The sequence below is a fragment of the Pelophylax lessonae genome, assembly GCF_965119305.1.
Source record: "Pelophylax lessonae genome assembly, chromosome: 3".
In the NCBI taxonomy this organism is placed as follows: domain Eukaryota; kingdom Metazoa; phylum Chordata; class Amphibia; order Anura; family Ranidae; genus Pelophylax; species Pelophylax lessonae.
The window spans coordinates 265,333,981-265,478,159 of NC_138770.1; the positions used below are offsets into that span (position 1 = coordinate 265,333,981).

Here is a 144,179-nt window from a genome sequence, read left to right on the forward strand (position 1 = left end):
GATCGATCAATCAACTTGGGTACAATCAGCCTGCCAGATTTGCTTGTGATTAACACAATTGGCTGCTATAACCGATATCAATATTCACTGTCTTCTCCCAGCAGAGACAGCTCCCCCCACCGGTAGAAGACAACAGCTGATTCCCCTGTGCCTGTGTTGATGGGGGAATGGTGCAAATATCTGTCCTGCAGCCAAAGAAATTTGCACTGTGTGTGACCTACCTCAAAGAGAAACTGAACTTTCAAAGTACAAGTCCTATCGCCTCACCTGCTACAATACATTCTGAAATATCATTATAGGTCCCAAAAGCAAACTGTTCTCTTTCAGAGATGGTCTTTTTACTTCATGGCCATGCCACCTCATGCATGACTTGTCACATAACTACCCTGACACTGTACAAAGTAAACACTGCTAGGCCCTAGGTGGGCTGAGGTAGTGGAAAGAGCAGTTCAATATTTTGCAATTTTAGTATGACAGTACAAACCGGAAGCACACCATCAGTTAAATCTGCTAGTAAAAGAGTGAAAACAAAAGAAGCGATCTACAGTTTAAGGAAAGGTCGACAAGATAGGCAAAGATTTTATTGATGTTAAGGTATCCTATTTATAGTATCAAAATTTGATCCCTGTATAGACCCTTGAATTACCGCTGTTTGCTAAAAGCCAATGTTGAGCATCATACAGCATTTTTCTGAAAATTGAAAAAAGCATCATGTCATAGTACTGACTAAATGTCAGAATGACCTTCTCAGCAAGGATCTTTACTACTTCATGCCTTGCTTGCTAAATCTTTATACTAAACATGTGATTTGTTTGTCACATTATTATTTTCATTGCCCATGAAAATTGACAATAGACCTCAACTTTACCTAGGCAGAAACGCCTTTCATATGGCGCTTTTCCACTGCATGGAACCGAATGGTTCGGCTCGCTTTTGTGCTTTTCCACTGCTGGTACCGCATGGTATGGTGTAGGAATGGTTCGGTACGGTACAGTACGGTGGCGCTTTTTCACTGCATGGAACCGAACGGTACAGCTCTCAAAAACAGTACCACCTTGATTGTGGTTCCAAGAGGTACCATACCCGGTACCATATCCCAAAATCCTTTGCATGCAGTCACTACTAGCCACTGATTGGTCAGAGAATCCCACCCACCCGTTGTTATCCCACCCACTTAACTTTAGTACTACTTTAGTGGAAAAGCAAACCATACCGTACCGTACCGAACCGTTCCAACACCGTACCATGCGGTACCAGCAGTGGAAAAGCAAACCGGGCCAAGCAGGGCCGAGTAGAGCTGAGCCGGTACTTGCAGTGGAAAAGTGCCATTACAAATACCAGTCTTACTTGTGGGCCCACAGTGCCAGCTGTCTTCAGTAACTATCCACATGCAATTACTAACATAGAAATGCGGGCTGATTTTCTCTCCCTTTTCACTTCTTCCTGGAAACACATGAGATAAATCAATAATAAAGTCATAGCATGAAATAGAAAAGCCTACATTCTGACAAATAAAATCTTAATTTAGCGTTTAAAGGGCAAATGATGGGTCACTTAACACTATAATGGATGACATATCACTTGAAACTTTTTTTTTTTTTTAATTCAGCAATTTTTGTTTAAATGCTTTCATTTTTTAAAAAGAATAGTGCTGCTCAGTGGTCAAGTCTTGGAAAAGAAAGCAGCATAAACGTGTGCACTTCTTTTGTTCTAGTCGTTTTTGTTTGCAGAACATGTCTAGTGTAAGTAGCTTTGTTTGAATATCACACTAGTTTTCTGTATATCTCTTAATAAACTGTGTGAGAAACAACAGGCACAATTGTGAAAGAATTATATAATTGTGACTTGCTGGAGGTGATTTTTTCTGTTTTTGCTTTAGGCAAGTCAGGAGACTCTACCTGTAGAATCCAAATAGAATTTGTATAGAAAGAAAACTCTTGTTTAGTTAGAACTTGGATGGAAAAGGCTCTGTCTACCAAAACAATACTGACTGCCTGAATTGCTAAAGTCTCCTAAAAAATACAGACGTTTATGTATCTAAACCGCCTTTGACTTTTCCTTTGAAGTGAGATAGAAAATGATTACTCAGAGAATTAATCAACAAGTTGGTAAGGTGCAAACAATTAAAGCCATCAATACTTGGATTGAATGGGCTAGCTGGTTGTACACAAGTCGATCGACTTGTGTACAAAAAGCCGGGTTTTCCCTAACGGCCAACCTCTTTTTCCTAAACGATCAGTGCCGCCAGCTATAGCTGGTAATATTGATCATTGTATTCTGCCAGTGGGGAACCTGCCTAACTTTTAATATCAGTTGAAAGCCAATGTGTTTCAGGGATAATAGACTCCGCCTTCTTCAAGGCCTGTATATGCAGGAGAATGATTGACTTGGGAGTGGAAAAGACAGCTACTTTCAGTGTGTGTCTGCATTTCGTTCTTGATCTACTGAAATGTCATAGAATCGGTAACGATACTGAGCAATGGATTGCTGCTTCAACATCTAACTAGTTTAAGACTTTATCTGAATTGTAGGCATGCTGTACTTTCCACTGCCAAGTCAAACACTCTCCAAACTCTCCTCCACATCCAAAGGGAGATTATGTCACCCCCCCACAAATGCACCGGGATTTAACTGATAATAAAAAACAATCATTTTCACCTAGCCACCTCATTGATTTGTTGATTTGGTGCTCTTTTTTTTCACCTCAAATTATGACCCAAGGTCCCTTATTTAGTCCAGTTATCACCCATGGTCCCTGATTTGGGAGAAACCCAACTGCTCTACTGACACTGCTAATCCAACTTTTCTGCAAAATAGCATGACCTAGGAAGATCCTGAAATCTATTTCCATTACCAACCAAATCCTTCTTTGTCTCTCACCTGAAGCCATTCCTTAAACTGTGGAGCCCCCCCCCCCTTACCCCAAACAGCAAGGTATAAAAATCATAGTTTTCTGGAAATGTGCATTCCTCCACATGTATATTCTGTGGATGATAAGATAAAAATCCATATTTTGTTTTAAATGAAATTAAGGCAAGTATAAATATATTTGTCTCTTACCTCCTCTTTGGGTTAAATTGCACTTGCTGGACATTTAAATATACAAACAGCATTTGACAGGTACTATTTTAATGTATTTCAAATAGACCTCTACTTAAAATACTCAAACATATTCAAATTTTTTCAAACTTTAAATGAACATTAAAGATTTGTGTAAAGATTGCATATGCTTATGCTTGGGAAGCAGAATTTCTAGGGATTGCAAGCATCCCCTTGTGATCTTGGATGATTTTAGCTACTTTACACCCCTTGAAGTGCTCTAGAAAATAGGATAGAACATATACTTGGTTAGCAAACATCTACTTAGAGGCTTCTGAGCCATGTCCCTACACATCCAACTGCTAAGCTTAACTGCTGGTTGGGCAGAGCTTTGTCATTTTTGACTGTCTACTTAAACAGCCAAGTCAAAAGTTTCCTGCTGTGTTGCATATAAGTTAAACTAAATTGCATATGTCTCCATTCATCGACTAATCTTTTTCTTCATAGGTACTGTAGTAGTTTGTCAGTTATCTTGCAAATTAATGCACTTTAAAGCAATTATTCACTGGTTCTAATAAAATATACAAGATGGGATCTCACTGAGCAAACTTGTGTTCATCCTTCTTTTGCTTAGTTGCTTATGGTCAAGGTTTACATATTATCCCAGTTTTAAGGTTTTTAACAGAATGAAAGTAAAAACTGTAATAATCTTTCAATGTATCTTCCTGGTCGATGTGTTTTAAGTTACAGCGATTGATTTACTGCCAGTGAAGATTTAGTGAATGTCATATTCACTGTTTTATAAATATGTCCCAAAGTTTGGATGGGCCAGAGGCAAACTTGGTTGTTTTTGTGTCCCAACACTGTGCACATGGTCATCACTTTAGAGCTGTTTGCTAAATGAGCTCATGTTCTGCAATCACTACATATTAGCGAAAAAAAGACACAGACAGTCTAATAAATGATAACAGTAAAAAAGACCGGGGCTTGACCAGATCAATGCTGCAACACACACTGAAATTTTATGAACATCGAGGCAGAGGCAGGAAATCACAAGACAGTTAAAAAAAAAAAAAACAAAGCAAACATGCAAATACAACAATTGTTTCTTTGAAAAATACTCTCAGCCATGTAAAAATATATTTAAACTGTTTAAACAGCTTCATAAAATGTGAAAAACCAGGAATGTACAAGAAAATGAATGTGTAAGTAGATACTGTATATCTGAGAAATATACTATTGCTTTGATATTTAATATTTTTGTTTAGCTAAAAAATAAACTATATAAGTACTGTCTAAATAAAATGTAACATATGGGTGAAAATAACTTAAACTGCACTGCTACTCAAAAATTAAATGTCATCAATAATCATAGATCAATCCTGCACTACAAGGAACCATAGTGGAACTGAATAGGAAAATCATGAATATTCCCTTTAAAAAGACAAGATGTAGAGCATTCCATGCAACCAATTTTAGATAATCCTTTATAGTCTAAATATATTAAGCTTATAAAATGCTGATATTTCATTGGTTGCAGTTCAAAAACCAGGTTATGTAACTGTATACTTGTAAGCCATTTACCATACCATATTCCTGCAATCGAATATTTTTTACAAAGGACCATGAGTCTAAAATAAGATATACAGTCATGTTTACTCAGGCAGTGCAAAAGCAGTGTTGATGTACAAAGTGCAGTAACCATTAAAAGAGATTGGAAGTTATCTTTCATTAATACTACTTTAGTAAACTGAAATTTGAAGGTAATGGGTTACTGCATTATGTAAATAACTACTGTTCTTTGAATTGATTCACCAAATAGGCTTGATAATTAGTCAACATCTGGCATTGTAGATGTCCAGCTGTACAACACATGACTCAGTTGGCCATTGTACTAATGATGTAAAGTGACTACAGATATCACAGGCTGCCAAATTCGCCTTTTTACAAAGGATCAGAAAATGTCTGCAGGCCTTCCCTGATAGCAAAAAGCACCCATTGCCTTCTCAGACAAAAGTCTTGGTTAGAATCTACTTTTCCTGGCTAATTCCTGTTATTTTTTGCTGATAGAGGCTCTGGGGGTGTTTCTCCAATTCTCCTTCTCCCTTCTATATAGTAACATATATTCTGGGTAAATTTGGAGATTACCTTTAAAGAGGAAGTAAACCCTACTCTGCAACTTGTACCTATAGGTAAGCCTATGATAAGACTTATAGGTACTGTAAATATCTCCTAAACATGCACCATTTAGGAGATATTTACTTTGCATGCAGCCAATGACATCACTGGCGCATGCGCTCTGAAGGAACGGCCACTCGTGCCTTTCCTTCAGAGCCCTGTGCCGTGAACATCGACTCCCGCGCGCATGTGCGGGCGTGACGTTACCGCGGCTCCAGCCAATCAGATGGCCGGATGCCACAAACCAGGAAGAAGGGCGACCGAACATGTAACCCATGAGAGAGGTGAGCGGGTGGCACTGCGTGGCTTCGTTCTAAGGTAAGTATTTCATAATGAGCTAGTATGCGATGCATACTAGCTCATTATGTGTTTGTCTTTCAGGTGTTTGTTTTTTTAAAAATACATTTCTGAGGTTTACAACCTCTTTACGTACAAAAATGCTCTGTGGCTGGATTATGCATACACAGCTTGAATGTTTGGAGACAATTTAATTAACAGTAGGGAATACATTTTATCTTAATTTGTAGCCTTTAGAATTCTGCCCGCTGACTATCTGGACCTAGACTATGTATCTGTCTCAGCTGTCATCAAGCAACAGGACTGCTGTCCTTGGTGTAAAAAGAAAAAAATGTATGCATATAGAACCCAAACCATTTGGCACACAGTATTTTTCCCTATGTCCATTGTTTTCCTAAATAGTTGTGGTAGCAATAGAGCAGGTGTTAAACACTTTGTATGCAGAATATACATACACTTACAGTATGTATAAACACAGAGATGTAAAACTGACCCGTAGCCCATGGGCTTCAGACAGGTCAATATCTACCCATCTTGTCAAAATTAATTTCGTAGAGCTAAATGTGCAGCCTCCTCTGCTTTATTATAAAATGCAGACTAGAATCCCATGTTATTAAAGTGAAATTTCTGGCTTATTGCTAATTATGCTTAAACCTGCTCATGCCCCCCTTCTAAGTGTGAAAGGAAGATGCTTATACTTACCTATTCTAAGAGTGCTCTGGTCCGATCGTGTGAACGACTCCCAGCGATGGCCTCAGGGGAGAGGAGAGATGGTCAACAACGGATGTCCCGTAGTGAGCCTATGGGTGATGTCACCACCCAGGCATTCAGCGTTCTCTACACTGAACCTGACTGACTGAATGAAGGCAGGAGAGTTCTATCTACACAGTGTGCGTTTGTGTGTGGGGTGGGGTGCAGAGGACAATATGGGGGTACAGAGTACACTACAGTAGGAGGAGGGGTGCAGGGGACAGAGGACACTGCTTTGGGGGGCACAGTAAATTGCTATGGGGGGAGGAGGCAGAAAGGACACCATGGGAGTGATGTGAAGAGAGACAAAGGACACTGCAATAGGGGGGGGGACCCTATTTGGGACCCCATCATCCCAGGGGACAGGGCCCCCATCCCCCCCAAGGGCAGGAGCCCCATTTTCCCTAGGGACAGGAACGCCATCTCCAGACCATGCTGGCTGGCAGGGCTAGCATCAGCCAGACTTGGGTGCCAGGATGGGGGAAGGGGCAGTAAAATCTGAATCCCCAGCCACCAGCCCTCGGGGTGAACTGGCTTTTTATTAGTGAAGCACCCTAAAGTGAGGTAAAACTATACTGTTATTATTACTGTTAGGGTTATTATTATCTTAATTTTTTAGCAGGTGAATGTGGCCCTCTATGCATTCACATACATTGAATCTGTCCCTTAAGTGGAAAAAGGTTGCTGACCCCTGTTTTACAGGGTAGTTAGAATAGAAAATTTGAAGGGGGATGGGAGCTGGTTAGCATAGTTAGCAATAAGCCTGGGATTCTACTTTAATAACAACCATACACACTGCACAATCCTTTATAAAAGGCAGCCCGTTTAACTCTCCTTGTATCTGCCTCAACTGACAACTACATCACTAGTGTCTACCTTTAGAGCTGCAAGGACACAGTAGGGGCATACCACCTGGGAAGCGGGGGGGGGGGGGTGCGCAAGTATCAGACACACATCAGTGTTGAATACTGATGGTTCACATGATGGGTGTAGTAAGAAAAGACTGCATTGAACAGAGTTGTTTTTTTTTTTTTTTTTTTAACGACAGTAGTGTCACTTTAATAGTTGAATTTCTGGCTTCTGAATATTACATTTTATTTACGATTCCTCATGGAATAAGCTTTTGGTTAAAGTATGTCATCTTTCAATTTTTCCTGTAAAATCTAAGAATATTGTAAAGCTATAAAATTTTTTAATACACTGCATTGCATTCTTCTAACGTTTCTTTGCTCTTTTAATGGGGCTTGGTTTGCTCAAGGAGTAAAGAATGTTCACCTAGCCTAGGGCAGCCTATTTCACTTTGAATTCTCGTTTAGGTGCAGAGAAAAAAAATTGTTTTTGCCCTATAGATGATTGGATGTTTAAAGTAAACAAACCTCACCGTCACTCATCCTTACATTTTCTTTTTATGCTGCTCTGCTTGGTCTACATGGATTACTCAGAAGCATTTTCTTATAAAGATACCTGTATATAAGTAATAAAATGTCAGTGCAATATTGCCATTATATCATTTGCCCAAATTTAACAGCCAGATCCAAACAGCATACATAAGAACAAAAAAAAAAAAAAAACATTTTAATTTATATTTCAGTTCACTGTAACAACTTTAAAATAATAATAAGTTAATATAAGATAATTTATGCCAGATAATTTAAGCCAAACAGGTATGAAAATCAGCAAACTGTTAAACACTTGTTTACAACTTAGCAGTACACTGTGTGAGATAGAGAAAGCCCTATGTAGGGCCCAAGAAATCCTTGTACTGTAGGCCACAGTTGTGGATGATAAATGCAATGTGTTTATTCCTCAGGGTAGTCCAACTCCTCATTGGCAATCAGTGCATCAAAGTCCTGCTTATGTTTTCCTTTAGTTTTAGATCTGGTGTTTGTCCGATTGGTGTCCTGTGCTTCCGCTGCCTGCTGATAATAGTAGCCTTTTGTTTCTGCATTTCCCCAATCTTGGGATTTGTCTTCTTCTGGAGCATAAGATTCGCCATCATCGACTGAAAAGGTGTCATCAACATCATATCGCTGGTATGTGCTCTGATGGAGTACTTCTTCCCTTGCACTGATTTCCAGGGTGCTGTTCCACATTCCATAGCCAAAATATATCAGCAAACCTACAGAAGCACAAACAAAATAGGTCTATATATTATTGCAGCAAGTAGATAAAGCCAGCAATTTTCAATCGTATGAAGGTGAGGTGAGAGAATTTTTTCACTTGGGAAAACTGGCGACAACTGTATGATGGGAATTCCTCTCACTTTTGGGAAATTTCCTTTTACTTTCTGTTACTTCTCCAAGATAGGAAGTAAAGGGAAATTTCCCCAGTAGGACACAGGCAGCAAAAAATATAACCCTAGGAGTTTTAACTCTTCCCTACTCTATGCAAAATGAAAAAAGAAAGGTTTTAGCTATACACACATACACCATCACAAATGTTCTCCAACTACATATTTAATGGTACCCTACCAGACAAGTGAGAGGAATTCCAACACTTTGGTTAATTCTACCTATTTATTTATTTTTTAGTAAAACCTTTTGTAGAGTACACAGGGAGACAATCTGCCACACAGAACAGGGGGAAAAAAAGAGAAAATAACATACAGCTGATGGCACTGGGATTTGACACTAGTGGGCACAGAATATGGTACAGCATACAGTAAAATGTAGTATTTCTGAGAAAGGATCAAGCAACTCCAATTTTAGGCAAGGGAGGGACACATCAGATCTGTCCAAAGAGACCAAATATAATCAAATGTATGCATTGCATTTTGTGAGAATTAGTTATTTTTTTTAAATAAAAAACATCTATTTAATTCTCTTACCCATTCCTCCACAGAGGGGACCGATACCGATATACATTTTGGTGCTAGCATCCTGCGAGCAACAAAAAGTCATCCATAAGTGAAGTATCATAGTAGCCTAGATTACAGGTGAGTGGTTCCACCAGTAGATAAACCCTTAAAAGGTCTTTTGATTACCCCCAGTATATCCATAGTTTGCACCACCACCAGAGAAAATGGTTAAGATTCCCTTGAGAGTTACTACATCTCCTGCAGTGAGGATTGTCTCATATGTAGGAATTCAGGGAAAATGTGGAGAATGATGATTATTTTATGCATGGGCAAAAGTGATACCAGCTCTGCTTACTAACAGATATTGCCTAAAATGGGCCCCAGGTCTGTTTTCTGCCTCCTGCTACTAAGCAATAGAGATTTAAGAATTTTATCTAATAGTTGGGCGTACTTCTCAGAAATTAGACCTTTAGTAGTGACCACTCAAATCACTGGGTCTTCTACAGTTCTTTTAATTATGTATTATTGTTCCCAGACAGGCATTGACCTTAGGAACTGCAATCAAAGAAAAGGAACTCACTGCTCAAGGTGGTATAAAAGCCTGATGACACACCGGTGCATGCCCTGGCTCGCCTCCGTGGATAATCAATGAAGAAAAAGAATTGGCTGCACTCCAGATGAGGTCAAAATCCATACAATGTGTGCTTAATCATTAGTAATGATTAAGCCCACATTGTAGTGTGTGAGACGCGTCTACCTTGTCACTTTTGTCACGTTGGGATGTCCAGTCAATAAATCTGGATTTTGACCTCATCTGGAGTGCAGCCAATTCTTTTTCTTCATTGACCTTAGGAACTCACTACCAATTTTCTAATGTGAAAACCAATGACAATGAAAAGAAATCAGACCTTTGTTTTCATCTTCTAATATTAATTAGAAATTACAGTTCAAACCGACTGCCACTTTGTTTTACATTTAGACAGGTATTTAATGTGCCCAAGAGCGCAAAGATATGTCTTTCCCAGCATGTTCCATTCCATTTCTTTTTATTTTATAGTCAGATTATTATAAAAAGAGTAAAGAAAAGACTATTAGTCTTTCTCATGCAAAGGAATAACTTAAATACAATTTGTTTGGGTCCAGACAGCAACTATTACATTCAGGCCTGCATGCACTGTTATGTCAGAGGACTTCTCTGGCATGTGACATACATCAGATGCAAGGGCAATGCCTATCTGTCAGTCCTCTGTCCCGAAAGATGGCCAGGAATAGTCATTCGTGGCCACTTTCGCAATGCCTCCCACATATATATATATTTAGTGCAAAATTATATAACAAAGAATTTTGTTGAACCAATGGCCAGCCTGCCACACCTTCCCTGAAATTTCTGCAGTCTGGGTTTGGATGGCCGTGTCAACACCAAATACTGACATTCAGAGAGAATTTTGTGATGGTTAGACGTCACACCACTGGTTTTGCTTGCACTTAGCTTGATATGCATGGAAGAAGGTGTCATAGGTTGAATAACGTAAAAAAAGCTCTCACATACATGACTTTGTTAAAGAGGTTGTAAACCCATACAATTTTTTATTTTTTTTGCAACCTGAAAGAGAAACACATAATGAGCTAGTATGCACCGCATACTAGCTCATTATGAAATACTTACCTTAGAACGAGCCCCCGCCGTGCCGCCCGCTTACCTGTCCAGTCGCCTGTCTTCCGGGATCGCGGCATCTGGCCATCTAAATGGCCGGAGCCGCGGTGACGTCACTCCCGCACACGCGCGCGGGAGCCGACAGTCACGGCACGGGGCTCTGAAGGAACGGCACCAGCAGCCGTTCCTTCAGAGTGCATGCGCCAGTGACGTCACTGGCTGCATGTAAGGTAAATATCTCCTAAACGGTACATGTTTAGGAGATATTTACAGTACCTATAGGTAAGCCTTATCATAGGCTTACCTATATGTACAAGTTACATAGGAGGGTTTACTTCCTCTTTAAAAGACAGATTAGTATTGTTTTCATAGAGTATAGAAAATATAGTCTGGCAAATGCTTAGGTTAAAATAAAAATTGGTAATTGATAAAAGTTGCAACTTAAAGAATTGGTACCCCACTATAGGCCACTAGTGTAGCTGGACACAGGCTTCAGTATTGGGTAATGCTACTTGGAGGCCCAAAGAGCTCCGATATGATTTTCCTATTGGTCTTTTAGGGCCATATCTCTTTTCAGAACGTTCAGGAGAATTCATCCAGTAATATGTACCCACAAAAATCCTACTGGCCCTCAACCTGTTAAATGTTGTCACATAGAAGGAAACTCCTTTGGTGTCTGGTTACTGCATACATGTTAAATGAATGAGCCTCGGGAAGATGTCCAGACAATGAACTGTGAAAGTACAACAGCAAATTAACCCGAAGAACCCAACCACTTCTCATTTCGCTTCTCACGTTTTCATTTTACAAAACTGTGTTTTTGTACTAGAGGTACATATGCTTGCTTGCTTGCTAATGATAAACAGCCATCATGATATTTGGCTACATCAGGATTATATTGTTCATTGTGATACTAAATTATTTTATCACTAACAGCTTCAGAAATGAAATATGCATGATGAGGGGTATAGAAATCTCTTGATGTGCAGAGAAGCCTGTGGTCTCGCAGTGCCAGATGGTATGTGAGCAAAGTTAGCTCATAGAAATTTAATGAAGCCTGTTCCAGTCATGGTGAGCTCTGGCATGTGTAAGCCAAATTAAAATTCCAACTATCTGCTCTGGTGAACCCTGTTTTATGAGTCCTTGGCTACATAAGCAGGTGATTTGATAATTATTTTACAGTAACTGAAAATGTATGTATTATTTGCTTGTTACGTGTGTGTCTCTTTCATGCAACATTTTATATGCATGCTTTATTATTCACAGCTGCAAGCCAAAGTCTTAAGGAGATAAAATGCTTACAGCAGAGAGCTGCATATTTAATTGCTATCCACACCTGTGAGCCTGAAATTAATACAACCAGAAGAGATGTAATAGAGACATCTGTGCCCTTTACAAGGTGTCCTCTGCTCCACGGGGTACAAAGAGCAACCAAATTTAAACTATAAAGCCTTTGATCTTAGTGTGACATGCATTAGTATAGCCATCTTCTGCTAATGTGTTGCCCTAGTAGAAATACGGTATGTAAACAGGACTGGAGTCACATATAGATCTACCGTAGAATGATGTATCCACACCAGCTATTACATATAAGGATTTTTCAAGATTTTGACAACCATGTAAAAGCAAAGGGCTCTGGACTGTGAATTCATACTAATCACAGAACTTCTAATATCTTCTTTAGGTTACATGATGGAATTACAGTATTATATGATTGCTCTTATCCTACAATTCTCTGATATCAGGGTCCATTATTAACTGCCAGTCTGTGGCATTTACAGGATTTAAGAGACTCCAAGAATTAAGCAGGTCACGTAATCTCTAAACAACTACTAAATGTCACAAGTGATGTAACTACTCAGCTACCACCTAAAGCGGCTCTTCAGTCATTTTTTTTTCTTTCTATCTATTAAATCTTCTGCCCTTGTTGTTTTAACTTTGGATAGTAAAACATTTTTTTTTCTGCCAGTAAATACCTTATACAGCCAACTTCCTCTTTCTTGTCTGGTAATAAGCCTAGGCTAATGACATCATGTACAGCTCTCCCTCCCGTGAGAGTTTGCCAGCAAGGGAGGGAGGGATTAGTCATAGGAGAGCCTATGAGAGCTGCAGAGCTGGAGGGGGCTGGATGAGGGTGGAGATAACAGGAGACTGCAGAGATCCATGAATATTCATCAAGAGAGGAGAAATGTGCAGGCAAGCAGCGGTTTGAGTGTGTCTGTCTGTCTGTTTGTGTGTGTGCGCGCGTGTGTAGCTCTGTGTGTAAATCCAGGAAGTGAACAGGCAGCAGCTTCAGCTGCCCACAGATTAAATGGCTGCAGCCAGACTTAGTGGAGGGAGATTTTTGCACCATATTTGGCAAGTACAGAATCACAGTATATATAAAATAATATGCAAAGTGGTTGGAGGGAAGCATCAGAATGGCAAATATGTTTTATTATAAACCATGTGAGCAGACTGCAGCTCCTCTTTAACCACTTCTGGACCAGAAGATTTTCCCCCCTAACGATCAGACCATTTTTTGTGATTCGACATTGGACAATTGCGCAATCGTGCGATGCTGTACCCAAACAAAATTGATATCCTTTTTTCCCCACAAATAGAGCTTTTTTTTTGGTGATATTTGATCACATGTGAGATTTTTATTTTTTGCGCTATAAACAAAAAAAGCGACAATTTTGGAAAAAAAAAAAAAACAATACTTTACACATTACGCTATATAACATTCCCCAAAAATTTTATTTTATTTTTCAATCATTTTAGGCCAATTTGTATTCTGCTACATATTTTTGGTAAAACAAAATCCCAATAAGCGTATTTTGATTGGTTTGTGCAAAAGTAATCGCATCTACAAACTAGGGGAAAGATTTATGTCATTTTTATTTATTTATTTATTTATTTACTAGTAATGGTGGCGATCAGCGATTTTTAGCTGCACTGCGACATTGCGGCGGACAGATCAGACCCCTAACTGACATTTTTGACACTTTTGGGGGGACCAGTGACATTACTACAGTAATCAGTGCTAAAAATATGCACTGTTACTGTAATAATGACACTGGAAGGGAAGGGATTAACTGAGGGGGATCAAAGGGTTAAGTGTGAGCCTAGGGGGTGTTTTCTAACTGTGGGGGGGGGTGGGCTTGTGAAAAACACAGAGACCTGTGTTTCTAAATAGGAGGAACACAGGAGCTCTGTATTGATTCCAGAGAGAACAACAGTCTGCTGTGTTTACAACAGCAGACCACCATTCTCTCTTCACGGGGGGCGATCGCGGGTGCCCGGCGGCAATTGCGGCAGCCGGCCCCGTGGATCGGCTTCCCCGCTGGCGTGTGGGCGCACGTGCACGCCCCCAGGATCACTCCCGCAGACCGCCGCATAGGTATGGTATAACTGCGGCAGGTGGTCGGCAAGAGGTTAATGTGACCCACAGAAAGTGAACAACATCTGTCCTTAAGCACTCCAAATCCTTTCTGCATGCTGATTCTACTATTTGGTTGTCACAGGGTAATTACTGAGAAAGATAAATTGAGGGTATGTAGCTTGAGAATTATAATCAACTTGAGGAATGTTTTGCTAAATAAAAGTAGCAATTTATTGTACACATAAGATGAAATCAATTTGAACATTTAAGTGGTTGTAAAACTTTTTTTTTTGATAGAGTGGGGAGGGGTTAGAATACTTTTCAATTTTTATTGCTGTCTGTGTCCTGTTAGGGAGATTCTCCCTCTCTATTTGTCATCTTTACCATTTTTTAACGTGAAAGTAAATGAAAATGCCAACAGATTTCTTCATAAACAACGCAGGGGGTCAAATCTTCTGCTATGGCTATTGTATTCTGAAAACTTAACTATTTTAAGACCAGGCTTTTTTCTGACATCTGTTGTTTATGAGCAAAAATCAGTATTTATTGCTAGAGAATAAAATGGCAGCCGTTGCAATATTTTATGTCACATGTATTTGCGCACCAGTCTTTCCAATGCAATTTTTGGGAAAAAATACACTTGAGAAAAAAAAAACTGTAAAATTAGCCCAATTTTTTTGTATAATGTGAAAGATGATGTTACGCCGAGTAAATAGAAACCTAACATGTCATACTTTAAAATTGTGCACACTAAAAATCTCCATAGGCGACGCTTTTAAAATTTCTACAGGTTACCTGTTTAGAGTTACAGAGGAGGTCCTGTGCTAAAATTCTTACTCTCGCTCTAACGATCACATGTGTGGTCGATCACTGCTTACATATGTGGGTGTGGCTTATGTATGTTTCCGCTTCTGCACACGAGCACAGAGAGACGAGGCGGTTAAAATATTTCCTTATTTATTTTACTTTTTATTTTTTAATTTGTCACCGTCCCTTTATTTTTATTTATTTTGATCACTTTTATACCTATTACAAGAAATGTAAACATCCTTTGTAATATAAATAAACAAGACAGGTATTCTTTATTGAGAGATCTGGGGTCAAAAATACCCCAGATCTCTCATTTACCCTTAAAAGCAAAAGAAAAATCTAATATTTTGATACTTTGACTTAAAAAAAAAAAATCATGTCTTTGTAATAATGCAAAGAACCGAAAGTGACGTTGGAGGTAGCTCTGGGCCTCCAAGGGCATAGAGCCAAGTGGGGGCTATCTTGCCCTCACATGGCTTCTTGCCTAGCCATCGGCCACATTGGATTGGTTACGGCTCTGTTAAGCTCGGAAAAGACCAGGAAGCAGTGAGAGGGGGCACTTCGGTGTTTATAAAAGTGATTCCCTGGCGAATCTGCTCCCGGGATGACATTTATCTGAAAGCTGACCCCCTAAGTAAAAAAAAGCTAGCTGCTGCCATAACCCCGGTTTATAACTTCAAAGAAAGGATATACACTCCCAGGTCGGCAAATGGATAATGATGTCTACATCTGATTGGACTCTGCCCACTTCCTTCTATTTTTCTATTAAAAGGTGTCGAGTGGGATGATCTTGGGTGGAACGATGCCCACAGAGCCACTCACAGAGTGCATTTTGGCTGGTTTATCAGGAAGCGACACAATTTGCTCTGTGTATGGCCAGATTTAGATTGTTGATCACTTTGGTAGTCAGGAGGCAAGTGCCCTCTTGCACTTGTGCTGAGAAGCAGGTTACCCTTACAGGGAAGATGTGCCCTCTTGCATTGGTGGTCAGTGTTGAGGTACATGTGTCCTCTTGCACCGGTGATCAGTGTTGAAGTACCCCCTTATATTGGTAGACAGTGGAAAATGGGGAGTGGAGAAGTGCCCCCCTAAAGTGATGGGTATTGGAAAGAATGCCCTAATGCATTGGTAAACAGTGGGAAGAATGCCTTATTACATTGGCAGCCAGAGGAAAGTTTGACCTTTACATTGGTGGGCACTGGAAAAGGTGCAGCTTGCACTTAATTTCAGAGGAAGAACTGTCCTTTTTTTATTACTGGCCAATTGAGAAGTGCCCACTTATGTTGATAATTATTGGTAAGATTGTCCCTCATGTTTGTGGTCAGTGAGAAGAATGCACAATTGCATTGGGGGTTAGTGGGGAGAATCACCCATTACATTGGTGGTCAGCTGAAAGATTGCCCCCTTACATTTATGGTCAGTGGGAAGAATGCCCATTTATGTTGGTGGTTAGTAGAAAGATTGCCTATTACATTGGTGGTCAGCGGGAAGACCGGCCCCTCCACTGGTGATCAGAACGAAGAGTCCTCCTTACTGGTGGCTAGTGGTGAAGTGCTCCCTTACACTGGTTATCAGTGGGTAAATGCCCCCTTGCATTTTAGGGCAGTGAAAACGTTTCAGCTTTAATTGGTAGGCAGAGGTGGAAGGGCAGCTTACATTAGTGGTCTGTGGAGAAGTGCCTACTTTTATTGGTGGTCATTGGAAAGAATGCACCTTACACTAGTGGCTAGTAGAGAAGTGCCCATTTAAATTTTTGCTCATTCAAAAGAATACCACTTACGCTACTGGCCAGTGAGAAGAATTGTCCTTACATTGGCAATCATTTGGGGAGAATGGTCCATTACATTGGTGATCAGAAGGAAGAAAGCTGCTTACATTGGTAGTCAGTAAAGTTGTGCCCTCTTATACAGATGAGAAGTAAGGAAATGCCCACTTAAAGCGGTAGTAAACCGCAGGTGATAGAAAAAAAAAATCCCTGCAAGGCAATGTCATAATGTGCTAGTATGCATTGCATTCTAGCACATTATGATAGACTTACCTGAGAACGAAGCCCTCCAGCACCGCAATGTCACTGCACATGCTTCGTTTTTCTAGCACCGGTTCTGAAGGTCCGGCACCATAAGCCAAAACTTCAGAGCGCATGCGCCGGTGATGTCAAGGACTGCATGCACTCTGCACTCCTAAACTGTGCCGGTTTAGGAGATATTCACAGTGCCTACAGGTAAGCCTTATTACAGTATAGTTTACTACCACTTTAATAGAGATGGGCTGAACACCCCAATGTTCGGGTTGCAGTAGAACTCTCAAACAGGGGAAATGTTCTGCCCCAAACAGCGAACTCTATTAAAGTCTATGGGAGCTGAACATGACAAACCAAAAGTGTCAATTTTGAAGGCTTATATGGAAGTAATTGGCCATAAAAGGGGTATGGGGGTCCGGGTACTGCACTAGGGGACATGTATTAATGCAAAAAAAAAAAATTGAAATTATAGTTTTTTCAGGAGGAGTGATTTTAATGATGGTTAACCACTTGATGACCAGTTTTACTGCAGCAGGTCGGCTCTGTCCCTCAAAATGACGTACCTGTACGTTACTTCACGGGAACTCTAGCGGGGGCACACAAGCGTGCCCATTTGCCACAGGGGAAGCTGATCAGTGGGGTCGCTGGGCACTCACGATCGCTCCCTGTGAAGACAGAATGGCAGTCTGCTGTTGTAGACATGGCAGGCCACTGTTCTGTCAGTTATGAACACAGGGATCCTGTGTTCCTCCTATTTAGCAACACAGGTCTCTGTGTTCATGCAGCAAGCCAAACCCCCCCCCCACATAGTTAGAAAGCACCCCCTAGAGACACATTTAACCCTTTGATCACCCCTGCCAGTGTCATTAGTACAGTAATCGTGCATATTTCTAGCACTAATCACTGTAGTAATGTCACTGCCCCCCCCCCCCCCCCCCACAAAAGTGTCAAAAATGTCAGTGAAGTGTCCGATCTGTCCACCACAATGTTGCAGTCCCGCTAAAAATCGCTAAATGCAGCCATTACTAGTAAAAAAAAAAAAAATGACATAAATATTTCCCCTAGTTTGTAGAAGCAATAACTTTTGCCCTAACCAATCAATATACACTTATTGGGATTTTTTTTTTTTACCCATAATATGTAGCAGAATTAAAATTGGCCTAAAATTATGAAAACATTTAATTTTTTATTTTTTTTTTATTGGGAATGTTATATAGCAGAAGGAAAAAAATATTGTTTTTTTCAAAATTGCTGCATTTTTTTGTTTATAGCACAACAAAAATTAAAATCACAGGGGTGGCCAAATACCATAAAAAGAACTTTGTAACCTTTTGCCACATTTCAGGCTTCAAACATAAAGATATAAAACTGTAATTTTTTGTGAAGAATCAAAAACAAGTGGGACACAGTCATGAAGTGGAACAAATATTTATTTAATTTATTGGATATTTCAAACCTTTTTAACAAATAAAAAACTGAAAAATCGGACGTGCAAAATTATTCAGCCCCTTTACTTTCAATGCAGCAAACTCTCCAGAAGTTCAGTGAGGATCTCTGAATGGTCCAATGTTGACCTAAATGACTAATGATGATAAATAGAATCCACCTGTGTGTAATCAAGTCTCCGTATAAATGCACCTGCACTGTGATAGTCTCAGAGGTCCATTTAAAGTGCAGAGAGCATCATGAAGAACAAGGAACACACCAGGCAGGTCCGAGATACTGTTGTGGAGAAGTTTAAAGCCGGATTTGGATACAAAAAGATTTCCCAAGCTTTAAACATCCCAAGGAGCACTGTGCAAGCGATTATATTGAAATGGAAGCAGTATCAGACCACTACAAATCTACGAAGACCTGGCCGTCCCTCTAAAATTTCAGCTCATACAAGGAGAAGACTGATCAGAGATGCAGCCAAGAGGCCCATAATCACTCTGGATGAACTGCAGAGATCTACAGCTGAGGTGGAGGACCCTGTCCATAGGACAACAATCAGTCATATACTGCACAAATTTGGCCTTTATGCAAGAGTGGCAAGAAGAAAGCCATTTCTTAAAGATATCCATAAAAAGTGTCGTTTAAAGTTTGCCACAAGCCACCTGGGAGACACACCAAACATGTGGAAGAAGGTGCTCTGGTCAGATGAAACCAAAATCAAACTTTTTGGCAACAATGCAAATGTTATGTTTGGCGTAAAAGCAACACAGCTCATCACCCTGAACACACCATCCCCACTGTCAAACATGGTGGTGGCAGCATCATGGTTTGGGCCTGCTTTTCTTCAGCAGGGACAGGGGAGATGGTTAAAATTGATGGGAATATGGATGGAGCCAGATACAGGACCATTCTGGAAGAAAACCTGATGGAGTCTGCAAAAGACCTGAGACTGGGATGGATATTTGTCTTCCAACAAGACAATGATCCAAAACATAAAGCAAAATCTACAATTGAATAGTTCACAAATAAACATATCCAGGTGTTAGAATGGCCAAGTCAAAGTCCAGACCTGAATCCAATCGAGAATCTCTGGAAAGAACTGAAAACTGCTGTTTACAAACTCTCTCCATCCAACCTCACTGAGCTCGAGCTGTTTTGCAAGGAGGAATGGGCAAGAATTTCAGTCTCTCTATGTGCAAAACTGATAGAGACATACCCCAAGCGACTTACAGCTGTAATCGCAGCAAAAGGTAGCGCTACAAAGTATTAACTTAAGGGGGCTGAATAATTTTGCACGCCCAATTTTTCAGTTTTTTATTTGTTAAAAAAGTTTGAAATATCCAATAAATTTCGTTCCACTTCATGATTGTGTCCCACTTGTTGTTGATTCTTCACAAAAAATTACAGTTTTATATCTTTATGTTTGAAGCCTGAAATGTGGCAAAAGGTCGCAAAGTTCAAGGGGGCCGAATACTTTCACAATGCACTGTAGGAACTGTGAAATGGCAAGCCAGCCATTTGGCGGTTTGTCCTCAATGCAGGTGGAGCGATTTTTATTTTTTATTTTTTGGGTCTTTGTAGTGCACATGATAGAATTTTAAGAAAATTGTAATCCTCCAACACACACACACACACACACACACACACACACAAAGTTCTCTGATAGGCAATTTACAAGGTTTTATCAGGTAAAACAGTGCAATGTATACAAATGTATACATTAGCAAAATATTGAAAGCACTGAAGAACTTACCCACAAAGCACCAGACAGCAAATCGAATCCATGTTACAGCCGATAGTTTAAGCATAAGATAAATATTGACCATCATTGCAAATGCAGGAACAAATGGCACACATGGTGCCATGTAAGGCAACTTCTTGGGATTCTCTGGTTGCTGAAGAATAACAAAAACCAGGGCAATGATTAGCAGTACCATCAAAATGACCAGGAGGACTGCCCACCATTCGTGATCATACACGTAATCTGCACCAAATATAATAAAGGAGCAAAAGATAAACAACAAAACAAACAGAAGCATGACACAGATGGTCACTGTTCGACCAGTAGCAACAGTCGGTCGATCCATTTTCCCAGGCAAGCCAAGACGGATCCTCATTGTATAATATCTTGGTCCAATAAATTTTTTCAGCTTAAAAAGATAGATATTTTCAGAACCATCAGCTTCAATTCCAGATGTCATGTCCACTGTTCCATAGTTTGGATGGTTTACATTGTAGTTGGTCTTATCAGATTTGCCAATCAGCATTTCATTGTCTCCCAGAGAAGGCAGATTCTTTGCTCCACATGTGTTAGTGGCAGGACTGGAAAACTCTTCCCCATCACTCATGGGAGAGCAGGCTTCCTTTTCACAATCAGCAAGGATACCTTCTTTCTTTTTGGTGTGTTCCTCAGACAGAAATTTGACAAAACCATCAATATCGCTTTCAGGCTGGTAACGTAATAAAAGTACACACACAGAAACAAGGGTGTATGCTAAGAGAGTTCCTATAGACATCATTTCTATTAGGTCCCGAAGACTGACCAAAAGAGAGAGAAGGGCTGCAAGGAATCCAGAGACAATACAAGCCACCACAGGAGTTTCTGTATAGGAGCTGACATGGGACAAAAACCTAAAATACAAAAGGAAAAGTTCAGAATGCATTTTTGAAAAGATGAATTATTCATAACAGGCACTAGTCTGCACATCCAGTACTTACCTGAACAATAACCCATCACCAGACATAGCATAAATGACTCTGGGCATAGGAAACAGTGATCCAAAAAGGCTGACTGTAAGCCCAGCTACAGATCCAATGGCAACAATGAACTTAGCAGTATAGAATCCATGCGCTACAAACATCTCCATCAGTGGTGATTCTGAATCAATCATATTGTAGGGAACCATTAATGTTAATATAACACTGACCTAAAACAAAAGTAAGATTACAACTTAAACACATCTCACACAACAAACATGGCAAAGTAGTAAAAATGCTAAAAGATTGTACAAATAGAAGCTTCTCAAAGGATGGATGTGTGGATTGAAAATCCATTTTTCTGCATAACAAAACATTTGCATCCTTTCCTAAGTTGGTAATGGACGTCCTACATGCTAAAGGTAAACATTAGGTCAATAAATTGTAACATATTGAACTGTATGATGGGCCTTATGAACTTCCAAACTTCTCTCAATTTAAGATGCTAGCACCATTACAGATGCCATCATTTGCACATGTTAAAGTCCTGTTCAGTGTATGCCTAAAAACAAAGATAATTAGGGAAAACTGGTAATTTATTTATTTAAAGTTTTACTTATTTGGACAATGAATTTTGCATAAAGGTGGCAAATCTTCATACATTTATTGTATATAAATATACATTTTTTTTTCATCATAAGGACTTTTTTTCTTATTAGAATTTTTTTATCAATAACTATAGAACATTTATATAAGAAATATTATTAAGTTGAACAATGAACATTAAAAAAAATGTTTTAATAGCTCTATTTGTTACTCATTCTTCCTAAAAATGTTATTCCACGTATATACTTCAAAACATTATAAAGGTGTCATACTATAGAATAAAAAAAAAAAAAGAGTTATACTTACAGAAACATAGGCTGTCAGACAGGTAATCAGTGAAGCTGTGATAGCATATGGAATAGAGGTGTTGGGACTCTTTGCTTCCTCTCCAGTGGTAGCAATGATGTCAAAACCGATGAAGGCATAGAAACATGTGGCTGCACCCTTCAGAACCTGCAAGTCAACAAAGTACCAATTTTGAAATTATATCATACCCATTATTTCCTGAAGCAGACCCAACATCCTATTACTGCTCAATAGAATAGCTAATGCATGTGAAATCTTTCATTCATATGTAAGCAAATATCATTTACCTTTGATAAAATTATTTTTAGGGATCATAAACTAAGAAAAATAATAAAAATGTATTGTTATAGTGCATAATGTCTAGAAAAGCACTTGGAGATATTCAAAATAAAAGAATAAAAAAACATGAAAGAAAGTGTAATGAGTCCCATTTTCCTCCAACCAGCTCCCTAAACTTCTACAATATACTTGACAAGATTTATTATGTCACCTGCTTTTTGAACCTTTATTCTTTACATCTCTACACTTTAAAAGTTAAGTTCGCCTTTAGGAGCATGTTACACCCATAGTTAGGGTGTAACATGTAACATGCTCCAATGACCCAACTCCCGCCGCCAGCGTTACCCGCTTTGTGACAGTGAGCAGGGAAAATTCTTCCTGCATCCGCTGTCACAATTTAAAAACTGTTTCCTGTGAATAAATTAGACTACAATTCTGGTGAGCGCCCTCGTAGTTTATTGATTCTTTCTGCCATTCAGGACCAGCCTGCCTGTATCGGAGGTATAGGTAGACAGCTTACTGACTGTCTAGAGGATCCCCACATTGCACCTTGATTGTGGGAGCAATGCTTTAAAGGCTGCCATGTAAAAAAATAAAAAATGCACTTTTTTTTTTTACATGCAAAAAAGATGTGCATTTATTTATTTTTTTACTTAAATACTGTTACCAGGGGATTACAAGCCCCTTGGTCACAATATTTACTTAAATTGCGACAGAATCTTTATGGAGAAAAAGAAGAACAATAAGAACAATAAAAAGCATCCTACCCTTAAATTCTACCATCGAATGATACACACATACACCTATGTAAAACATTCCTACAACATCCTATACACTTATGTAAAACATTCCTACAAAATCCTACATGGTATACACCTATGTAAAACATTCCTACAACATCCTACATGATATACACAAATGTAAAACATTTCAAGAACCATATAGCATTTATATACGAAGAAAGACAATATATAATATAAAATCAATGATAATAATTATAATCATAGAAGAAGAGCTTTCGGTTAAGGCCCCATTCACGCGATTGGACCAATCGGGTCCAACTGTATGTTTTTCAGGTGAACACGATCGGGCCACCCATTGACCTCTATGAGGAGGTGGATGTCAGTGGAGATGTGTCCGCTGACACCCGCCTGGCATCCGATCCAGCAAGATCTGCTGAAAACAAACGTATGGCGATACGTTCGCTATCTGTCCAGGGGGTCAGATTGGATGGGATCAGATGAAAATGGACAGGCTGTCCATTTTCATCTGATCTCCCCATATAGGAGAGCGGGACTCTGACAGGTTTGTCTCTGCACAGTGACTGGAGATGAACCTGTCACCTGTCTGCTCAGCGGGGATCAACTGAGCTTTTGTGAAGACTGAGGAGGAGAAGAATTATTTTAGAACCTCTGCCTTCTCTCTGTCTTTTATAGCCAGATTCCTTTCATCATCCTTTATGGGGCCAATATTTTCTGGCCTCACTTTCTTACTATTGATATACTTAAAGATAAATCATTTCTTGGGGTTTTTCTTACTCTCTTCCACTATGTGCCTTTTGTGTTCCATCTTAGCTGCCTGTCTTACATTTCTTATTGCATTCTTTGTAGTGCTGGAATGCTGCCAATGACCCCTCTGCTTTGTATCTTTTGTATTTCTTGAATGCGTTTTCTTTTGTTTTTATATGCATTTTTACGTTTGAGTTTAGCCACTCAGGATTTATTTGAGCTCTTTTAAACATATTCCCTGTCGGAATGCACTGGCCAAACACTTTATTAAGTATGTTTCAAAAAGCATTCCAATTTTTCCCCAGTGTTCTTTGTTCCCAGGTTTCTATCCAGTTTATTATCGTCTAGCATAGAGCGCAGTTTTGGGAAATTGGTTCTTTTGAAGTTTAGTGTCTGTGTATTACCCTTCTCATGTTTCCCATTTCTGTGATTTATACTGAAACTAATTGACCTATGGTCATTGTTTCCTAAGTTGCCCCTCATTTCTACATCCTCAATCAGGTCTGTATTATTCATAATTAGTAGGTCTAGTAACACATTGTTTCTCGTTGGTGCGTTTACCATCTGACCCATGAAGTTGTCCTGCAAAACATTTAGGAAATGGGGAGCCTTAGACGAATATGCGGTTCCTTCTGCCCAGTCTATATCTGGATAATTGAAATCCCTCATTATATTGAAATTTCTCATCCTTGCTGCCATTCCAAGCTGTGATAGGAGGTCCGCCTCCCTCTCCTTCCTCTGGTTGGGGGACATAAAGCATACGCTCAATATTACTTTCCCCTTAGTATCTTCCCTTTGAAGCTCTACCAATAGGGATTCCACCTCCTCCCTAGCTCCATTAGTGATATCGTCCCTCATATTCACTAGCACATCGTTCTTGATATAAAGGCATACCCCTCCCCCTTTTTTACCCTCCCTATCTCTGCGATAGTTCTCCCATCTTGTTAGCCAGACTTCTAGCATTAGTATACAAACCTCTTAATTTTGTTTGGTCGCATATTATACCCTTGTTAGATATTATGAGGCTGCATTTTGGATTTGTCAACATACCTACCATGGGTTTTGGATCTCTGGTCCCCCTACCACTAATGCCCCCAATATTGCTTCCTGAACTATGTTCCCGGCTGGCTAGCTCTTCATCTGGACCCTTCCCCCCATCACCTAGTTTAAAAGCCCCTCTAACTTTTAGGCCATCTTCTCTCCCAGTACGGCTGTACCCTCCCCATTTAGGTGCAGTGTGTCACTTCTAAAGAGCCGGTAACCGACTGAAAAGTCGCCCAATTCTCCAGGAACCCGAACACCTTCTTTCTACACCAGTTCTTCAGCCACTTGTTACCTTCCCTAATCTCCCGCTGCCTCTCTGGCGTGGCTCGAGGTACAGGTAGTATTTCTGAGAATACTACCTTGCATTTCCTACTCCTCAATTTAGCTCCTAAGTCCCTGAAATCATTTTTAAGGACTCTCCACCTTCCTCTAACTTTGTCATTGTTACCCACGTGTACCATCCATGACAACTGGGTCCTCTCCAGCCCCACCAAATAAACTGTCCACCAGATCTGTGATGTGCCGAACCCGTGCACCTGGTAAACAGCATACTGTTCGGCACTAACGGACTTTGTGACAGAATGCCCTCTCTGTTCTTCTAATAATGGAGTCCCCTACCACTAGAATCTGTTTTTCCTTTCCCTTAGCCTCGCTCCCGCCCTCATGGGAGGAGTTCTTCCCCTGGCAGCTTGGGGCGTCGCTCTGCACCAGCAATGCTGGTCCCTGAATGGTTTCTCCAACATCACGCAGCAGGGCATATTTATTGGGATGTTTCAGCCCAGGACCGGCCTCCTTGACTCTTTCTCCTCTACCCTTCCTAACAGTCACCCAACTACTCTGCTCTGCTCTGGTGCCTGCACCCTTGTATCTCCACCCACCTCTGTGATGGCCCCTGCCGGGTACATTCCCATCTCTCCTCTAGTATGGAGATTCTTTTCAGTGTTACCAGTTGCTTCCCTAGATTCAGGACCTGAGCTTCCAGGGAAGCAACGTGCTTAAATTTTGCGCAGCTGTATTCGCATGATCGAGAAACGCATACATGCCACAAGATGTGCACCGAGTTGCATCTCCACACCGCCGGGCATCGTACCCACTAATCTAATGGGGATTAATTGTTAACTAGCTACCTGACTCTAATTTCTCAGCACACAGTTACTTCTCAGTCAAACACAGTTTTCAACACTCAACACTACTCAGTTACACCACAGTACTCAACAATACACAGGTCTGTCTCAATGACAGTAGGTAAGATGGGTTGCATACGTAATGTGAGTAATTTGGTAAGCATTTTAAAGTAAGTGTTAAGTAGGGCGATTGGCCTATAGGAGGCACAGGAGGTAGGGTCTTTGGGTGGTTTGTAAATCAAGACATGAGCATGACTCCTGGAAGCTGGAAGGGCTCTGTCCATCAAGCACTGAGAGTAAAGTGAGGCCAGAATGGGAGCAAGGAGGTCCCCATGGGCCTAATAGAATTCAATTGGGAGGTTGTCTGGACCTGGGGATTTCCCTGCAGGAAAAGATCTGACCGGCATAAGGATCTCATTGGGTGTAATTGGCCTCACCAAAGCCTCGTGATCTTCATCCGATAGCCAACCAAGAGCCAAAGGATCCAGCCAAGCAGCTAGGTCTGTGGGACGAAAGTTGAAAGGCAGAATGTAAGAATAAAGAGAGCTATAAAATTGACGAAAGGCACCTAAAATAGCAGGTAGGGAAAAAGCTCATTCAGCCAAGGAGATTTTAATTTCTGGTATCAGAGTCCGGGGCTGTTCGTGTTGTGCTAACATCGCCAGTGGTCGGATTTGCAAAGGACATTTTGTATGTGGATGAGAAGCAAGAGTAGGATCTAGTGGTAGGGTGCTTCCATCTCCAAACCTCTGCAACTCCCATTGCCTGAGCCACGCAATTAAATCAGTGTAGAAATATTTGGGGGGATTGGGTCAATCCAATTACCCATGAGCAACAATTTAACGGGGCAATATGGGGTGATCCTCTCCAGAACAGCATACAGTACCGCCGGGGAAAAGAGAAGAGGAATACACACACTGGTAATGATATACCGTTGGCTTCATAAAGTAAACACCACCACAACATATTTGCCCTGGGGGTCTGTGTGAACATGTTTAATCACACAGGGAAAAGACTTGCTGATCAACACGAACACACCCTGGGCAAAGGTGGAGTAGGAGGCGTGAAAGGCTCTCTGGATCCATGGCTTCTTAAGTGCCAGTAATTTGTGCCTCTTGAAGGAGTATTATATGAGGGGAGTGGGATTTAAGATAGCGAAAGAAAACTGCTCATTTAAATTTGGAGTTCAACCTGCAAACATTCCAAGATAGAATGTTGAACGCGGTGACATCACGTGTAGTTATTACATTGGTGTAGTATCTTATATGTATGGATGGGATAGGAAAGCCCTAATGGACATCTTAAGATCAGCAAAGAACGAGGGAGCCAGTACCAGAATAAGTCATGGATGAGAAAAATGAGAATTATAACCATAACTAAAACTAAAACATACATCAAGAACATCATCCCAATAGGTACCGAAGTATCTTCCCTGCCTTTGCCTGACACCGACCACAGGAGCTTTGGAGGGTGCAGACAGGTTCTATACCCAGTAACTAGAACAGTAATAGGCAGTAGTGTAATACTATGTCCAAAAAACCTGAGGAGATCTTCTGTTGAGCATGGACATACAGTCTGCTGAGGATCGAAGCATCAAGTAGGGGGGGGGGGGCTGCTGGGCAGAACAGTGGTATCCTCGCAGTCAAAAGAAGACAGGGCAAGTTCCTTGCCAAAAATAAAACAAATGAACATAAAAGTAACACGGGAGCTCCCGATGTATAAATATAGTCAGGAGAGCATAGGACCACAGGATTGGGTGAATAAGGTCGTATGTGGGAGCATAGGGTACCATTAGGAAACAATAAGGTATAGGGAGGTGAAATGCAGGATCTCTCAGTTAAATCAGGACATGGTAAGGCTAAAAGATGCAGTACTCAGCTGGCATCCTAAAGGCAGGAAGATGATAGTAGTGAAGTGGGGTGACAAACAGGGCCTCAGTGGGTATCCAGTCATGCAGAAGCAGCCTCAGGAGATTTAAAGAATCGAGTGTGGTCGCCATCTGTGACTCTCAGCCTACTAGGGTAGAGTCGTTTAAAACAAATTCCCTTTTCTTGGAGCCTCCTTCTGTGAAGAATGTGCAGTGTTGTTGACCCTCCTGGGAGTAGTCTGGAAAAAAGGAGAGCTTGGTATTTTCATATTTTATCTCTTGCATAGCATGGGCTGCAGCCAGGATGCGATCTCTATCCCTGTAGTTCAGCAGACAGAGGAGAAAGGGGTGTGGAGGATCCCCCGGCCTAGAAGAGATTTGTGGGCTCTCTCCACCACAAAGGTGGGTGACATATCTTCTAGGCCAAAGATTGTAGTCAGAAGGCATTCTGTAAACTCTGCAGGCTTAGCACTGTCAGCCCTCTCAGGGAAGCTCAGTATGCGGATATTATTTCTCCTTAATCGATTTTCAGTATCTACTGCCCAGTCCCGTAGGGCCTGTAGGTCTCTGGAATCCAAACGGACCACATCTTCCACAGTGGAGACCCTGTCCTCTATCTCAGAGACCCGGGACCTGAATATGTCCTGATCCTGGCGGATAAAGCTGACATCCATCACTAGGAAGTCTATCCTTGATGTCAGGGCTTCTTTGCAGGCAATGATAGCCACCAGCATCTCTGCACCAAGGGGGAGAATTGGCCGCCGCTGGCACATCAGAAGTTTGCGTGCTGGCACAAATGACTGCAGCCTGGTGCCTCGTGGAGAAGATGGCTGCCGAGGGAGAGGAGCGCAGAGCACTAGGTCCCAGGTGAGAAGAGCGAGTTTTCAGAGGACCCATTCTGGCAGAGGTGAGCAGCTGGCTAGATCCCCAGGGAGTCAGGGAAGCGGGTGGTGGTCTCCAAGGAGAGAAACGAAGGCTAGAAAGGGCTGAAAGATAGTGTCAGGATCGGAGCTCCAGTGATGCACGTCCCCTCCGCTTCACATGCCGGCCCCGCCTGGCTTACTGCCACTTTAATAAATACTTCTATTGGTCCATGTGTATAAACTGTATATTTATTTTCCAAATACATGCTACACATCATAGATTTTTAAACATATTATTAAACCTATATATGCTGTGTTCAAAAAACGAATTCCATCTTGCAGTGTACCAAACATTTTCATATGTACGCAGGTAACTAATATACACACAAGTATATAAACTAAAACAATTTAGGCACGCAAGCAATAACTGAACAAAGAAAATTTTTAACAATCAATGTGTATTATATGTGAGTCCATTAAGTGCATCCTTATAATAATCCATATGGATGGTGACATACTCCAGTTGTGATACCACTCCTCTTCCAAAATCATGAAAATAAATGACCTTTTCCAAAGATACACCATGCGAATCTGCACCCTCTTGTATTTGGAGTACCCAGTGCTCCAGAGCTGCACTGAAGAGCTGCACTGCACCATAATCAGCTGTGGGCCACAGGAAGACTGCATGTTGGGCACCAGGGCTCTTTGCAATTCACAACTATGAAGTTCACAATTTAGTTAAAAAGTGAACAATAATTGGCTCAGAAGAATTCCTGTTTTTTATTTTAATTCTGGCACACATGATTGAGTAATTAAAGAGAGCACAGCTTCTTCTTATACTCTATTATTCACTCAAACGGAACATTTATGGGGTAGTAGGCAGGATTTTCTTAAGTTTACTTATAACTATTAAAAAAGACACCTTCAGACTTAAATTTGGAATGAAAGAGGCCGCGGCCGTTTATTATTTTACACATTAAAGATCGATAAATCTTTTAAACTTTAAATAACAGCAGTATAGAACAAACCCGGTCCCAACGACCCAGGTTGTCATAACTCAACTAAATAAATTGACACATCCAACTTAAAATACAACAAACGTCCCCCTTCGACGTGACCGAAGGTGACCCTAAAATAACAAACTGACCGCGACAAACAAAAAGGGGGGGGTGGGAGGGGAACCGCTGGGCTGTCTTCTTTCTTCGCTGCTTGACCGACGGAGTGACGTCTCCTCTGTGAGGGGATCCTTAAATGGGTCCTCTTGAACCCCTTCAGCCAATCAAATTGAACTCTTCATAGGCGGGAGAAACCGGCTCAGACAGGTCAGGGGCTTATTCTACCTAGAAACTAGAGTAAGCTAACTAACTTATGGCCAATCAGCTTAACTTAAAACTGACAGGCTTTAAACTGCCTAACGACTAACACTCTGCCTATTCTTTTCCTAAACTATCCTCACCTGCCACTACCCCATGAATAAAAGGGGGCCATTCGTTCCCTTTTCTTTTCATGGGGTAGTAGGCAGGATTTTCTTAAGTTTACTTATAACTATTAAAAAAGACACCTTCAGACTTAAATTTGGAATGAAAGAGGCCGCGGCCGTTTATTATTTTACACATTAAAGATCGATAAATCTTTTAAACTTTAAATAACAGCAGTATAGAACAAACCCGGTCCCAACGACCCAGGTTGTCATAACTCAACTAAATAAATTGACACATCCAAAAGGCAGGCGGCTCACACCCGCCTGGCACACCCCCACCACGCGGCCTCTTCCACGCAAGTGCCCAGATTGGCATTAAAAGTATCTAGGCCAATGTCTGATAGATGGGTGTCATCAAACCTATACAATCCACTAGTACCTCCCTCCAGCTCTATATGCCTAAAAGATAAAATACCAACGACGCGCAGCAGCTTCTCCAAAGCCCTGTTTACGCGCTTACGGATTTTTTCAAGCGGTTTCAAATAACAGTGCTTGAACCAAGCGTGTCTAGGTATAATCTCCGAAAAAACAATGGTCAAAAAAGGGAATGTTGACTTTAGTAATTGTAAGTCATCCCGGATAGCAAAAATCAAGTCTAACGTTCTTGCTCTGCCTACATCATTCCCCCCAAGGTGTACAACCAAGACATCCGGAGGGGGGAGAAACTGCAGTAGTCTAAAAATTTCCGGACGAAATTCCAACCACAGCATACCTCGCTTGCTAAACCACTGAACCCTAAAGTAATTGGGATCCAGACCGATGTTTTCGCCATAAGGACGTCTTCTGGCTCGTGCACGAGCCCAGTGCACGAAAGAATGTCCGATGATCCACACGTCCAGACATTGACCTGAAAAAATTTTTTAACAAACAGTGTCAGGGCGAATGTAAGTTTGAAAAACATCCGACTTCCACCTGCCCAACTTTTTAACAACTTGATCACCGAGACCCAATCTTGCCGCTTCGGTAGCAGCACCAATACGAAATGAATGAGAAGTTAACCTTTCCTCTTCCAAACCCAATTGAACGAGACATTTTTTAAAAACAGCATTGAATTGATAGCCAGTCAATGGCCTACCATCCCGATGATTAAACAAAAAAGCCGAACCGGCCGATCTGATTGTCAAAAATTTTTGCAATAGACGTACCGGACATATTGAAGAATTGAGAAACCTGTGCAAAATAACGCGCTTCCCAACACCCAATTGATCCGTCTTAGAGAAGCGTATTAAAATGCAGCATGACACGTCAGATAAAACCGCATCCGAGAGAAAAAGACCAGAGCTAAGCGTCCTACTCGTCGGCACCAGCTCCGATATCCTTAGTGCTGCAAAAAACATCAACGAAAAAGCCGCCTGAAAAAGGACCGACTCGTAATAGGAAAAACAAACGATCGACGTAACCGCACACAATCTCTCTAAAAGTGGGACAGTAATGGGCTTCCTAGAATCGGGCAAGAATTTCGCTTTACGGTAACCCTTCAGTGCCTGCCGCACTGTAAAAAAGGAAGAGCATGAAGGGAAATTTTTTAGCTTAACGAAAAAGGACACTCCTGCCAGAATTTTGGTTACGTGAGACCAAGCATATTCCCTATGGAATAAAGAATTTAAAAAAGATAACACCAAATTTTCCAAAAAACTATCGGGGGATGCACCCAATGACTGAAGATGCGACAGTCATAATGACCATGCTGATTGGTATCCCGCCATGGTCGCCGGAGCCAAAGAACGCAAAACATTCTTTGCTACCAAGTCTAGACTATGTGCCATAGGAGGCTCGGGTAATGACAGCTCTGTTCGTCCGCTTCCGGAAACAGCGTAAAAAATCGCTCCATCTGTAAGCGAGACAAAGCATCCGCCAAACCATTATCTTTGCCGGGGACAAAAGTCGCCTTAATCCAAATATTAAACGATAAGCATTTAGCTACTAAATACCGCAATAAGGCTATAACAGGAGGGGATTTTGAAGACAAACAATTGATAGCGAACATCACCCCCCTGTTATCAGTCCGAACCATTAATCTTCTGTTCCGAAAATGATGGCCCCAAATCTCCAGGGCCACCACAATGGGAAAGAGCTCGAGAAGAACACTGTTGCGTGTATAACCCAATTGAACCCATTTCTGGCACCAGCGATCAGCACACCAATGTGTGCGCCAGATGGCGGCAAAGCCTACCGAACCCGCTGAGCCGGTGAAGAGACAAAAATCCTTGTCAAGAACGAATTCTTCCTGCCAAAGACTTTTGCCATTGAAATCCGATAAAAACTGGAACCACACCAGCATATCCTCCCTGACCTCCTGAGTTAACCTCACGTGAGAATTTGGCGACTTCAGACCCGCAATCGTTGCATACAGCTTCCTGGAAAATAGCTTACCCAGGGGAATAACCCTGGAAGCAAAAGCCAGCAAACCAAGCAAGGACTGCATCTCCTTAAGGCGAACCTTACGTCTCCGGATCAAAGTTAGCAGGCAAAACTTCAATTTAGACACTTTGTCTAGCGGGAGCCTAAATTCCATTTCTTCGGAGTCGATTGTGATGCCTAAAAATTGAATGCAAGTAGACGGAAAAGCCGTCTTCTCATGTGCCAACGGGATCCCAAACAGCTCGCACAACTGAACAAAACCATTCAGCAAGCGCGAGCAGTCTGTAGACCCTGCCCTTCCCAAGAACAAAAAATCGTCTAAATAATGGACGATGTCAGTCGAATCGCAAAGGAGCGACACTGCCCATTCCAAAAAGGTGGCAAAACACTCAAAATAAAAACATGACAATGAACATCCCATGGGGAGACATCTGTCGAAATAAAAATTACCCGAAAAGAAAAACCCCAGGGAATTAAAGGCGTCCGGGTGGACCGGCAGCAGACGAAACGCCGATTTGATGTCCGCCTTGGCCATCAAAACCCCTTTGCCCAGACCCCTTAATTTAACCAAGGCATCGTCAAACGAAGAGTATTGGACCGTAGCTAAATCCTCGCTTATTTCATCATTTAAGGAATCCCCGAAAGGAAACGACAAATGATGAATAAGCCTGTAAGAATTAGGCTCCTTCTTTTGGACAATGCCCAAAGGGGAGATCCTAAAATCCTCAAAGGGTGGGACAGAGAAAGGGCCAGCGAATCTACCTAATTCTATTTCTTTACTTACCTTATCGGCCACAACCGATTCCAAACCCGCCATGGATCTAAGGTTATCTACCAACCTACAACCCTTACCGTAAAACTTGGGAAGAGGGAAACCATCCCGAAAGCCCTCAATTAGTAGGGTGGCTCTCACCCTGTCTGGGTAGCGCTGGAGCCACGGGAGCATGGCGGTGAGGTTCACTGGGGTTACCGCCCTTGTGTCCAAAACCCGGTGCCTGACCCCCTTGCTTCTTGAAGCATTTTGCAATGGGGTGGGCCCCAGAGCAAAAGGCGCATTCGTGCCGATACTTGCACGAACCCGGCCACTTACAGACGGATTCGTTGAAGTTGAAGCACACTCCTTTTCTAAATTGAAAACCCGGGGAGGCTGCTTGGGACTGTTGACTCGGAAAGGGCTGTCTGGAAAAAATAGACCTCTGGGGAAGAAAAAGGTCCAGCCAAAGGCTGACATCCTTAGTTCCCCATTTCATGGCAGGCTGCACCGCCAGTTTTTGGCGAAAAGCCACGTCATACTGGAACCATGATGTTCCACCAAAATTCTTGTAAGCTTCTAATATGATATCCGCGTGCTGGAAAAGCCCCACACTTTTGGTAGGGAATTTCTCACACATTACTGATGAAAAAATAAAGAAACCCTGCAACCAGTTATTGAAAGATTTGGAAACAGGGCGCCTTCGTTCCTCATCATCCTTCCTATCCCCTTTAGTAACAAAATCCCTAGCCGAAGGCAACAGTGACAACATATCAATAAAATGTCCCTGCCATATTCTCTCCTTAACCGATTCGGATAGGTGGAAACCTAGCGGGGACATTTCACAGGTGAGAGTTTCCCTAAGGGAAGTCTCAGGTAAATTTTGTGATTGAGCCAGGAGATAGGAAGCAGACATCTCAGAGTGCAAGCTCTGGGGCCTATGAGGTTCAACCTCCACATTGCCCACATGAGGAACCCAGACATCCCTAGGTGAAGGGGCATGCTGTGATAACCCCAAATCTCCAACTGGGTTGGCAGATACTGCCGTATCAGTGGCCGGTGTACCAGTCCTGCAGGACCCAGCAACCGGACTGTTCTCAATCATAGACCTAAAATCATTTAAAAAATTTTGAAGTAAGCCAGCAAAGGCTGGCAGGGGGGTACCGTCCTGAGCGACAGCACCCCCAGTGCTCATATCCGGTGTGGACTGTGTTCCCAGGGGGCCACTGCTCGAGGCAGATGCTGGCGACCCCTGCTGCTGTGTCCCGGGGGGCCTAGGGGCCCTAGTAGGGGCTGGAGGCCCGGGCTGCTGTATCCCAGATGGCCCAGACTCTGAACGTCTGGCTTGTGTGGTAGGCAAAATCCCTGGGGGCCTAGCGAGGAATGTGGGTGCTGGCATTGTGTCTATGAAGATCCCCTCACCTGATCTCGCCGGCGCGATCCCCTCCGGATTCCTGGTCCCGCCGCACGATCCCGCCGCCTCCGACCGGGCCCTCGCTCCGGGTCCTGGAGCAGGTCTTCCCGTTGGTCTTCTCCTCGGCGAGTCTTCACCTCCCCTCCCGGCGCGCCGGACGCCCGCCGGAGGGGAGAACCGTTGGCGCGGGGTGCGCCGCCTCTTCGCCGGCCCGATTCCTTGGCCGGTTCTTCCGGGTGTGGCGCGCCTGCGCACACCCCTCTCCGTGACGTCGTCCACGCCCGACGTCACCGACGATGACGCTCTTCCTTCCGCGCCCGCCGCGTCACCGGATCCTCTTCCGACGTCTCTTCCGGCGGCCACCGTCTGCACCGGTCCTGCGCGATCTTCAACTTCCGCCACTTCGGATGCCGCGACGAGCGGCAACTCGAAACACCGCCGGAGCCAGTCTTCACCGCCATCTTCTCCCGCCCGCTCGATCAGTCTTCTGAGGAGGCTCATCTTCGGCTGAGGTAAGCGGGGGCGCCTAACTCCTCTTCTTCGTCTCTTCTCCTCTTCACAGGAAAGCTGCCGCTGAATTCTTCCTCCCCGACCGCCTGCTGGACTACCGACAGTGGACCACTGCTCCCGCCGACGATGGACTCTGGAACCGCTGGAACCGCTGGGCTGTCTTCTTTCTTCGCTGCTTGACCGACGGAGTGACGTCTCCTCTGTGAGGGGATCCTTAAATGGGTCCTCTTGAACCCCTTCAGCCAATCAAATTGAACTCTTCATAGGCGGGAGAAACCGGCTCAGACAGGTCAGGGGCTTATTCTACCTAGAAACTAGAGTAAGCTAACTAACTTATGGCCAATCAGCTTAACTTAAAACTGACAGGCTTTAAACTGCCTAACGACTAACACTCTGCCTATTCTTTTCCTAAACTATCCTCACCTGCCACTACCCCATGAATAAAAGGGGGCCATTCGTTCCCTTTTCTTTTCATTCTGCTAAGTGAACAGCCTGATTTAGTAAATCAACAGTATTGCATCAACTTGAACCAGTCCTACCAAAAAACAATGGGTTTTTCTAGGTCCACGCATTTTTCCTATAAAATTGAAGCAATATTCATGGCAATGCATCTTATGTGAAACAGCACCTAAAAGCAGAAACTTTTGAAAACAAAGTCCCGGTTCACACTGGTGTGACGATTCAGTCCCGGTTCCCGCATTGCACCTGAATCGCTGGGGGGGGTGTCAAATGGAAAGGTAATGACACCCCCAGATCGGTTCTCAGATTGCAGTGCGAACTGTCAAATGGTGCAGGAATCAGACTGCATAGGGGTGAACACCTATGCGATCCAATTCTAATACGGACCAAAAAAATGGTCCTGCACTATGCCATATCGCACAGACATCACATGTGATCTGCACAGCAATGCAGTGCGAATCACATGCGATGTCTGTGATTGCACAAGTGTGAACCTCAGCCTAAAGACAAAAAAACAGCATTCTCCATTCAGCTAACATTTTCATTCATTATACTATAGGTTACCTGTTCTACCCATTACTGTGTTTGAGTCAGTAATGCAGATCTCAAGGTTATCACATCAGCGATGAATACATAGTCAGAAAAAAATAAACCCCCTTAATTACTAGCAGTGTCGATCTCTTGATACGACTGTTTGTGTTCCATACATGGAACAATTATTCTACAATCTGCCACATTGTGAGATATTTTCTGTCTATATATGTTTGACATCATGTTAACACCTTTATTACACAAATATTTTTTTGTAAATCTGTTGCAAAGTTTCTTACCTGCAGAGCCCACCAGTAACATCACTTCCTGTTGTAGACATGCATCATTCTTCAGTTAGCTGTTGGGCTGCCTATCTGATAGATCTGATAGGCAGGCCAACGGCTAAATAAAGGAGCAGACATGGTGGGCTGACATAGTTGCTGCTAGTTCTTAGGCAGCAGTGTAGTGTTGTCAGTCTGCAACAGGAAATGCTGTTGGCATGATCCTTAGGGAAGATACCATGCAACAGAGTCACAAAAAGTGATTTGCCTAAGAAAACAGTTTACAATGGGGTTTACTGTATATACTAAATGCGAATAGGCTGTTCACGTTGGAAAAAAGTTTTTTACTTTGCCAGGGAATTTTCCTTTAACTTAGTGAAGGTGCTGAAAATTCACTTTGCATATAATGCCCAACTATGCGCAAGAAAAATTAAAAAAAAAAACAAAAAAAAAAAACATTTTGGCTTGCACATAATTAAATGATGGAAGACAGTAGAGCTTCATCTCAGTCACAAAGCTGAGGGAAAACTTGCAAAGTGAACAGTCTGTTAGCCTTTAGTAAATCAAGTCCCAATGATGCTTGATATCAAACATATTGAAAAATACTTTTTTGTTTTAGAGACACTTTTATTTTTTCCGTTTTTCTTGCTTTAAGTGAAACTATACACATATGTTTAATTTACATTATCTTTTCTCTTTCTGTATGTGGATGATGGTACAGTCATTTTTTTCAATTAAAAAAATTGAAATACCTTTCTTCCTAATCAATATATAGATGTCACATGACTCAGCTCCTTCCCAGCCTGTCTGCAGGGAAACAGTGACAGGAGGAGCTTCTAGTCCTCAGCTCCAGGTCACATGTTCAAAATAAAAATAACAGCCTTAGGGCTATTTTTACAAAAAAATTAAATATTAATTGTAAAAATAAATATTGATTATCAATAACCTGTCTTAAATGGTCATACAAATATATATTTCAAATTAAATCTTTACTATTTTTTTTGTCAATAACATGGCTGTGGGCGGATTTCTGCCAGTCACAGGCTGTCACACCCCACCAGTCTGTGTCATAGAATAACAAGGAGGTGAAGCCTCCATCAACCAAGATGTAATATCCTGCCCCCATTGTGTTTTGCTGTTTAGTGGGCATGGAGGAGGAAAAGGGAGGTGTTTTCTTATTTGCCAGAAAGTATACACCCACATGTGTGACTCTATAGTCACATGGGCTGCTCAGATGTAAACAAGGAGGAAATGCTCAGCAAAGAAACACACTAAAAACTGAGCATGTGTGGAAATCTAATGACTCACCTAATCTATCAAATATCATTGCTAGAGGAAATATCCAAGCACAATATGAAATGATGTTAGCCTATAAGAACTAATCTATCATCCCCTTTAAAAAAACAAAAAGTGGCAAGCTTGGCTATTTCACCCTAGAGCCTCTGAGTTTCAGGTGTGATTCATTACCTAACACTACATTCTCTGTTACTTGTAAATTTAGTTAGTTTGATGATCAACCTCTGCTTACAGCTTGAACCCAATAGTGCTAGACAGGATTTGGTTATCGAGAATTATATAAACATTTGTTAACCTATTCTTTGTTGTAAACGGTTCTTACTATATGTGTTATTTCTACCACTAAGACCAGTTATAATGTATGTTACTGAATTTTTGTAACGATGTTCATTATAAACAAATAAAAATTTATAGTAAAAAAAAAAAAACTGAGCATGTGCGCCAGCTGGCAACACTGCTCTTTAAAATCCCCAACTGCAGTGGGGACATGGACAAAAGGGGGAGATAGGGAGCAGCAGGATCAACCAGGTTTTTTGCAGAATGCAGAAAATGAATCTCATAGTGACTCAGTGAGTATGAACAGCATGTAACACATTTATTGATAGTTTTTAATGATGATGGTTTAAAGACACTTTAAGATCACTATTGGCCTGTGCTAATATGCCTTGGTAAAAATCAATGAACTCAATATAAACATCTGTTTTTTCTCTATGGTTTTAACATTCATAAATGACAGAGAAAGTAGAAATCAAACAATGTGCACATACGCCCTTAATGTTTACATCATCTTGGTTAATGTCATAAAATGTCTTCAATCTTTATCCTAACAATATATCATCACATCTCTTTCTTTGTGTGCCTCTCTTTATTATGCATGTCTTTCTTTATATGTGAATTGATTTATGGCTGACAGTGTTTAAGCATGTTTAAGCAACAATAGTAGACATTGATAAAACGTTTGCAAGATAAAAATTGGGTAATTTCTGCGCTTTGTATATATTTTTTAAAGTGTGTGGATTTTCTTTATTATTTGTAAAACACAATTACACATCTTGATTCTACAAAGCCAATGGACAAAAAAACCTAAATTGATAAAGCTCAGAAAATGACCAATTTTAAATGACCCAGCCCCATGCTCCAGGGGACCCATGCGCTCTCCTGTATGCTTAGATAGGAGGGCGGCAGCATGTAGAAGAACCAATCCCTTTATATAGCCACTGAACACCCACTTCCCTTCCACTTCCTCTTGCAGACATTTAGCGGCTGCAGGAGGTTAATGGAACGCATCAATTCCTCCACATGCCGCTCTCGCTGCCTCCCGATCGCTGTCCTGCTGTCCAGGGCTCCTGTGTCCTTCCTTGGCCCCCCTTGTCCCCCTGCAGCACTGCTGGGTTTCCCCCTCCCACCAGCTGCTGTGGGGGGACCTGTCAGGATGAAAAGCAGGGAAGGAGTTGGTAAATGTCTAATTTACCGGCCCCTTCCTTGTCTTAATGAATAGAGTATGGATCACTAACTGTTTTTTTTTTTTAGTCATAGCTGGGGCATGTTAAACTGAGTTTACTACGCCTTAGTTTATGAATCAAGGGGAAGCTCTGTACAGGGGTCCTAAAACCAATGGTGGAACTACCAGGGTTGCAAAGGTTGGGCTCTGGCATTCCGCCACCGTGGGGGGACACCAAGACGGCAGGAAGTTGGCCTGCTGTGGGACCATAATAAAGGGTCCCACAATGGTAGTAAAGGGCCCCTAGGATCAGTGGGAAGGGCCCTGGTCGGGGGAAAGGTGGGGCTTTTATGGTTTCTGGCTCCGGTTTCTCTAAAGGTGCTAGTTCGGCCTCTAAACATGCAGACATTTTTTAAACATCTTTCACTGTTATACCGCATATTGCCAGTTCTTCATGTTGCAAATTACTAATTACTTTTCACATTATGGAATCCAGAATTTCATTTTTATATATATATATATATATATATATATATATATATTATATATATATATATATATATATATATATATATATATATATATATATATATATATATACACACACATACCATTTTCAGAACAAGATATCAGCAAAATTAGTTAAAATCTCATACCCCTGACCATCCATATGGTAGAAAATTTCCTTCCGACCAGTTTTTTCCACTGACGAAGAAAAGGCCAGCAATCATGATAAACACCCACACGGCCAAGTTAATCACATTCAACACATTATTAAAGCCAACTGAATTCTTTACTCCCAAGGCCACAATTATTGTCACAATGACTGCGATGACCAAAGCAAGGAGGTCTGGATAGGATTCTTCTCCTTTTCCTAGGAAAATAAGGGGGCATATGAATAGCAGTATAAAGTATGTAGACCTTTGTTTTACATAGAAATATAAGAAAAAACTCATTATGAAACAAGTCACCGCCATCTGATTACATTAAGAAGGATGGGTATGCCAGCAGCAAGTGTCTGATTATGAGTCATAAGAGTGAGTAATACACTTTGGTGATTCAGGCCTGCAGATAGTTGGTAGGCTGTGCTTCTCTGCAGCTCATGCATCATCTTCTGTACTAGAGCGTGCACATTTATAAACACAGACTGCATGTCACATAAGAATTGCCAGCCCTTCTGTCAGCTTCTCATGTGCTTTTATTGCATTCATCTAACTGACAGATGACACAGTTGAAATGATGGCAGGTATGTTCAAAAACATTACATTAAACTTATGCTACCAGTTATACCAACAGAGTGAAAAAGGGGAAGCAGTAGCTATAATAAGGCACATTATCCTAAAATATGAATTTTTACTGTGAAAACATCATATATAATGTTGAAGTGACATCGTGCACAGGAAACAAATGGTACAGACTTAAGCTACTAAACAAACATTTAAGATCAGTTCCAAACCATATATTATAATGGCAGTTTGATACAGTATGGCATACACACAAGAGTTAAAGTGCACCTGTGTCCAGATTATAAACCTTGAAGTATTTAAATAATATGTTTATAGACAAAAGGGAAAATGTAGAATTTGGGTTAAAAGACCCGTCGGTAACAAAGTAAGATAGTTTTGGCAGAAGGTATTTGATGCCCACGTTTTGGTTAAATCTACGTAATCTAAGTATGTAATCTAAGTGAGGATGTCTCCTGAGATTGCTTCATTGTCCTTGCTACCTGGTTTGAACAAAAATATTAAAGCTGGCATTCTCTAATCTTGCCTTGTCATAACCCAAACAACCATTTCCAGAATGTGGAGATCCACTAAAACTCCATCGCTGGCCGCATGGGTTACTATTTTTAACGTGGTTTTAAAATGTTTTTTTTTTTTTACCTTATTGTATTCCCTACATTTAGGTGAAAAATGTTTTACAATTTGCTCTGCTCCCCCACATCCCTAATACCTACCCAAGTCCTCAATCTATCTGTGCCTGGCTGCATCTCTTCTCTTCTCTCTCCCCCTATTCACAGGGACTGAGGCAGCAGTACGAGCCATTGGCTCCTGCTGCTGTCCATTCAATGCTATGAGGAAGGAATAGAGGACAGGACTGTAGACACACACAACCCAGCTCGGGATGAAGCTTGCACGTCTGCCAGGGAAGGGGAACCCCAAAAGAAGAGGTTTGGGCTGCTCTGTGTAATACCATTGCACAGAGCAGGAAAGTATAACATGTTTATTATGTTAATTTAAATAGAACTATGTCTTTAGAAATGCTTTAATGACATTATGAATATGGAAAACCAGTTGGCAAAGGACTATATTATAGGCTTATAGGGATTCTTTCTGTTTGGTGTGGTTGGGAGTGATACTGTTCCACTCCTTAATATATTTTCAGGTGTTGGCTGGACAACATCTGTTCTAATTAGTATACACTGTCCTATTTTTTTTTTTTTGTTCTTCTCTTTGGGGTTGTACTAAGGTATTTTCCTTGTAACTAAATAACCCAACAGTTTTTATACCCCTTTACTGTGGTCGCTTGATGGTTTGGATCTCCCTGTCAAAACTTTTCCCATCTTCCTGTTCCTTCCTTCCCTTCTCCCTTTCTACTCCTGTATTATTACCCAGATCCAGTTTAGAGCTCTACATTTGTGCTTATCTTTTATGTGTTCAAGTTGACCAAGTATTGTCCTAATTTTTATTATCCAACTACATTGTATTTCTGGTTGTGCGTGCAATCCATACCATCTGTTTCTCTTGTATGTCTGTCAAACCTGTCAGTCTATTTTTTTCAGTCTATTTAGTTAGTGTCTCAGTGGAGAGATCTCCGCTAACGTCCTGTCACAGACACTCAACAGGAAGTGTGAGGATATATTTATATAGTGAGAGGAATTCCCCTATTAGACTGTTTTTCAGTGCAACATATTTAGTCATTGGAAGATTTAACCTTACTTCTTGTTTTACGGACAAATTTTGGATTTCCCATCACTTTACGTCTTATTGACAGTGCTAACCTTGACAATAAGAGAAGACAAATATATTTAGAGGAACACAAAGAAGATGTAAATGTATCTAGCAGACAGCCGAACGCAATCAATCTTGACAGATTCTAAGTCCCCTTTGATGTGGACATTCCTCAGTCTGTTTTTGATTTGCATACATCAAGGTCTGTTCAGAATTATCGAACCAAACACAATAAGTTTGCATCCAGGTCCTTTCACTGTACGTTAACCTGACCAGATGTTGGAGGATATAGGTAAAAGGATGCACATTTATTTACATTCAGCACATCCATAGTGATCTGTTTTTACTCCATCATAAAATGAAGAAAAAACAAAGAAGATATGGATATCACATATGACTCAGCAAGGGATCAGTCTAGGACCCCCTGCTAAAATGGAATTTAGGCTGTCTGTTTGAAATGGACCTAATCCTTCCACACTGTATCCAAAACGAAAAACAAAATGACTTATTGCTTGTTCAGATTATATAAATACTTTATCGTGTATAGTCCAGGCACTGGAGCACTTTAAAATACATTTATAATACAAAAAAAACTTCAGAAGATAATTACCTAATCCATTTAAAGTCCCCACGCTTTCAATCATCCAATGGCTGATAGTGTGATTGGCGAGGGAGTCAAACATACTACTGAGTGCGCTGGCTCCAGCTGCTGTACCAATCAGATACTCCAAGATTAGATTCCATCCAATGAAGAAAGCCACAAATTCACCAACAGTGACATAACTGTATGTGTAGGCAGAACCCGTTGTTTTGGGAACACGAACCCCAAATTCAGCATAGCACACACCTGCACAAATGACACCAAAGATTTAAAGGGAAGGAATCCGGACTCCTAGTATTGTTAAATACAGAGAAGTGAAACATTTAATAACAAGAGGAAAGTTATTGGTTTGTAAACATTTAAATTTGTGGGTACAAGACCTTTATATAGAGTCTATAGATGTCACCATTTAAACTTATTCAGATAATTTAAACAAAAGAATACACTCACCAAAGTATTCAGATCCTTACTGGTTCTCTCGTTTTACTGAATAACAAATCCCAATATAAAACTTTTTTCTCTAAAGTATTTTTATTTCAAAACACTAAAACCACTTTTTTTTAAATTATATGTGAAAGTTGAAAAATCTTGAGAAACAAACAGCAAAAGGTTTTTAAAAATAGTTTATCTCCAAAGATCTTGAAGCCCTCTTGTGAAAATAAATAGGGCAAATTCCACCTGCAATTTCAAATCACAGCAAAACACACGATGCATGTTTGGGTATCATTCATTCTAAATGGCACCCCAAATGCAGTATGATTTTGCCGCGATTGTCACATGGCAAAAGGTGCATGTAAAAACGCGCCTGGCTCAGGGTCAAAATTTGATCTTTGAGCTTCTTTGCCACAACAAACGCACATATGTGTGACACATGGAATGGGGACTCAAGATTTTGAGCAGGTATGCTCCAGATTGTTGTTGCTGCATAATTTTAACTGCTTGCCGACCGCCGCAAGTAGATTTACTGCGGCGGTCAGCCCCTACCAGGCAGAGTGACGTTAATTAACGTCACTAGCCTGGGAGGGTCTGGGGAGCGAGCGCGCGCCCGCGGAGGCGCGCTCCCGCTCCCGCGCGGTCACGCACCCCCCCGCGCGTGTGACCAGCGGACCCGATGTCCGCCGGCCACTCGGCGATCGGCGGGGGAGAGGGAGAATGTCAGGCAGCTTGTGTAAACAAGCCACCTGTCATTCTCCTCGCTGTAAAGACACTGATTACTCGGATCTAGTATGTAGATCCGTTGATCAGTGTCCTTACAGCTAGAGCCACAGCCAATCACAGTAAGAATCACGCCCCTAGGGACACACACAGCCCCTCCCTCCCAAATAAAGTTAACCCCTTCACTGCCAGTGTATTTTTACAGTAACAGTGCATATGTATAGCACTGATTACTGTAGAAATGTCACTGGTAACCCCAAAAGTGTCAAAAATGTCAGTCAAGGGTCCGATCTGTCCGCCGCAATGTCGCAGTACCGCAAAAAAAATCGCAGATCGCCGCCATTACGCGTTAAAAAAAAAAACAACAAAAATGACAAAAATCTTTCCCTTTGTTAGTAAATGCGATAACTTTTGCGCAAACCAATCAAAATACGCTTTTTGCGATTTTTTTTACCAAACATAGGTAGGATAAAACAAATTGGCCAAAAATGTTAAAAAATTTTGATTTTTACATTTTTTTTTGGGGAATTTCATATAAAAAAATGTGAAAAATATTGCTATTTTTGCAAAATTGTCGCTCTTTTTTTGTTTATAGCGCGTGATCAAAAAATCGCACAGGTGATCAAATACCACCAAAAGAAAGCTCTGTTTGTGGGAAAAAAAGGACGCCAAATTCGTTTAGGTACAGCATCGCATGACCGTGCAATTGTCCGTTAAAGTCGCGCAGTGCCGAATCGCAAAATACCCCCTGGTCTTTTAGCAGGAAAATCCTCCGGGGCTTAAGTGGTTAAAATAGATTCACATATAAGCAGTTGAGTCATGATCAGGGTATTGCAAGTTCCATTGTAGAATATTTATCTTTTTATGTCCTTGAGCTGTCCCATAATTATTTTGGCCTTGTGCTTGTGATCATCATCCTGCTATAAGATGAACTTTGTCCTTCCTATCTTCAATTTTAGCAGGTTGAAACATTTCTTTGCAATTTGCACCACTTATTCTCTTGATGTGGATAGCCCCCTTCAGTCCAGATCCAGCTATTAAACTTTGCAAGCTCCGCTTCTCTCTGGCTTTTATCTAATCTTCTTCTTCATAGAGCATTTTGTAGAATGAGACTTCAAATACTTTTGCAAAAAACATTTCATTTTTAAGAACAATTCTTAAAAATGTTTTACATAATTTTACTGAAGAATTTGCTATTTAGTAAAATGAGAGAACTGGTGTGAATACTTTTAAAGGCAATGGTGTTCATTTACTGAAGTAGGAGAGAATGTTACCTTGGTTAAGTGAATATAGGAAATCTGTGTTCCCTTCATTGAATCCAATGTGCAAGCAAAAATCCCATCTTTTAAAGTCTCCCCTGCCCATGGATGAGTATTTAAAGTTAACACAGCTGCACCTTATTCATTAAAGCAGACCTTTACCCTAAATTGAAACATACTGTATTTTCTCCTGCCTTCTTCTCTTCCCCCTCTCATATTTGGATATAAGTTTTTTTTTTTTTTTTTTAAAACATTACAGAGTTTTGTGCTAACATTGGCAACCCCTTCCCCCCAGATTTTGTACATGTGCAGATGTGTCTCAGGATTTTTTGGGTCCCAGCAGAGCCCTGCAGCATATTTGCGCATGCACACAGAGCTCTTCTTCAGCAAATCTTCACTCGCACCAGAATAATAAAGATAGCGGCTCACTTAATCACCATGCTCAAATGCAGCACAGACCACTTTAACTCCATTTCCCATAACTCCCAGGGTTCTGGACACACCTGGGAAATATACGTTCCTCAATTTCTCAGGTGCTCAGAGAAACCATTTTTGATGAGGTAGCTTGGCGAGTGATCTGAAGCTAAGTGAGAGGCCCTCCACTTTCAAGACCAGCTTGTGAGCAGCCAGACCACACGCAGCTTCACTGGAAGACCAGGTATTGTGGGAAGCTTCACCCTGATTGCTACCAGAGAACTTCAGATCCAGTGGGATGGACCTTCATATTTGACCCTTGGATCTCTCCAGCTGTTTGTCTGTGTTACCAGAGCTACCTCGGACTTCACTGAAAGGCATGCTATCTATGAGGATAATTGCAAGCAGCAACAGTTCTGAACTGTTTTACTGAAGTAATGATTCTCAGCTAGCCTCTCTGTTGTTATAGAGCTTTATAGAAACTATGCTATGCAGCCATGTTACCCTTGAGCCACACAGATATTGTTATGAAGGGTCCATATCTGTGTAGCTCCCATATTGCACACGTGTTTTTGCCATCTTGAACCTGCAAGTTACATTATTACTTCCTATCTAATGATTTTTCCGATTACCTATCCTGTTAAAGAAACCAAATTGTAATACAATCAGGCTGTTTAAAAGAGAACAGCTAATAGGCCCATTCACACTGCTGTGCTGTAGTTGTAAATGGCACCCCAACACACCAGCAAAGCATACCTGCATTAAAACACATCACAATGTCTGGTAATTCACTAAGTCTTTTGGGGTGCTGCAGTAACAAAAATGCAGCAAGTCTGATTTTTGGTCTGTTGTGGTGTGCTGAGCAGTCTATTTAAGCAAATAAATCACATGTTAAGATGTAACATGATTTGCGCTAATGTCTATGCGTTAAATGCAAAGCACCCGACTGGTGTGAATGGACCCTATAATGACATTGTTTCACAATTCCCTATGTAAGTATAGATTAAAAGTCCTCAATTCAGGATTTCTATGTCTAAAAAAATATTCCCATCTGTTCAGTAAATGTTTTCTGCCAGTTATGCCCAGCAACAGACATGAGCCTATGCAGACTAATATATAATAGGTACAATTGTGGGCAATTAGAGATTATTGTGTTATACAAATGAATGCAAACCACAAATGTCTCTGTATGAAGCCACCCATCTTCATTTTCTAATTTGAATCCTGGCAGCGGAGACCAGAATGAAATTAATCTGTGTGCAGAAGAAGGGGAAATTTGGCTAGGAGTAAGTGCTGTTGCTGCAAATTTGTGTAACTCATACGCAATGCCTCTATTTTTCCTTACACAGCGGTGAAGGGTCATAAATTGTCTGCAATCATCTAAATGAACAGATCCTGTTCCAAAGTATAGTCTAATGCTGTTTAGTAGAACTGGGACTGAAAGCTGCTTAAACTGGAAATGCCTGATCTTTGAAGTGAAGGGTTAATGAAATCGAGATATTGTTTAATAATGACAGGGATTTATGACCATTGAGCTCAGTACAAATGTCCTCATTAAAAGCAATTTGCTGCATGAGCACTGCACATTGACATGGTTTATGTCCATCCTAATCATTTTGATTATCTATACTGAATTGAACTGAAGCTTCTTTTCAAAGAGTATCACAGGTAGCATTTATGATTAGTGGTGCACAAGCAGCCCTGAGAAGAGTCATTTACGTGTATCACCACAATGTAATTATATACTTGAGGGTTGAGCAGTTGATGAGGGGACAGTGCTTCAGATGCCTGCGCCAAAGACTAAAGAACTTCACTTCCCCATTTACATTTTCTATCCCCCCCCCTTACTTGACCAAAAATAAATATACTCAAATAGCCATCAAACATCTATTTCAAGTGCAACCGGTTGCTTTGCTGCCACATGCCCGTTCCCATGCTGTCATCTTCTCTTACATCATTGAACAGCTGGCTGCCTCTTTGGGGTTCTTGCAGATGGACCCCTGATGACTTCCCGCTGCACATGCACACATGGGCAGTATGCCAGAGATTGTCTGCTTATGTTTGTTGCAGCTCTGGGATTTCTACCCCCATGCCCTCACAAAACCTACCCTTTAACCCTCCCAGCCATGTGTATTGTAAAAAAATAAAAAATAAAAATTAGTATACATACCTATTTTCTAGGGATGCACGGATCGGATATTCTGATTGGATATCGGTGCTGATATGGCCATTTTAGATGGATCGGGGGATCGGTAACACTGACCGATCCACTGGCCGATCCGGTTTTTGCTGAGTAACGGCTCAGCCATCCCTTACTTGGTGCAGTAGTAGTATGGGATGGGAGTCGCCACTTCCTGTATAGGTCCGGCTCTCAGGCAGAGTGATATCAGATGCACTCCGCCTGTGAATGGAGGAGCCGTACACATGAAGCAGCGGCTTTGCTCTCTACTGCAGCCACTTGCTTTGTGTGTAGCTCCGGATCGGGTCCGGTATCGGCGATTTCACAATGCCACATATCGGTATCGGTATCGGGTCCAAAAAAGTTGCATCCCTACTATTTTCCAGCTGTCTTATGGACAGTTACATTAAACGTAGGTGGTGGTGGTGGTTAGCAGTCCTTGATAATGCAGAGAGAAACACACACATAGGGAAATGGCTGATGCTTTCTGCATCATCCTCATATACAGCCGTGGCCAAAAGTTTTGAGAATTACTCAAATACTAATTTTCACAAAGTCTGCTGTTTTAGTGTTTTTAGATCTTTTTGTCAGATGTTACTATGGTAAACTGAAGTATAATTACAAGCATTTTATGAGTGTCAAAGGCTTTATTGACAAATACATTAGGTTTATGCAGTCAATATTTGCAGTGTTGACCCTTCTTTTTTAAGACCTCTGCAATTCGCCCTGGCATGCTGTCAGTCAACTTCTGGGCCACATCCTGACTGATGGCAAGCCCATTCTTGCATAATCAATGTTTGGAGTTTGTCAGAATTTGTGGGGTTTCTTTTTACAGAATTTGTGGGGTTCACCTTTTCCTCCCCAGACAAGGTTTTTTGCGGGAGGCCCCAAACAATCAGAAAGAGGGATTTATCAGTGAAAATGACTTTACCCCAGTCCTCAGCAGTCCAATCCCTGTACCTTTCACAGAATATCAGTCTGTCCCTGATGTTTTTCCTGGAGAGAAGTGGCTTCTTTGCTGAGCTTCTTGACACCAAACCATCCTCCAAAAGTCTTTGCCTCTCTGTGTGTGCAGACGCAATCACACCTGCCTGATGCCATTCCTAAACAAGCTCTGCACTGGTGGTGCCCTGATCCCGCAGCTGAATCAACTGTAGGAGACACTCCTGGCGCTTGCTGGACTTTCTTGGGCGCCCTGAAGCTTTCTTCACAAATGCAGTGGAAATTTTTTTATGGGATTAAGTTCATTTTCATGGCAAAGAGAGACTTTGCAATTAATTGCAATTCATCTGATCACTCTTTATACCATTCTTGAGTATAAGCTGATCGCCATCATAAAAACTTAGCAGACTTTGTGAAAATTAATATTTGTGTCATTCTCAAAACTTTTGGCCACGGTTGTACATCCAGTCAAGCATGATGAAGCAACGCCAGGGCGTGTTCATAAAAGCCTGGATTTATTGAATTATAAAGTACATTGTGGAACCCAGAAAGGAATGGCAGTGGTGAGTCTATGTGGGTACAGTGCTGGTGAATTTCATTTAAACAAAAGGACAACTGGAGTTCTGAATATACACAGTGCATACAATAATCAAAAATCTTGTACAAGCCTGTGAAAATTTACATAAATATGTATTTATTTTTTTCAGAGCTTTCTTTTTATGTGATAGCCAATATATCTTTTCGTTTTATTGGTTCATCTCCAAATTTTATTATCTCCATTGTGAGCAAACACCTCATGGTTTTTACAGCTATTGGTCCGCCTAACGGATGCAATGACATAGCAACATGCCAACCACAGGTTACACAAGCATAATTTATATCAATCAAGCCGTAATCTAATTATTCTCACTGCCAGTGAGGTCAGTTCTGGTAGCAATGTCTTCTTTAGTAGTCATCTCAGCTGCTATAGCCAGACACAAATTGGGATTTTCCACATTTCTTCTGCGCATGAGGTTGCCTAGAAACAGATGTGATGACACAGGTTGCAATATGACCGCAAATATCTGAGCGTTTTACTTCCTACGCCATTCCTGGTATTATCAATGCAGTGTGTCCTTGGAGGCTCACTTTCTACAGATGAAGAATTTCGGACAGACTGAAACACAGTTTGATGGATACTAAGTTCAAGAACAGATCACTGACATTCCCTGGAGTATAAAGGAAATGTCTTACAACGGAGGAGTTTTTTTTTTTTAGAGCTTAACTGTACAAAACAGGCCCAAGAATCATTCTACCTAGTTTAAAGTGGAACTACAGTCAGGTTAAAAATTAGGAGTAAATTTAATGCCTGATTTTGTGAACTGTCCGTAATTTTTATGTAAACTGTAGCATAGCAGTTTTTGTAAACTGTTATTTTTTACAAATCGACACACTGCGGATGGGTACATTTCAGATTAAAGGCAGTTTTATTACTGACTGGCATTGCATTATGTGTAACGGTTATATTATTGAATGAAATACACAGAAATAGGATGCTATTCTACTCCCGACTCATATATGGACAAATTATTTTTTAATGAGCAGTGCATCCAAATAAAAAAATTCACTTTCCATGGTAATGATAGAATTTTGTGTATAATGTTTGAATTTCTGCAATTTGAGCTCTCCCAGATATTTACCCCAAAATATAATCATCAAAATCTTCTGATTAAAGTTATATGCTGTAAGTGTGATTTTTTTTATGTAAAAAAGCATACAACTGATTGGTGTAAACACCAGTTAAGAAACTACCATTAAGAAATGAGCAGTTCAGACGAGCAAGGATACAAATTATCAGCATTTTTTCACTTTTCCAATCTTTAAAAATTGAAATTACTTTGCATTTGTTTCTGTAAGCATTTGACACATGCACAGTAAAGGCAAATGTGATCCAGATCATCCAATGCCATTGTTGGGACCTGAGAATTGATCTGGGAAGAGAATATTTTTTATTGATTTATTTTTTTAAAAATGCATCTGTGCAGAAACAAATTACTTTAATAGTGATCAGCTGCAATCAGCCAGCAGTAGATCATTATATCAGTGATCTATTGCTGCGGAGAGAAACTGAACAGAGCTTCTAAAGCCCCGTGCACACATACCGATTGTCAGCCGTAAATATTCGGCCGATGACCGATCGGCCGATTGTTGGCTTGTTAGTATGATTGCTTCCGACAGCCGAAAGCGCACTTTCGGATGAAAAGAATCAGTCATGTAGGCATTAAAATTTTTGTTGGCCAACACCAGAACGGCCGATTGTTCGCCAGTCAGTACAGAATTCGGCCGACAATCAGCAGATTTGCAAGACTGGGCATGCTTCAGAAAAGAAAAAACACAGGGAAAGTTAACCATCACATGACATCACTTCTGCAGTCGGCTGTTGTTGGCCGACAAAATTCGTGTGCAGTCTTTTGCAGTTTTCAACAGACACGACAGCCCTGGACAAAAGACGGCCGATCGTTCGGCACGTGTGTACGGGGCTTAAGAGGAAGTTCTGTGATTTCACTCATGATGTGACATCACTTCCAATATAAACACAATGCAGTAGCAGTTATCTGCTGAAAGAGCCCCCAAGGATCGTACTGTAGCAAGATCAGAAGACCGGGAGCTCATTGTTTCAGCTCTTGGACTTAGTGCAGTATGTTACTCTTACTGACAACCAGCAGTTCCAGCCCACCTACCATCTGGGACCCACAAAAGCAAGGTGTCATTTTAAAATGGTGCTGGGATGAATAGCTACTATCGGTGACATTTTGAAACTGCATCTGGGAATCAAGTAATTAAAACACCACAATCTACACTAAATCAATTGTTACTCTTTAGTTATCATAGAGCTCACACTTCAAAAAAAAAAACAAAAAAAAACTTCCATAGGGGATTGGACTGGGCCAGCTTTTTAAATGGCTTGGGAACTTTGATGCCAAGGTCACTCACACAAGTTTTCATGTCTGCTAGGGCCATTATAAGGTAATCCTATTGTTTATGCTGGATTCGCTATTTTCTTACACTATACCATGGAGGGTACACATATGTTTTTGCCTTAGTAGTTCCTACACCCTAGTAGAGACATTTCTTTATGTCCCCGGTATTTCATTGCTCTCTCCAATGTCTGAACTTGGTTCTGTTTTAGCACTTCCCACACTGTCTCTACTACTTTCTTTGACATCTCTCCCCCACACAATGTGCCAAGCCATGTTCCATGGCAATTACTGTCCTCCCCCATCCACACTTTGTTTTCTGTCACCTCTACCTCTATTGTCCCCTTCTGTCACCTACCCTTATTGTCCCCCCTCTCCTCTGTTCACACTACTACTTCCTTATGTCTGCACCCTGATCCATGTTACTGTGTGCTGCTTTCAGCACTATATACTCACCAATCCCTTGTACATTTTACAGTACCTAAATTCTGAGCCACCTTAGCATACTTTCAGCTGTCTTATTACTTCCAATCCCCTCCTGCATACTCTACCCTCTACAATCCTCTTCTGAACATGCTGTCATGTCCTCTATACAGTATACACTATATTGGTAAAAGTATTGGGACACCTTTACACACACATGAACTTTAATGGCATCCCAGTCTTAGTCCGTAGGGTTCAATATTGAGTTGGCCCACCCTTTGCAGCTATAACAGCTTTAACTCTTCTGGGAAGGCTGTCCACAAGGCTTAGGAGTGTGTATACGGGAATGTTTGACCATTCTTCCAGAAGAGCATTTGTGAGGTCAGGCACTAATGTTGGACAAAAAGGCCTGGCTCGTAGTCTGCGCTCTAATTCATCCCAAAGGTGTTCTATCGGGTTGAGTTCAGGACTCTCCACCCCATACTCGCTCATCCAGATCTTTATTGACCTTGATTTGTGCACTGGTGCGCAGTCATGTTGAAACAGGAAGGGGACCATCCGCAAACTGTTCCCATAAATTTGGGAGCATACAATTATCCAAAATATCTTAGTATGCTGACGCCTTAAGAGTGCCCTTCACTGGAACTAAGAGGCCAAGCCCAAACCCTGAAAAACAACCCCACACCCTAATCCCCCCTCCACCAAATGATTTGGACCAGTGCACAAAGCAAGGTCAATAAAGACCTGGATGAGCAAGTTTGGGGTGGAGGAACTTGACTGACCTCAATCCGATAGAACACATTTGGGATGAATTAGAGCAGAGACTGCGAGCCAGACCTTCTCGTTCAACATCAGTGCCTGCGACCTCACAAATGTGCTTCTGGAAGAATGGTCAAACATTCCCATAGACACACTCCTACCTTGTGGACAGCCTTCCCAGAAGAGTTGAAGCTGTTATAGCTGCAAAGGGTGGGCCACATATTGAACCCTACGGACTAAGACTGGGATGTCATTAAAGTTCATGTGCGTATAAAGGCAGGCATCACAATATTTTTGACAATATAGTGTATGTTCCTGCACATACTGCATCCTGTCATACCTTCTGACTCTCCTTTCCTACAGATATTATAAATAATATTAATTACCTGCTTTATGTTTATTAACCTGTTACACATGTCGAATAAACAAGCATTAAATTACATAAAAATTATTAGTAAACGGTACAGGTAGTATTCCATAGCGTGTATAGTGTGTAAACATTTTTCACACCTTTGCTATTTTTCACATTTATTGCAAAGTCTATTTTTCCCAATTAAAATATATGAATATTGAAATAATGTAGAATATGTAGCAGATAGTAGGTGCACTCAATGGGACTTACAGCAGGAGGAATTTGCCAACATAGTTTAATCAATGTCAACGTTTCTGTAGTGAACATTGAAATAATGATATATTTACACTGCAATGTATAAAATATTTACCAATTTGACAATATTTCTTAAGGTTGATGCACAGTAATCATTAAAAGGCATTTCTATAATTATTATATTATCATTACCAAGTAAGATATTCAAGCTCTGGAAAGGCCATTTATTATAAAAAAAAATAATAATAAAAATAGACTCCTGTTGAACTGCAGATGTTGGAGAAACCTTATATTGCTTACCTGACAAAATGGATGCCACAGCTGCAATAATAAAGGACACAATGACTCCAGGTCCAGCCATTTCCTTAGCAACTAGTCCAGAAACAACGTACATCCCAGTGCCAACACAGCTGCCGACACCAAGTGAAACAAGGTCCACTGTAGTAAGTACACGAGCCAATTTGGTTCCATGAGAAGAGGTTCCTGCAGTTCCTTCTAGCATGGACTCTACAGGCTTGGTTCGAAGCACTCTTGCATTGATCGCATGCCATGTGGCCCTCCATGGAATCCGTCTTGGGTCCAGATATGAAAGGAACCCACTCATGATTTAAAGGATGTTTAGCAAGTAGTGACAAGAACAGCTGCGTGGAGGTCACTACAGACTCTCCCAACATCCAGATTTATAATGACTCAGTTGTGTTGATCTCCTGATCCAAAAGGCAATTCATGATATTTCATCCAATCTTCTTTAAAGATCTTAACACAAACAACCTGTAAGACAATACAAAAGTGTAAATACATTAATGGCTGTCAACTATTTAGTAAAATATAAGGGCAAACATTTCTAGGGTAGTTTCTAAGTTTTGTGTTCTTTGCTGGTTGACATGTTAAGACATTTAGTGCTTCTTGAGACAATTGGGTTAAGGTCTAAAGGTCTAGAATATTTCAAGCTGTGAATGGATAGAAAACCAATATAAAGATTGCATTTGAAGATTTGTGATTGATAAGGTTGTAAGTCGTGTACCCCAAGCTTTGGTTTTGGAGCTATTGCATTGTAATCTATTTATAAAATATATAAGGGCTTGGATTAAAAATGCAATGTCTGTGTTTGTAGATGACACAAAGCCATGTAGTAGAATACAATCACTGTAAGATATTTCAAATTACTAGCTGACCTTTTGTTTGCGGTGTAAGTGTAAAGTATGGAGAAGCATCTAGGTATTCAGGCAAGTCATAAGCTAAATTGCTGCATTCATTGTTATCTGCAGCTTCTAGAGAAAGTAAGATATTTTCCTTTTTATTTTCTTTGTTCAATCAACTTTTATTGGAGAAAAAAAGGGTTATGCTTTAGGCACGTACCGTATATACTAGAGTATAAGCCGTCCCGAATATAAGCCGAGGCACCTATTTTTACCACAAAAAACTGGGAAAACGTATTGACTCGAGTATAAGCCTAGGGTGGGAAATGCAGCAGCTACCTGACCCAACTGGGCCACCATGAAACAGAAACCCAAAACAGATGCTGCAGGCATGGTGCAGGGGCTGCGGACATGGTACAGGAGATGCAGGGCTGAGGGCATGGTACAGCAGATGGTACAGGCATGGTACAGGAGATGGTACAGGCATGGCACAGGAGATGGTACAAGAGATGGTACAGGCATGGCACAGGAGATGGTACAGGCATGGCACAGGAGATGGTACAGATATGGCACAGGAGATGGTTCAGGCATGGCACAGAAGATGGTACAGGCATGGCGCAGAAGGTACAGGCATGGCACAGATATGGTACAAGCATGGCACAGATGGTACAGGCATGGCACATATACGGCACTGATGGTACAGGAGATGGAGTGCTGCGGGCATGGTACAGGAGTCTCACTTACCTTTACCTGCAGTGCTGCGGAGGAGTCTCACTTACCTTTCTGCCTTACATTTAAAAATGGCACCGCCCGGCAACAACACGTCACTGCGCATGCGCTGTCTGCCTAGGAATAGCCGAATGTGTACGGGCTTTCCCGAGCGGCGGGAAGCGCATGCGCACTTACCGGGGAAAAGGTAAGCGAGACTGTGACTCGAGTATAAGTCGAGGGGGGGGGGCTTTTTTAGCATGGTAAAACATGCTAAAAACTTGGTTTATACTCGAGTATATACGGTATAAAGCCTTTTAATTCAAAGCTTTTTAGTTCAAAGATTAGGATAAGAAACTCCAAGAGTTTCACTGGTAAAAGTCACATTTTAATTGTGGTAAGGTGGAACTGCAGGCTGGATGGAAAAATAACGTCAACATCAGGAGACAGCGCTAAGGGAACAAACTTTTCAGAGAAAGGGAATTCAATAGGACACGGGGGCACTCCCTAAAACTGAAAGAAAAACTGTTTAACCTTAGACTGCGTAAAGGGTTCTTTACTGTCAGAGCAGTAAGGATGTAGAATTCTCTTCCACAAGCAGCTGTATCAGCAGGGAGCATCAATAGTTTCAAAAAACTTTTAGATGGGCACCTTAAAGACTGCAACATTCAGGAGTATACAATGTACAGTTAACAGAAAACACACACATCATAGGTTGAACTGGATGGACTGATGTCTTTTTGCAACCTCAGTAACTATGTATCTATGTTAGTTGACAAGAAATGAAAGTGGGAGAAGAGAGAAGATAGGATGCAGGGAAATGGGTTGCAAGCCATTTAAAGCTGTATTAAACCCAAAACCAAAACCAAAAATGTAATTTATTGCAGCTTACCATTCATTAGATATGGTTGCCTCATTCGTTTTCTTTTATTTTTTTATTTTTTTACCCTCTGTTTTTACCTGGTGATCTGGCTCCGTGTATGGCCAGCCTAAATCTCCAACTTTATAGATGATTAGATTGTGATTAGATTAAAAGTCTGTCAATAGATTCAAAACACATTTTCCTCCTAGAGAATGTATTAATTTATTAGTCTGATCAATAGAAAAATCAAAATTCAACAAAAATCAGTTTTGTGGTCAAGAAAAACCAGCACGTCCATTATAGTACAAAAATTCAAGCTAACCACTGACACGATTATTCGTCAGAGATCTTTTCTATCACGTGTGCAGTAGCGATGTGTAATGAATCTAATCACAGTTACCCAGTTGTTAATTGCAGCTGGAGTCTTCTACAGATGCACATAATTGAGGAACTAAAATAATTCAGAGACTAAAGGAATAATTACAGGGGAAACAGAGTAATTAGGTTCTGGCACACCAGAATAACATAAATGAAAGTCACAGAAAAACATGCAATACCATACAATTGCTGTATTTACAAAAGGTTATATCCATAGCAGACATGAAGCTGCTTTAATTAACCACTTAAGCCCCGGAAGATTTTACCCCCATTCCGACCAGGGGGTATTTTGCGATTCGGCACTACGTGACTTTAACGGACAATTGCGCGATCGTGCGACGCTGTACCTAAACGAATTTGGCGTCCTTTTTTTCCCACAAACAGAGCTTTCTTTTGGTGGTGTTTGATCACCTGTGCGATTTTTTGATCACGCGCTATAAACAAAAAAAGAGCGTCAATTTTGCAAAAATAGCAATATTTTTCACATTTTTTTATATGAAATTCCCCCCAAAAAAAATGTAAAAATCAAAATTTTTTAACATTTTCGGCCAATTTGTTTTATGCTACCTATGTTTGGTAAAAAAAATCGCAAAAAGCGCATTTTGATTGGTTTGCGCAAAAGTTATCGCGTTTACTAACAAAGGGAAAGATTTTTGTCATTTTTTTTTTTTAACGCGTAATGGCGGCAATCTGCGATTTTTTTTGCGGTACTGCGACATTGCGGCGGACAGATCGGACCCTTGACTGACATTTTTGACACTTTTGGGGTTACCAGAGACATTTCTACAGTAATCAGTGCTATATATATGCACTGTTACTGTAAAAATACACTGGTAGTGAAGGGGTTAACTTTATTTGGGAGGGAGGGGCTGTGTGTGTCCCTAGGGGCGTGCTTTCTACTGTGATTGGCTGTGGCTTGAGCTGTAAGGACACTGATCAACGGATCTACATAGTAGATCCATGTGATCAGTGTCTTTACAGCGAGGAGAATGACAGGTCGCTTGTTTACACAAGCTGCCTGACATTCTCCCTCTCCCCCGCCGATCGCCGAGTGGCCGGCGGACATCGGGTCCACTGGTCACACGCGCGGGGGGGTCCGTGACCACGTGGGAGCGCGCCTCCGGCGGCGCGCGCTCGCTCCCTAGACCCTCACAAGCAAGCAACGTAGCCCTACGTTAGTTTGCCTGTGAGGGGCTGACCGCCGACGTAGATAGTCGTGCGGCGGTCGGCAAGTGGTTAAAGTGGAGTTCCACCCTCATTTTATACTTACCTCCATCTTCTCGCTCCGGGTCACCTGAAAAAGAAATGGCTAATCGCATTTTTTTTTTCTTTTACTTACCTCGTAGCGAAGAAAATATACTTACCTTACTTCCTTCTTCCTCCTTCCTTGGCCGCGGCCCGTCGTCACTTCCTGGCTATGCAATGATTCCTGGGAGCTGAACGTCATAGCTCCCAGGAATCATTGCGCCTGAACCGGCCCCGACGTCAGTTCCGGGCCGCGCGCGTCATCCCCTTCTAAACAGCTTCTGGGCATGCCCAGAAGCTGTGGAGGGATGACGCGCGCGACCCGGAAGTGACGGCGGGCCGGCGCAGGGCATCGTGGGACCGAAGAAGGCGGAAGAGGACGCCGAAGAGGATCTCGCTGGCTTCAAGCTGCCCACATCTGAGATGGCAGCGCTGGACAATACATTTTCAAGGTAAGTATTTGTCCTAACAGGTAAGTGCAACCCGGGACAGATCAGAGGCTAGCCATTGTGGAATGCACTAGCCCTGACTGTCCCGGGGGTATTTTTAAAAAAAAATAAAAATTCCAGGGTGGAACTCCGCTTTAAGCACAAAATTCTGATCTTCACTTGCTGTTCCTATTAGATCCTATAGTAAATTCCAATAAAATGGCTTATTCCTATTTTACCTATGTGCTGTCTAGCTGTCCTCAACCTCCAAGCACTCCTGGCAGATATATTTTTTATAGCACAGAATCTTTGCAACCTACAGAATGGCCAAAAGACTGTATAGAATGGCTAAGATGATATTTCCCTTCCAATAAAAAAATAATAATGTGTAAGGCAGCAGAAATAGCACACATTTATAAGACTTTCTTGCCCAAAGCAATAGCTGCTCTTACTAAATAAATTCATAATGAAAGCCAGCAACAGATGTTCAGCAATGTGACAATGTTATGACTTCAACCAAATCAGCTGACATTGAATTTACTCCATCGCCACAAACATGTTCTATATAAAAACTAGCTACTTGTATAGCATGTGTCCTGGGAAGCAATGATGTCTATTGATCCTACTGCTATGAACATGGGAGGCAGCTTTAGCAAAGGAATTGGTCATTTATTGGAAATATAACGCCGTACAGAGCAAATTAATTAATAGTAGGTAGATATTTGGCTTTTGCATTCCATATTAGTATGTCATGCTCAAAACAAAGACTTAATAAAGTTCCAGTAAGATGTCAAACAAATAAAAGCTTGCCGATATTTGTTGGATTAGGATAATAGTAGATGCAGTGTTCCCATTGGCAGAGCTTTGATATAGAGACCCATAATATTTGTTGAACATGCTGAAAAAGATAAAGGATCAGGAAAACTGATCCTTGTTATAATGTTTGAATGAGTTTTAAAGTAAATAGGCTACAATCCCAAGCCCTGTTTAGGCTCAACCTCAACCACTTAATGACCAGGCCATTTTTTTTTTTTTTTTTTTTTGCGATATGGCACTGTGTTATTTAACTAACAATTGCGCGATTGTGCGACGGTGCACTCAAATAAAATAGATGTCCTTTTTTTCCCCACAAAAAGAGCTTTCTTTTGGTGGTTTTTGATCACCTCTGCGGTTTTTATTTTTTGCGACAACAAAAAAAAGAGCGACAATTCTGAAAAAAAACCCAAAAACAATATTTTTTACTTTCTGCTATAAAACATATCAAAAAAAAAATTTTAAATCCAATTTTTTCATCGATTTAGGCCAATATGTATTCTGCCACAAATTTTTGGTAAAAAAAAAATCTCAATAAGTGTATATTGATTGGTTTGCGCTACAGTTATTGCATCTACAAACTAGGGATAGATTTATGTCATTTTTATTTATTTATTTATTTATTTACTAGTGATGGCGGTGATCAGCGATTGCGGTGGACAGATAGGACACTTAACTGACACTTTTAAGGGGACCAGTGACATTACTACAGTAATCAGTGCTAAAAATATGCACTGTTACTGTACTATTGACACACCAGGGGCGATCAAAGTGTTAAATGTGCTCCTAGGGAGTGCTTTCTAACTGTGTGGGGGATAGACTCAATAGATGAACGCAGAGACCTGTGCTCCTAAATAATAGGAACACATGATCCTTGTGTTCATCTGTGACAGAACGGCACTCTGCCTCATTTGCATAGGCAGACCGTGGTTCTGTCTCCATGGGGAGCGATCGCAAGTGGCTGGCAGACATCACGTCTGCCGGACCCGCTGATTGGCTCCTCCTCTGGCCAATTGACGCGTGTGCTCGCCTCCAGCGGTGCGTGTGGGCCCCCATTGTCTATTACATGAAGCGATGTACAGGTATATAATTTCACGTAATAGAGCCGACCTGTCGCAGAAAAACGACAGCAGCTGGTCGGCAAGTGGTAAAGTGTTACTAAACCCACAACAGTAAAATGAGTCTGTATATGCAGTATAGCATGCTTGTTATACTCATTATGGAACCTAAGGGGTTAATCATTTGCATTGTGTATAAAGGCTGTTTGATCCTGTCTTTCTGATCCTCCTCTTTTTTAACTGTCTCCAAAAAATAGCCTGATATTTACAGAGGCAGGGGACAGGCTGCACATGCTCAGTTTGGTGTGTATTGCTAGAGAGTTTTCTTTTTTTCTTGGGAGAGTGCATGTGATCAGCACAGGGCCAATCAGCACTGTCCAGACAGAGGGTCAGTTGAGAATAAAAACTCCTCCTACAAGCTTTTCTAGGAACTGATACAAGTCACAAGGCTGCTATATACTGCTGATTATAAAAGGTCTTTATCAGTTTATATTTAATAAAATAATTGCATTTCCATCTTCTGTGTACTGTGGGAGACCAGGTATAGTGAATGCAGGTTCTGGGTTTAAAAATACTTTAAGGCTACGTTCACATCTAAGCGTTTTGTGGTGCGTTTTGAGTTTTGCAGAAACAAACTACAGTTCATTTAACATTGTTTGCTATGGGTCACGTTCACACCTCCGCTTTTTCAACTGGTGTGATTTTTGGAAAGGGTCAGGGACTTTATCCTGTGCACATGATTCCATCTCAGGGTGAAAAATAGTTGTTTTAAGAAACGGGCATGGTTCATTTCCCACCCTCTTGCTGCTTATATTCACTGAACAAAGTAAAATACAGATTACTTCTGAATACGGAAGAGCATATAACTCTCACAATGCTGCACTGAGTGGCTGAGCAATGTTTGATCTCCTGGGCAAGTGTGACCATAGCTGTAGGAAGGAAGGTAAATGCGAGAAACAGTTAAGTGATCTTGTTGCTTTAGCTTCACTTTAAGCAAATGGAATGCTACGCAAACACATGCATTCTAATAGCGCTGTGCTCAAATGTAAAATGTAGCTTTCAGACGTAAAAGGCCATTTATATGTTCCCTGGTGTATAGTGAGTGGAATCTCTGCCTTTCTCCTGTTAGCATTAGTAGCTCACTGACTGGTTTCAGACATTCTCTTAATTTCGTTCTGTAACGCTCCCTGCTCTGAATATCTTCTGTAGTAAACCGGGGAGCCACCAGAGAATTCAGGCACTCCAGACTCTACAATTACGCCCCTGGACAGGGCAAAATATGTCAGAACCAATAAGCGTGTTAGGGTTTTGTGATTTCCACCAACATACAATAAAGCAGCTTTTCAATATATGCTTGATTAAAGTAGATGGTGTGGCTACCTTGTAACTCTGTGAAGTAACTCTTAGAAGGATGTGATGGCTCATACTCAGCCAAGCACACACATGGCTAGTGAGAATCGTCTGACACACATGGCTGGTAAGTCCTGAAACTGTGTGTGGAAGTGTGCAGCAGTACTGCAAGAGGACTACTCTGCCGTACAACTGGGCTACAAGTTTGAATTTCATTAAACTTTCTAGGCGTTGACTTATTAAAGGCAAATAGGCTGTTCACTTTGCAAGGGACATTTCACTTAGCTTAGTGAATGAGGTGAAAAGCAGCTGACTGGCATCATCCAATCACCTGCAAGCAAAATTACTGTTTTTTTTTCCTTGCATGTGATGGGGTGTTCCTTGCAAAGTGAAATTTTCACCACATTCACTAAACAGAGGGAAAAACCCTTTGCAAATGGCAAATTCTAAAAAGTAACAGCATGTATGCATTTAGTAAGGAACAATAATACAATAATAATAATAATTGTGTAGGCTGCTAGCACTGAAAAGCATTATATCAGTGCTTCAGTAAAAATGTGCAAAGTAAAAGTGCAGCACCTCAAAGAAATATTCAGAATCATATATATATATATATATATATATATATAACATTGAAGTCCAAAATTAAAAAAAGAAGAGAAAAAATGTCCAAAGTAAAAGTGCAAACTGGTGACACCAATATTAGTGATACAAATCTTCTCAAAAGTGCTTCAGTGATCTCCCATCACCCATGTATGGAGTGCAAACTCACCAAAATGAGTGACTACTACTACAGCAGCATAACCGACTCAATCAGCATGTTGCTCAGACACGGATCATTGGAATATAAGGATTCCCAGGACTTCTCTTTTATAGCCTCCAACACTGAACAAATAAAGCTCACCAGGGGCCAAGAGAAGATTCCAATAGTGTAGTACTTTTAATGTAAAAAGCATATAGACAGCACATGTAGGACAACTAATTGAATCACTCACATCTAAAAGCTGCTGTCGACCCGGAATCGAACAATGGCGTGTTGTCAGCACCAAATTCTCCCCCCGAAATGTGTTTCGTCCAATAGGACATTATCATTTTTATATACAGAATCACATATATATGACATTGAAGTCCAAAATTAAAAAAGGAGATAAAAAAAATGCAAATTAGTGACACCAATATTAGTGATACAAATCTTCTCACAAGTGCTTCAGTGATCTCCCATCACCCATGTACGGAGTGCAAACTCACCAAAATGAGTGACTGCCACTACAGCAGCATCATAACCGTCTCAATCAGCATGTGGCTCAGACACAGATCATTGGAATATAAGGATTCCCAGGACTTCTCTTTTATAGCCTCCAACACTGAATAAATAAAGCTCACCAGGGGCCAAGAGAAGATTCCAATAATGTACTACTTTTAATGTAAAAAGTATATACACAGCACATGTTGGACAATGGACCGAATCACTCACATCTAAAAGCTGATGTCGACCCGGAATCGAACAATGGCGTGACGTCAGCACCAAATTCTCCACCCAACGTGTTTCATCCTATATGACGTTATCATTTTCATATACAGAATCACATATATATAACATTAAAGACCAAAATTAAAAAAGGAGAGAAAAAAAGTGCAAACTGGTGATACCAATATTAGTGATACAAATCTTCTCAAAAGTGCTTCAATGATCTCCCATCACCCATGTACGGAGCGTAAACTCACCAAAATGAGTGACTACCACTACAGCAGCAAAACTGCCCCAATCAGCATGTTGTTCAGATACGGATCATTGGAATATAAGGATTCCCAGGACTTCTCTTTTATAGCCTCCAACACTGAATAAATAAAGCTCACCAAGGGACAAGAGAAGATCCCAATAGTGTAGTACTTTTAATGTAAAAAGCATATAGAAAGCACATGTAGGACAATGAATCAAATAACTCACATCTAAAAGCTGCTGTCGCCCCGGAATTGAACAATGGCGTGATGTCAGCACCAAATTCTCCACCCAACGTGTTTCATCCTATAGGACATTATCATTCTCATATACAAAATCACATATATATACAGTGCCTTGCGAAAGTATTCGGCCCCCTTGAACTTTGCGATCTTTTGCCACATTTCAGGCTTCAAACATAAAGATATAAAACTGTAATTTTTTGTGAAGAATCAACAAGTGGGAAACAATCATGAAGTGGAATGAAATTTATTGGATATTTCAAACTTTGTTAACAAATAAAAAACTGAAAAATTGGGCGTGCAAAATTATTCAGCCCCTTTACTTTCAGTGCAGCAAACTCTCTCCAGAAGTTCAGTGAGGATCTCTGAATGATCCAATGTTGACCTAAATGACTAATAACGATGAATAGAATCCACCTGTGTGTAATCAAGTCTCCGTATAAATGCACCTGCACTGTGATACTCTCAGGTCCGTTTAAAGTGCCGAGAGCATCATGAAGAACAAGGAACATACCAGGCAGGTCCGAGATACTGTTGTGGAGAAGTTTAAAGCCAGATTTGGATACAAAAAGATTTCCCAAGCTTTAAACATCCCAAGGAGCACTGTGCAAGCGATAATATTGAAATGGAAGGAGTATCAGACCACTGCAAATCTACGAAGACCTAGCCGTCCCTCTAAACTTTCAGCTCATACAAGGAGAAGACTGATCAGAGATGCAGCCAAGAGGCCCATGATCACTCTGGATGAACTGCAGAGATCTACAGCTGAGGTGGGAGACTCTGTCCATAGGACAACAATCAGTCGTATACTGCACAAATCTGGCCTTTATGGAAGAGTGGCAAGAAGAAAGCCATTTCTTAAAGATATCCATAAAAAGGGTAATTTAAAGTTTGCCACAAGCCACCTGGGAGACACACCAAACATGGGGAAGAAGGTGCTCTGGGCAGATGAAACCAAAATCAAACTTTTTGGCAACAATGCAAAACGTTATGTTTGGCGTAAAAGCAACACAGCTCATCACCCTGAACACACCATCCCCACTGTCAAACATGGTGGTGGCAGCATCATGGTTTGGGCCTGCTTTTCTTCAGCAGGGACAGGGAAGATGGTTAAAATTGATGGGAAGATGGATGGAGCCAAATACAGGACCATTCTGGAAGAAAACCTGATGGAGTTTGCAAAAGACCTGAGACGGAGATTTGTCTTCCAGCAAGACAATGATCCAAAATATAAAGCAAAATCTACAATGGAATGGTTCACAAATAAACATATCCAGGTGTTAGAATGGCCAAGTCAAAGTACAGACCTGAATCCAATCGAGAATCTGTGGAAAGAACTGAAAACTGCTGTTCACAAACGCTCTCCATCCAACCTCACTGAGCTTGAGCTGTTCTGCAAGGAGGAATGGGCAAAAATTTCAGTCTCTCGATGTGCAAAACTGATAGAGACATACCCCAAGCGACTTACAGCTGTAATCGCAGCAAAAGGTAGCGCTACAAAGTATTAACTTAAGGGGGCTGAATAATTTTGCACGCCCAATTTTTCTGTTTTTTTATTTGTTAAAAAAGTTTGAAATATTCCATTTCATGATTGTGTCCCACTTGTTGTTGATTCTTCACAAAAATTACAGTTTTATATCTTTACGTTTGAAGCCTGAAATGAGGCAAAAGGTCGAAAAGTTCAAGGGGGCCGAATACTTTCGCAAAGCACTGTATAATACTGAAGTCCAAAATTAAAAAAGGAGAGAAAAAAAAGTGCAAACTGGTGACACCAATATTAGTGATACAAATCTTCTCAAAAGTGCTTCAGTGATCTTCCATCACCCATGTACTGAGCGCAAACTCACCAAAATGAATGACTACTACTACAGCAGCATAACCGCTTCAATCAGCATGTTGCTCAGACACGGATCATTGGAATATAAGAATTCCCAGGACTTCTCTTTTATAGCCTCCAACACTGAATAAATAAAGCTCACCAAGGGACAAGAGAAGATTCCAATAGTGTAGTACTTTTAATGTAAAAAGCATATAGAAAGCACATGTAGGACAATGAATCAAATCACTCACATCTAAAAGCTGCTGTCGACACGGAATCAAACATGGCGTGACGTGACGTCAGAACCAAATTCTCCACCTAACATGTTTCATCCAATAGGACGTTTGCCCTTTTCACTAAACCAAGGGAAAATCCCTTTGCAAAGGGCAAATTCTAAAAAGTAACAGCATGTATGCTGAAGATGGCTGCTAAAAAACAAATGAAAGAACAAATTCAAATAGATTTATGGGGTGTCAGATGAGTACAGCTCCTTTGCAGAAATATTTTTGTTGTCTCAATTAAAAACCTGGAAAACAAAGAAACAAAAAAATCAAAAACCTGAAAAAATGTTCAAGGAAATATTTAGAGCTGAAATTGATGTATTCTACTCATTTATTGTAGCCTATGATATATTATGCCATCAAGCCAATACAATTATGTGCTGACTCTCTGGTGCAACTGAGCCACTTCATTCTATTTCTTAGTCCCATCTGGCTTTCTAGCCATTTTGAAAATCACCATTGTTAATTGAAATTGTGCTTGATAGATCTCAGGGGTGTGACTTCATTCCCTGCGTGTTTTGAAAAAGCTAGGTTTCTGCAGAAAATATTCATAGATCTCATGTTTAAAGGAATTCAAATGTTTAAAATGAACCATGGACATCTGTGAAAAATGAAAACGGAATTACAACAAACAGCTAAACGAAACCATCATATCACAATAGATTTATCACCTTTCTTGCTTTAGCAGACTGAACACATTTTCTAAAACCAAGCCAAATGGTTTATTGATTTATTTTAAGAAAAAACGTGTTGTTTAGAATTTCTTGTGACTTGGCGTACTGCCCATAGGTGACCTGCCTACATAAAAGAGCATGCTTGATGCAAGCAGCATATATTTATAGAAGGAAAGCACTACCTTCATTTTTTGCATAGACTCAACATGGTGTTGGAAACATGCCTTAGAGATTTTGGTCCATATTGGCATGATAGCATCACCAAGTTGCTGCAGATTTGTCGACTGCACATCCATGATGTGAATCTCCCATTCCACCACATCCCAAAGGTGCTCTATTGGATTGAGATCTGAGGACTGTGAAGGCCAATGGAGTACAGTGAGTTCATTGTCATGTTTAAAAAAACAGTTTGAGATTTGAGCTTTGTGACATGGTGCATTATGCTGCTGGAAGTATCCATCATAAGATGGGTACACTGTAGACATAAAGGGATGGACTTGGTCAGCAAAAATACTCAGATAGGCTGTGGCGTTTAAAGGAAGCTCAATTGATACTAAGGGGCCTGGAGTTTGCCAAGAAAATATCCCCCACACCATTACACCACCACCACCAGCCTCAACCGTTGATACAAGGCAGGATGGATCCATGCTTTCATGATATTAATGCCAAATTCTAACACTACCATCTGAATGTCGTAGCTGAAATTGAGACTCATCAGACCAGGCAATGTTTTTCCAATCTTCTATTGTCCAAATTTGGTGAGCCTGTGAGAATTGTAGCCTAAGTTTCCTGTTCTTAGCTGACAGAAATGGCACCCGGTGTGGTCTTCTGCTGCCGTAGCCCATCTGCTCCAAGGTTCGATGTGTTGTGCATTCAGAGATGGTATCCTGCATACCTTGGTTTCAATAAGTGGTTATTTGAGTTACTGTTGCCTTTCTATCATCTTGAACCATTCTGCCCAGTTTCCTCTGACATCAACAAGGCATCTTCATCCACACAACTGCCGCTCACTGGATATTTTCTCTTTTTCAGACCATTCTCTGTAAACCCTAGAGATGGTTGTGCATGAAAATCCCAGTAGATCAGCAGTTTTTAAAAATACTCAGACAAGCTCATCTGGCACCAACAACCAAGCCACATTCAAAGTCACTTAAATCCCCTTTCTTCCCCATTTCATTGCTCAGTTTGAACTTCAGCAAGTCGTCTTCACCACGTCAAGATGCCTAAATGCATTGAGTTGCTGCCATGTGTTTGGCTGATTAGCAATTTGTGTTACTAAGCAATTGAACAGGTGCATCTAAAAAAGTGACAATATCTCTCCTGCGCTCAAGTGGTATGCGGGAAGGTGAATCTTCTAGGCGGTTTTATGACACAAAAGAAGTGGTCTTGCTGTCCCCCTCAGGACCAAGGATATCCAAAAGGCACTACAAGAAAACAACAAGAGAAGGGCGCACCGACCTTGTGCATTACCACTTAAAAGTTTATTAAAATCAAAGAAAGGTAGCGTACAATATACTCACAAACGTAGTATATGAACAAGCATATAGGAAATGGGCACCGCTCGCTTCCAGGACACTTCTCTACTGCTGGATAGCGTGATGGCGTCCTCAAAACCTGATGTGGCTTAGGCGTTTCGAGGGAGGACCCTCTTCCTCAGAGCCAAAATCGCCACTCTGGAGGGTCCTCCCGGGAAAACGCGTAAGCCACATCAGGTTTTGAGGACGCCATCACGCTATCCAGCAGTAGAGAAGTGTCCTGGAAGCGAGCGGTGCCCATTTCCTATATGCTTGTTCATATGCTACGTTTGTGAGTATATTGTACGCTACCTTTCTTTGATTTTAATAAACTTTTAAGTGGTAATGCACAAGGTCGGTGCGCCCTTCTCTTGTTGTTTTCTTGTATCTAAAAAAGTGGCCAGTGGTTGTATATAAATCAAGCAGAAAATTATTTTTATACCCAATGTTCCTTTTATTATTAAATAAATGGCACTAATGATATGTATAGCTTTTGATCTTAAATTAAAGATTGGGTAGTTTGGATAACTAGTCGCTATTGGGCTTGTACAAGAATTATAAATATTTTGCTTAAATATATTTGTACAGGTTTATCTATGAAAGATTTACATTTGCCTCACTTTATTTAATTTGCTTTGGAATGACTCTTTATCCTACGAGTAAGGAGAGAGGTCATCTGAGGACTGACAAAAGCCAAATTATCAACCTTATGTTGATAATATTTTCCTTCTCCTGACTTCTGAACTTTCATTATAGTATCAAATAAAACCCATAACTGCTATATTAATCTTATCTACAGGGCTTTATTCTAATTGCTTCTGCTATGCTATTACAACCAAGGGGACAGTGTGTATTATTGGGATAAGGTCAGGCAATTAGAAGACCAGTAACACGGGAATCTTATTTCAGGCTCATAAGCTCATAAGCTCAGGAGTCAAACTTGGAAAATCAAAGCTAAATTAGGGGTAGCTCAGCAGCACCTAAATTAGGGGTAGCTCAGCAGCACCTCGTCTTTTCCTCATTTTGGAAAGAATTGCGAATCCCTTTTTACCCTGTTTTTGTTCACCTGTGCCCCATTGGCAAGACTTCCTGTTCTTTATAAGTGAGAGGAAAATTTTCTAAAGTGATGGAAATCCCCTCTTTGACAGCTGTCACCAGGACAGGCCACCTTAATTGATTTCCCCTCTATTCCTGTTCTACTAATTACTCAAAAGTTTTGATTTCTGATCACTTTCAGTCCCAATGAGAGCAGTCATCAGGTAAATGTACCTAGTGTAGGCACAGAAAGTAATAAAAACTTGACAGGGGTGCTAAAATTTCTACAAAACTTCTACAAAAAAAAAGGGAGCAAAAAAAAAAAAATCCAGATATTGGGGGAGAGACGAAGAGCAGGAAAGTTCACGATGAAGATCTGCTTTTTCTACTACAAGAGTTTAGCAGTGTTTTTAGGGAAGTTCCTACCCAAGTTCAGGGATGGTTTCAGAACAAATACAGCAGCAGAAAACAGCAAGTACAGTTAGGTCCATATACAGTCAGGTCCATAAATATTGGGATATCGACACAATTCTAATCTTTTTGGCTCTATACACCGCCACAATGGATTTGAAATGAAACAAAAAAGATGTGCTTTAACTGCAGACTTTCAGCTTTAATATAATGGTATTTACATCCAAATCAGGTGAACCGTGTAGGAATTACAACATTTTGTATATGTGCCTCCCAATTTTTAATGGACCAAAAGTAATGGGACAGATTAACAATCATAAATCAAACTTTCACTTTTTAATACTTGGTTGCAAATCCTTGGTAGTCAATTACAGCCTGAAGTCTGGAACACATAGACATCACCAGACGCTGGGTTTCATCCCTGGTGATGCTCTGCCAGGCCTCTACTGCAACTGTCTTAAGTTCCTGCTTGTTCTTGGGGCATTTTCCCTTCAGTTTTGTCTTCAGCAAGTGAAATGCATGCTCAATCGGATTCAGGTCAGGTGATTGACTTGGCCATTGGATAACATTCCACTTCTTTCCCTTAAAAAACTCTTTGGGTGCTTTCCCAGTATGCTTCGGGTCATTGTCCATCTGCACTGTGAAGCGCCGTCCAATGAGTTCTGAAGCATTTGGCTGAATATGAGCAGATAATATGGCCCAAAACACTTCAGAATTCATCCTGCTGCTTTTGTCAGCGGTCACATCATCAATAAATACAAGAGAACCAGTTCCATTGGCAGCCATACATGCCCACGCCATGACACTACCACCACCATGCTTCACTAATGAGGTGGTATGCTTTGGATCATGAGCAGTTCCTTTCCTTCTCCATACTCTTCTCTTCCCATCACTCTGGTACAAGTTGATCTTGGTCTCATCTGTCCATAGGATGTTGTTCCAGAACTGTGAAGGCTTTTTTAGATGTCGTTTGGCAAACTCTAATCTGGCCTTCCTGTTTTTGAGGCTCACCAATGGTTTACATCTTGTGGTGAACCCTCTGTATTCACTCTGGTGAAGTCTTCTCTTGAGTGTTGACTTTGACACACATACGCCTACCTCCTGGAGAGTGTTCTTGATCTGGCCAACTGTTGTGAAGGGTGTTTTCTTTACCAGGGAAAGAATTCTTCAGTCATCCACCACAGTTGTTTTCCGTGGTCTTCCGGGTATTTTGGAGTTACTGAGCTCACCGGTGCGTTCTTTCTTTTTAAGGATGTTCCAAACAGTTGATTTGGCCGCACCTAATGTTTTTGCTATCTCTCTGACGGGTTTGTTTTGTTTTTTCAGCCTAATGATGGCTTGCATCACGGATAGCGACAGCTCTTTGGATCTCATATTGAGAGTTGACATCAACAGATTCCAAATGCAAATAGCACACTTGCAATTAACTCTGGACCTTTTATCTGCTCCTTGTAAATGGGATAATGAGGCAATAACACACACCTGGCCATGGAACAGCTGAGAAGCCAATTGTCCCATTACTTTTGGTCCCTTAAAAAGCGGGTGGCACATATACAAACTGTTGTATTTCCTACACCTTTCACCTGATTTGGATGTAAATAACCTCAAATTAAAGCTGAAAGTCTGCAGTTAAATCACATCTTGTTTGTTTCATTTCAAATTCATTGTGGTGGAGTATAAAGCCAAAAAGTTTAGAATTGTGTCGACGTCCCAATATTTATGGACCTGACTGTATATTTGGACACAGGCACAATTTTCATGCTTTTGGCTCTGTATGCCACCAGAATGAAATAAAACAAAATAATCCAAATTAATTTGAAGTGCAGACTTTCAGCTTTAATTCAAGGGGTTGAACATAAATATCAAGTACAAATTTTAGGAACTGCAACCATTTATAAACACAGTATCCCATTTTCAGAGGTTAAAATGTAATTGGACAAATGAATATTACCATAAATAAAATGTTCATTTTTAATATTTTGTTGAAAATACTTTACTGGCAATGACTGCCTGAAGTCTGGAACCCATGGACATTACCAAAGACTGTATTTCCTCCTTTCTGATGCTTTGCCAGGCTCTAACTGCAGCTGTCTTGAGTTGTTCCTTGTTTGTGGGTCTTTCTGTCTTTAGTTTTTCCAAGTGAAATTAATGCTCAATTGGGTTGAGATCAGGTGATTGACTCGGCCATTGCAGAATATTCCACTTCTTTTCCTTTAAAAGCTCCTGGGTTGCTTCTGCAGTGTGTTTTGGACCATTGTCAATCTGTACTGTGAAGCACTGTCCAATCAACTTTGCTGCATTTGGCTGAATATGGGCTGAAAGTATATTTCTAAACACTGCAGAATTCATTCAGCTGCTTCTGTCTTCTGTCACATGATCAATAAACACCAATGACCCAGTGCCACTGGAAGCCATGCATGCCCATGCCATCACACTGCCTCCACCATGTTTTAGAGATGACGTTGTGTGCTTTGGCTCATAAGCTGTTCCAAGCCTTCTCCACAATTTTTTCTTACCATCATTCTGGTACAGATTATTCTTAGTTTCATCCGTCCAAAGAATGCTTTTCCAGAACTGGTCTGGCTTTTTTAGATGTTTTTTGGCAAAGTCTAATCTGGCTTTTCTATTCTTCAGGCTTATGAATGGTTTGCACCTTGTGGTGAACCCTCTGTATTTGCTCTTGTGAAGTCTTCTCTTGATTGTAGACTTTGACAATGATACGTCCACCTCTTGGAGAGTGTCCTTCACTTGTCTGGATGTTGTAAATAGGTATTTTTTTACTATTGAGAGGATCCTGCAATCAACCACCACTGTTGTCTTCCGTGGACTTCCAGGCCTTTTGATGTTGCTGAGTTCACCAGTGTGTTCTTCTTTCCTCAGAATGTATCAAACTGTTGAATTTGTCCACTCCTAATGTTGCTGCTCTCTCTCTGATGGATTTGTTTCATTTTTGAAGCCCCTACAATAGCCTGTTTCACTTGCATGGATAGCTCTTATGAACACATGATGTAAGTTCACAGCAATAGATTCCAAACGATAATACCACATTTAGAACCAACTCCAGAACGTTTACCTGCTTAACTGAAGAAGAAATAACAAAAGAGTAACCCACACCTGGCCATGAAACAGCTTTTGATTTAATTGTCCAATTACTTTTGGTCCCTTGAAAAAGGGGGTGGATATTCTAAAGAGCTGTAATTCCTATACCCTTCCTCCGATTTGGATGTACATACCCTTAAATTAAACCTGAGAAAGTGCACTTTCAGCCCATATCCAATATATAACTATATCTTGAATATGTTATGGTAAATACCTAAAAAAATCTAAAATTGTGCCTGTGTCCAAATATATATGGACCTAACAGTAAATGTAAGCCAAAAACATGGAACTTGCATTCATTTCGGTGCTTTACATTGAAATGTATTTGACTTAATTAAGGAAATAAAAAAAAAATGAATTAGGAACATAAAGCACAGTTAAATGCTTGCCGCCTTGATGTGTGTTGGCCATAGATGAAGTTCTGCAGATGCTAAATACAAAACATGTGTCCATTACAGAATACTGGCAGGGAAAATATCATATGTGTGTATGATGTTACATAGTTGATGAGTGATATACTGTACAAGAATGACAAGCAGAGGTGCTCATTGCTCTGCCTATCAGTCTTGTTTCACATTAAACAACTCAGTGTAGGGAGACTTCACTCCTACACACCAGCTGGCCTTGGTGACTTAACAACAGCCCATGCTGAAAGATTTATTATCTCTCTACATAAAACAAGTAGTGTCTCATATCACAGAACCACAGTGTGCAATTAGAAATTACATTATTTTAATTACAAGATTGCACGCAATATAATAAGAATATCAGTTAAAAAATAATTAAAACTTTATATGTACGGTATAAGTGGCGGAGCCAACCCTCTTTATAGTAAAGAGTATTAGGTTTTAACTTTACTGATAGATGGGTGACAAAACATGACATCTGTTATCCAGTATAATACAAAATGATCAGAATAGAGGTAATCTTACAATTGTTCACTTGCACTGCTTCCTTTCAAAGCACCCACGTAACACTGTTCTATCTGGATATGTCTGACAGCTTTAGGTGTTTATCTGGCTGTTTATTTAGATACATGGGTCAGAACACAGCTCAAAATTTTAAAAATCATTCATGTTTGTATTGGAAATTTTTTTATCAGACTAGGAAAGTGCATTTCACTGAACATGCTAACTCATTCTCCTTTAAAGAGAAATTCAGGTTCCCCCCCCCCCAAAAAAAAAAAAATTATACTTATCAATATGGATCCTGCATCTGTTCCCTGTCACCTCTACACATCCACTGAGTGGATCCTGACAGAGCATTCAAACACTGCTGATCACTCAGTTCTCCCCTCCGATCTGAGCAGAGAGAGGTTAATGTCAGTCACAGGCTCTCTGCTGCTCTGCCCCTCCAGCACTCACTGGAGCTGTGCAAGGGGCGGGAGCAGCTGTCTCAGTCTCCCGGAGGCTCACTGAGATGCAGAGCCAACTGCCGGTCCAGGCTTCTGGGTGGATCCTGACTTTAACCACTTAAGCCCCGGAGGATTTGGCTGCTCAAAGACCAGAGGCCTTTTTTCAACTTGGCACTTTGTGACTTTAACTGACAATTGCACGGTCCGGTCATGCAATGCTATACCCAAACAAAATTTACATCCTTTTTTCCCCACAAACAAAGCTTTTTTTTGGTGGTATTTGATCACTTCTGCGCTTTTTATTTTTTGCGATATTATTAAAAAAAAGAGCGAAAATTTTGAGAAAAAATTACATTTTCAACTTTGTCTTTTAAAAAATATCCAATATACTCAATTTATGTCATATATTTTGGCCAAAATGTATTTAGCTACATGTCTTTGACAAAGAAAATCTCAATGAGCGTATTTTTATTGGTTTGCGCAAAAGTTATAGCGTCTACAAACTATGGTGTAAATACTGGAATTTACGCAGGTTTAATTTCTGACTGCCTATCTCATTTCATGAAGTGCTAAAATGGCAGGGCAGTACAAAACCCCCCAAATTACCACTTTTTGGAAAGTAGACATCCTAAGGAATGTCCTGAGAGGCATGTTGATCTCATTGAATATTTTATTTTTTTGTCACAGGTGTTTGAAAAATGACTAAAAATAAATATATTTTTTTTTTTACACAAAGTTGTCTTTGAAATGATATATTGCTCACACATGCCATGGGTTTATCTGTAATTACACCCCAAAATATATTCTGCTGCTTCTCCTGAGTACAGGGATACCACATATGTGAGAAATTTTGGGAGCCTAGCTGTGTACGGGACCCCGAAAACCAATCCCCACCATCAGAATTTCAAAGGGCGTACATTTTTCATTGCATTTTCTCACTACCTATAACGGTTTAGGAGGCCCTGAAATGTCAAGATACCACAAAACCCCCCCCCAAATGACCCCATTTTGGAAAGTAGACACCACAAGCTGTTTGGTGAGTCCATGGAATATTTTATATTTTGCCACAAGTTTTGGGAAAATTACAGTTTGTTTTTATTTATTTTTTTTTTTTAACACAAAGTTGTCACTAAAAGATAAATTTCTTACACATGACATGGATATATGTGGAATGACACCCCAAAATACATTCTGCCGCTTCTCCTGAGTATGGGGATACCACATGTGTGAGACTTTTTGGGAGCCTAGCTGTGTACGGGACCCCGAAAATCAATCACCATCTTCAGGTTTTCTAATGGCGTAAATGTTTTATTTTACTCCTCACTACCCATCACAGTTTCGGAGGCCCTGAAATTTCAAGATAGCACAAAACCCCCCCAAATGACCCCATTTTGGAAAGTAGACACCCCTAGCTATTTGCTGAGAGGCATGATGAGTCCATGGAATATTTTATATTTTGCCACAAGTTTTTATTTTTATATATATATATTTTTTATTTTTTTAACACAAAGTTGTCACTAAAAGATAAATTGCTCACACATGCCATGGGTATATGTGGAATGACACCCCAAAATACATTCTGCTGCTTCTCCTGAGTACAGGGATACCACATGTGTGAGACTTTTTGGGAGTCTATCTGTGTACAGGACCCTGAAAAGCAATCACCACTTTCAGGTTTTCTAATGGCGTAAATTGTGCATTTCACCTCCGCACTACCTGTCACAGTTTCAAAGGCCCTAAAATTCCAAGATAGCACAACCCCCCCACCCAAATGACCCATTTTGCAAAGTAGACATCCCAAAGCTATTTGCTGAGAGGCATGGCGAGTCCATGGAATATTTTATATTTTGCCACAAGTTCCGGGAAATATATTATTTACTTATTTTATTTGTTTTTTTTACACAAAGTTGTCACTAAATGATATATTGCTCACACATGCCATGGGTATATGTGAAATGACACCCCAAAATACATTCTGCTGCTTCTCCTGAGTACAGGGATACCCCATGTGTGACACTTTTTTGCAGTCTAGCCGAGTACAGGACCCCGAAAATCAATCACCACTTTCAGGCTTTCCAAGGGCGTAAATTGTTAATTTCACTCCTGACTACCTAGTTTCGGAGGCCACGAAATGCCAAGACAGCACAAACCCCCCCCCCCCCCCAAATGGCCCCTTTTCGGAAAGTAGACACCCTAAGCTATTTGCAGAGAGGCATGTTGAGTGTTTTGCGGATCTCACTTTTTGTCACAAAGTTTTGGAAATTGAAAAAAGAGGGAAAAAAATGCATTTTCCTGTTTTTCTTCATTTTCCAAAAAAAAAATAAAAGCTGCAAAATACTCACCATTCCTCTCAGCAAATAGCTTGGAGTGTCTACTTTGCAAAATGGGGTCATTTCGGGGGGTTTTGTGCCATCTTGGCATTTCATGGCCTTCAAAAGTGTGATAGGTAGTAAGGAGTGAAATCAACAATTTACGCCCTTAGAAAGCCTGAAGGTGGGGATTGGTTTTCGGGGTTGTGTACGCAGCTAGACTGCCAAAAAGGCTCACACATGGGGTATCCCTGTACTCAGGAGAAGCAGCAGAATGTATTTTGGGATGTCATTCCACATATACCCATGGCATGTGTGAGCAATATATCATTTAGTGACAACTTTGTGTAAAAAAAATAAATAAAAAAAAATAATAATTTTCCCGAAACTTGTGGCAAAATATAAACTATTCCATGGACTCACCATGCCTCTCAGCCAAAAAAATAAAAATCGCAGAGGTGATTAAACACCACCAAAAGAAAACTCTTTTTGCCGGAAAAAAAAAGACATCAATTTTATTTGGGTACAGCGTCGCATGACTGTGCAATTATCCGTTAAATTAACGCAATGCCGAATTGAAAAAAATGGCCTGGTCATTAAGAGGGCAAATCTTCTGGTCTAGAAGTGGTTAATCAGTGATGCAGGTATATCCTGCAAAAAATGGAACTGTGTCTAAAGCCGGGAAAATGGTCAATCAATCATGATGGCCATCATGGGTATTTAAAATACAGCACCTCCTTCCCTAAAAATGAGGACTTCAGTTCCGGTGCAGGCGCGTCATACCTTGCTAAACAGCTTCTGGGCATGCCCAGAAGCTGTGCAGGGATGACGCTGCCGCCCCGGAAGTGACGACGGGGCCGGTGCAGTGCATCGTGGGACCGAAGAGGACGGAAGAGGACGCAGAAGAGGATCGCGCTGGCTTCAGCTGCCCACACCTGAGATGGCAGCGCTGGACAATACATTTTCAAAGTAAGTATTTCTTCTAAAATGTAAGTGCAACCCGGGACAGTTCAGAGGCTATCCATTGTGGAATGCACTAGCCCTGACTGTCCCTATTTTTATGTATTTTTTTTTGTTTTAGGCGGAACTCCGCTTTAAGGCCTCATGTACACAGATATATAAATGTAGGTTGAAATATAATGGATTTTTTTTCTGATAGAACTTTTGTTGCCAGGGAGCAAATAGAGAGTGCAAAGGCAGAGCTTCTGCTTTCTTCCACTTCTAGTGAGTCAGGGATCCCTATTGGGAGATCCCTATCAAGGTTTTAAGCCCCAGCCCTCATCTGCACAGCTTGGTGACTGAATCCCTGCTTGTAAAGTACAGTAGTGTTCTGAAATCATGGATGCAGCTCCTGTAGTTTTTATAACAGCAATATGAAAAGGGAACTTTCACTCCCTAGATGTAGTGCTGGGCTGATGTGATGAACACATAGCTAACAGTCTACATATTTAACGCAGGATTTCTTTTCCTCTGAAAGTGTACCTTTATATATTCCGTCTCTCTAGACAGTGCTGAGTTTAAAAATAAATTGCAGTCTGGCACAGCTGCTGAGTCTCTAAGCGCCCATGGGAATATTTTAGGTGTAAGTCTAGGAGTATATTACAAGTCCGTGCTGATTTCCCTATTACACCAATGTTTGATCAATGCAATCATTTTATCTATACATTATAGAATATTGATTTAGGTAACTGTTTATGCTGACTCATGTCTAAATATCTGTAACACAACAAATACTTGCTTAAAAGTCAGCATAATTAACCACTGGTTTAACCTCATTCATAACCAGGCCATTTTTTTGCAATACAGCACTGCATTACTTTGACTGACAATTGCACGGCCGTGCGACGCTGTACCTAAATAATATATATATTTTTTCCTCCACAAATAGAGCTTTGTTTTGGTCGTATTTGATCACCTCTGCAGTATAAACAAAGAAAGACTGACAATTTAAACAAAAATATATATTTTTTTTTACTTTATACTATAAAACATACCCAATAAAAAGAATTGTAAAAAAAAAAAAAAAATCTAATTTCTTCATCAATTTAGGCCAATATGCCTTCTGCTACATATTTTTTGTAAAAAAAATTGATTGGTTTGCGCAAAAGTTATAGCGTCTACAAACGATGGGATATATTTATAGTATTTTTTTATTTTACAAGTAATGGTGGCGATCAGAGACTTGCAGCGGGACAGGAATATTGCCACGGATAAATAGGATACTAACTGACACTCTTTTTGGAACCAGTCACAGTAATATAGTGATCAGTGCTAAAAATATGCACTGTCACTGTACTAATGACACTGGCAGGGAAGGGGTTAACATCAGGGGCGATCAAAGGGTTAAATGTGTTCCTAAGGAGCGCTTGCTAACTGTGTGGGGGATGCTTGTACCGTGGGAAGACAGAGATTGCTGCCTTCCCTTGTCACAGAATGGCGATCTGCCTTGTTTACACAGACAGATCGCCGCTTTGACTGTGCTTTGGCGGGTCCCAGCAGACATAGCGTTCCCCTGGACCCGCTGTGTCCAATCGAGCGCGCCCCAGACCCAGAAGTGCAGAATTACATACCTGTACATGATTCTGCGCAGAGAAGCCGCCACCCTGCAGTAAATGTATGTGGGGCAGTCGGCAAGAGGTTAAAGGGAAAGTACAGTTCATTATTTAGATATATATGTAGGTTTTTATTATTTCAGGTCATTGTATAGCTTGTAGTAATTCAACTGGACTTGTCTAACACATTTCACCGCTTATCCAACCTACATTTTCAGTTGTAATGAGTGTTAGGCCTGGTACACACGGGCCAAATCTCGGCCAGTATCAGTCAGTTCAACAGAAACCGACTGCCATTTGGCCTGTGTGTACACCAGCCTGTCCGAACCTCCAGCTTCTGTCAAACGGGCAAGCTGGAAAACTGGCATCTGATCAGCACTGGCAGCCAATGGCTGTGAGCACTGGCCGGTTTGTTCTGGTGGGGAGGCAGTCCCCCTGTCAGAACACAATATCTCAGCTGGGAGATTACTATACTAATATTGGATAGTTAGTACAGCAAGCTCCTCCCAAGCTACTTGTTTTTTTATTTATTCAGCACACTGTGTGTACTAGACTTAGGAACATAACATGGCACTTCCATCCACACAGGTAGCAAATTCACCTTAATCCAATCACCATGGAAGGTGACAAGGCAGATGTTAATTGTCCAAGAACAGGGATTGGGGTTTAAATGGTATAGAGCTGCAGCCATAATTGCCAATCACATATGTGGCTCTGCTACACAGTTGCTGTGCTTAAAGTCTCATTTACACTTATACACTTACAGTTGGGGGGGGGGGGGGTACAAGCCCATGGTTGAGCTGTGTTTTTACCACCACTTAACCATTTCCCTTTTAGCTAGGAAGGCAGCGGCCAGGGGTGTATACACGTCATTGCCACAATGCTTCACTTTACACCCATGGCAAAAATTATACCCACTGACGCACTCATGTAAATGCTATAACTGTCCCACAACCACGCACAGGGGTGCAATTTACTAAAACTGATGCACACCAAATCTGGTGCAGCTGTGCATAGTAACCAGCTTCCAGGTTTTTTTTTTCAAAGCTTAATTGAACAAGCTGAAGTTAGAAGCTGATTGGTTACTATACACAGCTGCACCAGATTATGTTTTCACCAGTTTTAGTAAATCTCCCCCACAGTGTAAATGGTTGTGGAGCAGTAGTCTAGTGATACCACACCTCCTCACTGCCTGTCAAAGACTGTAAATGAGGCCTTACTGCTTCCTTTTCAAATGCAAGTCCACAAGTCATCCAACTAATTGAAAAGAATGCATTCCCTTTGCAGTTGATACATCAGTGTTGATTTACTAAAGGCAAATAGACTTTGCACTTTGCAAAGAGCAGTTGCACTCTGCAAGGGCAGTTGCTTCAGAGCTAAGTAAATGAGATAAAGCATTACTTTGCAAAGAATAACCAATCACAAGGAAAATAAAAATAAAAAAATGCATTTTTGCTTGCACGTGATTAAATGATGGAAGTCAGCAGAGCTTCTGCTCATTTATAAAGCTCTGGAGCAACTGCACTTTGCAAAGTGCAAAGTCTATTTGCCTTTAGTAAATCTACCCCATTATCTCATCAGCTGTGAAGCCGAGTTGTTGTAAAGGCTAATGTGTCTGTACTGAATAAACGACAACTTTTCTACTAGTTAATATTTATTTTATGGAAGAGCAAACATGTAAAATGTTTAAAGGTGCTTACCTAAAATACGCTGTAATATCTCTTTAATGCAAAAACATAAAGCCATTATATAAGTGCAGCCATTGTCTTTCTGCAGCTCAGTGTTCTCACATCACTGTGGTTGACTAAATTGTGGTTGACTAAAGTGATTGTAAAGACTATTTTTTTTTTCCCTATAAAAATAACAATCATGTTATACTTACCTCCTCTGTGCAGTGGATTTGCACAGAGCAGCCCGGATCCTCCTCTTCTCTGGTCCCTCTTCAGCTCTCCTGGCCCCTCCCTCCCTTTGGGTGCCCCCACAGCAAGCAGCTTGCTATGTATGGGGGCCCCCGAGCCGAGCCAGAGCTCCCTGTATCCATTTAGTCACGGAGCTGTGGTTCGGCCAGACCCCTCTCTCTCTCTTTATTGTCTTACTGACTTTGAATGACAGCAGCGGGAGCCAATGGTGCCACTGCTGTGTCTAAGCCAATGAGGAGGGAGAGTCTTGGACAGCTGAGACATCGCTGGGTAAAGATGGGCTCAGGTAAGCATGAGGGGGCTGAGGGGGCTGCTGCACACAGAAGGTTTTTTTATCTTAAAGAGGAAGCAAAGCTCCCTCTGTAACTTTTACCTATAGGTAAACCTATGATAAGGCTTACCTATCATAGTTGCCAACATTTGAAAAAAATTCCCAGGGACACTTTGCAGCACAGCTATCACCCACTTCCCTTAAGCTCCGCCCACTCCGCATAATTAATCTCTGCCTACTTATCATCAGATTATAGGGTCTACTCAATAAAGAGAGAATTACAGGAAATTAAAAAGGGAATTTCAAACCTAAGGCCAAAGTAGCAGAGTTGGAATAATTCTCCCATTCAGCTGCACTACTTCTGCCTAAAGTTTAAAATTCTCATCACAATTCCCTGCAATTCTAAAGTGTCAAATGTGCTCAGGTGTGACCATATAAAAAATTTAATATGTAAATATAAAGTGCAAGGTGTAAATAAGTATGATAAAACCTAATTATAGGTTACTATAATTATATTACTAGGTTGTACAAGCTTTCCCAAGCCCGGCAGGCGTCAGAACGGCACATGCACAGTTACGATGTCGGCCCGAAACCATTTTTTTTACGGGTACCGCTTGCAGGACAATGTAAATTACCCGGGACAAGCTCCTATTTGCCGGGACTGTCCCTGCAAAAATGGGACAGTTGGCAAGTATGACCTATAGGTACTGTAACTATCTCCTAAATTTACACTGTTTAGGAGATATTTACTATGCATGCAGCCAGTAACATCACTGGCGCATGCGCTCTGAAGAAACAGCCGCCCGTGCCATTCCTTCACAAGCCCTGTGCCGTAAATGGCGGCTCCTGCACGCATGCGCGGGAGTGACGTCATTGCGGCTCCGGCCAATCAGACGGCCGGAGGATACGAAGCTGGAAGGAAGACGGGTGAACATGTCAGCTGCCTCAGCGGTGACAGGGCACCAATGGAAGGGCTTAATTTTAAGGTAAGTATTTCATAATGAGCTAGTATGCGATGCATACTACAGCAGGAGAAGCGATAGATATATACGTAGATATTCGTGATATATACGTAGGTATACGTGGTTTTGCGCAGCCGAGCCGCCCTGCTGCCGGTGGGGCAGTCGGCAACTGGTTAAGTCAATATGAGAGTTTACCTTGCTTTGTTATCTATTATTATAAAAATGAAGCTAACACACACACAACATATTTGCTCTGATAGCTCGTGTTATTACAGTGATTACTTGTTATGTCATCCGCTGACTATTTCTGCTAAGACACATTCAGTTTTAACCAGTTCCTGCCCGGTCTATAGTCAAATGACAGCCAGGCGGGACATTTATATGACGCCCTTTCCAGAACGCGCCTTGCGCGTGCCCCAGAGGCCATGCTGCGCCACAATCTGTCACCCGCTGTGCCCATCAGACACAGCAGACTGATCAGTATACCGGCAGCTGCCGGTACCATGTGATCACTGTGACCTTTGATTAATGCCATTCATTGTGAACTATTGCACTGATCTCTGTGATTGATCATGGTGATCACACGATACAGACAGGGCCTGGTATTGGTACCATGTGATTAGCTGTGGCCAATCACAGCTAACATGTCATGATTAGAGAGGGTAAAATCACCTGGGACTGTAGCTCAAGATCTAGTGGCAAATGCAACAACTAACTAGGTGTACCCGGGTATGGGTCCTCACAGATGCAGGAACATTGAGAGCTCAAGCAAACGGTGGTGTACCAGAGTCGCAGGATCTAAGGAGCCTGGTCTTCACCAGAGCCACTGGTGGTGTGGATGTTGTGCTGAGTGGCAGCCCCCAGGTTGAGGCCCTCCAGCACACACATTCAGGCACAGTGCAGTCAAATAGCACGCTGGAAGGACACGGGGTACACACAGGAGACTAAGTAGAGAAAGACACACACAGCAACAGGAAATACAGGGAACCACTGGCAGAAACCAAAGGGAATAAACTGCAAAGCCAGAGCACAGGAGGGTCTGGCTCAAGCGTGGAGACACAGTGCTCGAACACTAAGCCAGAGTAGCACAGGCTTAATAATACCTAGGTTTAGGGCGGATTGGCAGGAACCCAAGCAGCTCAAACAGGAGGTAAAACCCAGCACTGGATCATTGTACACAGAACCGTGACATAACTGCAATAGTAAGCACTGAATGAATCCATTTCATTCAGTAAAAATGATTGCTTATAACAGTGAAAGCAAAAAATACCGATCACTCCCCCAGAGTAGTACAGAGTTACTATAGTAATCATGTATTGCTCTGGTCACAGTGTGTTAAAAAAATATCGTTAAAAAAATATGTAAAACTATATGTCAATATGTCAAATATGTCAATGTCCCTGATCACTGCCACATGAGTTATATGAAATCTACCCCTAGGAAGGGAAATATACTCCTGTAAGAGTTATCATGGGAAAATGGTGTCTCCACTGAAGGTTTATCTCAAACCCTGGTTTCCATGACAACCCAAAATTTTCAAAATCCAATTATCACAAAGACAGAAAGTGAGGTGAAATCTTCTGAACAGGGGCACAGACAGCAAAACAAACATTACAGGGGTGTTAACCGTTCCTTATGCTATCCAAAAAACTTGAAAATATTTTTTTTGGCTGGAGATACACTTAAAAAATGTACCTGTTCCAACTTACATGCAAATTCAACTTAAAGGGATTGCAGAGGAAACATTTTTCTCCTTGCCAAGTGCCCCCATAGCATGCTCACTCCTGAGCTGCCTCTCTGCATCCATAAGATAAGAGAGTATGGATCTGCCCCGCCCCCACTCCTGCCACTCTGGCTGTGTCTCAGCCAATCAGGTGGGACAGACTCGGGAAAGCCTCAGGTCTCGTTCACATTGATGGATCGAGATTGGACATAGGTAAGCATTAGGTGAGCTGTACACTGAAGGTTTTTTTTATCTTCATGCATACAATGCATGAAAATAAAAAACTTTCAGCATTTACAACCACTTAGGACCAGGCCTATTTCTGACCCTTGTTATTTACAAGTTAAAATCAGTATTTTTTGCTAGAAAATTACTTAGAACCCCCAAACATTATATATATATATATATATATATATATATTTATATATTTTTTTTTTTTTTTTAGCAGAGACCCTAGAGAATAAAATGGATATCATTGCAATACTTTATGTCACACCGTATTTGTGCGGCAGTCTTACAAACCAAATATTTTTGGAAAAAATACACTTTTTTGAATTAAAAAATAAGAAAACAGTAAAGTTAGCCCAATTATTTTCCATAATGTGAAAGATAGTGTTACACCAAGTAAATTGAAACCGAATATGTCATGCTTTAAAATTGCGCACGATAGTGGAATGGACACAAACTACAGTACCTAAAAATCCCCATAGGCGACATTTTAAAACTTTCTACAGGTTACCAGATTAGAGTTACAGAGAAGATCTAGTGCGAGAATTATTGCTCTCACTCGAATGATCGTGGCGATACCTCACATGTGTGGTTTGAACATCGTTTACATATCTGGGCGTGACTTGGATATGTGTTTGCTTTTGCGCACGAGCTCGGAGGAACGAGGCGCTTTACATTTTTTTTTTTCTTATTTAGTTTACTTTTTTTTTTTTACACTGTCCCTTTAAAAACAATTTTTTTGATCACTTTTAATCCTATTATAAGGCATGTAAACTTCACTTTTAATAGAAAAAAGCAGGAGAGGGCCTCTTTAATGTGAGATCTGGGGTCAAAAAGACCTCAAATCTCACATTTACACTTAAAAGCAATAACATAAAAAAAAATAAAAAAAATGGGGCCTTCAAGGCCGGAGGAAGAAAGTGACGTTTGACGTCGCTCCGTTCCTCCAAGGGCATAGAGTAGAATGGGGGCCATCTTGCCCTCACTCGACTTCCTGCCCATCTGCACAGGGGATAGGATCGTTTTTCCCGCTACGACGGCTCCGGTACGCAGGGAAAACAACCAGGAAGCGCGGGAGGGGGGTGGGCTATCTGCTACAATAACCCCGGTATTTAACTTCCGGACATGGTTATGAACAAGCCTACAGACCCTATCTTGTTGGTAACACTGTGACTGCCTGTACTGCACTGAAAAAAAAAATTGGGAAAAAAACAATTTTTTTTTAATTTCTTAATTTTCCCAAAAAATTACAACTTCCAAAAACTCGCCATGCCTCTTACTAAATACCTTGGACTGTCTGCTTTCTAAAAGGGGGTCATTTGTGGGATTTTGGTGCTGGCCAGGTGTTTTTGGGCCTCAAGAAATGAGTACAGTACAGTCAGCACATCAGGATTGATCGATTTTCAGATACACTGTTTATAGCATAGTTTGCGGAAATGTAGCAGAATACAGTTTGACATAAATTTATTAAGAAAGAATGTTTATTTGCAAACATTTTTTTTTTAATTTTCTGGGGGTTTTTTTGTTTATTTTGGAAAAAATACCCAGTGGTGATTATATACTATCAAAAGAAAGCTCCATTTGTGTGAAAAAATGATAAACATTTCATATGGGTACAGTGTTGCATGGCCGCGCAATTGTCATTCAAAGTCCGACAGCACTGAAAGCTGAAAATTAGCCTGGGCAGGCTGAGGGTGACAGTGCCCCAGTATCAAAGTATTTAACCTAAAGCTCCAGACAAAAATGTAATTTAAATAGTGCACTGTGCATCAGTTATGTTCCTCCTCAGTCTTGATTCCAAACACCTCTTCCTAAGCCAAGCTGCAGTGTAATGGATGAAAGTCACAGTTTCCTAGAAGAGCCAATCTAATTTCCTGTCCTGGGGACTGGGCATTTTTCCCTGCTTGTTATCTTCTTAGGCACTGGTCCCCAACCCCAGAGTTCTTTTTTTAATACCAGTGGTTAGTAAGAGAGGGTGGGGCAGTGGCGGCTGGTGCTCAAAATTTTTTTGGGGGGGGGGGCGCAAACAGAAAAATGTAGTAGGCATTGCTTCGCAGCAAAAAAACACGGTAAAAAATTGCACACCAGGATGGGAAATTATATTTTACATGTTGCTTCTGGGCCATCAAACAGGAAGGGGAGATCAGGAAATGGACGTTCGCTGATCTCTCTTCCCTCCACCTGGCGCTACCTGCCACGCCAGTCCCGGGTCTGTCCATGGCTGCACAGAGCCCAGGAAACATGACTGAGGCACATGTGTGTGGGAAGAGGAAAGTGGCCGGCGCTAACAGTGGTGTGTGGAAGCGATCTTGTGGCTGCACTGCTACTGGATTGTTTCTGATAGCCAGCAGTTAGCATTACCGATTCACATACACTAAGTGAGATGCCATATTCTAGGTCTTGGTTTCACTTATGTTTTCCGGGCAGTAAAAATGCACAGCTGAGCCACATTTATCATCACTCAATTACTCCCCCTTATGATGCAAACACACTGCAACCATCATAGGTAGTATTAGGGCTCTTTCACATGGTCCGCCTCCGTAGGCGGATCCGTTCTGCTCAGCAGGGGATCGTAAACACAGATCCCCGCTGAGCAGGAAGGTGACAGCTCCCTCTACGCTCTGTGAGCGGAGAGTAATGTGTCAGAGCCCCATGCATCTCTATGGGGGAATTGGATGAGAGCAGACCGCCTGCCCGCTCTTATCCAATCCCATCCGATCCAATCTGCTGGACAGATGGAAAATAGGGTTTCCATCCATCCGGATTTCACGGACAGGATCGGATGCGGATGGCAGCGGGTGTCAGCGGAGATGTTTTCGCTGACATCCGCTCCCCCATAGGGATGCATGGGGCATCCGATCAGATCCGCCTAAAAAACTGACAGGTGGATCTGATCGGAGCGGTCATGTGAAAGGACCCTTACACACCCCCAGTGGATGACACCATTGGGAATGTGCACAAGTTTCCCTGGCACCACTGTCCTACTGCGTATGATGGTGGCAGTGCCTTTGCAGCATATAGGTGAGTGGTTGGGTGGCAGTAAATGCAACTCAGCTGTGCATTTTTCCTGCTCCAAAAACATATGTGAAAACAAGACCTAAAGTAAGCAACTCACTGTGTTTATGATGATGATCATCAACCTCATAGCACAGCATGTGCTGTGTAGCTGTCTGCACTGACTTGCCACATGTAATACAACAGGTGCTGGTGCTGTATCTTTCTGTACTACCTTCGATAATGATATAGTGCTGTGAAGTTCACTTGCCTGCCTGTGCATTAGGATCCATGTGCTGGTCTGTCAGCAGCATCCCTGTCCTGTCACCTCCGGCCACACGTGTACAGCGTCTGCCTCCTTCCTCCTCAGAACAGAGGAAGGTAGATCACTCTGCCACGGAAAGGCAATGAGTGGCTGGCTGAGAATTTAACTGCAACAAAGCACAATGGAGCCTGCACCTACCAGCCGAAAATGAAAAAATTGTCGCCTCTCTGCTCTTGCCTCCTGGGCCCCTCTGCTGGACTGATGGGGCCCAGAGATATGTACAAAAGCCCTGCTATGCCTAGGAACCTGGCTGAATCCATTTAAAACGAATGCGCTATATAGATAAGTGTTAAAACTGCCTGGGCCCCCCTGCAAAGCTGTTAGGTCCTGGTACAGGAGGACCGGCTGTACTGCCCTATCAGAGGCCCTGCACTCACCTTTTGTGTTTGCAGAGTAAGGGTTGAAGTCGGGGTCTGGGGATCAACTGAGCTCCCTCCTGCTCCCAGTCAAAAAGCTGTCCTCCTCCTGGCTGGCTTGTTGTAGCGCTGTCCTCTCTAAATCGGTCCGTCCTGTGTAGCAGAGACAGTGGATGTCCGCATTAGTTGAGGCTCAGGCAATGACGCCCAAGCACCGCCCTATGTCGTCAGACATCCGATGGACCAATCACAGGACGGCGATGGTACAGTGGGAGTGTTCGGGGGACAATCTAAAGGACACTCTAAAGGACGCCAATCAGCTTTCCCGAAAAAAGCACATGATGCCAAAACCCTTACTCCTCTCCATAGACAGCGGTGTGTCCGGCGCCCCGCTCACACTTAAAAGTACACATTGGTTTTTTTTAATGCTGATGTACGGATGATTAGCCTGGGGGGGGGTGGCGCCCCTGCACCCCCTATTGACAAGCCGCTACTGGGGTGGGGGGTGGTGCTGCTAATACCCTAAGTTGGTCTTTAAAGCATTTGCTACCCCAACACTTCATATTCCTGATATGTGCCTGCTGTACCATGTACTTGCATACCTCCCAACTTTTTGAGATGGGAACGAGGGACACCTATTACCAGAGGTTTGTAGGCATAGGACACACCCCATGTCACGCCCCCTTAAAGGATAATTTTACAAAAATTACTATTTAAACCCACAAGTGCTTTTCTTTACCATTAAAATTCCTTTATATCGGCTTTTGAAATTTACAAATGCAGCAATTTAGAATATGGATGAAAGGTTTAGCACTGGGAAACACTTTTTGAAAGATAAATAGTGCATTTTATATACAACTATATAGATCAGACCAAAATGAGGGACAAATGAGGAGGAAAGAGGGACAGAGGGACTCTGTTCCAAATCAGGGACAGTCCCTCGAAATCAGGGACAGTTGGGAGCTATGTACTTGTAAGAGCAAGTATCTTTCTCTCTTTGTATTGCTTCCTTTGTGTGAAATCCCTGGTGTTCCTGCCAGTTCCTCTGCTTTCCTATTACAAACTGACCACACTAAGAAGGAGAACACACCATGGTCAGTTGTCTAGCTGTGCTGGGAACTCAACCTGGCCTCTTCCAATGATCAGACTTGTCTTGACACGCCCCCCCCTGCACAGCCATTCACTGGGAAGATCAGTGTACTGCTGTTTCTCCTCCACCAGCTCTTATGCAGCTGAGAACAGAGGAAATATGGTCACTTATAAAAAAAGGGAGAAAAAAATGTTTTTTTTTTCTATCGATACACAAATGTTTTGCCTTTCATTTCTATTTTATACGGAATGGGTTGTTTTACTAGGTAATCCTTTACAATCACTTAAAATATATTTAAACCAAGTTGCTGAGTGGAGGGTATGCAGATTGCAGATAAAAATGAACTGTGAGTGTGAGGTTAATTCTGGTTGCCAGGACAAGATGTATTGTGAACAGGAGTTAATTCAGGTTGGTGGGGAGGGATGCACTTGGATCCAGGAAGGCTGGTGAGATGGCTGGAGGAATGATAAGATGGCTTGGTTTGCTATGCTGTGAGAGCTGGGTGAATGCAGGTTGGAAAGAGTCAAGATGTGGGGTCCAGGTGGATAAGAAGTGATGGGCTGTGATGGGGGTGAGGTGGTTGTGGAGGGATGTGCTACAATGGGGGGTGATGTGACTGTGGTGGGCTGTTCTGTGATGGAGATGAGAAATAGATGGGGAGGGATGAGCTGCTATTGCAGGGATAAAGTGGCTCATCTTTTTATGAAAAATTCATAACATCATTCGTTTTTCTAGAGTTACACAATCCTAACATTAGAAAATATGTTTATTAAAGCAGGTAACTAAGGGTTGCCACTTGGCACAGAAGGTCATCATATTCCATGAGTACATGCAAACATGCACTCTCAGTTTCCAGTAGTACCAGAGCCAGTGACCTGGATTCAAGTATGTAGTGTAGTCACAACTTCACCAAGACAACTAGCATTTTCAAAAAGAAGGGTCAACAATGTCAGCTTCCATATTTCCCCAAGCACAGGTTTTCTTTAAGCAGAAAAGCGGCAATGATGCACATTCTTACTGTCTAATGGAAAGTATAGCCTAGCTGCTTGTTAAAGATTAATGATTAAATGTCCTAAAAAGAAATCACATCACTAAGGCCATTAATATTTCCCCAGAACATTATGGAAATATTCTCTGAGCGCATATGCGAATGATGCCTATTTAGAAGTAGTGCTGTCATTCTTTATATTGGATAGGCAGTAATAAGTTCTATGCTGCTGCTTTTTCTGTGTGCACCTTTCTTCATTATGTCAGAATGCGCCCCGTTTTATGTCCAGTGTAACAGGCTGCAACATAAGGCAATGTGTTATGTCTCATAGCAGCTATAAACATGAAACAAACAAGAAACCACAGGCTTCATTCAATTAAATATAATATTTCTGTCAAAAAAGCACAGGAGGCAGACACTTTCTGAAGCTCTATAATTGGCTTTATGCTGGAAAAAAAACTCTTTTCAAGGAAACTTAATAACTGTAACAAGAGACACCAAATACCAAAGGTTGTTCTGTAAGCCCGTATCTGCATATGCCGGCGGAGTCCGTTCTGCTCAGCGGGGGATCGATCCGCCGATCCCCGCTAAGCAGGTGGATGACAGCTCCTTCTCCACTCTGTGTGTGGAGACCGAGCTGTCAGATCCCCGCTGTCCTCTATGGGGGAATCGGATGAGAACGGATCATGCTGGATATCTCCGCTGACATCCGCTGCCCCATAGGGATGCAGGTCCGCCTGAAAAACTGACAGGCGGATCTGATTGGATTGTTCGTGTGAAAGGACCCTAAAGCAGTTTCTCAACCTTTTTTCAGTCAAGGCACCCTTTAAAATTAGGGAAAATCTCAAGGCACCCTTTAAAATTATGGATAATCTCACGGGACCCTTTAAAATTATGGACAAATTTAAGTAACCCTATAAAATTATGGACAATCTCAAGGCACCCTTTAAAATTATGGACAGTCTCAAGGCACCACATTCCAAAATGTAAAAAACTACATCAATAATAACAAATAATACATCAACATCCACACACACATAGGACACCCAACGTTAGAGGTGATTTATTCGTCCAAATACAATGCACTTTTGCACACTGGTACTGACTAGTATTCCAATGTTTCTCTTTTCCCTAAGTTTTTCTACATCACTCAGCTAATGTGACCCCAGTGCTGACAGAGAGGTTCATTGGTTGTTAGAACGCCGGCAGCTAGAAGGTTGTAGTGGTACACAATGAAAACCTGTGGCTTAATGTAACTAAAAGGCAGGTTTCATTCATCTGCTGGCTTGCATACAAATTTTCAGGGCAATTTTTAGGCATTTTGCCAAAGCACCCCTAAAGAAACCTCAAGGCACCCTGCTTGAAAAATGTCACTGTAAAGTATGGTGAAAAACATATACATTTACCATACTAAAAAATGGAATCAAAAAGCTGTACTTTAAAGCTGAACTTATACACTGCTCAAAAAAATGATAGGAACACTTTGAAAACACATCAGATCTCAATGGGGAGAAATATCATGCTGGATATCTTTACTGATATGGACTGGGTAATGTGTTAAGAACTATAGGATGCCACATCTATTAATGAAAATGATCAGCCAACAGGGGGCTGAACTCAAAGACACCCCGAAAGTCAAAGTGAAAAAATGTTGAAGCAGGCTAGTCCATTTTGCTGAAATTTCATTGCAGCAACTAAAAATGGTACTCAGTAGTTTGTATGGCCCATGTGCTTTTATGGATGCCTGACAATGTCAAGGGAATGCTCCTTTGGAGACAACGGATGGTGTCCTGCGGTATTTCCTCCCAGATTTGGACCAAGGCATCACTGAGCTCCTGAACAGACTGAGGTGCAACCTGGTGGCATAAAATGGACCAAAACATAATGTCCCAGAGGTGTTCTTTTGGATTAAGGTCAGGCGAGCGTGGGAGCCATTCAATGATATCAATTCTTTCATCCTCCAGGAACTGGCTGCATACTCTCGCCACATGAGGCTGGGCATTGTCGTGCACCAGGAGGAACCCAGGACCCACTGCACCAGCATAGGGTCTGACAATAGGTCCACAGATTTCATCCCAATACCTAATGGCAGTCAGGGTGCCATTGTCTAGCCTGTAGAGGTCTGTGCGTCCCTCCATGGATATGCCTCCCCAGACCATCACTGACCCACCACCGACAAACAAACAGCATAACATTCTTCACGGCTTCTCCAGATCCTTTCACGTCTGTCACATGTGCTCAGGGTGAACCTGCTCTCATCTGTGAAAAGCACAGGGCTCCATTGGCAGACTTGCCAATTCTGGTGTTCAGTGGCAAATGCCAATCGAGCTCCACGGTGCCGGGCAGTGAGCACAGGGCCCACTAGAGGATGTTGGGCCCTCAGGCCACCCTCATGGAGTCTGTTTCTGATTGTTTGGTCAGAGACATTCACACCAGTGGCCTGCTGGAGGTATTTTTGTAGGGCTCTGCCAGTGCTCATCCTGTTCCTCCTTGCACAAAGAAGCAGATACAGGTCCTGCTGATAAGTTAAAGACCTTCTTTGTCCCTGTCCAGCTCTCCTAGAGTAACTGCCTGTCTTCTGGAATCTCCTTGCTCTGTTGTGGGAGACACTGCAAACCTTCTGGCAATGGTACGTATTGATGTGCCATACTGGAGGAATTGGAATGCCTGTGCAACCTCTATAGGGTCCAGGTATCGCCTCATGCTACCAGTAGTGACACTGACCCTAGCCAAATGCAAAACTAGTGAAAAACAGTCAGAAAAGATGAGTAGGGAAAAAAATTTCAGTGGCCTCAACCTCCAACCATTCTGTTTTGGAGGTCTTCTCTTTGTTGCCCACCTAGTGCCCCTGTTGTTAATTTCAATAACACCAAAGCAACTGAAACTGATTAACAACCTTCTCTGCTACTTACCTGATCAGATCAATATCCCAGGAGTTTAATTGACTTGACGCTTTACTCTGATTAAAAAGTGTTCCTTTTTTTTGAGCAGTATATAAATACTGTATGGAGAAAGTATAATAAAGATCCAGCTTCTTGCTCTAAACTGTAAAATCTATATTTGTATTAATCATGGAAAGCACAGCTATTGCTGTACTTCTGGTGCCCCATGAGTTTTTCTTTGTATAAAGAATGAATCCTGTGTTCAAACAGGGATATATCTGCTAGTTGCTGGCAGACTATAACCAATGACATTAGTCAGTAAAATAGTGACTAATTATATACAGTGACATCAGTATAATAGATCATGTATAGACTGACATATACACAACAGTGACTTTACTTACCGAGGGTATGAACCTTTACATAAATCAAGTAAAGTGGCTAGGCTCGGATGTTACACAGAGATGAAAAAAATCCTACTACATAAGTTGTACCCTGTGGCGACTCTAGGAACAATATATAGGAAGGGGGGGGGGCACATAAGATACCACAGTCAAAACTGGGGGGCACTCATAATTTTCATCACTATATCATACCACTGAAAAAACGAAATAAGTGTACATATAAATAAGGTTACAAAACAAGAGAGTAATGTAGTATGCAATGATCCCTTTTTATTGTACTAACCTAACACTTAAAAGGCTTTCAAGAGTTTTTCTTTCTTCCTCAGGTATTGCTTTATACCTGAGAAAGAGGAAAACTCTTAAAAACTGTTCTTAATAGTTTAAAGCAATTTCAGCAAACAGTTTATGCAGTAATAGCCCCTAGTATTGGTGCCAGTTTACACAGTAATAACCCCTAGTATTGGTGCTAGTTTACGCAGTAATAGCTCCTAGTATTGGTGCCAGGTAATGCAGTAATAGCCCCTAATATAGGTGCCAGTTTACGCAGTAATAACCCTTAGTATAGGTGCCAGTTTACACAGTAATAACCCCTAGTATTGGTGCCAGTTTATGCAGTAATAGCCCCTAGTATTGGTGCCAGTTTACACAGTAATAACTGCTAGTATTGGTGCTAATTGACGCAGTAATAGCTCCTAGTATTGGTACCAGTTTACGCAGTAATAGCCCCTAGTACTGGTGCCAGTTTATGCAGTAATAGCCCCTTATATTGGTGCCAGTTTTCGCAGTAATTACCCCTAGTAATGGTGCCAGTTTATGCTGTAATAGCCCCTAGTATTGGTGCCAGTTTATGCATTAATAGCCCCTAGTATTGGTGCTGGTTTATGTAGTAATAACCCCTAGTATTGGTGCCAGTTTACGCAGTAATAGCCCCTAGCATCGGTGCTAGTTTATGCAGTAATAAAGCCCAGTATTGATGCCAGTTTATGCTGTAATAAAGCCTAGTATTGATGCCAGTTCACGCAGTAATAAAGCCTAGTATTGATGCCAGTTTACGCAGTAATAACCCCTAGTATTGGTGCCAGTTTATGCAGTAATAACCCCTAGTATTGGTGACAGTTTACACAGTAATCAAGCCTAGTATTGGTGCCAGTTTACAAAGTAATAAAGTCTACTATTGGTGCGAGTTTACACAGTAATAAAGCCTAGTATTGGTGCCAGTTTATGCAGTAATAACCCCTAGCATTGGTGCCAGTTTATGCAGTAACAAAGCATAGTATTAGTGCCAGTTTACGCAGTAATAAACCCTAGCATTGGTGCTAGTTTACTCAGTAATAAATCCCAGTATTGATGCCAGTTTATGCAGTAATAAAGCCTAATATTGATGCCAGTTCACGCAGTAATAAATCCTAGTATTGATGCCAGTTTACGCAGTAATAACCCCTAGTATTGGTGCCAGTTTACGCAGTATTAACCCCTAGCATTGGTGCTAGTTTATGCAGTAATAAAGCCCAGTATTGATGCCAGTTTATGCAGTAATAAAGCCTAATATTGATGCCAGTTCACGCAGTAATAAATCCTAGTATTGATGCCAGATTACGCAGTACTAACCCCTAGTATTGGTGCCAGTTTATGCAGTAATAACCCCTAGTATTGGTGCCGGTTTACGCAGTAATCAAGCCTAGTATTGGTGCCAGTTTACACAGTAATAAAACCTAGTATTGGTGCGAGTTTAAACAGTAAAAAAGCCTAGTATTGGTGCCAGTTTATGCAGTAATAACCCCTAGCATTGGTGCCAGTTTATGCAGTAACAAAGACTTGTATTGGTGCCAGTTTACGCAGTAATAACTCCTAGCATTAGTGTTGGTTTACTCAGTAATAAATCCCAGTATTGATGCCAGTTTATGCAGTAATAAAGCCTAATATTGATGCCAGTTCACGCAGTAATAAAGCCTAGTATTGATGCCAGTTTACGCAGTAATAACCCCTAGTATTGGTGCCAGTTTATGCAGTAATAACCCCTAGTATTGGTGACAGTTTACACAGTAATCAAGCCTAGTATTGGTGCCAGTTTACATAGTAATAAAGTCTACTATTGGTGCGAGTTTACACAGTAATAAAGCCTAGTATTGGTGCCAGTTTATGCAGTAATAACCCCTAGCATTGGTGCCAGTTTATGCAGTAACAAAGCATAGTATTAGTGCCAGTTTACGCAGTAATAAACCCTAGCATTGGTGCTAGTTTACTCAGTAATAAATCCCAGTATTGATGCCAGTTTATGCAGTAATAAAGCCTAATATTGATGCCAGTTCACGCAGTAATAAATCCTAGTATTGATGCCAGTTTACGCAGTAATAACCCCTAGTATTGGTGCCAGTTTACGCAGTAATAACCCCTAGCATTGGTGCTAGTTTATGCAGTAATAAAGCCCAGTATTGATGCCAGTTTATGCAGTAATAAAGCCTAATATTGATGCCAGTTCACGCAGTAATAAATCCTAGTATTGATGCCAGATTACGCAGTACTAACCCCTAGTATTGGTGCCAGTTTATGCAGTAATAACCCCTAGTATTGGTGCCGGTTTACGCAGTAATCAAGCCTAGTATTGGTGCCAGTTTACACAGTAATAAAGCCTAGTATTGGTGCGAGTTTACACAGTAAAAAAGCCTAGTATTGGTGCCAGTTTATGCAGTAATAACCCCTAGCATTGGTGCCAGTTTATGCAGTAACAAAGACTTGTATTGGTGCCAGTTTACGCAGTAATAACTCCTAGCATTAGTGTTGGTTTACTCAGTAATAAATCCCAGTATTGATGCCAGTTTATGCAGTAATAAAGCCTAATATTGATGCCAGTTCACGCAGTAATAAAGCCTAGTATTGATGCCAGTTTACGCAGTAATAACCCCTAGTATTGGTGGCAGTTTTTGTAGTAATAACCACTAGTATTGGTGCCAGTTTACACAGTAATAGCCCCTAGTATTGGTGCCAGTTTATGCAATAATAGTCTCTAGTATATGTGCCACTTTGTGCAGTAATAGCCCCTAGTATTGGTGCCAGTTTACGCAGTAATAGCCCCTAGTATTGGTGCCAGTTTATGCAGTAATAACCACTAGTAATGGTGGCAGTTTATGCAGTAATAGCCCCTAGTATTGGTGCAATTTTATGCAGTAATAACCCCTAATATAGTGCAGTTTATGCAGTAATAGCCCCAGTATTGGTGCCAGTTTACACAGTAAAAGCCCCTAGAATTGGTGCCAGTTTACGCAGTAATAGCCCCTAGTATTGGTGTCAGTTTACGCAGTAATAAAGCCTAGTATTGATGCCAGTTTACGCAGTAATAAAGCCTAGTATTGATGCCAGTTCATGCAGTAATAAAGCCTATTATTGATCCCAGCTTATGCAGTAATACCCCTAGTATTGGTGCCAGTTTACGCAGCAATAACCCCTAGTATTGGTGCCAGTTTACGCAGTAATAGCCACTAGTATTGGTGACAATTTATGCAGTAATAACCCTTAGTATTGGTGCCAGTTTACACAGTAATAAACCCTAGTATTGGTGCCAATTTACGCAGTAATAAAGCCTAGTATTGGTGCCAGTTCACGCAGCAATAACCACTAGTATTGGTGCCAGTTTATGCGGTAAAAAAGCATTGTACTGGTGCCAGTTTACGCAGCAAAAAAGCCTAGTATTTGTGCCAGTTTACGCAGTAATAAAGCCTAGTATTGATGCCATGCTCTCAACGTGGAAAAGGTAGGGAAGAATAATGAGACCTGCCAACCACAGTGATGTAAGTGTTAAGGCCAGCAGTGACAGTGGCGGCAGTCTTAACACTTTTATCAACTGGGAGATCTTTATTATTCCCCCCCCCCCCCCCGGGTCTCCTGGTGCGCTATAGTACAGTGCACCTCTCCATCCGGGACTCCTTCCCTCCACCACACACTGTGGCAAAACTAAGGGGGAAGGCCGCTACAGCGCACCTCTCCATCCGTGACTCATGCCCCTACAGCAGGGGTGCCCAACCTTTTAAGGAGCAAGGGCCACTTTAGCGACTTAATAACCGGTTGCGGGCCACAATGAGTGGAGCAGACAGATGACAGGTCTGTGTCCACTCAGCATATGCAGAGCAGACGCGGACAAAGCCGGCTCTACTCTATGGGCCCTCCGATCCGATCTGCCCAGACATAAGGGGACAGATCCCCTTCTGTTTTTTTAAGTGGATCGGATTGGGGATAAGCGGGTGTAAATAGACACAAGTTCATTTACATCTGCCGCTCTATAAAGGTGAATGGAGGGTCGAATTGGGTCCACCTGAAAAACACACAGGTGGACCCGATCGGACCGATCGTGTGAAAGGGACCTAAGGCTGCTTTCACATGGATGCACTGCGGTTTACCTGCACCTCAACTGCCCTCAATCTTCACTTCTTCCTGAGGATTCCTGCAGGTATCTCTGGCTGCTGTTGTCCCTCAGGCAGGTATGGCTGGTGGCTGCTGCTGGCTGTCCTCCAGAGTTGGTACTGCTGGTAGATACTGCTGGCTGGTACTGCTGGTGGGTACTGCTGGTTGATACTGCTGGCTGGTTCTGCTGGCGGGTACTGCTGGCTGGTACTGTTGGTGGGTACTGCTGGCTGGTACCACTGGCTCCTCTGAGACACAAACAGAGTGTGACAGGAGCGGTGCTGGAGGAAGCATGCGCCTGCAGTAGAGAGCAGAGCCAATGCTTTCTGTATCGATTCTCCCACAGGTGGAATACATTTGGTATCACGCCTGTGACAGGAGCCGGTACTATACAGGAAGCATCGGCTCTCCGTCCTCTAGTGTGGCTCAGTTCTTCACAATAATGCTCGGGGATGGCGGGTTGGGAACCCGCAATTTGGGCTCACCGACCCGTCACCCCACAACAGGAGGTGGGATCCTGTTGGGGGGCACAGCATAATGTTGGGGGGCCATGGTCCCTTTCTGCCCCCCCCCCCCTAATGACGCCACTAGCTGTACCTGTTTATATGAGGCTTTCTTTCCTCTATAGCCTCTAGGCATTTTATACAGCCTTTCTGTGCTACAGTAGGTAGGGGGCGGGGATCTGATGTCACGCACTGCACAGCATATAGAAGGGAGTTGAGTGTAATCTGAAACCGGAGTGAAGAGAATAAACATGCCATGCTCTACACAGCAGTGCTGGGACAAGGTAATCCATTGCCCGGGGCAAAGATCCCAAACTGCGCCCCCCCCCCCCCCTGTTCATGATGTGCAAACTTAGGGAATGCTACGCCCAGCAGTCTCTCGCTTATCAAAATCACTGCCGCTGTCGCAACTCCTGTCAACCTTGTAACAGAAGGTGCCCCCATCCCTACAGTAAACCATTGCACCCAGGGCAGCTGCCCCTCCTACCCCTTGCCCCAGCCCTGCTTCACAGTCTCATAGGGAAACAGGGAGGCTACCAATCACCTGCTGTGTGCAGGAGAAGGGCCATCCTGGGGATTCTGTGATGCCTGCATAACCTGTCACAAGTGACTCATACAGATAGCAGAGAGAAGAGAGAGCTGATAGAAAGCACACTAGGTGCTTTGGATTGAGGCTGGTTCACTTCATAGAAGGAGATACTTTGTTTATTTATAATTTCAGAGGTTTACAACCACTTTATTAAATGAGTGAGTAGCAGATTTTGTGTAATGCCATGGAGCAGGCAGAGAGCTAGGATCAGGGCACTGTGGGCAGCGAGATGAGAATGTGGAAACAGGGTGAAGAAGTTGCCAAAGATGCAGCCAGAGATGAGATTGGAGCTGTGATAAACTAGTCTCACCCGTAGGTACAGACTTAAAAGACAGTGATGTGTAGAGTATGGAAAGATTACCTGCATATTAGCTAGAGAAGCGGTTGCCAAGTCTGTGGAGACTGTGAAAAAATGTTGATGGTCCCCAGGGGTTCTGCCGCAAATCAACTTCATGGTGGATATGTACCCCCCCGCCCCCCCAATGTTTCCAGTGTTGTTCTCAATGCATGCTGTGACATTAATACTGTCAGCATGCATTGATACCCAATGTCTCCTCTGTAGTTCCAGCTCCTGTGCACTCAAAGGGAGGCACCAGGTATAGAGCGGGAGGAGAAGAAGAAATGCAGAGAGCGGGAGGAGAAGAAGGAGGCGACTTCCAATGGCAGCGCTGATCACAGACTGTGGGAGGGAGCACAGAGCTTGAGCACATGGTTGGATAAGGAGGTGAGATCCAAAGATGAGTCTGTGTAAGGCAGCAGTGTGATGCGGGAGAGGGCAGAGAGCAGGAGCATTGAATGTATAAGGCAGCAATGTGATCCAGGGGGAGGGGGGCAGATAGTGGGAGCATTGTGCGTATAAGGAATGTAAAAGTTCATGTTAGTGGTCAGCGGATTCAAATTTGTAAATTTAGTGGTCCAAGAGGTCTGAAAGGTTGGCAACCACTGAGCTAGAGCACAGACTTGAACAGGACCAATTTGAGAACAAATGGAGCCTTGGGCAGATGTCACCTCAGAGGCCCCCTATCCCCCATAACATTAACACAGCGCCATTATCTTTGTAAGCTGTGTGCCTTTTCACAAATAAACTAAGGCCCAGTCTATTCTCAAAGTGTATCCAAACCCAAAAATAAAAAAAAATGTACTTGGCTGCAGTTTACCAGTCCTAAAATATAGTGACTACATTCATTTTTCTTTATTCTGACTTTTGTCCGTTATTTTCACTTGGTAATCCTGTGCCTTAATGTATATATTTTTTTACAATGTAGCTATGGGGACAGCCATGGTCATCATCACGCAGGTTGGACTTCAAACATATCTGCCTTTATTATATTTTTCATGACATAGTGGATTGCTGGGACTAGAACTAAATCCCCTTGAGATGTTGACACTGTCGAGTGAACCATATCTGTTTAGGTGCAGATGGACATTGCTCAATAATCAATATGTGTAGTTGTAGGGTGAGTTGGGCAGGATGAGAATTTCTGTTGAGGAGGCATGGACACCAGAGACTGAAGAATGTCTCTGGGAGGGTGTAGAAGTGGGACATGCTCTGGGGAGCTAAAATCATTACTGTCAGCAGTATGAGAATGCCTCCATACAAGGAAGGAAAAAGTAGATATACTTGTGTATATATATATATTTATATATATATACTCGTGTATATATATATATATACACACACACACACACTGTCTTTGTCCTTTGTACAATGCCTCTAATAGCATAGACTCCTCAGGTGGGCTTAAGGGTGCATTCACACTTGAGCGTAGCGTTTTCGCGCGTTTTTACCGTGATTTTACCGCGATTCTCAGGCGTTTTTTTCAGGCGTTTTTGGAGGCAGGCATTGACATCTATCAAAAACGCTGGTAATCAGCCAAAAAAGAAGCTCATGTACTTTTTTCAGCTACAGGCGTTTTGCTTCAGGCGTTAAAACGCTCAGATGTGAACAGGGGCTATTTAAATGAATGGGGTTTTACTTGGGCGTTTTGGAACGTTTTTTTTGGAGCATTTTTGGAGCTGAAAAACGCTCAAAAACGCCCAGGTGTGAATGGAGCCTAAAGCTGCGCAGGAAGGACACCTCCTAAAAAAAAAAAAAAATTCAATGACTGTCAGCTATCTGCCATAGCTGTTTGTTTTCTGTTTCAACGTTCCCAACAAGTTCAGGCAATCAATAGGACTAAATAAATAATAAAAGTCTATAAATAAATGTAGGTGGCCTAAAAAATAAAAAAAATAAAAAAAATTGAAAATATTAAAAATAATTATAGAAATGTGTTATACACAGTATATAAAATGTGCTGTAATAGCTTTGTTTATTTTTTAAGTATAGTTTTCTGGAAGTATTTTCTATTTTTTTCCCAGTAAAAGTAATACACACCATAGAAAAATGAAATGTTGTAGAATTATGTCTGTATTGTTTATATTGTTTGTATTATTGTACATAATTACCGTATGTCACAGGAAAAGGAAGCAAATGGATCTAGTTTTTTATCTCACTGATTTTAATGCTTCTTTTTAAACTAAATATGTTTATTTCCACATACAATATAGGAGCCTAGTGTGTTGTAACGATGGCTATGGTTTGAATTATCTCCAGAACATTCACATACACTGTGTAATTGATCTGTCTAGCCACCTAAACTATCTATCTATCTATCTATCTATCTATCTATCTATCTATCTATCTATCTATCTATCTATCTATCTATCTATCTATCTATCTATCTATCTATCTATCTATCTATCTATCTATCTATCTATCTATCTATCTATCTATCTATCTATCTATCTATCTATCTATCTATCTATCTATCTATCTATCTATCTATCTATCTATCTATCAGTCAAGATTCACAAAATTGTTGTAGTAGAGATAATTTTGGTGCCTCTTTTTATTACTATAGTCTGTATATTTGATGTTTTTTTTATTTTTTTTACCTAATACACTAACTGCATGAAGTGGCAGTGTGCATATAAAAATTGTTAAGTATTAATTATATAGTAAAAACCTAAAAAGGCACAGGTATTGGTTCTGTAAATGTGATTGTGAGGTTTAAAGAACACTGAACTGCACACACTTGCTGACGTAAATTGTTGACCTGAGATAACTGCTTCCATGCTCAGGGATGTCATTTATGAAGAATACGGGCATAAAGGATATATTTGGTTTTACTGACAATAGAAGACAAAAGAAAAGGTTCAGTTTACCCATTGTTTCCAAACCATCTGCCAGGACATTTGTCTATTCTGCTTTCAGGTCAATGTCCCTAATGATAACTGAGCAGCACCGACTCATTCACTCAAATCTACCTAATAAGGCTTCAGAATACTATATACAAGGTAGGGATAATAAAACCACAGCTGTGGAATATTTACCTTACAAACTCAACTATTAAAGAAGCATGTCCATGTTTACCCAATGAAGCAATTTGGCTTATTTAAGGATGAACAAAAACCAATAGCTTATACAAACAAATCATAATAATTTTACCTTTAAAAAAAAAAAAAAAAAAATTCTTAAAAGACCTGACTACAGTAAAAATAAATATTCTGGTTGTTCTAGGTAACTGCACTTTGCACACAATCTGTGCTCTTAGCATGGCTTTAAAGAAGCTGTGCAAACTGCTGGTGCTATATAAATCTTGTATTTTAATAATAATAATAATGAATAAGCCTGTTGCTTTTAGGACTTTAGGCAGCTCTGGAGTGACAAAAACCTCAAGAAAAATACATATATTGAGAGATATCTCCTACAGCTGTTAATTTAGTCTGGCATACAGTGCTTTGAAAAAGTATTCATACCCCGAAGTCTATGACGCAACGCGTACGGGGGAGGAGCCTGCACGTCATCACGTCGATTCCCGGAGACCACAGGCAGCGTTTGATGCTATGATAAGTCCGCACTGCTGAAGTGCTTTGAAATGTAAGTGCGATTTCACCATTTATGATTTAATAAATAGCCTTAAAATCAGAGAGCACTAGATCTTGCTTTTATTTTTCCACACCGATGCCATATAAACCTGGAGGGACTATCAGGAGGCGGTGATGGGAAGGCAAACCAGACTGCAGTGATTATCCCAGAGTGTGTATTGACTCTCAGGAGTCTGTTCCTAAGGTGAGCTGCTGTCACTAGTCACTAGGAGCACCTGGAGTGAAGCATGCAGCACTTTTGATCACGTTTGTGGATGAAGATTGTTTGATTTTCTTTCAGTCGCTATTTTCACTGAGGATTGGGACTGTTAATATTATTGATTTTATAGTCACGGCTCAGAAATTGATTTATCACTTTAGTATCACAGTTGATGGACTGATTTAGAGTTATTGTGATAACATTTTGTACACCAAACATATTTATTTATTTATTTATCTCCAATGAAAGACTTGGCGCAGCAATATTATTTTCTTTAAGTTAATACAGTTTGTATGGCTGAATTCCCATCGCATTCACACCAAAATGGTGCACGACCCTTCTTTTGGTCCACACTGGAATTGGATCGCATGGGTGTTCACATTGATGCGATCCAATGCCTGTCCGATTTCACAGTTCGCACTGCGATCAGCGAACCAATTTAAGGGTGTCATTAACTTTACATTGACACCCCCAGCAGTTCGCAGAGGGCAGTGTGAACTGCCTGCAAGTGAGATGTGATGCGGGAACCCGCACTGGAATCACACTGGTTCCTGCATCGCTCAAGTTTGCATCAAGCCTAATTGTTTTATTGTTCAGACCGTCTGGAATGTGAATATCTTGCTTTATAGCTACTAGCAAAAGTAAAAGAATTTTCCAAACAATGCTAGATATATGGCTTAGTGGTCACATGAAAGAAAGAAGTGTTGAGGGAAGAGCAAGAGCCTCATAATCCAATCCCTCCACTGTAGCGCAGGCTCCTGTCTCAAGCGGTCTCCAGAGTGGTGCCAGCAGCAGGAAAGAAGAGATCTTCAGGTCAGTGTGAAGCAATACACTGGGCATAATAGTATAAGGCTGCTTTCACACTGATGTGCTGCGGATTACCCACATCAGGGGTGCAGTGTACATGCAGCTTTCCTGCGGTTTGCTGTGTTTAGCCAAAGACTTCTATACTATCCAGCAGGTTTGGTTCACTTTCTTAATGCAAGAGTTCTGGTGCGCTTTCTGAAAATGCCCCACACCTGCAGGATATAATAGAAGTCTATGGCTAAGTGCAGATAACCCAGGAAAGTCGCAGAGAACTGCACCTGCATTGCAGGTAAAATACAGCACATCAGTGTGAAAGCAGCCTTATAGGGGGTGCAGAATAGTAAGGGCTCATTTACATTTGCAGTTTAGGGGGTAGTAAAACCTCATATTTAAGATTTGTTTTAATCCCCCTGCCCCAACTGTACCTCCTTTAGCTGCAGTGGCCAGGGGTGTACATATGTCGCAGCTGCAGCAGGAGTTATACACCATGTCATGGTTGGTGGGTGTACCACCTGCAGAGCATGACCCATTCAAGTGAATGAGTCCACTCTGCAAATGCCCTGCAACCTTGTGTAGTACAGTAAACAAGGGGTTAAAGCAGGCAGCATTGTGTTGCTTTCTTACCACCTATTTTAACCCCTTGGACCCCGCAGAAACATGCAGCTGTGGGGCACTTGCAGAGTGGCCCTATTTACTTGAATGGGTCGCGATTAGCAGGTGGTAGGCCCCACCAAAAGCAACAAGGGGCTTAATTCCTGCTGCAGCATGTGTACACCTTTAGCTTCTGCCTCAGCAACTAAAAGAGGTAGAGATTGGGGCCAGTAAAACAGTGACTGAACCTCAGGATTTTACCACCCCCAACTTTACGTGTGAACGAGCCCTACAGGTGCTGCTGCCGAATGCAACTAAGGGCTCATTAACAAGTGCCGCAGGCACTGCGGCACTTCTAAAAAGTGATCCAAGTGTGTTTGACAGGTGGTGAGGAGGTGATATATTGCCTCCTCACCACCTGATTTAAACCCATGATTTCCATGCAACGCATGCGATTGCGACACAGTAGTACGGCAATTAAAGGTTTAAATCAGGTGTGAGGGGCGACACTGTGCCTAGTGATCTTTGACTTCTCACATGTTGTTCAGGTACATCTTCGTCTTTTTAAGGTTGCCTACCCCTGGTATAGAGGGTATGACAGTGGGCAGTATGTGAAGAAGTGTATGATTGCATGCATTCAGTGCTGGAGAGGAGTGCAGAAGGTAAGATGGCAGGCAGTGTGTGTGGAAGAAGAGTGTGTGATTGCATGCATTCAGTGCTGGAGAGGAGGGCAGGGAGCACGGCATTGGGCAGTATATGCAAGAGAAGAGTGTAAAGGGTATGACAGCAGGCAGTATGTGTCAGGCACAGGAGTATGCAGGTTATTACAGTATACCTTGTTTGTGTGAGAGAAGTAGAGAGGGTAAAATGGGGGTAGTTTATTTCCAAGAGTGAGGAGGGTATTGTTGTGGGCTGTAGGTGAGAAAAAGGAATGAAGAGGGTATGACGGTGGGCAACATGTGCTGGAGAAGATTGTGAAAGTTATGACAATGCACTCAATGTTTAGGAGGAGTGTTAATTTGTGTGAGAGAAGTGGAGAGGGTAAAATGAGGGTAATTTATTTTGAAGAGTGAGGAGGGTATGGTTGTGGGCTGTAGGTGAGAAAAAGAAATGAAGAGGGTATGACAGTGGGCAGCATGTGCATGAGAAGATTGTGAAGGTTATGACAATGCACTCAATGTTTAGGAGGAGTGTTAATTTGTGTGAGAGAAGTGGAGAGGGTAAAATTAGGGTAATTTATTTTGAAAAGTAAGGAGGGTATGGTTGTGGGCTGTAGGTGATCCACTTGGCACCCATTTACAAAACTGACTCTATTGCACTTATGTGAAAGCTAATAAAGGCCAGTTTGACTTTGAACAGAATGTTGAATCTTACTATTTATGCAGTAATAAATTATAATAGGGGACATCATTTCTTAAGAGAATAAAATACTATTACTCTTTTTGACTACATTCACATGGGTGCATTGGTGTGTAAAGTTTGCTGTGTTCTGAGGAGGCTAAACGCTGCCTCTTGACACAACAACACTGTGCTATGGCCCCCTTCAAACTGGATGAATAGCTGTGACTAGTTTGTATTCAGCCATAACCCTGCAGAAATGCCAACCCTGGATGCGCATTGTCTGTGTCTATGGTTGGTAAGAGATTTTGTTCACATGTAACCCCTGAGATGAGCAGTTACATGCGAACAGTGGTGGTGTTGACCATTGATTTGGACAAAATACAAATCTGACAGCTGCTGCTAGTAGTGTTCAGTACCGCCTGCAATAATCAACTGATTCTCGCCAGAGGTCACCCTGCGTGACCGCGTGAAGGTAGCCTAAGTGAGTTTTTTTTTTAATTAGGAATCCACAGCTTTTTACTGGCGCACATTATAGCAGTTGTAAACTGCTGGGTGTCTTTTTTTTCAGACCTGCAAGGTAAAGCCAAAATGTGTTAGTATGCATTGCATAATAGCACATTATGTGAAACTTACCTGAAAACGAAGCATTTCAGCAATGTGATGTCATCACTTCACCCGTCTTCCTCCAGTGACTGGCCGAAGCCACAATGAGATCACTCCGTGGAGGAACCGTCGTTTACGGCACAGGATTCTGAAGGAAATGGCCCAGGTGACCGTTCCTACACAGCGCATGTGTCGATGATGTCATCGGCTGCATATATAGTAAATATCCCCTAAACGGTGTAAGTTTAGAAGATAATTACAGCACCTATGGGTAAGCCTTATTATAGGTTTACCTATAGGTAAAAGTAAAAGATTTAAGTTTACAACCACTTTAAGAGGAGTATCTGTGTATAACCACTGCCATCTCTTTTATTCCCTTGGCTCTCATAGCAAAGTGTCATTGTTCTTTACAAGCGTCCTCAATTCTCATTTTTACTGATACAAAGTATCTTTGCATGTTACATTTTTGCTCACAGTTTACACAGATATCAGACACAATATGTGGGGTTAAGGTAATGTGAAAGCACATATTATCAATACTATTTTCTTTACGGTTTAGTATATCAAAAATATTCCACGTACCACCAAATTAGAAAATTCTACTCTGCCTGCCTCGTAGGAACTTTGTGGCTATTTTAGTCTGGAGCCAATTAAGCTACTAGCTTCAGAACACTGGAATACCCAGAGGAATCCTTTATAAACACTGGATGAACACTTCATCATTCCCATAACACTCTGTGGAAGAATCAGTAGAAAGGCATCAGTGTTGCAAGACAGAAATGCTATTTCTTGATACTGTGCCATGTAGATATGTACTTATTATACAAATGATTGCACATTGAGGCCCCATTAGGACCGGAGAAAAACTCCAAAACACTCAGCAAATAAAATCTTGTTTTTAAATTATGGACATTCACATATGAACACTTAAGTGCCCCTTTGCTCGAAGAATGACACTTCAAAAGGTCCAAGAGCTATTTTTGAAGCAGAAATGGGTTTTGTTGGCACCAAAGATGGTAATGGAAACACCTGGCTGTAAATGTGCAAAACCTGCCTCCTGGGGTTAGTTGACTCTCTAGCTGTTAGTAGGGCGATGCGTACTCTCTTGGGCCTCCTATTATTTTATGCCAGGAAGGCGATAGTGCTCAAGTGAAATCAGGCACAGCCCCTAATCTGCCCTTCTGGAAGCATTTAATCAATAAGGTTGTACCCCTATACAAAGCTACTAATTTGTCCCAGGGTTGCCCTAGGAAATTTGAGAAGGTCTGGCTCTTGCGGACAGATTCAGAGCGTACAACAGATGATCAGGAGTCCACAGACTGAATTCATTCCCCCCTGATAAGGTTAATTTATGATATGAACAAATTTACTCCTCTGCAGGGACTCACATTACATTTGTTCAGGTAGGATTCTAAACACGAGTTAATATTCTTCCGATACATTATCCTGATGGTTGAGAGGGAACAGGAATCTCCTTATAATTCATCAACCCTTGAAGTGATTTTAAAAGAGAATGACAGAGCGAGGTGTATGGAAGGCGTGTTGTTTCTTTCCCCCTTTTTTTTTGGGGGGGGGGGTTCTATAATAGGAGATGTTATTAGTAGATCTATGTTTTATGTATTAGCCGGGGAATGCCCAAAGGCTATGTTTTGTACCTATACATCTCAAATTTTCAATTAACTACTTATGGACCACCCACCGTGTATTTATGTTGGTACTTATGTTAAATACCGGGGTGAGGGCAGCAGATAGCTGCCCTCACCCCGGTATTTTTTTTAAACAGCGGGCAGTCCGCTTTAATATAAGGGTGGCGGGAGAGGTGCCCCTTCTGCCTCTTTCCAGTAGTTTTCCTTGTTTACCAGACCTGCCGGCAGTGGGGAAAATGATCCGGTCCATTCTCCTCTCAGGCAGGAAGTCGAGTGAGGGCAAGATGGCCCTCACTTGACTCTATGGCCTTGGAGGACCAGAGCGACTGCATACGTCGCTCCCTAGCTATGGTTTTTAAGAGCCTATTTTTTTTCATCATGAAAAAAAATTACTTTTTTTTTCTTTTTTAGTGAAGATGTGAGATCTGAGGTCTTTTTGACCCCAGATCTCACATTAAAGAGGTCCTGTCATGCTTATTTCTATTAATTCAAGAGATGTTGACATTCCTTGTATTAGAAATAAAAGTGATCAAAATTAAAAAAAAAAAAAAAACCCAGTGTAAAAATAAAAAATAAAAGATAAAATAAATAGGAAAAAAAAAATGAAAGCGCCCCGTTCCCGTTATCTCAAAGCGAACGCATACATAAGACGTGTCCACATATGTAAATGGTCATGGTGTTCAAACCACACATGTGAGGTGTCGCCACGATCGTCAATTTTGAAGCATGACATGTTGGGTATCTATTTAAGGAGGAGGTGACCACTTTTTGCAATATCGTATAACGTTTATATTGGTCAGGCAACGCACTGACATCTTCGCTGCCATTGTGCTATGTGCTGGGTGTTCAGTGTGACCCTGCGCCTTTAAGGAGGGGTGGGCTCCCTCCAGTCACCTGTCCTCCATCTATCTCATCAGAATGCATGTGCTCCCATTGTGGAGACTCTTTAAAGGTAGAGTTAGGGACTGCAGATATCAGGGTGCCTTGGCGCGGCCTGCAGCTTACGCATGTATTTGCAAATGTGTGCAACTAAACCCCTGTTTTTAACGCATACTGTTAGACAGGTTAATTTGGCTGGTTGCTGGCTGGTTGGTAAGTAGTGACTGGAAATCCCTTCGTTTTTGATCTATCTATTTAATCGGTGTAACATTATCTTTCATATTATAGAAGAAAATTGGGCTAACTTTACTGTTTTCTTATTTTTTAATTCAAAAAAGTGAATTTTTTGTAAGACCGCTGTGAAATACGGTGTGATAAAAAATATTGCAACGATCTCCATTTTATTCTCTAGGGTCTCTGCTAAAAAATATTTATATATGTATAATGTTTGGGGGTTCTAAGTAATTTTCTAGCAAAAAAAAAACTGATTTTTACTTGTAAACAACAAGTGTCAGAAAAAGGCCTGGTCCAGAAGTGGTTAAAAGAAATAAAAAAAAAATTGCAAAACCATTTTTTTCCATTTTTTGTGAGCAAATTTCATGCATTTTTTAGAATGTATGAAATGGTATCCTCCCTTTGCTGCTTTCCATTGGCTAAAACAAAACCCCCTGAAGCATGAATTACACTTGTAAAACACTCTTTTACATGTGCAAACACCTCAAATCACCAGAAAATTGCTCAGCTTAGGTGTGAATAAAGCCTGAAGCAAATGTGTACAGGTATCAACGTTTCTTTGTACATTATTACATAGAGTTACATAGTTGGTAAAGTTGAATAAAGATGAAGGATAATTGGAGAACAGAGCTGCTCAGGTGTATCAGTCCAACCTGGTGCTGGTAAGACCCGTCATCCGGATAAAGTGCAAAGGAAATAGTGGAACCGCACTCAGGTAGATGAAAGCCTCATAACCGTGTTATGAGTAAGCGGCCGTGTGTGCCGTGAAACGCGTTAACCTTGGATTACCTGTTCCCTGCACTGTCTGTCCATTTATGATTTGAAGAATAAAAGTATTTCCATTGCTTTCATCTACCTGAGTGCGGTTCCACTATTTCCTTTGCAAAGTTGAATAAAGACACTGGGCCTATCCACTTCAACATGTATGTGTGTGTTTATGTCACTACCATTTTCAATATCCCTGTACATTGTGTTCACTAAGAAACACATGTCATGATCTATGTTTGGTAAATGCAATACATGTTCTTTATATTTAGAAGCAGGAATATTATATTGTGGAAATTAGCAAGGAAGGTCAATGCTTCTGCAGGAAAGTCCAGCTACTGTACAAGGTAAAAGTTCACTTCTGTTCTGTGATACCCGTGCTCCTATTAAGACACTGCAGTCAGCTAAGTTTCCTATCATGTTGTTACCAAAACTCTTAAGTTTCACTGTGTGAATATTAAAGACCTTTTAGCTGTAACAAAAACAAAAAATCTGGTAATCCTACCTTTCTTGAAATGATCATACATGTGTACATATACAATATATCAATATATTATGCTTAAAGTGATATTAAAGTCTTGTGTTTCTTTTATAAAAATAACAAACATGTTATACTTACCTGCTCTGTGCAGTGGTTTTGCACAGAGCAGCCCAGATCCTCATCTTTTCAAGTACCTCGCCAGTGCTCCTGGCCCCTCCCTCCTGCTGAGTGCCCACACAGCAAGCAGCTTGCTATGGGGGCACCCGAGCTGAGCCACTGCTGTGTGTCCATTCAGACATAGAGCCATGGCTCGGCCTGCCTCCCCCCTCTCCTCATTGGCTCACTGACTTTGATTGACAGCAGTGAGAGACAATGGTGCCCATTGTTGTGTCCAAGCCATTAAGGAGGGAAGAGTACCAGACAGCCGAGTCTCTCATGCAACATCGCTGGATCAAGATGAAGCTCAGGTAAGTATTAGGGTGGCTACTGCACACTGAAGTTTTTTTTTTTTTTTTTTTATCCTAATGCATAGAATGCATTAAGATAAAAAAAAACTTCTGCCTTTAGGACCACTTTAGGATAATATTCCTTTTATTACCAGCAAATATTTTAATTAGAACGGAGCTCAAGTTAAAACATTTTTTTTAGTTCTTTTAATTTTGGACAAAGTGGGAAGATTTTAAAGTGATTGTAAAGTCTCATTTAAAAAAAAAATGAAAATAACAAACATGTTATACTTATCTTCTCTGTGCAGTGGTTTTGCACAGAGCAGCCTGGATCCTCCTCTTCTCGGGTCCCTTGTTCCTGCTCCTGGCCCCTCCCTCCTATCGAGTGGCCCCACAGCAAGCAGCTAGCTATGGGGACACCCGTGCCGAGCTGTAACTCCGTGTGTCCATTTAGACATGGAGCTGCCATTCGGCCCTGCCCCCTCTCTCTCCTGATTGGCTCACTTACTTTGATTGACAGCCGCGGGAACAAATGGCGCCATGACTGAACCCCCGCCAATCGGGAGGGAGAGTCCCAGGATGGCCGAGGGACTCATGGACATCACTGGACAGAGAGGGAGCACAGATAAGTATTAGGGGTGCTGGGGAGGTTGCTACACACAGAAGGCTTTTTATCTTAATGCAAAGAATGCATTAAGATAAAAAACCTTCTGACTTTACAACTCCTTTAATTACCCATTTTAATTGTTTTGTCCTCACTAGAGAACCTGACTACTTTTCCTGGGTTCTGCCCAAAAAAACACAGGGATTTGAAGTTCCACCGCTACACATGTGGTCCCACACTGCAATCTAATGTCTTCAGGGGATCACCTGTTTCTTCTGGGATTTTTTTTCAGCCAACCCCACAATGATATACATATGCTATGACATCACAAAACGGCTGCAAAAACCAGGGGAAGACAGCCAGCCCCTCCCCCCCCAAATAACAATAGATCCCAACAAAAACAGATCCCCACCAGTGACAAAAGATCCCCCAGAAGCCAGCATCAATAGACCCTCCAGGACACCCCATACCCCTTGCCATTACATACATTCAGTGCTGATGCCGGAACTGCGTTCCCCAATTCCCACTGAAAAAATGCCTTGATTAGGCATGAAACCATATTTATTGATTTTATATTTTTTTTTTTGTTATCCAATTATGTGAGATGAGTGATGTATTAAAGGAATGAGAAAAGGCAGGTGGGGGCGGTAATAGTCCGCTGTAAGTACCTTGGTTCACTGACCCAGAGCAAGTATACTACCAGTAAACTTGGAAAAAAATCAGGACTCCTAATCCTAATTGCCATATTGGTTCTGACTCAGCTGCCACAAAGTGCTTAAGATATTGGACCAGCTAGGCAGCCAAACAACTAGGAGGGCATACATTTCACTCAGCATGGGTTTCCATTAGACCCCTTCACACAGGCGATTGTTGTGCTGCTGGTAAAAGCATGTTTTGTTATTTTGCAATTCCAACACTCCTGGCACAAAGATTATTCACATTTGTACATTGCGATTATATGCGATTACTTGGGTTTACATGCAGCTGCGTTTAGCTGCGGTAGTAAATACTTGCCTTTTTGTATTGCAAGTGCTAACTTATTTTTTCTTTGTACTGCGCTTAACTGCATTTATATACAGATAGTTGTGGTACATCGCTCCTGGACGCTGTCAACTTTATTTTTCCTAAATGCACAAAACCGTATGTGATGAAAATGTTGCTAAACGTAGTGTGTGAATGGGGCCATAGGGATGCATTGTCTGCATTTACCTGCAGTAAATAAGTTCCTCTTTCAGTGGCTAAAAGCTGAATTCTAACCGTTCGTGTGAAAGGGACCTCAAAGCTCAACTTCAGGATTTTGAAAAAAAGCACTACTCCAGCAGTGAGGCCCTACAGTACTACAAGGATTAAATGCTTCTTTGGTCTAGGGCAATATTACTTACCTTACACGCCCCCAGCCACCTCCAGCGCTGTCCTCCTCTACCTGAAGCTCCAGTCTGTTGGTTTCCCTTGCTGCTCTCACTATATATTTAGAAGACAGGAGCATAACCATGGTCTTAAGCCATTTACAGAGATGGCTGGGATATCCAGTCACACTGTAATAGGGACCTTGCTGGAGCACATTAAAAGGTAAGTATTTCTCCATATTCTGGAACCCCTATACATAATGGGGGGTATTTATCAAAATTGGATCAGACATAATCTGGAGCAGCTCTGCATGGCAACCAATCAGCTTCTATCTTTTATTTTCAAATCTTAAAAGAGACGTTTGTAATAAATAATAAACCTACATACTCACCTACATACGTCCCTCAGCTGAACTGAGTGATTACATGACCATTGATCACTCAGTTCTCAGTCTGCTCAGAGCAGAGAGCGGTGACTGTCAGTCGCCGCTCTCTGCTCTGCTTCTGCAGTGCTCACTGGAGCACCTGGCAGGAAAGCGGATGGCCACCGCTGGCTATGGCTCTAAACTGTGTGCTGAGAGTTGAAGCCAGCTGTCAGTCAGGCAGCAATATTGTTGGGATCCTCCCAAAACCTGGAGCGGCTCTGCCACATCAGCTGATAGCAGGCAATGACCTGCTATTGGCTGATTCTGGGTCACAAGAGAGCAAAAGTAAGTGCACTCCTGTGACCCACAAGGGAAGTATGGCCATACTTATTTTTTAAAGCGTAACTAAACCCATTTCCCAAAACAGTTACACACAAGGCATGCCATGAATGATAGCTGCCACAAGTTGCTTGTGCTCTCGGAACTGCATCAAATGGCTGACGTCATAACTGATCTCGTGCAGCACCATGCAAACAGAGGCTAACATGGCAGCTTTTTAGGGGGGTTTAGTTCCACTTTAACGGAACAAGCTAAAGATAGATGCTGATTGGTTGCCATGCACAGCTGCTCCAGATACTGTCTGCTCCAGTTTCCATACATTCTCCATAATGAGCATTTAACCCTTGCAGTGCATAGAGCTGAGGAAACAGCAGGGGTAGATTTATTTTTCTAATTCCTAGAGTTGGGCTTTAAACATTGTTATTAAATACACTTTGAAGTCCTATGTTCCTCATGCTAGTTCATGCCAGTGTTTGTTGTGCATTCGTGTTTTTAAAGCATTTTCATACAAACAATAATCAATGTCACCAGTATAAAAAAAGACCATACAGCAGATTAACGGAAAAAAACAGGAAACCGTTTTGTTATGCAGATGAAATCTCAATAATCTCTTGTAGATTTATCAGACAACATTAAACAGGAAAAGACTAATACAACGATAGAAAGAGCAGAAAAACTCGCCTTCCTTCTGTACGGAGGAGAATTCATGCAGAAGCCATAGCAGTAGAAGAGCAGTACAAGTGCCTGTCCTGCTGCGGTAAGTGCTGGAGCTTCAGCACCTCGGACAGCTCAGTGAACGCCCATAGACAGGCAATGGAGAGCTCTGACTGCACAGGGATATATGGAGAGCTCTGGCTGCATAAGGATCTATAGAGAGCTCTGGCTGTATAGGGATCTATGGAGAGCTCTGGCTGTATAGGGATCTATGGAGAGCTCTGGCTGCACATGGATCTATGGAGAGCTCTGGCTTTACAGGGATCTATGGAGAGCTCTGGCTATATAGGGATCTATAGAGAACTCTGGCTGCACATGGATCTATGGAGAGTTCTGGCTGTATAGGGATCTATGGAGAGCTCTGGCTGTATAGGGATCTATAGAGAGCTCTGGCTGCACATGGATCTATGGAGAGTTCTGGCTGTATAGGGATCTATAGAGAGCTCTGGCTGTATAGGAATATATAGAGAGCTCTGGCTGTATATCGATCTATAGAGAGCTCTGGCTGCATATGGATCTATAGAGAGTTCTGGCTGTATAGGGATCTATAGAGAGCTCTGGCTGTATAGGGATCTATGGAGAGCTCTGGCTGTATAGGGATCTATGGAGATCTCTGGCTGTATAGGGATCTATGGAGATCTCTGGCTGTATAGGGATCTATGGAGATTTCTGGCTGTATAGGACTCAATGGAGAGCTCTGGGTGTATAGGGATCAGTGGAGAGCGCTAGCTGTATAGGGATCTATGGAGAGCTCTGGTTGTATAGGGATCAGTGGAGAGCTCTGGCTGTATAGGGATCTGTGGAGAGCTCTGGCTGTATAGGGATCTATGGAGAGCTCTGGTTGTATAGGGATCAGTGGAGAGCTCTGGCTGTATAGGGATCTGTGGAGAGCTCTGGCTGTATAGGGATCTATGGAGAGCTCTGGCTGTATATGATTCAATGGAGAGCTCTGGCTGTATAGGGATCTATGGAGAGCTCTGGCTGTATAGGGATCTATGGAGAGCTCTGGCTGTATAGGGATCCATGGAGAGCTCTGGCTGTATAGGGATCTATGGAGAGCTCTGGCTGTATAGGGGTCTATGGAGAGCTCTGGATGTATATGATTCAATGGAGAGCTCTGGCTCTATAGGGATCAGTGGCATTCAGTGGAGAGCTCTGAAGAAGTACGACTTGCTGGAGCTAATAAATGTTCTCATGGCAGACAACACTGTGCCATGTCAATTACATAAAGCCTAATAACTACCTCTGAGCCTCTACTGACAGCACTTTTCAATAAATAATGACACTTGATAGAAAGACAATTGTACCCAGCTGCCAGTCATTATTAACCATGTACTGTATGATCCAGAGAGAACAGCCAGAGACAATGCTGGGCTTCACCTGTTACACGCAGACGACCACACACTGCTACTACTACTACTACTACTACTACAACCACTACTACTACTACATCCCCTACTAAATACACTGGATTCATACAACTTTTTAATCAGATAGATGGATATTAGATATATTAGATATTAGCAGATCATCACCCTAGCTTTAATAGAAATATAAAAAGACAAATCATTGCTGGGAGCAGAACCACAGCAGCAATCTTGCAGTATGATACGTTATCATCATTGTATTGCAGTCCTCCCCTCTAATTATATATAGGGCAGTTATAGGGACCCTGCATGTAACATAATCAGCCTGCTTAGAGGAATTCTACCCTCTATGTAACAGACCCGAGGAGAAAGAATTCATCCCTCTTATTGGACACCCAGGATCTTACATTGGCAGCCCTATCTCATCAATGCAGATGCACTGGGAAAAGCGATACCCATAGTGTGACCGGGTGACCCCAGGTACATTACACTTTCATCCTAGGCAGAATGTGGTGGGGGCAGGGGATGCTCTGGGACTACAGAAGTCCCCTTTCCTCTGGGACACAGTGCTATTTAAGTGGAAGCTGCCTAAGCAAACGCCCATCTCCAGCCTATTATTATAAGGACACCATTGACTACACATATAGATCGCTGCATACAATGCCAGCATCACTGCAAGGGATAAGGCAGATGGCATTAAGATGACAAGCTGCAGATCACTGGACAAATGCAAGTAAATGGGTTAAAGCCCAAGCTGGTGTGACAGATAGAGAAGTGGAGGGGGAGGCAGAGGACGGCATCAGGAAAGGCTAGTGAATGATTCCCCCCCATACACTCACCGAGTCCTGGAAATCAGCAGGCAGAGCAGGCAGTGCTGAGCTCCATGTCTCCTGTCTATGTCGCTGCCAGGGAGGGGGCGGAGGCAGGATGTGCACGCACAGGTCCTGAATCATTCAGACTAAACCTGGGTCACGTGGCCTCAGACACATGCATTATTCATCACATTACCCTGGAGAAGGGAATTAAGTTGTGATAGACTGGAAAGAATCATGGCTGCTGCCTGCTTGGGGGGGATGAAAGGGTTAAAATAAAAAGTACATTTGACAAGGCAAACCTGAGCAGCAGGAGGGTGAGAACTCTATCCAGCTTGGTAATGGAAAGTTCTATTAACCTAATCATGTTTTAGGAAGAATTATATATATATATTTATATAGTATGAAAGGGCTGTTAGTTCTGTGTATGCAGTACCGGGACAAGGTCAATCAGTGCCCAGGGCAAAGATTGGGAAATTGCCCCCCACCCAGTTGCTTGGATGCAGTGCTCCCCTCTTTTCCCACCCACCAGTGCACAAAGCTCACCCCTCTCCCCACCCCAAGTACAAGGCTCCCCTAGCCCCCCCCCCCAAGAACAGAGGTCCCCCTTTTTCCTCCGTGTAGCGCTACCCCACCTCCTAGAACCCCCAATACACAGAGCTCACCAACATCCCCCCATACATAGAACTTCCCCCACCTTCTAGCACCCCTCAATACACAGGTCCCTCCCCCCCCCACCAGCTCCTAGCATTCACCAATACTCAGAAGTCCCCCCACCTCCTAAAATGAAGAGCTCCCCCCACTTCCTATCACCCCCAATACACAAAGCTCCCCCCACCTCCCAGCACCCTTCCAATACACAGATCCCCCCCTCCACCTCCGACAACACCGAGTACACAGAGCTCCCTCACCTCCTAGCACCCCAAAACACAGATATTCCCCCACCTCCTAGCACCGTCAAATATACAGAGCTCCCTCACCTCCTAGCACCCCAAAAACACAGAGATTCCCCCACCTCCTAGCACTGTCAAATACACAGAGCTCTCCCGACCTCCCAGCACCCTTCCAATACACAGACCACCCGCCACCTCCTAGAACACCCATTACACAGAGCTCCCCCACCTCCTAGCACACCAAAACACAGAGCTTCCCCCACCTCCTAGCGACCCCCAATACACAGAGCTCACCCCCAGACAGAGCTTACTCAACCCCTAATTCCCCCCCAAGAACAGAGTCCCCCTCTCTTCTCAAGTGCAGAGCTACCCTACCCCTTAGCACCCCCAGTATACAGATCTCCCCTAACTCCTAGCACCCCCCCTCTCCAATACACAGAGCTCCCACACCTCCCAGAATCCACCATACACAGAGTTCCCTAACCTCCTAGCATCCTCCAATACACAGATTTCTCCCCTAGCTTCTAGCACCTCCAATAGTCAGAACTCCCCCGCCTCCTAGCACCACCCAATACACAGAACTCATCCCACCTCCTATCAACCCAAATACACAGAGCTCCCCCACCTCCTAGCACCCCCAAATACACAGAGCTCCCCCACCTCCTAGCACCCACCCAATACACATAGCCCCCCCCCCGCCTCTTTTCACCTACCAATACACAGAGCTCCCCTCACCTCCAAGCACCCTCCCAATACACAGAGCCCCCACCCCCTATCACCCATAAATGCACAAAGCTCCCCCCACCTCGTCACCCCAAAACAGAGCTCCCCCACCTCCTAGCACCCCCAAATACACAGAGCTCCCCCCATCTCCTAGAACCCTCCAAATACACAGAGCCCCCCCGCTTCCTGGAACACCCAGTACACAGAGCTCCCCACCTCCTAGCACCCCCAATATTTAGAGCTCACCCGTCTTCCCACCCCCCAGTACACCCCCCCCCAACCCCTAGTCCCCCCCCCCAAGCAAGTACAGAGGTACCCTCTCTTCCCCAGTGCAGAGCTACCCCACCCCGTAGCACCCCCAATATACAGATCACCCCCGCCTCCCAGCATTCTTCAATACACAGATCTCCCCCCACCTTCTAGCACCCTTAGTACACAGAGTCTTCCCCCTCCAAGCACCCCTAATACACAAATCTCCTAATACCTTCTAGCACCCTCCAGTACACAAAGCTCACCCCTCTTCCCACCCACCAGTAGAGAGCTCCTCCACTCCTAGCCCCCCCCTCCCCAATAACAGAGATCCCCCCTTTTTCCGAGTGCAGAGCCACACAACCCCAAAGCACCCCCAATATACAGATCTCCCTCCACCTCCTAGCTTCCCCAAATACACAGAGCTCCCCCACCTCCTATCACCCCTAATACACAGAGTTCCCCCTACCTCCTAACACCCCCAAATACACAGAGCTCCCCACCCCACCTCCTAGAAAACCCAGTACACAAGGTTCCCCACCTCCTAGCACCCAAAAACACAGAGATTCTCCCACCACCTAGCACCCCAATACACAGAGTTCACCCCTCTTCCCACCCCCTAGTATAGTGCTCCCCCAATGCCTAGTTCTCCCCCAAGAACAGAGTTCCCCTCTGTTCCCCAGTGCAAAGCTACCCCACTCCTTAGCACCCACAATTTACAGATCTCCCTCCAAATCCTAACACCCCCAATACACAGAGCTCCCTGACCTCCCAGCACCACCAATACACAAATCTCCCCACACCTTCTAGCACCCTCCCAATACACAGACCCCCCCACCTCCTAGCATACTCAGTACATAGAGCTCCTTCGCCTCCTAGCACCCCAAAGCAAAGAGCTCCCCCCACTTCATAGCACCCCCAATGCACAGAGCTCCCCCACTTGCTAGCACCCCCAGCACATCAAGCTCCTCCTACCTCCTACTACCTCCTAGACCCCCCCCCCCCAATACAGAGAGCTCCCCCCACCTTCTAGCACCCTCCCAATACACAGACCCCCCCACCTCCTAGCATACTCAGTACATAGAGCTCCTTCGCCTCCTAGCACCCCAAAACAAAGAGCTCCCCCCACTTCATAGCACCCCCAATGCACAGAGCTCCCCCACTTGCTAGCACCCCCAGCACATCAAGCTCCTCCTACCTCCTACTACCTCCTAGACCCCCCCCCCCAATACAGAGAGCTCCCCCACACCTTCTAGCACTCCAAGTACACCGAACTTCCCCCTCCTCCCGCAGCCACCCCAATACACAGAGCTCTCCCCTCCTCCTGCGGCCTACCAGTACAGTACTTCTGCAGAGCGCTCCATGCCTAGCTTCCTGGCAGCTGCTTCTTCTGAACTGAGGAAGCTCTGTCATTTGAGGTGCGCTGTGTCAAATGTAAACAGAGAATCAGCACAGGAAGCCGCTTCTGTGTCTACAAGTGATAGTGGCAAAGTGAGAGGCAAAGAGAAGGGAGCCCCAAGACCCCCCCCCCCCACCCTCACTGCACATACAGCCAGCGCCCATGGCAGGTGTCCCCTCTGCCTCCCCTCATCCCGGTCATGTGTGCATATGTCACCTAGGTTACTCAAATACACATGGTGAAGGGCTTCTGGCTAGATGACTCATGTGGAGAAAACAAACTTGTTCTCTCAGAATTCTAAAGCAATATAAAACCCAAATGTACACATTTATTATATTGCAGCTTACTAAGAGCCCATTCACACTAGCGTGACTTGTGAGGCAACTTGTGTTGCCCCAGGTAGCTTGACATAACAAAAGCAATGTTAATCAATCAGTGCCGTCTTAATTGGCACTACTGAAGTCGCTCCGACTTCAGAAAAGGGTCCTGTACTACTTTGAGGCGACCTGTAATCCGACTGTCCCATATACTTCAATGGGAGTTGCCTCCTTATCTTAATTGACACGACTTGTTATCAGACTTTCCAGGAAGAAGAAAGAGATTAGCCAGGCATTCCCCACAGACAAAGTCGCCTGTCTCTTCAAAGTCTCTTCCAAGTCTCTTCCAAGTCTCTTCCAAGTCTCTAAACAAGTCTCTAAACAAGTCTCTTCAAGTCACGGGGCGATTTTCTGGTAGTGGTAGTGTGAACCAGCTCTTATTCTTAAATGTGATCGCTGCATTAGTCTTTGTTTTTAGGCTTTCTTGCCTTTATTTTCTCCTAGTGATTTGGCCAGGCTGTTGTTTTTCAACAGAACAACCTGTCCTGCAGATCTAGCAGTAACAGGATTGAGACACACTGTTTGCTGTAACTGCTTTTAAAGTTTTAGCTGGAATCTGGCTTTAATTTGTTAGTGTATTTATATCTTCCAGTATATCTAACACTCCTCTCCCACCAGATTAACAATGCTGCTGTCCAATGGTGCCTCTGTGTTTTTTCATCCAGAGTGGGGCCACTCTAGTACAGAAGATTTGTTACTGGCCAGATCACCAGGTGAAAACTGAGGGGGAAAAAAAACCTAAAAAAGGAAATAATGCAACCACCACATCTAACAATTAGTAAGCTGAAATATGTTACATTTTTGTTTGCGGCGTAATACTGGCTTTATAAGTCCTGTTCTGGGTCCTGAAGCCTATGGGGCTTTGTAGAGCTTTGGATAGGCAAAAAGCCTCCATTTCTAGGTCTACACCTTGGTAGACAGACTATAATTTATCTTAGTAGTGAACAAGTCATTCTATATGAGTTTTGACTGATGCTCAGGGCTTTCTCTTCATCGTGTGAGCCTGCTACTGGGTGAAGTAGTTCGTTTTAGGGAACACATTAAAGTGGAGTTCCACCCTAAATTTATACTTACCTCCATCTTCTCGCTCCGGGACACCTGAAAAACAAATGGATAATCGCAATTTTTTTTTTTTTTCTTACCTCGTATAGAATAAAATATACTTACCTTACTTCCTTCTTCCTCCCCTCGGCGGCCACGGCAATTCATCACTTCCTTGGCTTTGCAATGATTCCTGGGAGCTGAACGTCATCGCTCCCAGGAATCAATGCGCCTGCACCGGCCCCGACGTCAGTTCCGGTGCGCGCGCGTCATTCCCTTCCAAACAGCTTCTGGGCATGCCCAGAAGCTGTGGAGGGATGACGCGCGCGCACCGGAAGTGACGTCGGGGCCGGTGCAGTGCATCGTGGGACCGAAGAAGATGGAAGAGGATGCAGAAGAGGATTGCGCTGGCTTCAAGCTGCCCACACCTGAGATGGCAGCGCTGGACAAGACATTTTCAAGGTATTTCTCCTAAAAGGTAAGTGCAACCCGGGACAGATCAGAGGCTAGCCATTGTGGAATGTACTAGCCCTGACTGTCCCGGGGGTATTTTTATTAAAAAAAGTATTCCCAGGGTGGAACTCTGCTTTAAGGAACTGAGTTTAGCTAGCGAGTCAGATAAGCCGATTTATTTCTTTTATGCAATGAACTTGCTGTAGAAAGTCCTGCATTGAAAGCTGTGTTAGTTTGCTGCTTTGCTGATGAAAAGTGCAGCACAAACCTGCTTAGACTGTTCCTGGGTGCCAGGCATGGATTAACAATACCAGCTAGTAGATACCCACTTACTGTGTGTATATTTTTTACGGTCATAACATCACCAGCCAACTAAAATCAAGTACTTGAGAATTTAGATAATTTTAGATAATGTGATGTACGTAAGCAGAGTCTGACGTTCAATTACATGCTGACCCAAACACACTGTTGGCAAAGAATAAAATTCATGGTGAAAGCAGCGTATAGTAGCAATATGCATCTAGTGGTGTACAATCCTGAGAGGAAGAAGACAGTCAGTTCATGCTCCAACAAGAAGCATGTTGATAGGAAGAGAAATCAGAGTGACAGAAAGATGAGCTCATCTCTGTGCTGCTTCTCATTTCACTGCCCAGTCACATGCTGGGGCAGGTCCAGAGGAAATGTGTTAAATATTATGGAGCACCAAACTAAGGAAATCTAGTGGCAAAAAACTACTTTGGGGAAATCTATGGATGCAAGGTGAACATTGCAGGTTTTCCTATTTTACAGTTGTGCTCATAAGTTTACATACCCTGGCAGAATTTATGATTTCTTGGCCATTTTTCTGAGAATATGAATGATAACACAAAAACCGTTCTTTCACTCATGGTTAGTGTTTGGCTGAAGCCATTTTTTATCAATCAACTGTGTTTACTCTTTTTAAATCATAATGACAACAGAAACTTCCCAAATTACCCTGATCAAAAGTTTACATACCCTGGTGAATTTGGACTGATAACATGCACACAAGTTGACACAAAGGGGTTTGAATGGCTATTAAAAGGTAACCATCCTCACCTGTGATCTGTTTGCTTGTAATTAGTGTGTGTGTGTATAAATGTTCAATGAGTTTCTGGACTCCCGACAGACCCTTGCATCTTTCATTGCACTGACGTTTCTGGATTCTGAGTCATGGGGAAAGCAAAAGAATTGTCAAAGGATCTGCGGGAAAAGGTAGCTGAACTGTATAAAACGGGAAAGGGATATAAAAAGATATCCAAGGAATTGGCAATGGCAATCAGCAGTGTTCAAACTCTAATCAAAGAAGTGGAAATTAGGGGGTTCTGTTGAAACCAAACCAACGGTCAGGTAGACCAACTAAAATTTTAGCCACAACTGCCAGGAAAATTATTTATTTATGGTAATAAAGAACTGGTGTATGTAAACTTTTGATCAGGGTCATTTGGGTAGTTTCTGTTGTTATTATGATTTAAAAAGAGTAAACACAGTTGATTGATAATAAATGGCTTCAGCCAAACACTAACCATGAGTGAAAGAAAAGTTTTGTGTTATCATTCATATTCTCAGAAAAATGGCCAAGAAATTATAAATTCTGCCAGGATATGTAAACTTATGAGCACAACTATATGTCTTTATGGGCTATTCATTTTTACATTGTTGTTTTTTTTGGCTGGAGTTCTTCTTTAAGCAGAACTTTTTCTTATTTGTCTGCCTTCAATGAAATGCTTCTGATATTACCTTATAGGGCATCATGTACAAATCTGTATAAGACGTATTCTAGAACTATCTCAACAGAGACCTGATTGTAGGCTCTGTGCAGTGTTTCTACTTTTCACTTCTCTTCTAGATTCCGAGAGTGCATTTGTGCCTAAAACAAAAGCAGGAGAATACAGCAAAACTTTCATGTGGGAGAATTCTGAATACCTGCACGATGTTCTTCTACGAAGCCCCTTTTGGTTTTATGTGTAGCTCATGTATGTGATTAGCAAGGGTTCCACCACCCTTTACAAAAGCTTTTCAGACCACTGTACACCACACAATGGGGCATGCTTCCTATCTTCATCCCTCTCACACAATACAACATCTTATATTGTTAATGTATTCCTATTTAATGAAATATTTAATATTATCATATACTGTACATTACATATGTAATGTAATAAAATAACTCCTTGAGGTCAGGTCAGGAAGTGAAGGTCAGTTATTGGTTGGGGTGGTTGCTGTTTGTTTGTAGCGTTGGTTATTTGGTGAGGGGGCGCACTGGACACCTTTACTGCCATTGTGCTTTTTGCTGGGTGTCCAGTGCGCCTCTGTGCCTTTATGAAGGAGTGGGCTCCTTTCCATTATTATATATGTACTTCTTCTATGGAGACTTTCAAAATTTGTAAAGTTAGGACTGCAGATAGTACTGAGGGGCCTTGTCGTGGCCTCTGCAGCTTACGCTTGTATTTGCAAATGTGTGCAAACTTAACCCCTCTTTGAACATAAGTTGTTAGACGGGACAATTTGGTTTGTTGCAGGCTGATTGGTAAGTTGAGCTGAGATTTTTTTCTTTGTTTTTGTTTGACATTTGTCACCCTTCATGTGCTCCTTGCTATTAGGGCCAGTTATGGGTTGGGACAGTTGCCGTTTGTTTGTACTATGAGCAAAGGTACATGCAAGTCACAAATGTTTACCCTTCACCTGAAAGTACTGAATTCTCCCCATTGGTGGCAGTCATTTGACCAAAATACGACATTAGCCACATAATCTTAATAAAATAAGCTTGGAGGAACAATATTCACAATACCATCATACATTTAGGATTACAACAACAGGGAGTTAATGGTAGAGAAGGACCTGGATGTTCTAGAAGAGCATATACTTAATCATAGCATGCAGTTTCCAAAGCTACCAAAATAATTTTTGTAATAGAAGAAGTATGGACACCAGAGAGAGAGAGATAGAGATAGAGATATATATATATATATATATATATATATATATATATATATATATATAGAGAGAGAGAGAGAGAGAAAGAAAGAGAGAGAGAGAGAGATAATTTTTCCCTGTACAAACCATTAGTAATACCTCATTTGGAATATGCAGTTTCTTTTTGGGCATCTGTTCACACAAAGCATAACTGGGGAAGGTGCAGAAAAGGGCAACTAAACTCATAAGAGGCACCGGGTAGCTAAGCTATGCTGAAAGATTAAGGGGGGGGGGGGTATGATCACTATGTAATAACATAAGTAGTCCATACACTGAACCTGGTGTTGAATTATTCACTGTCAGGTCATTACAGAGGACAAGGGAGCACTCTTTACTTCTGGAGGAACAGACATTTAACCTCCACATACAGAAAGTCTTCTTCTTGGTAAGAGCTGTGAAAATGTGGAATAGACTCCCTCAAAAACTGGTTCTGGTCAGCTCAGTAGATTGCTTTGAATAAAAAAGAGCTGGATGCATTTGTAAATACACAAAATATAATGGGATATTAACGTTTATAGGTAAAAGCACCAGGTAAAAGCACCAGAGTTTGTGGATCCAAGGAATATCCGATTGCTTTTAGGGATCAGGAAGGACGTTTTTTTTTCCATCACTGGACCAATTGCGACCATGCCTTAAAAGTTTTTTTTTTTTTTAGTTCGTATTCCCTGTTTTCCTTTCCCTGGTTCAACTGTAGGTATAAGATTCTGTATGTGGAGTCTTTTTTTTTTTTTTTTCATTTCTAGACATTTATTCTGTTTAATATATTGGTTGAACTAGATGGATTTGTGTCTTTTTTTAACTTGACTAACTATGTAAGAACCCTTCAGCTTCACTATCTGAACTGTAATTCAGGTGAATGGTGAAAAGGAGACTGCACTGTCTGACAGAACAATTCAAGGATCTCAGGGGAAAGGTATTTGTGTCCTGCCTGAACCTTTTGTATACATTCTCTGAGAGATGGTGTTACTAAAGGAGAATTACATTACAGTTTAAATATGCTTTATACTCTATGCACAGGAGGTTACTGGCAATCAGTGTCTTGAATGATCCTTATTTTACACAACATGCTTATCTACTCCCATCTGCAGGTTGGATGACCTCCTATATCGTGTTTAAGCAGCAGTAATATCAAGAACTATATTGTTCATTTCAGTGGAGAAGAGGGTCAAACATTACATTCAGAATCAGATTCAGAATACTCTATTAATCCCAAAGGAATATCATTAGGAAAATTTAAATGCGACTGAACACAAGTGTTGTTGGTCTTTGATACAAGAGTGATTATCACACAATTTGTTTAATAATGTAACTATGTGAAAAGGGGGAAATGGGTGCGCTGATATGTGAAAGGCTGCTCCCAGAATGGTATTGAATATTATGTGTAATGTGAATGGTGCGCCTTTCAAAAATATATAATGGTGTTATAAACTTAACATAAAAAATCAAAAAGTGGTGTTAAAACCCCTTAGTGACAAAAAGTAGTGATATAAAATAGGATGAAACAAAACAAAATTGAATCAAAGTATATCACGATGTGTAATAAACAGTCCACAGTTCTTATGTGCAAAAATTCACAAATGAAAAAGAAATAAAATTCTTCTTAGACTTCTGTGATGAGAAATATATACAGTGATAGAGAGTCCAAAACTTAATCAGTGTGGTGATAAACAACTGGTTGAATCCCTCCACCTTGTGAAATGCCTCCTTACCCGGCGGATATAAGATAAGTGCCTTAGAATATATTTTCGTATGTTGACTGTATAAATCTCAACTTGAACACCTCCACACGTGCACAGAACCACCAGTGTGAACACCAATATGAGCCTCTTACCAGACAAAGGAAAAAAACAGCTTTCTATAAAGGCTGTGACTTGTGAAAAATCCTCCTGTCTCTCTCAATAAGGGTAGGTGGCTAACGGCTCACACGATGGATCGGCAACCTGCAGCAGTCCGGGGTGTCCCATTGAAGGAGGGCTGTGCTGACACCGGGGGGTCCTGCAGCACACAGCCAGGAGATGGAGGGGGCCAGGAGACTACAATGGCAGGCAGAGCGCTCAGGGTGTTTGGTCCTCCTAGGACTATTCCAGTACACTGAAGGCTGTAAATGGGAGGAATGGTCAGACGTACAACTGGAGAGGGGGCTGATAGACCTATAATGGCCGCACTCTCCAGGGAGCCTGCCGCTGGAAGACACCGCAGCCCCGCTAACACACAGGCCTGCCATTCCGTTCAGTTGTCTCCGCAGACGCGGCCCTGACACAGGAAACGGTGCTAGAACCCGTTTTATGTTAAGTTAATAATGTAACTATACTTGACTGGTATTTTTAGCATATGCTTTTGTGCAACATTGGCTCATAGGCACAAAGGTAAAACTGTCGAAAAAAAAAAGACTGATGTACATCAAGTTCAGCTTTATCATGTTTGCCGTACTGAAGTTCAGATATAACCGTCTTATACTCCAAGGTAAAGTAACCATATAGTGGACTCTAACAAAATAAAAGACATAAATAAAAAGAGAAGATGTGGCAAACATTTTTTTTTTTTTTTATACATTTCCGTTATTGTGACTTTTATTTTTTCCACTCTAAATATCTTATCTCTTTCAGACATGTGTAGCAAGCACCTAAAGCTGTGTGTATGTAATGTATTGTCACATGTCTTGTAATACATCCTTGGACTCCTAAGCCTGGGGAACTCTAATATGCAAATCTGACTTGAGTTCCTAAAGTCATAAATTGCCCTGCTAAGTCACTATTGCTCCATCCTTATGTTGAATAGCCTTACTTCTCAATACCAAGGCATTGGGAAATGGGGGCAATAACAATTTCAGGAACTGCATAAGATATCTGACACATTTTTTCTCATATGCAGACAGGAATGCCTGTATTTGATTTGGGTGTTTAAAAGCAGACATTACATCAATACATGGTTCATTTATTCTTTAAGTATCATGGTCCGAATCTGAACCTGAGACCTCTGCAGTGTTTGGCTGAAGCTAGTCTTGCTGTGCCACCTGAAATGTTGGGCAGCTGCCTGTCTGATCCTTTGGAAAATCTTTAACTGTTTGCTCCTCCAATAAACTTCTTTAAGTCATGTCTCTACACTACCGCTTGCCAGATTATTGCTCTCTCTCCAGCCAATATCTTGCTTCTTGGGTACCTGGAGATGCACTTAACTTCCCTATATTCTGTTACTGACCTTTGGCTTGTTCCTCAAATACCCTTACACTTGATCCCAACCTGCAACCACTTTTACTTACCTTTTAGCTTGTTTACTGCCTATAATTCTGCTTGATCCCTGCCTGCTACATCTGTTACTGAACTACAGCTTGCTCACCTCCTGGTGGGCGATCCTGAGGACTTCGACCTGCAATTAGCATGCATTGAAACCCATCTTCACCATCGGGAGCTCTGATGAAGGACGGATAATGCTTAGACCCATTGCCTTAGGTGAGTCTGCATCCTCTGCCAGGGTGACCTGTTCGTGCACCTATCCTGTTGGTTGGTGCGAACCTGTCTACTGCTATAACTACTGGTCTCCAAGCCTAAACCCTGACTGTGACACTAGGGCTTCTTCCCCAATTAAAATACCAGATTTTAAAATAACACAAAATAACACATTGAAAAAATATACTTCTACCTATGGCAGCTGGGCGAGAGTGGCGTCACTGGGTCTTCTGTTAAGATCCTAAAAAAGTTGAGGATCCCAAATCTTCAGCTTTTCCAGGATTTTGCTAGAAGTCCTGTGATATTTTCTTCCGAGAGAAAGAAAACAAACTTAGAACAGTTTAGAAAACTGTGCTTGACACCTTTTGTGAATGCAACGCACTACAGTGCATTGCAGTGAATTGCAAGTACAGGTGCGTTTCCTTGTGCTAGGGTGCTATTTAAAATGAATGGCATTCCAGCACTCTGGAGTCTCATAGCACACAGAAGCACTTGCTTCTGTAAATAAATGTATATCTATATACTGTATGTATTGTATATTAGGACAGCCACAGTTGCTTATTAGATATTATTAATGGTTTCCTTATTTGCAGCTTTATACATTGGTCATTGTTTACTGTTTCCAGCTCTTACAGTAAGTTTAAGGGTCCAGTTTGACTTGACTGAAGACCATGGATTTTCTAATAAAGCTGAGTTTACCTTTGTTTTGTTAAAATATAAAAGTTATCATGGGAGAAATGCATGGGCTGTCATTGCTGATTTTCTTATGAGATTGCTAGTTCCCTGCAATAGAACATAGAACATATAGAACAAGAAAGTGACATCAAATTACTATCAGTTAAAAAAAAAATTCAGTATGAGACTTTAAAAAAATGCTATATTTTTGGCTAAAAGGTTAAAATACAACATGCTGGTTACAGTGTATATAAAAGTGTCATGCAATATAGAATCAAAGATGCTTGCACTTTTGATTTACAGGTTATTACCACTGATATGGAAGCAGCAGTCTGGATTATATAAAATGAAAGGTAGATGACATCATCCTTCATATTGGTGTCAGCACCTGGCCATACAAAACAGCAAGGGACAGAGACATTATTGCTGCAAAGTCTCCTGCAGGGAAGGAAAGAGAAAAGGAGTATGGAAAAGTACACTCTTCTCACAAACAAGAATATTGATAGACCAGCGGGAAATGATGGAAGAGAGCAAACATGCTGTTATACAGCACAGGTGGCCTCAAACTCGTAAATGTTTGGAAATAACATCCTAATAGAGACAATGTATTTATGTATAATTTTTACCATTCGCCTTGAAATGAAAAATGTTAGGAAGCAAATAAAACATGGTATAAATTTTTTTTTTATTTTATATTTTTATTATATATGTATTATAACTTTAATGGAAAACACCAGTTTTGTTATAATCACAATTTCTACAAACTAAATTTCATGGGATAGTAGACAGCAATTGAGCAAATAAATTAAACCCAGACAAAATATATATATATGGTGGAGTTTAAATGGCCACGGCCTTTATTATTGGTATAAATGTTTGTAACAAATTACAATATATAACAAATGAATACTTGTACTTAGTAACAACCAATAAACAACATAGCCACTAAGACCCCGTTCACACTGGGGCGACTTGTCAGGCGACCTGGTCGCCTGACAAGTCGCCGTGGGTCACCTGCCATAGAGTAGCACAGGACCCGTTTTAATAGGAGCAACACAAGTCGCTCCGACTTAGAAAAAGGGTCCTGTACTACTTTGGGGCGACCTGGAGCGACCTGCATTGACTTCAATGATATGAAGTCCGTGCATGCCGCTCCGAGGTCGCGGTGCGAGCTGTGCACCGCGGCTTCACAGGTCGCCCCGGGAAGTCGGGTCGCCTGTATGTGAACCAGCTCTAAGACTCATGTTGTAATATATATATTTATTAACAATAAATAACCGTCCCCCTTTCGAATAGAAAGGTGACCAAACCACGTAATGTGAAGGCCGCGACAGGGAGGGGAGGGGGGGGGGGAGCTCACAGTTTGAAGATCCTCTGGTACTGGTTATAGATAGCCATTTGCAGCACCGTTTTATAGGGGCTCAGACCCTTCCAGAAATTTCCAGGAGGTCATGTGACTTGTCCTTCCAGAAATTTCTTAACAGTCAACCGACCTATAAAGGTTGGTTGATCCACATCGCATCCTATCCCTATATATATATATATATATATATATATATATATATATATATTTTTTTTTTTTTTTTTTTAAATAAATTATTATTATAACTGTTCAGCTGAGCAGAGTACTTATGGCGCTTTTCCACTGCATGGAACCGAATGGTTCGGCTCGCTTTTGTGCTTTTCCACTGCTGGTACCGCATGGAACGGTGTAGGAACAGTTCGGTACGGTACGGCGGCGCTTTTCCACTGCATGGAACCGAACGGTACGGCTCTCTAAAACAGTAGCACCTTGATTGTGGTTCCAAGAGGTACCATACTGGTACCATATCCCACAATCCTTTGCATGCAGTCACTACTAGCCACTGATTGGTCAGAGAATCGTTGTTATCCCACCCACTTAACTTTAGTACTACTTTAGTGGAAAAGCAAACCATACCAAACTGTACCGAACGGTTCCAACACCATACCATGCGGTACCAGCAGTGGAAAAGCAAACCGGGCCAAGCAGGGCCGAGTAGAGCCGAGCCGGTACTTGCAGTGGAAAAGTGCCATTAGTCTAACATTTGCTTTGCTGTCACCATCCCATGAGTTCAGGGGCCTTAAACAGGCTCCCTTTACTGTCATTCCATTCTGCAGCGAGCTATAATTTCCTAAAATAGGTAAGTTTAAAATGTTTCTTCTTTACAACCACAGCTGCAGATCACAGTTTGTAGATAGATTTTCTAGAATTTCCATCCCTCTCCTACTGTAGTTGCCTCACCAGTGTTCCTGGATGTATAGAGCTGGAATCAAGTCATGCATATTTCCCGCAAGAAAGATCCTTTTTCAGGAGTTTGCAAAGAGTGGTACATGCCTAAAGTGATACAAGAGGATTGCAATGCTTCCTTCTTATACTAGAAGAACTAATCACATGCTTATAACAGGGTCACCTTAGCAACTACTTTTTGCACCAGAACTGCCCTACACTTAAAGCGAAGTTCCAGCCTTTTCTGTGTTTATTAAAAGTTAGCAGCTACAAAAAGTGGACCTTTCAAAACTAGGTACCCGCTCCCCCCCCCAAAAAAATGACATGCCAAATGTGGCATGTCAGGGGGTGAGGACTACCTAAAGCGGAAGTACCACTTTTGGGTGGAACTCCACTTTAAGCTGATCCTAACAATTAACACTGCTATTTCCAAACCCTAAAATGTAACCCAAGAAGTACCACTAATTCTAAAAATCATATGTAATATAGAATGCTAAAATTGTTACAATAGATAAAGATTACTAAATTGTTATTATATTTTATTACAACTGGTGGTTCCCTTTAAATTGTACGGAACAATCAGTTTTTGATACAATGATGAATGATTCAGATGTAGGAGGAGTGATGATGAATGCAATGCCAAGGACAATTTGTGACATTTTATTAAGAATGAAGTCTACAGTCCCTGAAGATGTAAAGAAATATGACAGTACAGTACTAGTGGCGTTGAAAGGTGTATTATGGGATTTCCTTGCATAAAGAAAAAAAAAGAGAACAGAATCTTTCTAAGGAGAGTACTATGTTATAATACATATTATATATTTTACAATGCTCAGGCTTTGCAAGTTCACAATAAATTAGATATTAGGACCATATCTGGACAGTATGACAAAAGAAGGTATTGTGTACGTACTACTGAATGTACTAATGGATAACTTTTATTATAGCATTATAGATTTCATTATCAGTAAACTAATAGCAGAACAGTAAAATAAAGCAACTGAAATATAGGAAATGTTCTGTTTCAAATACATAAGCAACAGGGACGCGTGATAATGTCAGTGGCTGAAAAGGCACTGGCAAGTATCAGAGCCAGATATAACCCCCACATTGTTTAGTGAATATACCCCACATAACCATTTAGTGAATAAACCCCACATCACCATTTAGTGAATAAACTCACATCACCATTTAGTGAATAAACTCACATCACCATTTAGTGAATAAACCCCCACATCAGTATTTAGTGAATAAACCCCACATCACCATTTAGTGAATAAACCCCCACATCAGTATTTAGTGAATAAACCCCACATCACCATTTAGTGAATAAACCCCACATCACCATTTAGTGAATAAACCCCACATCACCATTTAGTGAATAAACCCCACATCACCATTTAGTGAATATACCCCCACATCACCATTTAGTGAATAAACCCCCACATCACCATTTAGTGAATAAACCCCCACATCACCATTTAGTGAATACGCTTACACTTAAAAACCTATGCGTCAGTACGCAGGCAGTCAATCAGATTCCCCCAGACAAACAGGCGTTTGATAAAATAAATCTAATGGACAGCAGATTTTTATTTTTTTATTTCTGCATTCTGTAACAGCCCTGTACATGCTGAAATTTCACTGGTCAAGTACAGGGCTGTTACAGAATGTAGAAATATAAAATACAAATTACACTGTGTTCGATATAGCTACCAACAATCTTGATTTTATTAAAACAAGTCCTTGTGTTGGGTAAATTAGTAAACTGTAAGAACTAATGAAAGTGCCATATATAATCTATATACTAAAAGAAAAGAACCATGAATATTTGCATTAGGCACTTGTTACTGGCAGAAAATGTATCTGAAAGTAATTTTTACAAGAATTACTTGGTTTCTGTTTGCTAATGTCATGGTTTATAGTTAAATTACAATTGTTTTGGATTTCATTCTAGTGACTTTTTGCCAGCCAGGGCAATCAGCATCCTTGCTGAATGCAATAAAAAAAGTAACTCAGAGAATATGGTAGGCAGCGTGCGTATCAGGTAAGGTAACAGTAAAGCATTATTACTTTGCTTTTTTTTAAACCACTGGTTAGCACTTCTGCCTAGCCGCAATAGGGTCATCGGTTTGAATCCAAACCATGGCACTACCTGTCTGGAGTCTGCATATTCTCCCAATGCCTGCGTGGGTTTCCTCCACGCACTTTGATTTCCTCAGTCTAAAGACATGCTGGTAGGTAATTGACTCCTGTCTAAATTGGTATTTGTATGTATGAATGTGAGTTAGGGACGTTAGATTCTGTAAGCTCCTTGAGGGCAGGGACTCAGGGACTGATGTGAATGTACAATATAAACTTTATGTATACCGCTCCGTACATTGATGGTGCTATATAGGTACCGGAAATAAATAAATCACTAAAATGGTTGCCTATATGTATAAAGAGTGAAAATGACTACCTTTATATAATATCATTTTAACTGCAACATTTTTTTTTTTAAATTGTTTATTTTTTACAATATAGTGTTTGTTTGTAATACATTCATTTAAAATTATATGCCATGTATACTGTGCCTAGCCAATAATACCTGGTTGAATAGAAAGCACAAAAGATAATAAAACAAATAGCTAGCTCTGAATACATTGAGTTCAATCAATGTGGTAGCTATTTAGTGTCCCATATTTTGTAAGTGGAATCTAGGACATGTTCTGCATGTGGTATAAAGAACTATTGTGTATCCAGAGTGTCAGACTACATTTACTGCATTTGGCATTAATGCCTAATGCAGTAATACAGTTATTGCACATTATTCCTCCTGCTGTCTGTTTGTTAATGTAGATAAATAAGTCTTAAGAAACTCTCAGTGGAAAAAGCTTCCACTGACAGGTTATATTTAAGAGTCATGCATTAACAAAATTCATCCCTAAGGAAAGGTTTCTGTTTATTGATTTGTTTAAAGTGATAATTATAGTTCATTTTTGTTTTTTTAAATAACAAACATGTCATTCTTACTTGCTGTGTACAGCCCTGATCCTCTTCTTCTGGGGTCCCCCGCCAATGCTCCTGGCTCTTCCCCCTTGACCAGTGCCCCCAATAGCAAGCTTCTTGCTATGGGGGCACTGGTGTGTGCTCACTTGCGAGCGCCGCTTTATGTGTCCATAAGACACATAGAGTGGTGGCTTGGCCCCACCCCCTGCTCTCTCCTCATTGGCTCCATTTTCTGTGTCTCAGCCATTGAGGAGAGAGAGACCTGGAACAGCCAAGGCTCCTATGCACATTGCTACATCAAGATCAGGCTCATGTGAATATTAGGGGGGAGCTGCACACAGAAGGTTTTTTTACCTACATGCATAGAATTTCAGCCTTTACAATCATTTGAAATCATAGAAAGGGTCTGATTAGCTGATTGCCAGTTTTGGGCCTGGATACCATGTGTACCTTGCTACATAGGCAAGTTAAAGATTGGGGTGGTTGCCACTTTTTTGTACAGTTGGACGATTTTGGTGCAGGGACGCATGGGATGCCTTCGCTGCCATTGTGCTCTTGCGTCTTGTGCATCCCTGTTCCTTTAAGGAGGGCTTCCTCTAGGCACACCTGCCCTTAATCTATCCATTCTTATAGGTGCTCCTACGATGGAGGCTTTGGAAATTTAGAGTTAGGACCACAGTATATACAGAGGTCACTTGGCATGAGCATTGTAGCTTAGGCATATATTTGCAAATGTGTAGAAACAAAATTCTCTGTTCTTAACATAAACTGTTAGACAGGGTCAATTTGGTTGTTTGGGAAATCTTTAGTTTGTTTGGGATGTGGATAGTGGGATGCCTGTAGGGTGTAACATCACATCAGTTTTTCTTTTTTTACTCTTTAGGGCTCTTTCACACGGGCGATCCGATCTGTCAGTTTTTTTAGGCGGATCTGATCGGATCCTCCATGCAGCTCTATGGGGCAGCGGATGTCAGCGGAGACAGGTACGCTGACACCTGCTGCCATCCGCATTCGATCCTGTCCGTGAAATCCGGACAGATGGAAACCCTATTTTTCCATCCGTTTAGGGATCGGATCGGATTAGATGAGAGTGGACAGGTGGTCCGCTCTCATCCGATCCCCCATAGAGAGCAGCGGGGGCTGTGACACCTCCCTCTCCGCACTGCAAGCGGAGACGGAGCTGTCATCTGCCGGCTCAGCAGGGATCGGCGGATCGATCCCCGCTGAGCAGCACGGATCCGCCTACGAAAGAGCCCTAAGTCTCTCTTTGGAGAATGCTAAGACTAATGTTTTATAGGGATCTTTTGAGCCTGATGATTTGGACCAATGACCTGACATTATAGACCCAGACTCTATTATGCCTTTTTGGTCTCTTTTAGTTGGGTGCCACAGTATTTAAGCTATATATTTCTTAAGTAAGCAAGATATCAGGGACTCCATATAATCTAAGCCTTTCACCTTTATACATTTTTCACATTTTATACATATCAATAGCCATCTATTTAAGTGGACATGATAAACTTAGTAACAATAGGAGACCAAGAGGAAACCATTTAACTAACTTTGAGCATATCATGCAGGCTGCAAAATAAGTTTCTGAACATACTTAAGCAAGCATGTCAATAAATGTTTTTTTTACAGAACTCCTGCCTTCAAATGGTTTAGGTCATTGTGGACGCAAAATAGAATCAGTGAAGCCTCTCATTTTAGCTTCTGCATCAGCCAAATCCATTTTGAAAATTCTGCTAACTCACCAGCTTCCTTTTATATAAAGATTTATATCAGCAGAGGAAGAGGATGGTTAGCACAAATTCTTGGGGAAAATCTGCTGCTCTCTGCCAGAAAGTTGTCAATGGGAAGAAGGTTTACCTTCCAACATGACAATGACCCAAAGCACACAGCAAAAATCACTGTACAGTGGTTAATGGAGAAAAAGCTGAATGGCCTTCCATGGCCTAGTCAGAGCCCTAACTTAAATCCCATTGGAAATCAGTGAAATTACTTGAAGGCTGCAGTCAATGAACGGTTACCATCAAATTAAATGGAACTTGAGCAGTTCTGCAAAGAAGAGTGGACAAAAATATTGCAAAATTTAGATGTGCAAAGTTAATAGAGACATATACCAACAGACCAAAAGCTGTAATTAACCGGTTGCCGACCGCCGCACGACTATATACTGCGGCGGTCAGCCCCGGCCAGGCAGAGTGACGTATGGATACGTCACTCGCCTGTCACTGACTTGAGAGCCAATTGCGGGCGGGCGCGCACCCACCGAGGCGCGCGCCCGCCGCGGCTCGTTCACAGACAAGTCAGTGCGTGTGACCGGCGGACTCGATGTCCGCCGGTCACTCTACGATCGCTCCGGTGAAGGGAGAAAGGCGGAGCGGCTTATGTAAACAAGCCGCCCGTCATTCTCCCTGGTGTAAAAATGAAGATCAGACGGTTCTACTATGTAGGACCGTTGATCTTTGTTTTTACACCAATAGCAATGTCCCTATACAGTTAGAATCACGCCCCTAGGACACACTTAACCCCTCCCTTTCCAATAAAGTTAACCCCTTCCCTGCCAGTGTCATTTTTGCAGTAACAGTGCATATGTATAGCACTGATTACTGCAGTAATGTCACTGGTACCCCCAAAAGTGTCAAAAATGTCAGTCAAGGGTCCGATCTGTCCGCTGCAATGTCGCAGTACCGAAAAAAAAATCGCAGATCGCCGCCATTACGCGTTAAAAAAAAACCCACCAAAAATGACAAAAATCTTTCCCTTTGTTAGTAAACGCGATAACTTTTGCCTAAACCAATCAAAATACGCTTTTTGCGATTTTTTTTACCAAACATATGTAGCATAAAACAAATTGGCCGAAAATGTTAAAAAATTTTGATTTTTACATTTTTTTTGGGGAATTTCATATAAAAAAATGTGAAAAATATTGTTATTTTTGCAAAATTGACGCCCTTTTTTTGTTTATAGCGCATGATCAAAAAATCGCACAGGTGATCAAATACCACCAAAAGAAAGCTCTGTTTGTGGGAAAAAAAGGACGTCAAATTTGTTTAGGTACAACGTCGCACGACCGCGCAATTGTCCGTTAAAGTCACGCAGTAAAAAATCGCAAAAAACCCCCTGGTCTTTTAGCAGCCAAATCCTCCGGGGCTTAAGTGGTTAAAGCAAAATACTGACACATAGGGGGTGATCCTTTTTCCAACTCAGTGATTCTGTTTTTGATTTTTTTAAATTTGACATTTTGATGGTAAATCTTTCACTTGGATGTTATAAGTTGCACTAAGTAAATACAGTTGGATAAAACAAAAACCGCATATGTCCTAATTTCAGGCTGCAAACAAACAAAATGTGATTATTTTAAAGGGAGAGGGGGGATTCTTTTCTATACCCATTGTATATCAAGTGCAAGAAAAGCCCAACAAAATTGCCAAAGTAAATCCAAAATAAGTATCAAAGTGCAAGGCTAAAGGTGGTATGAGTATATGCAACATTCAAACGGTTGTAAAATAGCTAAAAGTCTTGAGAGTTTGCTCAGAGCAGTAGAAGGTTGCCATAAAATTGTGGAAGATATGACTTCCCATTAAAGAGTTAGAAAGGAAGAATAGGAGTGAGAATAAAGGAGCGAAAAAAATAGGGAAAGATGAGGCAAGGTAGGAAAAAAGAGGGGAAATATAGGTGGGGAAGGAACAATCCCACATGAACCATAAACCCTTTACTTAAGCAAGGCTGGACTCAAGGAGTTCCTTATACTTCTCTAAAATTGTAAACTGGGCTTAGTAGAACCCTATCCTGTGATAGTGGAATTCTTGCTTTTTCATGGAAGAGGTGAGGTCCTCCATACACATAATATTGTTTAGAGTTCTAATCCATTGACTCTCCGCAGCGGGGGTGGGGGGGGGTATATTCCATTATGTTGTGCTGGTATGCAGGCCATGGCCATATTGAGAAGATGTCTGACTAGAGAATGATGGTATTTACGTTTAGAGAGCAAGCTAAGGTTTAAGTGACAGGAAGCTGTGCCCAGTTCAAGGAAAAGCAAGGAAAAGACCTGTAAGATCTTCAATCAAAGGATCCGTGGGTAGAAACAAAAGATGTGTAGCAACTTCCTCTGGCTGTCTCGCATCTCCAGCAGTTGTTACTGAGAAGGGGAAACATGCAGTGTAACCTCTCTGGGACCCTATACAACCTGAAGAGTAGTTTGTAACCTAATTCTTGCAGTCTCAAGGCGATGGAAGATTTGTATATGAAAAAGAGAATAAACTCTTTTTGTTCAGAGGTCAGGTCTTTGGCCAGATCTTTCTCCTAAGCCATTAGGAATAAGGAAGACAGAAATTTTCTTGGGGAATAATCAACATATTGCAGGCAATAAAGATACCATGCCTGAGAGGCTGAGTGGAACTACAACTGTGTTCAAAAGGTTCAAAAGGAGCCCAAAGAAGAGTTTGCTGTAGCGGTATGTAGAGGATTGATGTCAGTGTCAGCCCTTCCCTACTCTATCCAAAATAGAAAAATGTTTTGGCTTCATACATACTTTAATAAAAAAATAGTACAATACAAAATGTTTCACTCTCAGCGTGTAAAAAACTATGTAATATTTTCAAAGCTTTTCACTTAGTAACCATGCAGGAAATGATTGAGAGTCATTTTCTGACTGCATCTGTGCAATGGAAGATGGGAGACTTTGAGACTCTTATCACTTTTTGATTGGTTTAACCTCAGGGCCACATCTTTCTATGGACTAGAAGAAATATGATTTCAATTTATTTTTGCCCATAGCAAATGAAAGAAGAAACACCCAGCTCCTGATTATTGCCTATATTCCATGGAAAGCATTTACAACTTTTCATCACAATCTACAAATGGGGAGGGAGGCAATCACAATGTATGCCCTATAGAAGTAAAACATTTATCTAGCTCTTAGTTTGCAATAATGGACATATGATCATTTCTAAACTGAAAGCTCCCCTTTTTCAGCTTCAGGACTGAAAGCTTTTTCTAAATAACTCTAAACATGTTTTTGTACTATATCAAGCTTTGCTGCTAGGAAGTCTGTGCACAATGCATTGCTCACAGATATAGCCTTTTGCTTTCTTTTTTGTTTTCCTTGGTTATATCAAGGGAAATATTATTTGCAATGTGCTAAATAGATTTTCTGTGCTGTGTGATTTACATCCTACTGTTAGGCAGACTAAATGAATAGAAAGGGAAGCATTGTCAAAATGGAATAATTTTGTGAATAAATGAAAACCTAAAATGATAAAGCTCTTAAAGCATATTTCCACTTTTACAGTCAAATTCAAGGAACATTTAATATATGTTTGTAATGTGTTTCCATTCACACAGAATGCCTATTTTTTTAAAAAATATATATTTTTTAACTTTTAGATGTTTCTCAATAGGCTGTTTCATGGCTGACTGTTTTTTTGAACAATGTTAGAGGGAGCCTGTCCTAAGTCTGTCTTCATTAACATACAATGCAAGAAGTGTAGCCTTAAACCTTAAACTCTTTGTTAGGACAGACAGTGTTCAAATCTAGTTACAATTTATAATGAAGATCTGTTTGCATAGTACAGACAGGGTTAATTATGGCAAACACAGCTGCCCAGGATTTTTCTTTGCTGGAAGATCCAGGATAGAGCATCTAAAAAGGAAAGCTGGAATTGTACATATGTTTAAAGTTATGCAATGCGAATGGGGACATGATACAAATATAAAGAATCCAAATATATGTGTTTTTCCAATTTGGCTGAAATATTACAGTTACTTATATAGCGCTGTCAATTTGTGCACCAATTTACATATACAGTGGGTATAGAAAAGAATCATACCCCTTTAAAAAAATCACATTGTGTTGCTTTGCAGCCTAAATTGAAGACAGACACAATTTTTGTTTTATTCAGCTGTATGTAACACCAACATGTCAGAAAATTATTTTTTAATTGAGTTTGAAAAAGGATCATCCTCCACCTAAAAATGACTTTCTATATGAAGATATTGCTGACAAATATTACTGTCTCATCTGAAGCAATTCAAACCATTAGTATCTGTTTTTCACTTCCAGTGATGGTGAATACTGTCACACACCATTCCTGCAGTAAAGCATGGAGGTGGTAATATCCTGTTATGGGGGTGTTTCTCTGCAACAGGCACTGAAGCACTAGTCAGGATAGAAGGAAAAATGGATGAGGCAAAATACCATCATATTCTTAAGGAAAATCTGCTGCCCTCTTTTAACATGACAATAACCCAAACCACACAGTGCTTGAAGGAGAAAAAGGTGAATGTCCTTTTATGGCCTAGTCAGAGCTCAGGCTTAAACCCCATTAAAAATCTGTGGAAAGACTTGAAGGCTGCAGTCCACAAACATTAATCATCAAATGTAACTGAACTTGAGCAGTTCTGCAAAGAAGAGTGAGCAAATTTTGCAAAGTCTAGATGGGCAAAGTTAGTAGAGACATATCCCAACAGACTAAAGGCTGTAATTAAAGAAAAATGAGGTCCAACAAAATACTGACACAACTCATTGATTTTGTTTTTGATTTTTTTCTGACATGTTGGTGTTATATCTTTCACTTGGATATTGCACTAGTAAATAAACATGTTATACTTACATCCTCTGTGCAGTTGGTTTTGCACAGAGCAGCCTGGATTCTCCTCTTCTCGGGTCCCTCCTTACTGCTCCTGGCCCCCCCTCTTGTTGAGTACCCCCACAGCAAGTAGCTTGCTATGGGGGCACCCGAGCTGAGTTACATTCCCTGTGACCATTCAGACATGGAGCTGTGACCCGGCCCAGCCCCCTTTCTCTTCTCATTGGTTAACTGACTGATTGACAGCAGTGGGAGCCAATGGTGCCACACTGCTGTCTCAGCCAATGAGGAGGGGAGTCCCGGGCAGCCGAGACACTGCTGAAACATCGCTGGATAGAATTGGGGCTCAGGTAAGTATTATCAGGGCATGGGGGGCTGCTGTACGCAGAAGGTTTTTTAATCTGAATGCATAAAATGCACTCAGATAAAAAAACCTTCTGACTTTACAACCACTTTAAAGTAAATCTATGGAATCCAGTTAGATATCAATTCTGTTCTGAACCAGTTTTGTAGTTCCAGCAGAGATAATTAGTTACTAATCATTTGAATCAGGATTCACACATATCTAATTCCAATTACAAAAACGTGCAAATCTAGGGTGAAAGTTGAGTGAATCTTGGGTGAAAACATTTTTGAATAGAAGGTTATTTGCTTCTCTTTGTTCTGTACAAGTCAAAGCTCAGCGTTCCAATGACAGATATTTCTAACCAGTGAGAATAAATAGCCAAAATGATAGCAACAACCACTGCTAGTGTCACAATGCATAAATATTGACAGCAAATATAAGTTGCTAGTTGTTGTGTTTTGAAAAAATGCATAATGAAGCAATCAAACATTTGCAAGTAATTAGACTGTAAACGAGAGACATCAATTACGCAAGCCAGATTTTGGATGACAATTATCCAATTTAAGTAAATTTTAAAGTAGAATTCATGCCTAACACTAACTATTCTTAAAAGTGTCCCTTCCCCCCTCCTGCTACCTATCCTGCCCAGCCTATGTAGAAAAGATGTACACAGATCCTTATTACATAGGGTAGGCAGGAGAGGTAGCAGGAGACGGGAGGACATTTTTAAGACTAGTTAGTCTTTAAGCCTTCCTTTCCTAATACATCCTAATACATCCAAATTATTTAAAAGTCAGAGGCAATAAATGCAGAGGATGCCAGAACAGGTCAGAAGCACAGAGGTTAAGAAATGATAAGCTCAGAGTCCTGTCTACAAATGCTCGCAATTTAGGTAAAGAAATCAATGAACTTGGGTCAATAATGGCATCTGAGAATGTAGATTTAGTGGCTGTTACGGAGACATGGTTTAATGAAAGAAATGACTGGGACATAACCATACCAGGGTACTCTTTATACAGAAGAGACAGAGAAGGCAAGAAAGGAGGAGGAGTGGCCCTGTATGTGAAAGATAGCATTAAATCTAACCTAATACAAGTTGGTGAGGCCAACATAGAGTCAGTTTGGGTTACGTTGCAGTTTGCTAATCATGCAGTAACTCGTGTAGGTGTGATATATAGACCACCTGGTCAAGTTAAAGAACTAGATGATCTACTAGTTGAAGAAATAGCTAAAATGACAATGAAAGGAGAAGTTATCATTATGGGAGATTTCAATCTTCCAGATATAAACTGGAAAACCAAAATAGCAAGTTCTACCAGGAGTACAGATATTCTAAATTCCCTACTGGGGTTGTCTCTGCAACAAGTGGTTGAGGAGCCAACCCGGAGGGAGGCCATTTTGGATTTGGTATTCACAAATGGGGATTCGGTATATGATGTCATTGTAGGCGAAACCTTGGTCAAGGTTCACCAGTCCGTGTGGTTTAATATAAGAACTGTGAAAGAGTCACACCACACAAAAACAAAAGTTTTAGATTTTAGAAAAACAGACTTTTCAAAAATGAAATTAGTCATAAATGAGTCCTTATCAGACTGGAACGGATTACATGGAGTCCAGGAGAAATGGGACTACTTAAAAGGTGCATTATTGAAGGCAACAGAAAATTGCATTAGACTTGTCAGTAAAAGCAAAAAAAGGAAGAGACCACTGTGGTACTCAGCAGAAGTGGCCCAAATCATTAAAAAAAAAAAGCTAGCATTTTGTAATTATAAAAAAAACCCAGAGCTATGAAGATAAGGAAATCTACAAGATTAGGCAGAAAGAGGCCAAACAAGTTATAAGAACTTCTAAAGCGCAGGCAGAAGAAAAACTAGCTCAGTCTATGAAAAAGGGGGATAAGACATTCTTCAGATATATAAATGAAAAAAGGAAATTAAAACAAGGAATAACTAAATTAAAAACAAAGGACGGAAGGTTTGTAGAAGAGAATAAAGGGCTAGCCAACTGCCTTAATGAATACTTCTGTTCAGTTTTTACAGAAGAAAAAGAAGGAGAAGAACCTCCACTTGAAAGGATGACTAATGAATCGTTTGATGCATGTGTCTTTACAGAGGAAGACGTTCTAAGATTGCTGTCTAAAGTGAAGACAAATAAGTCACAGGGTCCTGATGAGATACACCCAAAATTATTAAAAGAGCTTAGTGGTGAGCTGGCAAAACCATTAACAGATTTATTTAACCAATCATTAGTAACAGGAGTCGTCCCGGAAGATTGGAAATTGGCAAATGTCGTGCCCATTCACAAGAAAGGTAGTAGGGAGGAATCGAGCAACTATAGACCAGTGAGTCTGACATCAATAGTAGGCAAATTAATGGAAACCATATTAAAGGATAGGATTGTGGAACATCTTAAATCCCATGGATTGCAAGATGAAAAACAACATGGGTTTACTTCAGGGAGATCATGTCAAACAAATCTTATAGATTTTTTTGACTGGGTGACTAAAATAATAGACAGTGGAGGTGCAGTAGACATTGCATATCTAGATTTTAGTAAGGCTTTTGACACTGTCCCACATAGAAGACTTATCAATAAACTGCAGTCATTGAGCATGGACTCCCATATTGTTGAGTGGATTAGGCACTGGCTGAGTGACAGACAACAGAGGGTTGTAGTCAATGGAGAACATTCAGAACAAGGTCATGTTACCAGTGGGGTACCTCAGGGATCTGTACTGGGACCAATTTTGTTTAATATCTTCATAAGTGAAATTGCAAAAGGCCTCGATGGTAACAGGGTTGATGTTCCTGGAGGGAAACGCCAAATGGAAAAGGATTTAGGAAAACTAGAAGAATGGTCAGAACTCTGGCAACTGAAATTTAATGTGGATAAGTGCAAGATAATGCACCTGGGGCGTAAAAACCCAAGGGCAGAATATAGAATATTTGACACAGTCCTGACCTCAGTATCTGAGGAAAGGGATTTAGGAGTAATTATTTCAGAAGACTTAAAGGTGGGAAGACAATGTAATAGAGCAGCACGAAATGCCAGCAGAATGCTTGGATGTATAGGGAGAGGTATAAGCAGTAGAAAGAGAGAAGTGCTTATGCCGCTGTACAGAACACTGGTGAGACCTCACTTGGAGTATTGTGCGCAGTACTGGAGGCCATATCTCCAGAAGGATATAGATACTCTAGAGAGAGTTCAGAGAAGAGCTACTAAACTAGTACATGGATTGCAGGAAAAAACTTACCAGGAAAGGTTAAAGGACCTTAACATGTATAGCTTGGAAGAAAGAAGAGACAGAGGGGATATGATAGAAACTTAAATACATAAAGGGAATCAACTCGGTAAAGGAGGAGAGCATATTTAAAAGAAGAAAAACTACCACAAGAGGACACAGTTTTAAATTAGAGGGGCAAAGGTTTAAAAGTAATATGAGGAAGTATTACTTTACTGAGAGAGTAGTGGATGCATGGAATAACCTTCCTGCAGAAGTGGTAGCTGCAAATACAGTGAAGGAGTTTAAGCATGCATGGGATAGGCATAAGGCTATCCTTCATATAAGATAGGGCCAGGGACTATTCATAGGATTCAGATATATTGGGCAGACTAGATGGGCCAAATGGTTCTTATCTGCCGACACATTCTATGTTTCTATGTCATACTGTATATTCCTATATGTGTAGCTCCAGTCGCACAAACAAACTGCTCAAACTGAATGAAGCTTTAAATTGTTTATTATTATTTTTTGACATTTATGATTATTTTTAACAATTGTTTTATTTTGTTTTATTTTTTTTTCACATTGTTGTTGGTGGGGGCTTTGGTGGACTCGGGCAGCAGGAAGAAGAGGATGGTGCACAGGGAGGGTGATTGGTGCACCCGGGGGGTGGGGGGCGCAATTTCCAGAACTAATTCTCTCTATGGCTCTCTCTCTCTCTGCAGTAGCTGAAATCAGGCAGAAGGGAAAGGAGAAGAAGCAGGTTTCAGCTACTACAGAGAGAGCCACGCAGGGGATCAGTCCCTGTAATTGCCCCCCCCCCCAGGGCACCTATTACCCTCCCTTCCCACATCTCATTCCCCCTGCTGCCCAGGCCCCGCTGCTGGCCTGGGCTCCATGCAGGAGGACTGATAGTACCCCCTTATCGGCAGCCCTGATAGGGATCATAAATGCACGACTCTGACCTAAAGAAGTACTTTTTCAAGCTTCAAGCAACATGCTTCAAGTGACACAACACTCAGGTGTGAAAA

General features: G+C 41.6%; 1 protein-coding gene across 1 annotated transcript; it reads right to left on the reverse strand.

The window, feature by feature from the left end:
- Window positions 1–7,826: 7,826 nt before the first annotated feature.
- SLC7A14 (solute carrier family 7 member 14) lies at window positions 7,827–115,649 on the reverse strand. Its single transcript, XM_082251952.1, has 8 exons — window positions 115,525–115,649; window positions 53,709–54,179; window positions 42,723–42,959; window positions 39,818–40,035; window positions 21,953–22,099; window positions 21,062–21,270; window positions 20,097–20,974; window positions 7,827–8,383 (listed from the first exon to the last, which is right to left on the reverse strand). The coding sequence occupies exons 2-8, from the start codon at window positions 54,010–54,012 to the stop codon at window positions 8,064–8,066; spliced, it is 2,313 nt and encodes a 770-aa protein (XP_082108078.1). The 5' UTR covers window positions 54,013–54,179; window positions 115,525–115,649; the 3' UTR covers window positions 7,827–8,063.
- Between the last annotated feature and the right edge of the window lie 28,530 nt (window positions 115,650–144,179).

Coding starts and splice junctions, on each gene's coding strand:
- SLC7A14 (XM_082251952.1), bottom strand. CDS start 54,012: ATGAGTGGGTTCCTTTCATATCTGGACCCAAGACGGATTCCATGGAGG. Junction 40,036..42,722: donor GGGGACTTTAAATGGATTAG/GTAATTATCTTC, acceptor TTATTTTCCTAG/GAAAAGGAGAAGAATCCTAT. Junction 8,384..20,096: donor TGCTGTCTGGTGCTTTGTGG/GTAAGTTCTTCA, acceptor GTGCTTCTGTAG/GTTTGCTGATATATTTTGGC.